This window comes from Pristiophorus japonicus, chromosome 20, assembly GCF_044704955.1.
Source record: "Pristiophorus japonicus isolate sPriJap1 chromosome 20, sPriJap1.hap1, whole genome shotgun sequence".
Lineage (NCBI taxonomy): Eukaryota > Metazoa > Chordata > Chondrichthyes > Pristiophoridae > Pristiophorus > Pristiophorus japonicus.
In genome coordinates this window covers 81,255,914-81,400,092 of record NC_091996.1, presented here as the reverse complement: position 1 = coordinate 81,400,092, position 144,179 = coordinate 81,255,914, and the positions used below count along the sequence as shown (strand labels likewise).

At 46.4% G+C, this 144,179-nt stretch overlaps 1 protein-coding gene and 10 non-coding genes across 11 annotated transcripts; 8 read left to right on the top strand and 3 right to left on the bottom strand.

Moving 5' to 3' along the window:
- The first annotated feature begins 2,720 nt into the window (after nucleotides 1-2,720).
- On the top strand, nucleotides 2,721-2,793 carry trnav-uac (transfer RNA valine (anticodon UAC)). The gene has a single exon. It is a non-coding gene; the product is annotated as a tRNA-Val (tRNA).
- A 19,428-nt stretch (nucleotides 2,794-22,221) lies between these two features.
- On the bottom strand, nucleotides 22,222-22,309 carry trnap-ugg (transfer RNA proline (anticodon UGG)). The gene is given in 2 exon segments: nucleotides 22,222-22,257; nucleotides 22,274-22,309. It is a non-coding gene; the product is annotated as a tRNA-Pro (tRNA).
- Nucleotides 22,310-36,292: 13,983 nt separating this feature from the next.
- On the top strand, nucleotides 36,293-36,364 carry trnaq-uug (transfer RNA glutamine (anticodon UUG)). Its single transcript has one exon. It is a non-coding gene; the product is annotated as a tRNA-Gln (tRNA).
- Nucleotides 36,365-37,612: 1,248 nt separating this feature from the next.
- On the top strand, nucleotides 37,613-37,686 carry trnan-guu (transfer RNA asparagine (anticodon GUU)). The gene has a single exon. It is a non-coding gene; the product is annotated as a tRNA-Asn (tRNA).
- Nucleotides 37,687-51,811: 14,125 nt separating this feature from the next.
- On the top strand, nucleotides 51,812-51,884 carry trnav-cac (transfer RNA valine (anticodon CAC)). Its single transcript has one exon. It is a non-coding gene; the product is annotated as a tRNA-Val (tRNA).
- A 19,876-nt stretch (nucleotides 51,885-71,760) lies between these two features.
- Nucleotides 71,761-119,316, top strand: LOC139232978 (probable G-protein coupled receptor 139). The gene is made up of 3 exons (XM_070863476.1): nucleotides 71,761-71,798; nucleotides 114,412-114,567; nucleotides 117,881-119,316. Exons 2-3 carry the CDS (start codon nucleotides 114,471-114,473, stop codon nucleotides 118,771-118,773), a joined length of 990 nt encoding a protein of 329 aa, XP_070719577.1. The 5' UTR covers nucleotides 71,761-71,798; nucleotides 114,412-114,470; the 3' UTR covers nucleotides 118,774-119,316.
- trnak-cuu (transfer RNA lysine (anticodon CUU)) lies at nucleotides 75,072-75,144 on the top strand. The gene has a single exon. It is a non-coding gene; the product is annotated as a tRNA-Lys (tRNA).
- trnal-cag (transfer RNA leucine (anticodon CAG)) lies at nucleotides 75,578-75,660 on the bottom strand. The gene has a single exon. It is a non-coding gene; the product is annotated as a tRNA-Leu (tRNA).
- Nucleotides 87,136-87,207, bottom strand: trnaw-cca (transfer RNA tryptophan (anticodon CCA)). Its single transcript has one exon. It is a non-coding gene; the product is annotated as a tRNA-Trp (tRNA).
- trnak-uuu (transfer RNA lysine (anticodon UUU)) lies at nucleotides 91,595-91,667 on the top strand. Its single transcript has one exon. It is a non-coding gene; the product is annotated as a tRNA-Lys (tRNA).
- A 2,612-nt stretch (nucleotides 119,317-121,928) lies between the features above and the next one.
- Nucleotides 121,929-122,001, top strand: trnak-cuu (transfer RNA lysine (anticodon CUU)). The gene has a single exon. It is a non-coding gene; the product is annotated as a tRNA-Lys (tRNA).
- The last annotated feature ends 22,178 nt before the right edge of the window (nucleotides 122,002-144,179 follow it).

Below are 144,179 nucleotides of genomic sequence, written 5' to 3'. Positions count from 1 at the left end.
GGATGCAGCATTTCATCTTCTGTCTTAACACTTCTTTCTGGGTGTCGGGTCACATTTCCTTTCAATGTTATTCTTCCAGAATGTATATTTTCTTTGGTGTTTCACAATAACCAGACCCTTGCTCTAAAGTCAGTCTCACTGTTTCCCCAGTCTCCTGTTGATGTCACCAGCAATGAACATTTTGAACCAGACCCCGAAAGCAGTGTGTAAAATGGTTTATGGTTTAAGAGTTAACTTGCAGAGCATAGATAAATTATCCAATTATGGAATCTCCTTCAGTTAGAATTTCTTTATTTGTGCAAAAGAAGATCATCGGTTAATTAACGATGTATTCCCGTGAAAGCAACATAAAATGTAGTTAAAAAGTAATCAACAAACTTGGTGTTCGAACCCGAGCATCTGAGATTAAAAATCTCACGCTGTATCAACTGAGCTCGCTGTGCTTCTGCTAAAGCAAACGTTTATGTCGCTGATTGCAGCCAGGCGCCTGTTGGCTCCGCCCCAGATGTTTAAACTTGATGTCGAAGAACTGCCAGGATCTTCTTGAATGGTGGACCAGGCTCGAGGGGCCGAATGGCCTACTCCGGCTCCTAATCCTGACATGTTTATGATCATATGACCTTTCACAGGAGAACAATCTCGCCCTGAGCATGCATGAGGAGAAAGTTCCAGAAAATATTCCCACCCGGTGAGCTTTCGCGTGTGAGGCGAACGTGTTAACCGCTACACTGCGGAAATATCTCCACTTTCAGCACCCGGTCAGACGGAAATGTTAAGCGAGCAGGTGAACTGCTGAATCCCACTTTTAAGGAGCTGGTCGTGGTGCCAAGCAAATGAGTTTTGCTTAATGACTAAAAATAAGAAAAGGGATTTGAAACCGCGCTTTAAGAGCAGACTGCAAACTGAACGCAGCACCTTCGACGGCTCGGCCATCCAGACTGCAAGTTCATTTAAATTTTGAACTTTTGTGTCTTGTTACATGAAGTAAATGAGGGCATCTGGCATATCTGTGCCTGACACCAGGGAAACAGTGAGACAAACCTTGGAGCAAGTGTCAGGTTATTGCCAAACAGCAAAGAAGTTTGCAACTTTTGAAAAACAATGATCCCGATATGATTTGAATACACAGCCTTCTGATCTGGAGTCAGACACACTACCGTTACACCACGAGGTCTACAGAGCAGAGTGCCCATGTTTGTATACATGAAGGTTCCTGAAACACAGTTTCATTTACCCTGCATTGGTGCAATGAAAGGGCTTTAAAATCCCCGGCCACTCCCACCGTGGGTCAGACAGCATCAGAAGCAGTGCCCACCTGTCACTCACCCTCTCACGCCCGCTTTCATCACCTGCTGCCCGCGGACTGCAGCAAATCCAGTTCATCATCATCATAGGCAGTCCCTCGAAGCGAGGATGACTTGCTTCCTCGCCAAAAAAGGATGAGTTCACAGGTGTTTCAATATTCCAGGTCCTGAAATGTATGTTGAAGGGTGGAAGATACCTGTGCGTGGATTTTTTTAACGTGTGATGGCCGTTGCACCCCAGCCATCACACGGGCTTGACAGAGCGAGGTCTTGGTCCAGTGGCAAGGGTTAAACAAGACGACTGGAGACCAGCTCTGCTGCACAGACCCAGTGTGCACACATATCGCAGTGTGGGCTGGTCCGTGCTGCCCCTGGGCCCCTGGCCCTGAACTCATGCCTCCCCTGGGCCCCGATCACGTCCCTCTACAGTCTCTCACTGCTCCTTCGCCCCGATCTCGCCGCTCCTGCTGTACCTGCCCACGCTCCAATCACCGACCTGGACCTTGATGACGTCACTCTTCGCTGCCGCCGCCCTCCTGCACCAGCTCGCGCTGCTCCCTGGAGTAGTCTCCCGGGACCTCCAAGCTGCTCCCAGGGCCGCTCGCCGTTCCTTTTATGGCCCCGACCTGCCGCTGGTGTTCTCCCGTTAGTGTATCCAGGCTGTGGGTGGCCACCCCGAGCGCAGCAGAGGGGTTTCTGCATTAGTTCTGGGTGGTGACAGTATCTTTCCCCTTCTCTCTTCCTCTTGTCTCTATCCCTGTGCTTTTATTTCTCTATTTATTCCCCCTGTCTCAGTTTCTCGTGTTTAAAAGGGAACAAAAGATGAAATGGGTTTCATTGCGGAACAATTTACTTCACTCAAAGTTAGACGCCCTGCTGTTCGCCATAAGGTCAAGGTAGCTAGCCGTTGATATTCAGGTTCTTATATAAATATATTTAAATATATCAACATCTATCATAACTGTTCCCTGGTGGTCGAGGGGTTAAGATCTGCCGCACTGACGTGGTAACGATACTCGATCAATTCATCGCATAAAAATAATTGAGGTCTGTGAGACGATTAATAATTGCTGTAATCACCATGAATACCAATACTTTCTGCGATAGACCGAGCTTACAGACTATCTGGCTTCTCCTGCCCTTTGCCGGGCACGTGTTCCGGGTTTAATTTTACAAACTGGGCGAGTTCGCTGATCGCGGGGAGACGGTAGGAGCCTCTGTGGCCCCACTGTGAGGATGTGGAAGTGAACACGGTGGCTGGGTGATCCGTGACATTTCTGTAAAGGGCAGTGGAGGAGAAGGATTGAGAACTTTCAGTGTGGGACAGAAGTTGTTTCAGGTAAGCCAACACATTCCCGATCAGCGCAGAGGGAGCTCACTGGTCAGCTCCCCTCTGTTGGGGCTGTTGTATCAGTGGTTTCTGTAGTGTAGTGGTTATCATGTTTGCTTTACACGCAAAAGGTCCCTGGTTCGATCCCAGGCAGAAACATTTTGTTTAAACTTGCCAAATGGGAACAATCGGAGGCGAGTTGAGTCTCCTGGCAAATGCTGCCTGATTTGCTGAGATTTGCAGAATTTGCTGTTTTTATTTGCTATTTATTCTCCTGGAAAAAGGGCTCCCTTATTACTTAATTGCTCTTTATTTCACTTCAATAAATAGATAACTTTGAGTGAGAGAAAACGGATCCACCGGGGACCTTTCGTGTGTGAGGCCAACGTGATATCCGCTACACTGCAGCCCATCAAAGGGCGAGAAACCACTGAATATAAAGGATGAGCTCACAAATATCAGGGGCAGTGCAGTCTGGTCAACGTCAAACCCTCCTTTCTTATTCAGCAGAGGCATGAATGGGAATCAGACGCCACAAAGTTTAATTAAAGACACAAATACAAGTAACACTTCTAAATCTTTTCACTGTAAAATTCTTTTACTTTATTTGAAATCCTGCTGCATTGAATCTGAAAATGAGCACCGTAGGATTTTATCTTCACTACTGATTCTATTTTCTGTGCACGGTCGGAATAACCGGTGCTGTTAAATTTGACAAAAGTTGCCCCAGATTCCTGGTGTCATCAGCAATGAAGATTTTGAACCAGACTCCTAAAATACAGTGTGTAAAATGGGTCAACATGCATAAGAACATAAGAAGATAAGAAATAGGAGCAGTAGTCGACCATACGCCCCTCGAGCCTGCTCCGACATTTAATACGATCATGGCCGACGCAATCATGGACTCAGGTCCACTTCCCTGCCCACTCCCAAATGATTGAAGTATCGACTCTCCCTCAGTTAGCATTTCTTTCATTGTGCAAAAGAAGGTGAGGGGTTAATTAATGATGCTTTCCCGTGAAAACAATACAAAAGTTTAAGAAAAAAACATACGGTGACTGGCAGGTGAGCGCTGCTTCTGATACCTGGTGGGAATGGGCGGGGATTTTAAAGCCCCTTGTATTGTGAAACCTTCATATCGCCGAACATCTCAGACTTCATGTGTGGACCTTGTCAGGCAATGGTAGCATGCCTGACTCCAAATCGAAAGGTTGTGTGTTCTAATCATGTTGGGGTTGCAATTATTTTCAACATTGTTCTTCCAGAAAATATTTTCTTTGCTGTTTGGCAATAACCAAACCCTTGCTCCAAGGTCTGTCTCACTGTTTCCCCGGTGTCAGGCAGAGATACGCCTGCTGCCCTCATTTATTTCATGTGTCAGGACATAAAAGTTCAAATTCAACCTGCAGGTGGCCACATCTAGCATTGAATACTCAGGGTGGCGGAGTGGTTTAAAGTGCTGTGCTCAGATCGCAGTCTCCTCTGGAGATGCATGTTCGACTTTGACATTTCTTATTTTTAATCATTTAGTGAAACTCTTTGTTTGACACCACGACCAACTCCTTAAAAGTGAGATTCTGCAGTCCACCTGCTCGCTTCACATTTCTGTCTGACCTGGTGCTGAAAGTGGAGATGTTTCCACAGTGTCGCGATTAACACATTCACCTCACAAGGGAAAGCTCCCTGGCCGAGAATATTTTCTGGAGCTTTTTCCTCATACATGCTCAGGGGCGAGGTCTGTCCTGAACACTCGAGCTAAAGTGCTGAGTTCATTGCCCATGTTGTTAGCAGCCTGCCAGTGAATCTGTTTAAGATGTTCAAACAGATTCCTGACAAAGCTGTCCCGGCTCGCTTCCCGGAGACACCGTGGTCACCAGTGCCCCAGTTTCAGTGGGTCAGCCCCGGGAGGTTGGCCATCCGTTAGAGAATACCCAAGATCAGGGATCAGTCTACGGACAGGGATCCCCAGCCGGCAGCCTTCGGCGGTGAGGGACTCACAGGAGAGGTCGTGGTGGACCAGCCATGAACTGAGAGTCCCCAGCCTACAGCCCCCGGCTGTGCAGAACCCTCAGTTAATGAAATGAACTCAGCAGCCACACCTAAAGGGGAAGTGTGTTGTTGCCCCAGAGGGGCCATTCCCCCGATAATGTGGGACTCAGGCACACCTCCAGTCAGAACACTCTGGGTCCTGTGGTACAGACCGCCTTACCGCCGGCCACACAGGCAAACCAGAGGCTGAATAAGGGAAGGAGAAGGACAGGGATTAACTTGGCCAGTCGGAGACGGGTGGCAGATGTATATAATAGCACGATATGAGTTTAAGAATGTTGAAGAGTTCTAGTTTTAAATTAAGATTTTAGAAATTTCAGGTCACCACAACCTCACGAGGAATCCATGGGTAAAGAAGTAGTGAGAGGAATAAGATCGGTTATGAAGGAGTTGTGGCCGGCAGTGTAAGGGGTGGTTTTCAGGGGGTCAGCTTGCCCTTCTGACCTTATATGAGCGGTTCCGAATCGCTCGCTGACCCTTGGTTCTCGACACTGGAATTATGAAGGGACTGTAAAAGACTTGGACAGACAATCGGTTTCAAGGTAGGAAGAAGGTATGGCTTTATTGTGTTTATAAAGAAGTAAAAGGCACACCTTTAATAACACACACAGACCAATACACACTGAGGGGTACAGCACATTGAATAAATTGTCAAATTACAGCCTGTGGGGAAAAGAATACAGCTTAAACTCTAAATGGAGTAAAGAGGAGAATGCAGATACATTTACACAAGTTATCCCAGCCTCCCCCCTCCCAATTACCCCAACTAACTAAGTTATAGCTCTGAGGGTTCAGGGGCTATGCTCACCAATCCCTTTAGACAGTTGCCGGTGAATCGCAGTTTCAGGGTTCGCTGCACTTGGCCTTCTCGGCGAGCCGTACCCTGGACGGAGGAGAGGACTTCGGACTGCGTAGTCTTCGGTTGGGGTGCGTCCGTTGATACGCTAAGTTGCGTTTTGGATGTATGGGGTAAGTACCCACTTTCTTTGGTTAGGAATAGTTTTAGTTAGTCCCTTTTGGTAATTTCTCCCCCGTTAGGTCATTCAGAAGTAGATTGTAGAGTGATTGTCAATTTGGTTGCTGACAACCTTCCGTTTCGTGGGCCTCGTGCTCGGTCAGTTCTTGATGAATTCTGGTAGTTTCCTTCACTGTTCCATTTCTTCACTGCAGAGGAAGCAGGCTGCTTGTGTCTGTGTCTGTGTTCCAGTCTATGTCCTTGTTCGAGTCAGTGCGAGTTCCAGTCTGTGTTCTGTTAGTTTTTCCTTGTAAAACTGGGGGATAGATATATCCCCCAAAAAAGGCTTTGTTATCTCCCATCAAATCTCTTGGGCTCTGTTTAAACTGTTCTGTCCATTGATTTTCAAATGTCTCCTTTGTCGGCAGTAACTCGATTAGGGTGTGAGAATGTGCTATCACTGGTTTTGCATTGTTTGAGGATTGTCCAGTTTCCTGACCATGATTTCCATTGTGCTTGATTGGGTAATTCGATTATCTCTTAGGGGGTGAATAGTTCCCCCCAGACAGTCTGGGATCCTTAATACATGAATTTGCTTCACAGAGTTTAGCCCCACCTTCTGTACTCTGTAACTCTTTTTCGCAGCCAAAATGTTGTAGAATCTTAAAATTGATCTGCTCCTTTCCATAGATGTTTAGGGGATCTCAGGCTTCTGAAATTTAGGTCCATTTTGAATTCTCTTTCCTATGAGTCCAAACACTGGGGGGGGTCTCGATGAATGCATTCCCTTTTATCCCCCGCAGGCATCGTCTGCCCCTTTAAACTCATTTTAAAAGCCCAGAAAGGAATTCTTCTCCTCTGCAGGGGAAAGGTACCAGGCATCTTTGCGAGATATTGGTAAATTCTACATTCCCCCTCTGTGATACCATGTCATTTATGGTATCATCTTACAGGTGAGCAAAGTTCCTGGCTCTCAAGAAATAACCTTCCCTGTAAATTAACTAAATTAATACCAAAATATGCATTACACTTATGCAACATCACCACAGATACACACTTTTCCCTTTACAGGTACAAACTTTTTACGTTTACACCCTCCCAACTTGGAGGGGGTTCCATCCCTACAATTGCATTTCAGCACAGTTACATTTCATTTCAATTACATTATATTCACCAGCATGTAGTCAACGTACAACCACATTACAGAAGGAAGAACATAGATTAAAATTAAACAACATCAATTGGTCTCCTGAGGTTTGTCCATCACCCGGTAATGTCTGGATCCTGCCCTTGAGAACTGCTCTCAGGCTGGCTGACACACAAGACAAACTCAAAACAATCACCTAAACATTACTGCAACATTACCCTCAATTCTAAACTAAACCTTAAAATGTAAAATGGTGCAGTCAGCTACCTTAGACTAAAAATTAGAGCTATGTACAGCCGCCACCCGTCTCCGGGTGGCCTGGTTAGTCCCTGTCAGGCCCATGCCTGGTGCGGTCTGATAGCCGCCTGGATGCTAGGGTTTCCCCGCAGCCGGTGAGCTGGAGACCCTTGTCTCTGGGACAGCTCGATGCTACTGCTCCTGTGAGACCCTCACCGCTGGAGGCGGCTGGCTGGTAGTCCCTACTCTGAGCGGCCTCTGTACTTCTGACCTTCGGCCTTTCCTGTCGGGCTGCCCTTCTCCTAGGGTAGAATCGCTGAGGCTCAGATGCCGGTGACCACGGTATCTTTGGCCGTGGTGTACGGAGGGTCCTTCTCAGGGCTTGGGTTACTGGGGGTGCGTCCGAATCCCAAACGATGGGTGGGATAGCCCCTCCAGTACTGCAATTCACCGTCCCGAAAGGCACGGTTTCTGAGCCTGCCACATTCCCTGTGGGCCCTCCACCGTCGGAGGCGGCCAACGGAGGATCCCTGTCCTGAGGACGGTTCACCCCTCCCGGCTGCCCTCTGTGCTTGGCTGACCCTGGGTTGTACAGCTTGCACTGGTTGATGTGGAACCACTTAGTGCAGCGGGGCAGCTTTATGGCATAGACCATCGGGCTTGCCTTGTCGACAATGCTGTATGGCCCCATATATAATGCTTCACAAACCCCGACCCGAGCATGGTTCCTCACCATGACCTGGCCTCCTATCTCCCATTCGTGGTGTTTGCTGGGTTCTAGCAGCAATCGGTTACTCTGATGCTGTCTGCCCATGTTACTAGCAGCCTGCCAGTGAATCTGTTTGAGGTGTTCAAACAGGTTCCTGACAAACCAGTCCCAGTTCACCTCTCTGAGCTGACCTTCTGTGAGCACCGGGGCTAGGACATGGGTGGGGGTCCGCATGATCCGGCCAGTCATGAGCTCGCATGGGGAATACCCCGTGCTCTTTGACTGGCTGGCTCGGATCCCCATTAGGACCAACGGTAAGACCTCCACCCACTTTTGGGGTGAGTCTCCTGTCTCCTTCCGCAGCCTTTCTTTAATGGTGTAGTTTAAAAGCTCCACATTACCCGATGACTGTGGATTGTGGGCAATGTGCCATTTCCCCTCAATGCCGAGCACCTTAAGGGTTGCCTGCAATAACTGCCCGGTGAAATGGCTCCCCTGGTCCGACTCCACATACTGTGGGACTCCCCACCGGGAGAACACTTCCTTCACTAGAATCTCAGCTGTCCCTAGTGCGGTGGCTGTTCGGCAGTTGAAGGCTTCAACCCATTTTGAGAACACGTCCACCAGGACTAGGCAGTATTTGTGGCCTCCCTGGGCGGTGGGTAGGGGCCCGATGTAGTCAATTTGGATTGACTGCCATGGTCCCTCTACCCTCCTGACGTGTCCTAGGGACACCTTCCTTTTCTGGGGGTCAGGGTTGTTCGCAGCACACACCAGGCAGTTCGCACAGAACCCACGGACATCCTCCCTGAGTCCCGGCCACCATCCTGCCTGTTCCACCCGTTGCCAGGTGGTCTCAGGCCCGGGGTGTCCCGCTCCTGGACCCTCATGGGCCAGTTTTAGGAATTCCCTCTGGTGCTGCTGTGGCACGAACCATTGTCCCTCTTTAAACAGCATGCCTTCCTTAACGGTAATGGCTGCTGTGCCGTACGGACCTTCTACTCTCTCTCCTCTAGCTAGCGCGTTCAGGACAGCTTTCAGGACCGGGTCCTGTGCCTGAACTGTTTTTAAGTCCGGGGCCAAAGCTATCCCTGTACTCTCTGCTGCCCTGTTCTTATTCTTGACCACTGCTATGCGGCCAGTGTCATAGGGGTCCCAGAACTTTCCCGTGCGGGCACCTTCTTTGGCCAGTTTATCAGCCTGTTGGTTTCCCTCTGCACGGGGTTCGGTTTTTGAATGGGCCTTCACCTTATGTATGTAGACCTTTCCTTCTTCCCTCACCGCTGTCAATATTTTCTCCAGCAGGGGCTTGATTGCCAGGGGTCTCCCGTCAGCGGACGTGTATCCGCGACGGGACCATATAGCCAGGTACTCCGTACATGAATTGCAGGTGAACATACTGTCCGAGCAAATCGTGTACGGGGTAGGTAATTCCTCGGGGTGGGTCACCACGTACATTACGGCGGACAGTTCAGCATGCTGGGCGCTCATGATGCTGGGGAGCTTGATTACCCGGGCAATACCTGACCTTGGGTCATAGGCTCCGCACTCAGTGAGTCGTTTGCCAGCAGATACCATGCTGGATCCGTCCACGTAGATGTCCCGGCCTGTAGGGTGTAACCCAGCCCGAAGGCCAATGTTCACCTCCCATACCCCTTCGACGGAGATCCTGTGGGCTTTCCCTGGGTAGATTAGGTTGGCTACGAGCCTTGGCTCATGGGGGCCTTCTACTCTGAGGTCCATCTGGGAGAGGAGCAGGGTCCAGCGAGCAATGCGGGTCATCCCATCTAGGAGCATCTGAATAGGTGTGTGGTGGGTTAGGAGTGTTAGAGGAGACCCTCCCGTGAAGATCAAGGATCTTTTCACTGCCCAATGTGTGGCGAGGAGGTGTCTCTCACAGTTGGAGTACCCCTTCTCCACATCTGTGAGGATCCTGGAGGAGTAAACCACCGGTCTCAGCTGGCCGTGCCGCTCTTGAAGCAGCACTGAGCTCACTGTCCCCGCTGGCTGCCACCTCCAGGAAAAACTCCTTTCCTACATCTTTCGCTCCTAAGGCTGGCGCGGTCTGCAAGTCCTTCTTGAGCTGATTAAATGCTGCCTCACAAACCCTCATCCCAGTCCCACTCTACCCCCTTGTGTAGGAGCCTGAGCAGAGGGGCTGCGGTGGCTGCATAATCCTCAATGAAGTCTCTGCAGTACCCGATGAGTCCTAGAAAGGACCTTACCCCTGTCACTGTGTTGGGGGCTGGTAACTCCTGTACTGCCTCCCTTCTAGCCTTGTCTATGGCCCTTTCCCCAGCGCGCACAGTCAGCCCCAGGAATTTGACTTCCTTCTGGCCGATCTGTGCCTTATTCGGGTTTACTTTAAACCCTTCTTCTTTTAGCAGCTCCAGCAGCTCAGCCAGCAGTGGGCCATGTTCCTCCCCCTGATCGGTGAACAGGAGCAGGTCATCCACATACTGCACCAACTGCTGGGGTCTGCTAAAGCCCTTTAAACAGTTTGCCATGCGTTGGTGAAAAATGCTGGGCTGTTGTGGAAGCCCTGGGGAAGACAGTTCCACGTGTATTGTTGGCCCTTAAAGGTAAAGGCGAACTTGTACTGGTCCTCCCGATTTAAAAGAATGGACCAGAACCCATTTGAAATGTCCAACACCGTGAAAGTGGTCGCGGATGCTGGAATACTCCCTCTGAGGTCCGCTATGGCTGCTGCAGTGGGTGCACAGGCAGGGATATTCTTATTTAGTACTCGATAGTCCACGGTGGCCCTCCATGAGTTGTCCCATTTCTTAACCGGCCACAGTGGAGAGTTCACATGGGTTGCTATCGGTCTTAACACCCCTTGCTTTACCAGTGATCCCAGCGCCGTTGTCAGGACTACCTCTGCCTCCCTGGGGAAGTTATATTGCTTTTGTGGTTGGGTCATGGGGTCCCCTTCTATACTAACTTCCACCCCCGTTACCCTGCCACAGTCATGTTTGTGGGTGGCGAATGCTGCAAGGTGTGCCCGTACATATGCCTGGTACTCCACTGGGGTGTTACTGACCAGTAATTCCAAGTCATAACCCTCCTTTGGCTTCACGGTACACAACGTTCCCTTGGCCTCTTTTTCTGGGATCACCGCCACCTCATCTTCCCTGTCTGTCCCTATGGCTCCCCATAGACAGTGGTTCCTCAGATCCAAAAGGATCTAGTGGCTAATGATAAAATCAGCCCCCAGGATACATTTTCCCTCCTGCTCCCATTTCATCAGGACACACTTCCATTTGGTTTTGAGTGTCCCTAACTGAATGGTGAGCGGGATGGGAAACGAACCAGTTTGCTCGTTGCCTGTGAACCCCACTAGACTGTACGGGACCCCGTTCGATAGAGGTGAGGTAGCCGGGTTATCTGCATGTACAAGGGTGCAGGAAGCACCAGTATCTAGCAGGTAGGTCCCGTTCACTTTCTTCACCTCCATTGTAACGCACGGTCTCTTCCAGGCATCGTACTCCAGGGAACACAGGTACACAGGCTGCGCTGGCTCTAGTCATACACATGGGTGGGTTGGAGCAGAGGGATTTACCGTACCGGCTACTGTACCGGTTGCGGTAGCTACTGCTCCCAGTCCATTTATAAGTGTCTGTAGGGTGGCTACGAGTGTCTCATATGAGTCGGGTGTTCCTGCCCCGGCCTTACGGGCTGGGGTTGGAGCGGCCTTTCCCTTGCTCTCTTTCCAAGGGTTCCTACAGTCCTTCCTCCAGTGCCCACTTTTCCCACACCCAAAACATTCACCCCCTTTGTGGGGAGGGTTCCCACCTTCCTGATGCCACTCTCTCTTGCCTTGGCTGGGTTTAATCTCATGGACCTTCCCGTTCCGGTAAGCCAGGGTCAACTGTCCGACCACTGTCTCCTCGGTGGTTCTGGGGTCTCTTGGATCGAACCAGACCTGGGCTTTTGCCTTCACTCCAGGTAAGCTGTTTGCCACCAGGCTGCGGAGCCAGTGAGCCAGCTCGTTAGGGGCCAGGTGGGCCCGGTCAAGAACCCCACTACAGGCCCTTTCGTAGACCGGCCACAACCTGTCGGCGAAAGCCTGTGGAGTCTCCCCATGGAGCTGTACTGTCTTCTCCACTCGGGAGAAAGGACTCCCGTCGTTCATACCCATGGCCTCTAGAACCTCCTCCTTAACCGTAGCGTACGTGTTTCGCCCCATTCTGCTGTCCGCAGAGAGGGAATGGCACAGCTTGGTGTCACCCGTTAATATCCCCTGTGTGTTCCACTTCCAGGAAGTGTACCGAGGGATCTCCCTGTTGGGTGAGCTTACTTAGGTGGCCTATCATAGCGCTCAGTTTTTGGGTGTCATGGGGGCTATGAAATTGCTTACTAGGGGTCCTGCTGCCCCATTTGCACCAGGTGGGCCAAACGTCTGCTGCCGGACCGAGTGCATTGGCCCTGGTTCCAGCCCTCCTTGTATTGGCTTGCCTGCTTCCCCCTGCTACCAAACCGATTTAAAACTCGGGGCCGCCGGTGTTGGTAGTTCGCAATCCTTGCCTGCCCCAGACTCTGGTTGACACCCCCGCTGCTCTGGGCTGTTCCCAGGAGCTGCAGGCGGTGACTGCGTGGTTTCTCCTTGCTCTACCAGGTATTCCTGGGCTAAACCCGGGTTTATCAAGCACACCATGCCTTTAGCCCGGGATAGAGCAAGGTTCAAGCCTTGGATCAGCTGCTGGCAGGGGCCATGGTCACCAACCTCAAATTCCCTGGTACTGGCTACCTTATAGGCTACCTGAATGTCTTTCACCCTCTCCCCATAATCTTTAATTTGCTTGGCGAGGCAGGAATTCTATTCCCGCAATACAAGTTCGCTATACTTGGCTTCAATAATCTGACACTGTAAAAGGTCCAGTTGGGTTTTGTGCCTTTCTTTAGTGAGCTCTCTACTTTCCTTTCACTGTCCCACCTCTGTCCACAGCCTTTCCCCGACTCTGTCCCTTGCACTGGACCTCTCTTCTGCCTGCCTCAATACTCCCTTTAATTTCTCATTCTCCTCATCTAGAAGCCGGATCTGTCGCTGAAGGCAAATTAGCCAAATGGCCTTCTCTATTGACTTTTTATGGTCCTTGCTCTCGGTCCATTGAGCTGCAGCATCTTCTGGACGCTCAGCATACAATAGATTGAGTCCCCACTCCTGAGCCACATTTACCCTCTTAAACACATACGAGGAAATCCCCTCTTCCTTTTTGCTTCTTTTCATGAAACCAGTCTCTCTCTTATCACGTCCCTTGCCCCAGAGTCCCTTGGTGGTCGCCATTATGTAAGGGGTGATTTTCGGAGGGTCAGCTTTCCCTTCTGCCCTTAAATGAATCGCTCCCACACCCTTGGTTCTAGACTCTTGAATTATAAAGGGACTGTGACAGACTTGGGCAAACAATCGGTTTCAAGGTAGGAAGCAGGTATGGCTTTATTGTGTTTAAAAGGAAGCAAAAGGCACATCTTTAATAACACACAGACTAGGAAGAGCAATAGACACGAAGGGTACAACACGTTGAATAAATTGTCAACATACAGCATATGGGGAAAAGAATACAGCTTAAACTCCAAATGGGATAAAGAGGAGAATGCAGATACATTTACACAAGTTATCCAAGCCTCTCCCCTCCCAATTCCCCTGACTAACTAAGTTATAGCTCTGGGGGTTCAGGAGCTATGCTCACCAATCCCTTTTGACAGTTGCCGGTGAATCGCAGTTTCGGGGTTCGCTGTACTTGGCCTTCTAGGCGAGCCGTATCCCGGACGGAGGAGAGGACTTCGGACTGCGTAGTCTTCAGTTGGGGTGATGCAGTAAGTTGCGTTTTGAATGTATGGAGTAAGTACCCACTTTCTTTGGTTAGGAATAGTTTTAGTTAGTCCTTTTTGGTAATTTCTCACCCGTTGGTCGTTCAGAAGTAGATTGTAGAGTGGAATTAATGTCGATTCTTCGGTTTTTGCTGAGTTGGTTTCGGTTGGTCGTTTCGCTGGTTGTGGTGGCCCGGGTTGTCAATTTGGTTGCTGACAACCTTCCGTTTCGTGGGCCTCGTGCTGTTTGCATGCTCGGTCGGTCCTTGATGATTTCTTGCACTTTTCTCCACTCCTCCATTTCTTCACTCCCCACCTCCGGCTGCTTGTGTTCTTTTCCTTGTAAAACTGGGAATAGATATATCCCAAAAAGGCTTCCTTATCTCCCACCAAATCTGGCCCAGCTCTTTGTTTCAAGGGAGCTGCTCATTAGTTTTGAGCTCTCTTCTTTGTCAGAATTTGTCGGGCTTGTTCAGCAGTAATTTGATTGAGTTGTGTAGTTTCGATAATGGTTGGTAATTTGATTATCTCTTAGGGGGTGAATTGGTGTTGCATAGTTCCCCCAGACATCTGGGATCCTTAATACACGAATTTGCTTCACAGAGGTTAGCCCCATGTCATGTATTCGGTAACTCCTTTTTTCGCAGCCAAAATGTTGTAGAATCTTAAAATTGATATGCTGCTTCCCAGAGATGTTATGGGGATCTCAGGTTTCTGTAATTTAGGTACAAATTAAATTCCCTTGCTCATGAGTTGAAACACTGTGGGGGCTCCATGAATGCATCCCCTTTTATCCCCTGCAGGCCTCGTCTTCCTCTTTAAACTCATTTGTGTCCCCAAGTTTGTCCTTCCATTTTAAAAGTCCAGAAAGGGATTCTTCTCCTCTGCAGGGGAACAGGTACAAGGAATCTTTGCGAAATATTGGTAAATTCTACATCTCCAAAACAAGTAAAGCAAGTATTCAATATGGAAACCAAAACTGCACGCAGTATTCCAGGACTTGCCTCACCAATCTCCTTTATAACTGCAACAAGACTTCTCTGCTTTTATACTCCATCCCCTTTGCAATAAATGGACTGCATCCCAGAGTACTTAAGGAGGTGGCCTTGGAAATAGTGGATGCATTGACAGTCATTTTCCAACATTCCATTGACTCTGGATCAGTTCCTATGGAGTGGAGGGTAGCCAATGTAACCCCACTTTTTAAAAAAGGAGGGAGAGAGAAAACAGGGAATTATAGACTGGTCAGCCTGACATCAGTAGTGGGTAAAATGATGGAATCAATTATTAAGGATGTCATAGCAGTGCATTTGGAAAGAGGTAATATGATAGGTCCAAGTCAGCATGGATTTGTGAAAGGGAAATCATGCTTGACAAATCTTCTGGAATTTTTTGAGGATGTTTCCAGTAGAGTGGACAAGGGAGAACCAGTTGATGTGGTATATTTGGACTTTCAGAAGGCTTTCGATAAGGTCCCACACAAGAGATTAATGTGCAAAGTTAAAGCACATGGGATTGGGGGTAGTGTGCTGACATGGATTGAGAACTGGTTGTCAGACAGGAAGCAAAGAGTAGGAGTAAATGGGGACTTTTCAGAATGGCAGGCAGTGACGAGTGGGGTACCGCAAGGTTCTGTGCTGGGGCCCCAGCTGTTTACACTGTACATTAATGATTTAGACGAGGAGATTAAATGTAGTATCTCCAAATTTGCGGATGACACTAAGTTGGGTGGCAGTAGGATGCTATGAGGCTGCAGAGTGACTTGGATAGGTTAGGTGAGTGGGCAAATGCATGGCAGATGAAGTATAATGTGGATAAATGTGAGGCTATCCACTTTGGTGGTAAAAACAGAGAGACAAACTATTATCTGAATGGTGACAGATTAGGAAAAGGGGAGGTGCAACGAGACCTGGGTGTCATGGTACATCAGTCATTGAAGGTTGGCATGCAGGTACAGCAGGCGGTTAGGAAAGCAAATGGCATGTTGGCCTTCATAGCGAGGGGATTTGAGTACAGGGGCAGGGAGGTGTTGCTACAATTGTACAGGGCCTTGGTGAGGCCACACCTGGAGTATTGTTTACAGTTTTGGTCTCCTAACCTGAGGAAGGACATTCTTGCTATTGAGGGAGTGCAGCGAAGGTTCACCAGACTGATTCCCGGGATGGCGGGACTGACCTATCAAGAAAGAATGGATCAACTGGGCTTGTATTCACTGGAGTTCAGAAGAATGAGAGGGGACCTCATAGAAACGTTTAAAATTCTGACGGGGTTAGACAGGTTAGATGCAGGAAGAATGTTCCCAATGTTAAGGAAGTCCAGAACCAGGGGACACAGTCTAAGGATAAGGAGGAAGCCATTTAGGACCGAGATGAGGAGGAATTTCTTCACCCAGAGAGTGGTGAACCTGTGGAATTCTCTACCACAGAAAGTTGTTGAGGCCAATTCACTAAATATATTCAAAAAGGAGTTAGATGAAGTCCTTACTACTAGGGGAATCAAGGGGTATGGTGAGAAAGCAGGAATGGGGTACTGAAGTTGCATGTTCAGCCATGAACTCATTGAATGGCGGTGCAGGCTAGAAGGGCCAAATGGCCTACTCCTGCACCTATTTTCTATGTTTCTATGTTTCTATGTTTCTATGTTTCTCTGTTTCTATGTTTCTATTCCATTGGCCTTCTGATCAATTGCTGTACCTGCATACGAACCTTTTGTGTTTCATGCACAAGTACCCGCAGGTCCCGCTGTTACTGCAGCACTGTGCAATTTTTCTCTATTTAAATAATAACTTGTCTTTGATTTTTTCTGCCAAAGTGCATAACCTTGCACTTTCCAACATTATATTCCATCTGCCAAATTTTTGCCCACTCACTTAGCCTGGCTATGTTGTTTTGCAGATTTGTTGTGTCCTCCTCACACATTGCTTTTCCTCCAATCTTTGGCTATGTTACACTCGGTCCCTTCTTCCAAGTTGTTAATATAGCTTATAAAGAGTTGGGGTCCCAGCACTGATCCCTGCAGCACCCCACTAGTTACTGTTTACCAACCAGAGAATGAACCATTTATCCCGACTTTCTGTTTTCTGTTAGTTAGCCAATCCTCTATCCATTCTAATATATTACCCCCAACCCCTTGTGCAGTAATCTTTTATGTGGCACCTTGTCAAAATGCATTCTGGAAGTCCAAATACACCACATCCAATTGGTTCCCCTTTATCCACCCTGTTCATTACATCCTCAAAGAATTCCAGCAAATTTGTCAAACATGACTTCCCTTTCATAAATCCATGCAGACTCTGCCTGACTGAATTATTTTTTTCCAAAAGCCGGAGGAGCAGTGACCGGAGGAGGTGTGAGCAGCGGCCTATAAAGGCCCAGCGGGAGTCCGGGGATGGGCGGCAGTCGGAGGAGCAGCGGCTGGAGGAGCAGCGAGCAGCGAGCTGCAGCTGGTGCAGGGTCAAAAGTAAGAAAGAATTCACAAGTAATCAAAGGGTGACGTCACAGCCAAGAGGGTAAGTGATTGGCTGGTTGAGTGGTGAGTAGTTTTCTGTTTCTTTGTCTTACTTCTTGTTCTTAGCAGCAAGAAACCTTTGGCATGTTGCCAAATTAAGTAATCCAATGGTTAAGTCATGGCAGGAGAGCTCGGACACGTGTCATGCTCCTCCTGTGCTATGTGGGAAGTCAGGGGCGCTTCCAGTGTTCCTGATGACTACATGTGCAGGAAGTGTATCCAGCTGCAGCTCCTGACAGGCCACATTGCGGCACTGGAGCTGCGCATGGAGTCACTCTGGAGCATCCGCGATGCTACGGATGTCGTGAATAGCACATTTAGTGAGTTGGTCACTCCGCGGGTAAAGGTTACTCAGGCAGATAGGGAATGGGTGACCATCAGGAAGAGCAGTGGAAGGAAGGTAGTGCAGGAGTACCCTGGCGCCATCCCCCTGCAAAACAGATACACCACCTTGGGTACTGTTGGAGGAGATGACTCATCAGGGAAGGCAGCAGCAGCCAAGTCCATGGCACCAGGGGTGGCTCTGCTGCACAGGAGGGCAGGAAAAAGAGTGGGAGAACTATAGTGAAAGGGGATTCTATTGTAAGGGGGAAAGATAGATGTTTCTGCGGCTACAATCGAGACTCCAGAATGGTATGTTGCCTCCCTGGTGCAAAAGTCAAGGATGTCTCGGAGCGGCTGCAGTGTATTCTGGAGGGGAAGGGTGAACAGCCAGCTGTTGTGGTACATATAGGTACCAACGATATAGGAAAAAAATGGGATGAGGTCCTACAAGCTGAGTTTAGGGAGCTAGGAATTAAATTAAAAAGTAGGATCTCAAAGGTAGTAATCTCAGGATTGCTAACAGTGCCACGTGCTAGTCGGAGTAGGAATTGCAGGATAGCTCAGATGACTATGTGGCTTGATGAGTAGTGCAGGGGGGAGGGATTCAAATTCCTGGGACATGGGAACCGGTTCTGGGGGAGGTGGGACCAGTACAAACCGGACGGTCTGCACCTGGTCAGAACCGGAACCAATGTCTAGGGGAGTGTTTGCTAGTGCTGTTAAGGAGGGGTTAAACTAATATGGCAGGGGGATGGGAACCTATGCAGGGAGATAGAAGGAAGTAAAATGGGTGCAGAAGCAAAAGATAGAAAGAAGAAAAATAAAAGTGGAGGGCAGAGAAACACAAAGCAAAAATCAAAAAGGGCCACATTACAGCAAAATTCTAAAGGGAGAAAGTGTTTTAAAAAGACAAGCCTGAAGGCTCTGTGCCTCAATGCGAGGAGTATTCGTAATAAGGTGGACGAATTAACTGCATCAACAGCAATTAACAAATCTGATATAATTGGGATTACAGAGACATGGCTCCAGGGTCACCAAGGCTGGGAACTCAACATCCAGAGGTATTCAACATTCAAGAAGGATAGACAGAAAGGAAAAGGAGGTCGGGTAACGTTGCTGGTTAAAGAGGAAATTAACGCAATAGTAAGGAAGGACATTAGCTTGGATGGTGTGGAATCTGTATGGATAGAGCTGTGGAATACCATAGGGCAGAAAACGCTCGTGGGAGTTGTGCACAGACAACCAAACAGTAGTAGTGAGTTTGGGGACAGCATCAAACAAGAAATTACGGATGCGTAAAGGTACAGCAGTTATCATGGGCAACTTTAATCTACATAGAGATTGGGCTAACCAAACTGGTAGAAATACAGTGGAGGAGGATTTCCTGTCGTGTATTAGGGATGGTTTTCTTGAAAAATATGTCGAGGAACCAACTAGAGGGCTGGCTATCCTACACTCGGTGATGTGGAATGAGAAAGGACTAATAGCAATCTTGTTGTGCGAGGCCTCTTGGGGAAGAGTGACCACAATATGGTACAATTCTTTATTAAGATGGAGTGTGGCACAGTTAATTCAGAGACGAGAATCCTGAACTTGAGGAAAGGTAACTTCAATGGTATGAGATGTGAATTGGCTAGAATAGACTGGCAAATGAGACTTAAAGGGTTGATGGTGGATAGGCAATGGCAAACATTTAAAGATCATATGGATGAACTTCAACAATTGTACATCCCTGTCTGGAGAAAAAACTGAAACGGGGAATGTGGCTCAACCGTGGCTAAGAAGGGAAATTAGGGATAGTGTTAATTCCAAGGAGAGGCATATAAATTGGCCAGAAAAAGCAGCAAACCTGAGGACTGGGAGAAATTTAGAATTCAGTCGAGGAGGACAAAGAGTTTAATTAGGAGCGGAAAAATAGAGTATAAGAGGAAGCTTGCAGGGAACATAAAAACTGACTGTAAAAGCTTCTGTCGATATGTGAAGAGAAAAAGATTAGTGAAGACAAACGTAGGTCATTTGCAGTCAGAATCAGGTGACTTTTTAATGGGGAACAAAGAAATGGCAGACCAATTGAACAAATACTTTGGTTCTGTTTTCACGAAGGAAGATACATATAACCTTCCGGAAATACTAGGAAACCGAGGGTCTAGCGAGAAGTCGGAACTGAAGGAAATCTTTATTAATCAGGAAATTGTGTTAGACAAATTGATGGGATTGAAGGCCAATAAATCCACAGGGCCTGATAGTCTTCATTCCAGAGTATTTAAGGAAGTAGCCCGAGAAATAGTGGATGCATTGGTGATCATTTTCCAACAGTCTATCGACTCTGGATCAGTTCCTATGGACTGGAGGGGAACTAATGTAACAACACTTTTTAAAAAAGGAGGGAGAGAGAAAATGTATAATTATAGACCAGTTAGCCTGACATCAGTAGTGGGGAAAACGCTGGAATCAATTATTAAAGATGAAATAGCAGCGCATTTGGAAAGCAGTGACAAGATCGGTCCAAGTCAGCATGGATTTATGAAAGGGAAATCATGCTTGACAAATCTTCGAGAATTTATTTAGGATGCAACTAGTAGAGTGGACAAGGGAAAACCAGTGGATGTAATGTGTTTGAACATTTAAAAAGCTTTTGACAAGGTCCCACACAAGAGATTAGTTTGCAAAATTAAAGCATATGGTATTGGGGGTAATTTATTGACATGGGTAGAGAACTGGTTGGCAGATAGGTAGCAGGGAGCAGGGATAAATGGGTCCTTTTCAGTATCGCAGGCAGTGACTAGTGGGATGCCACTGGACTCAGTGTTGGGATCCCAGCTATTTACAATATACATCAACGATTTAGATGGAATCAACGGAATTGATTGTAATATCTCCAAGTTTGCAGGTGACTCTAAGCTGGGTGGCGGTGTGAGCTGTGAGGAGGATGCTAATAGGCTGTAGGGTGACTTGCCCAGGTTAGGTGAATGGGCAAATACATGGCAGATGCAGTATAGTGTAGATAAATGTCAGGTTATCCACTTTGGTGGCAAAAACGTGAAGGCAGAATATTATCTGAATGGTGACAGATTAGGAAAAGGGGAGGTGCAACGTGACCTGGGTGTCATGGTACATCAGTCATTGAAAGTTGGCATGCAGGTACAGCAGGCGGTGAAGAAGACACATGGTATGTTGGCCTTCATAGCTGGGGAATTTGAGTATTGGAGCAGGGAGGTCTTACTGCAGATTTACAGGGCCTTGGTGAGGCGTCACATGGAATATTGTGTTCAGTTTTGGTCTCCTAATCTGAGGAAGGATGTTCTTGCTATTGAGGGAGTGCGGCGAAGGTTCACCAGACTTATTCACGGGATGGCAGGACTGACATATGAGGAGAGACTGGATCGACTGGGCCTGCATTCACTGGAGTTTAGAAGAATGAGAGGGGATCTCATAGAAACATATAAAATTCTGACGGGACTGGACAGGTTAGAGGCAGGAAGAATGTTCCCGATGTTGGGGAAGTCCAGAACCAGGGGTCAGAGTCTAAGGGATAAGGGGGAAGCCATTTAGGACCGAGATGTGGAGAAACTTCTTCACTCAGAGAGTTGTTAACCTGTGGAATTCTTTGCCACAGAAGAGTTGTTGATGCCAGTTCGTTAGATATATTCAAGAGGGAGTTAGATGTGGCCCTTATGGCTAAAGGGATCAAGGGGTATGGAGAGAAAGCAGGAAAGGGGCACTGAGCTGAATGATCAGCCATGATCTTATTGAATGGTGGTGTGGCTCGAAGGGCCGAATGGCCTTCTCCTGCACCTATTTTCTACGTTTCTATGTTTCTATGTCCTGCTACTGCTTTTTTAATAATGGACTCCAACATTTTCCCAACCACAGACGTTAGGCTAACTGGTCTATAGTTTCCTGCTTTTTGTCTTCCTCCTTTTTTAAATAGGGGCATTACATTTGCAGTTTTCCAATCTGCTGGGTCCTCCCCAGAATCCAGGCAGTGCATGTCCACAGATCCCTGAAAGTAGCAGGCCAGGTAGATAAGGTGGTTAAGAAGGAATATGGAATGCTTGCCTTTATTATCCGAGGAATGGAATACAAGAGATGGGGTCGCTGGGGCAGGTTTGGCCACTGCTGGAGTACTGCGTGCAGTTCTGGTCGCCATATTACAGGAAGGACATGATTGCACTGAAGAGGATACAGAGGAGATTTACGAGTCTGTTGCCGGGAGTGAAGAATCTTAGCCATGAGGACAGATTGGATCGGCTGGATTTGTTTTCCATGGAACAGAGCCTGAGGGGAGACTTCATTGAGGTGTATAAAATTATGAGGGGCCTAGATATAGTGGATAGAAAGGGCCTATTTCCCTTAGCAGAGGGGTCATCAACAAGGAGGCATAAATTTAAAGTAATTGATAGAAAGTTTAGAGGGGAAATTTCTTCACGCAGAGGGTTGTGGGGGTCTGGAACTCACTGCTTGAAAGGGTGGTAGAGGCAGAAACCCTCACCACATTTTAAAAGTGCTTGGATGTGCACCTGAAGTGCCGTAACCTGCAGGGTTATGGACCTAGAGCTGGAAAATGGGATTAGGCTGGAAAGCCTCTTGTTGGCCGACGCGGACACGATGGGCCGAAATGGCCTCCTTCCGTGCTGTAAACTTCTATGATTCTATGATCTCCTTCACAAAGAGTTGAGGTGCGTGTGAGGTGACTTGAGCACATCTTTCCTCACGTGACAACATTTCAAAGGCAACTCAACGACTGTAAAGCACTTTGGGGCATCATGAGTTCCTGACAGACGCTGCAGAAATGCAAGTCCTTCTTTGCAAAAGTTCGATGCAAATTCAAAATTCGCGGCAAAATGAGGGCTCGTCCGGGATTTGAACCCGGGACCTCTCGCATATTTCAAACAACAACCCCAAAGCGAGAATCATACCTCTAGACCAACAAGCCAACTATGTAGTTTATGTGGCGACAAGGTGTAACCATTATTAAGCATTTTTAGTTTGTTGCTATTCCTGATTGTAGGAGCACATGAGACGGAATCAGACTTTGTCTTTTTGACATGTCTTCTGAAGCGCCACACGGTCCCACTCCTGCAGTCAATGAGCTGTCGGGACGTTAATGTATCCATCATCATCATCATCATAGGCGGTCCCTCGAAACGAGGATGACTTGCTTCCACGCCAAAAAAGGATGAGTTCATGGTAGTATGGTGTTACTCCTCCCTGTGCGATCCCCAAGTTTGGCCAGGGAGCGTACAGCACCTTTGGTGCCTGACCTGACGGCCTCTGCGTTTCACTCAACAAGTGAGACACCATAAGTAAAGAATAATCGCGAGTTGACAGACAACCAAAAAGTGGGAAGCTATTCTGATCCCGGCAGGAACTTCTATATTTCTGAAAATGTCCCACCAAGGTGGAATTGTGATCTCTAGAATCTTTCTCCCGATCTCAATTGTTTTCTGTTCTCGAGAATTGAAATGTTTTTGTGAGATTACTACAGCTGCTAGCAGAGCAGTAAGTTGTTCGGGTAGTGGGGGAATTTCATCGCCAAATGTACAACATAATCCTGCAGGTTTGTGATGTTTTCTCTCACAGTGAGGTGAACAGTGGAGGGTTCAGGAATGGGGACAATCCGTTCCTGGGCCACTTGAACTTCTGCCTCGGGTTCAAAGCAAAAACTGCTGTCACTGACCGGACACCAGAAGTGACCATGTTGGTAGTGGGGCGCACTGGTGGTGACACAATATGTCCCACCCCCGATGTATGCTCCCTGTGGAGGGACATGGTTTTGTGCCATTACCTCCATGGTACAGTTGATAGACTGTGCACCAGCAGCTTTAAACCCACACTGTGGTTTAGAATAGGTGTTCAAGTGCTGGGGACACAGTATTATGTGTGCACCCGGAGAGGTCAGTACCCGTCATAGCGTGTTCCCACTTTATGACATAGGGTGGGACTGCTGTGAAATGAACATGTGCACCTCCTTGAATGACTCCAATGTTCTCCACCCTGTATACAGTGTGGGAAGGGCTGTCCCACCCATGACCGACATCCTTAGTACTATCCCCATGATGGTGTGATTAGAACATCGCGATCGACTGGGACAGGGTAAGTTTCAGAAGCTAGGCCGAGCTGGCACGGGCTTCGTGAGTTACTGTACGGGTGGAGGGCTGCAAGGTGCTTGTTACTGATCCAGGAGGGGACTAAACCTTGTTTTAAATCCTCCAGGTTGTTGTGGCCCTCGTCCAACAACCATGCCCCGTACAGCACACACACCTCGTTTTGTGCAACCTGGTCAGAAGCATTCCTATCCTCCCGTATGAGTGCATTCCCTGTCTGTGCATGTTTTTCCAGCTCAGCCACGATTTCCTTTCAATGGATCATCATAGCCTGGTCCTCATGTAGCTCTGAGCCTTCTCCTGTGTTTTCTTCTTTCATGATGTTTCTCAGTTGGTTCTGTAGACCATTTATCTGCATGTGTAGTTCGATATCGTCCAGGCTATTTATCACAGAGGATCCTGCATGATATGCAGTTAAAATGTCGTTCAAGGTGCCCCTTCTAGGTCTTCCCGTGCCCATGGTGTCCCTAGCGTACAGGATGTATATATCTGTTTTGTCTACATTCTCAAATTCGAACTCATAAAAGTTCTTGAACATTTCTCTGAGTAGGGCCTGGTATAGCTGCTCTGTTTCCTTCGGGCACCAGTCAGGTATATGCACCTCGGTAAAGTTTAAAATAACTGAAGCTACTGCATAATGTAGCCCCTGGTATAACACCTTTTCGGTTGGTACCAATACTAATCCATTCCCGAGTCACTTGGTGGTGGTCGGACACCTTTCTGTTATTGTTCTCACTGGCGGGGTCGTGGGCAGGGGTTTCTTAATGTGTGCTATAAGTTCGGTGGTGTTAATTGGGAGTGGGGAGTGTGGGACCACACACTCGTGTAGGCTGGAATCCCACCCCATCCCTTCCCCGTCATCTTGCCATTGCCTGGCAAAGGCGATTGATATGTCTGCAGGACAGATCTCCTCTGACCACCACATGCAGACGTAAATTCCCTGTTCAGACTCCCACCACTTGTTCTAACACACCTTCACTCCTCCCCGTGTCCCCGTGATGGTACGGTACGTGTCATTCCCGAGTCTTTCCCAGTCAGAGTGCTGATCCCCCACATCCTTGCTCAGCTTCCTGAGCCAGCACCATCTACCCAGGGGAATCTTTCCTTTACAAGTCAAACATACACGTTTTCCCTCCGTGACACTGACCCACGCAGCAACGACCCGTATCCTGGGGCATGGAACGGAGGCCTCCCCAGAGGTAAACCCTTCCTGGCTGGAGTAGTGGGTGGAATGAGACCCCATCCACCCTGGCCACCTTCCCTCGTGGGCGGACACGGCGAGCTCTTCCACACCCGGGGTGTCACCCGCTGCAGTCACGATCGGTGCTCTCTCTCCTGAGACCATAAATGGGGGATTCTTCCACGTCTCCTCAGCTGTCACTGCTCATCCTTATCAGGGTGAGCAGGAACAGGACCCTGTTCATGTTGTTATCGATCTTGTAGTGCCTCTTTTACTGCCGACAAGGTGGGGTCTTTTCCTTTCCCCAATACATATGTCACTATTTAGTCACCGGCTGTCGGCTGAAACTCTTAACTTCTATATTCATATAAACATCCTTATCCTATTCTACTCGTTTCACACCTTCCAGACGTGTGGTTTCTTTTCGGTTGTGGTGCCTGAAATCATTACACGCATAATCTACACTACGCTAGATTCTTACTAAACATACCTTAACACATATCGTATTATTTATGTACATCTGCCACCCATCTCCGGGTGGCCAGGTTAATTCCTGTCCTTCTCTTTTCTTCCCTGGCCTCTGTGTTTCCAGCGGGGCCGGTCGTAGGTCGGACTGTACCGCAGGACCTGGAGTGTCCTGACCGGAGGTGGGTCTGAGTCCCACACTATTGGGGGAATGTCCCCTCCGGTGATACAGCACACCGCTCCTTTGGGGGTGGCTGCCTGGTTCATTTTGTCCCCTGGGGGTTCTGCCTGGTTGAGGGCCGTGGGCTGGGGACCCCCAATTAGTGGCTGGTCCACCACTATCTCTTCTGGGGCTCCCTCGTCGCCCGAGGCTACCGGCTGGGTGTCCCTGCTCGCAGGCTGGTCCTTGATCTTAGGTACCCTTTCACGGCAGGTCCCTCTCCCGGGGCTGAACCACTTAAATTGGGGCGCTGGTGACCACGGTGCCTTAGGCCGTGGTGTGCGGAGAGTCCTTCTCAGGGTTTTGACCCCTGGGGGTGCGTCCAAGTCCCAGCTCCTCCAGTAACTCAGTCCACCGCCCCTCTGGGTACAGTCTATGGGTCTGCCACGTCCCCTGTGGGATTTCCACAGTCGGAGGCTGCTGGCTGAGGGTCCCTGCCTTTAGCACGGTTCCTTGTTCCTGGCTGTCCCTTACGTTTCGCTGCTGTCCCGGGGTTGAAAAGTTTGCACTGGTTTATGTGGAACCACTTTGTACGGCGAGGCATTTTCACGGCACAGATCATGGGGCTTGCCTTGTCGACAATGTGGTACGGCCCCATGTACAGTGCCTCATAAACCCCTACTCGAGCGTAGTTGCTGACCATAACCTGGTCCCCTATCTCCCATTCGTGGTGTTTGCGGGGCTCGAGCAGCAGTCAGTTGCTCCGATGCTGTTTTCCCATATTGTCAGCAGCCTGCCAGTGAATCTGTTTAATGTGTTCAAACAGGTTCCTGACAAAGCTGTCCCGGCTCGCTTCCCTAAGCTGACCTTCCGTGAGTACCGGGGCTAACACATGCGTGGGGGTTCGCCTGGCTCTGCCGGTCATGAGCTCATACGGGGTGTTGTAGAGAGTAGAAATATATATATAGACTTAGGCATTAGGCACCTGCTGGATATTTAAAACTCACATAAGCTTAAATGGACACACACATAAAATGGCTGCCCAGGCATTATGGGAAATCAGGTAGTCAAACTGTGAACTGTTGAACGTTCACTGACCGAGCAATAACCCTGTGAGGCCCACTGTAGGAATGCCTGGGAAGACAGAGATAAGAAGGAAACCATCTCCTGTGAACAAGGCCATAAACCAATTAATTCCCCAGGAAGAAAGATAAGAGGGAAACCATTTGCTGTAAACAAGGCTATATACCAATTATTTCTCCCAGATGAAAGAACTAGGGAGAGAACCTATAAAGCCATCGATCAGCCCAAGCTGACAATAACCGAACATATGGTTCCCTGGATACTAGGAGAATTCTATTGGGTTAAAAGAACCTATATGTAATCTATAATCGTTGTGATTGGCTTGTGTCCAGCCGTGATGGGCTGTGTAACTGTAGTAAACTGTTTTGTAACTGTTGTGAAACATATAAAGGTACATGTAACTCTTTGTTCTGTGAAGAGAAACCTGGATACGGTCCTGAGTTTTTCCTTCCCGCTGAGCGTAATAAAAGCTGCATCAGCATTGGTACCGACCCTGAGTGTTGAGTGATTCTTCTAAGAAAACACTAACGCTAACACGGGGAGTACCCCGTGATCTTTGACTGGCTGGCCCGGATCCCTATGAGGACCAGTGGTCGGACCTCTACCCACCTCTTGGGTGAGTCCCCTGTCTCTTTTCGCAGTCTTTCTTTGATGTTGCGGTTTAAACGCTCCACGGGCCCGGATGACTGTGGGTTGTGGGCGACATGCCATTTCTCTTTGATGCTGAGCACCTTAATGGTTCCTGCATCACCTGCCTGGTGAAGTGGCTCCCCTGGTCGGAATCCACGTACTGGGGTAGTCCCCATCGGGAGAACACCTCCCTGACCAGGATCCTGGCTGTTCCCAGGGCAGTGGCTGTTCGGCATGGGAAGGCTTCCACCCATTTGGTGAATACATCCACCAACACTAGACAGTACTGGTAACCTCCCTGGGCGGTGGGTCGAGGCCCAATGTAATCGACCTGGATCGACTGCCAGGATCCCTCTACCCTCCTGATATGTCCCATAGACACCTTCCTTTTCTGGGCGTCGGGGTTGTTGGCAGCGCACACCAGACAGCTGGCACAGAACTCGCGGACGTCTTCCCTGAGTCCTGGCCACCACCCTGCCTGTTCCACCTGTTGCCAAGTGGTCTCAGGTCCAGGATGTCCTGCTCCTGGACCCTCGTGGTCCAGCTGGAGGAATTCTCTCTGCTGTTGTTGGGGTACTACCCATTGCTCCCCCCTGAACAGCATGCCTTCTGTACGGGCCGTCTACCCTTTCCCCTTTTTCTAGCGTGTTCAGGACAGTTTTAGGGACGGGGTCTTGGATCTGAACCGTTTTTAGGTCCGGGGACAATGCTACCCCTACCCTCCCTGTCATCCCAATCCTGCCCCTGACTGCTGCGATGGGGCCTGGGTTGTACGGATCCTAGAGCTTGCCCGTGCGCGCACCTTGCTTGGCCAACATGTCAGCCTGCTGGTTTCCCTCGCTACGGGGTTCAGTGGTGGAATGTGCCTTCACTTTATGTATATAGATCTTCCCTTCCTCCCCCACGGCTGTCATGATCTTTTCCAGTCGGGGCTTAATTGCCAGGGGTCTCCCGTCTGCAGATGTGTATCCGCGACGGGACCAGATAGCCAAGTACTCTATACACGAATTGCATGTGAACATACTGTCCGAGAAAATCGTGTGTCGGGTGGGGAATTCTTCGGGGTGTGTGACTACATATACCACCGCTGACAGTTCAGCGTGCTGGGCACTCATCGTACTGGGGAGTTTAATCACCAGGGCAATGCCTGCCTCTGGGTCATAAACTCCACAGCCTGTGAGTCGTTCACCTGCAAATCCGTTCTTGAGATCTCTCGGCTTGTGGGATGTAACCCAGCCCGAAAACCTATGCTAATTTCCCATACCCCTTCTATGGAACACCGGTGGGCGTTCCCTGGATAGATCATGTTGGCTGCGAGTCTTGGCTCGCAGAGACTCTTACCCCTTAAGTCCATCTGGGAGAGGAGTAGGGTCCAGCGAGCAATGCGGGCACTGCTCTCTGTCCCGTCCTTGATCCTCCTGTCCAGGAGCATTTGGATGGGCGTATGGTAGGTAAGGAGTGTGATAGGGGATCCCCTGTGAAGATCAGTGATCTTTTCACAGCCCAGTGAGTGGCTAGGAGGTGCCTCTCAAAGTTGGAGTATCCCTTCTCCACATCCGTGAGTATCCTGGAGGAGTAGACCACTGGTCTCAGCCGGCCGTGCCGCTCTTGGAGCAGTACTGCACTCAGGCTGTCCCCACTGGCTGCTACCTCCAGGAAAAACTCTTTACCCCCAACAATAGCCCCGAGAGCTGGCACGGTCTGCAGGTCTTTATTGAGTTGGATAAATGCTGCCTCGCAACCTTCGTCCCATTCCCACTCCACTCCCTTGTGTCGGAGTCGGAGCAGAGGGGCTGCTGTGGCTGCATAATCCTCAATGAGATCTCTGCTGTACCCGGTTAGCCCGAGAAAAGATCTTACTCCTGTCACTGTGTTGGGGGCTGGTAACTTCTGCACTGCTTCCCTTCTAGCTTTGTCAATGGCCCTTTCCCCAGCGCGCACAGCCAATCCCAGGAATTTTACTTCCTTCAGGCCGATCTGTGCCTTTGTGGGATTCACTTTAAACCCTTCTTCTTTCAGCAGCTCCAGCAGTTCAGCCAGCAGTGGACCATGTTCCTCCCCCTCATCGGTGAATAGGAGCAGGTCATCCACACACTGTACCAGCTGCTGGGGTCTGCTGAGGCTCTTTAAACAGTTGGCTATACATTGATGGAAAATACTGGGGCTGTTGTGGAAGCCCTGAGGGAGACAGTTCCAAGTGTATTGCTGTCCTTTAAAGGTAAAAGCAAACTTGTACTGACCTTCTCTTCTTAAAGGTATGGACCAAACCCGTTGGAAATATCCAGCACCGTGAAGGTGGTCGCGGAGGCTGGGATACTTCCAATGAGGTCATCCAACGGCAGCAACCGTGGGTGCACAGCCAGGGATGTTACGGTTGAGTACTCGATAGTCCACCGTGGCTCTCCAGGTGTTGTCCCGTTTCTTAACCGGCCACAACGGAGAGTTCACATGGGTAGCTATTGGTCTCAATACCCCTGTTTCACTAAAGAACCCAAGGCTGTTTCCATGTCTGCCTCCGCCTCCCTGGGGAAGTTATACTGTTTCTACGGTCGGGTCATAGGGTCCCCATCTATGCTAACCTCGACCCCGTTTATCCTCCCACAGTCGTGTTTGTGAGTGGCAAAAGCTGCAAGGTTTGCCCTCACATACTCTTGGTACTCCATTGGAGTGTTACTGACCAGTGATTCAAGGTTGTAACACTCCTTGGCTTCATGGTACACACCGTCCCTTTTCCCCATTTTTCTGGGATAACCATCACATCACTCTCCTGTCCCATACATACTGACCCCGAAAGACAATGGTTTCTTAAATCCACGAGGATCCCATGGCCTCGAATGAAGTCAGCCCCCAGGATCCCTCTCCCTTCCTGTTCCCACTTCATCAGGACACAAGTCCATTTGGTGTGGAGTGTTCCGAAACGAATAGAGAACGGAACGGAGAAAGAGCCAACCTTCTCGGTGCCTGTGAAACCCACCAAGCTCTAGGGGACCCCGCTAGACAGAGGTGAGGCGGTGGGGTTATTTACATAGACAAGGGTGCTTGATGCACCGGTATCCAGCAGGTCAGTCCCTTTCACCTTTTCCACCTCCATCTGAACAGTCGGTCTCCCCCACGCATCGTACTCGAGGGAACACAGGGGAACAGGCTGTGTCTGTTCTAGTCACTGTTTTGGCTGGGATGGGGCAGATGGGATTTCGGTACCGGTGGCGGTGGCTACCCTCCCAGAGCCATCCAGCATTGTTCGCAGCGCAGTCAGAAATATATCAAACGGGTGGGGAGGGGCTGGCTTCTCAGTCTCGGTCTTTTGGGCAGGGGCAGGAGAACTCTTCCCTGCGCTACACTTCCATGGGTCTGGAGAAGGGACTCCCATCATTACAGCCCATGGCTTCTCGAATATCTTCCTGGACAGCAGCACATGTCCTCTGCCCCCTTTTGCTCTCGGCAGATAGGAACCTGTACAGCTTGCTGTCCAGTGAGAGGAGGTGCATATTTGCTATCTCGGCATCATCACACGCGTTAATATCCCCTGCCTGTTCCACTTCCATAAAGTGGACCGAGGTGTCCCCCTTTGGGGTGAGCTTTCCCAGGTGACTTATCATAGCCCTAAGCTGTTGGGTCGTGTGGGGAACCACAAACTGACTTTCCAGGGGCCCCAGACCCCCAGCACCGGTGGGCGGGCCAAACATTTGTTGCCGGACTGGGCACATTGGCCCTGGTTCTGGCCCTTCCTGTTCTGGCTCGCCTACCCCTCCTCCCTGCTGCCAAGCCAAGCTGAAACTCGGTGCCACAGGTGGTGGTGGTCCGCTATCCCTGTCCGCCCCACAACTCGTTCACCCTCCTGCTGCCGAACCGGTATAGTCACCGGCACCACAGGTGGTGATTGAACAGTTTCCTCCTTCTGTTCCAGGTTTACCCGGGCCGTACCCAGGTTTATTAGGAATACCATGCCTTTTGCCTTGGACAGAGCAAGGGTTAAACTTTTGATTTGTTGCTGGCAGGGACCGTGGTCTCCTGACTCAATCGTGCTGGCTACTTTATAAGCTGCTGTACGTCTCTTAACTTCTCCTCCAACTCTTTTACTTGAAGGGTGAGGCGAGTGTTTTCCTCCCACAGTATCTTTTCATTATTCTTAGCCTCGGTAACCTGACACTGTAAATAGTTCTGGCTGTTTTTGAACCTTTCCATTCGCTGTGTCTTTCCATGTTTTAGCTTCCGGAGTTCTCTCCACACCTTTCTTCTGCCATAGCCCTGTCATGTGATGTTTCTGCACATTCACATCGTTCTGCCTGCAGTGACTCGATGTTCTTATCTCGGAGTTGGACCTGTCGCTGCAGGCAGGCCAACCAAATTGCCTTTTCTACTGATTCCTTATGGTCCTTGCTGGGTGTCCAGGGCCGCAGCGTATCCTGGATGCTCAGCGCGCAACAGACCAAGCACCCATTAAATAAGAACATAAGAATTAGGAACAGGAGTAGGCCATCTAGCCCCTCGAGCCTGCTCTGCCATTCAACAAGATCATGGCTGATCTGGCCGTGGACTCAGCTCCACTTATCCGCCCGCTCCCCATAACCCTTAATTCCCTTATTGGTTAAAAATCTATCTATCTGTGACTTGAATACATTCAATGAGCTAGCCTCAACTGCTTCCTTGCGCAGAGAATTCCATAGATTCACAAGCCTCTGGGAGAAGAAATTCCTTCTCAACTCGCTTTTAAATTGGCTCCCCCATCTTTTGAGGCTGTGCCCCCTAGTTCTAGTCTCCCAGACCAGTGGAAACAATCTCTCTGCCTCTATCTTGTCTATCCCTTTCATGATTTTAAATGTTTCTATAAGATCACCCCTCATCCTTCTGAACTCCAACGAGAAAAGACCCAGTCTACTCAATCTATCATCATAAGGTAACCCCCTCATCTCCGGAATCAGCCTAGTGAATCGTCTCTGTACCCCCTCCAAAGCTAGTATATCCTTCCTGTAGTAAGGTGACCAAAACTGCGCGCAGTACTCCAAGTGCAGCCTCACCAATACCCTTTACAGTTGCAGCAGGACCTCCCTGCTTTTGTACTCCATCCCTCTCGCAATGAAGGCCAACATTCCATTCGCCTTCCTGATTACCTGCTGCACCTGCAAACTAACTTTTTGGGATTCATGAACAAGGACCCCCAGGTCCCTCTGCACCACAGCATGTTGTAATTTCTCCCCATTCAAATAATATTCCCTTTTACTGTTTTTTTTCCCAAGGTAGATGACCTCACATTTTCCGACATTGTATTCCATCTGCCAAACCTTAGCCCATTCGCTTAACCTATCTAAATCTCTTTGCAGCCTCTCTGTGTCCTCTACACAACCCGCTTTCTTCCCAGTAATCTTTGTGTCATCTGCAAATTTTGTTCCACTACACTCTGTCCCCTCCTCCAGGTCATCTATGTATATTGTGCACAGTTGTGGTCCCAGCACCGATCCCTGTGGCACATCACTAACCACCGATTTCCAACCCGAAAAGGACCCATTTATCCCGACTCTCTCCTTTCTGTTAGCCAGCCAATTCTCTATCCATGCTAATACATTTCCTCTGACTCCACGTACCTTTATCTTCTGCAGTAACCTTTGTGTGGCACCTTATCGAATGCCTTTTGGAAATCTAAATACACCACATCCATCGGTACACCTCTATCCACCATGCTCATTATATCCTCAAAGAATTCCAGTAAATTAGTTAAACATGATTTCCCCTTCATGAATCCATGCTGCGTCTGCTTGATTGCACTCTTCCTATCTAGATGTCCCGCTATTTCTTCCTTAATGATAGTTTCAAGCATTGATGAGTGACATTCACTTTCTTATACACATCGGAGGAAATCCTTTCTGTCATCTTGGTTCTTTCCTCCAAAACAGCAATCTCTGCATCACATCCTTTACACCAAAGTCCTGCCGCGGTCGCCATTCTCTTGGGGGTGGTGTGTGGGATCAGGTTCATCTCTGACCTTCTGAGCAGATTGAATCGCTCGCACTTCCTGGGTTCTAGACTTTAGATTTATTTGGCGATGTGACAAAGAACAAGAGACAACTAGTTTTGGTGCAAAGAACCTCAATTTTAACAAGAATAAGAATGTACAATGTCAAGCTTGTAATTACTAGAATAAAAAAACACTTTACCAAACATTCATGGGGTTACAGAATAATAATACACCTCCCACATCCCAATGCCTAACTCTGACTAGGTCAAACTCTCGGGCAAACAGGGATTATGCTCACCAATCCTCTTATTGTCAGTTGGCGGTGGTTCGCAATTTTGGGGTTCACTGGACTCTGTCAGTTCTGCTTGCCATACCCTGAATGTTGTGAAAGACTTCTTGCTGCATAGTCTTCAGTTGGGTGGTGTCCGCTGATGCGGCAGGGCGCGTATTGGATTTATGGGTAAGTACCCACTTTCTTCCGTCAGCAATTGGTTTTAAAGTTCTTTTGGGTAATGTTTCACCTGTTGGTATCGAGGAACAGATTGTAGAGGGGAAACTTTCGAATCTTTGGTTTCTTCTTGAGGACTGTTTATCTTAGAATTTGTCGGTCGCGGTGTTTTCGATGTTACCACATTGGCTGTGGTCAGTTGCTGCTGCGATGATGATGTCGGAAGTTACTGGGAACTGCTTTCTCTGCTGTGATGATGTTCTTTCTTCTCCTTCGGTCGCAGGGCAGTGTGGTCCAGGAGTGTCGTCGAGGCTGAAGATGTTGGAGCTCAGAAGACCTGCATAGGAGGCTGTGTAGCAAGCTCTCTGGAAGGCTTATTACAAACTGCTGCAGTGGTCTCTCTTCTTTTTCCCTCGTTCCCCTTCTCCTTCTTTCGTTAAAAAACAGGGCCCCAGTTATACTTTGGGAGCCGTTCTAATCTGCGCGCCAAATGAGCCCCGATTCTTTGATTTTAATTTTGGCGGGCTTGATATCTCTGTTATATTTTGGCGGGCCCATTAATGGTAACCTGTCTCGGATGTGTCGATCTTTTGAATTTGTTTCTTGATCGGGAAAATTAGATTTTTGGTGTTTGCAATGTCCTGGATTTTCCATGCGGGCTGGATGGGCCATTGTCATTATGTATACGCTGGATGGGTTTCCTGCTCTGAGTGATGGCTGGCTATCTCTGGGTTGATTGTTGCTATGTTAATGTCTCCCGGGGAGATGGGTTTTCGAGTTTACACAATTCCCCAGACAATTTGTTCAGCTTCAATATCCCAGACAGTTTCAATACCCAAACTGGTTTCTTTGAACGATCTTTTAGTTCTCAGCCCTTTCCACACGGACCCAATCTGCCTTGTAAAATCCCAAATTCGATTAAAACTCGTAGTTTCTTCCAGTTAGGATCCCAAACTTTCTGGTTGATAGTTCTAAATTAAATTTCCTTTCCAATGAGTCCAAACACAGGGGAGGTTGTCCCACGAATTTTTGCCATCCTACTCCTGCACCTATTTTCTATGTTTCTATGTTTCGATGTTTCTATGTTTCAAAAACTTTGGCATGATTGGTTCCATGGTGTAATGGTGAGCATTCTGGACTCAGTAAACCAGTGATCTGAGTTCAAATTGTGGTGGAACCTCAATTCTTGCTGTCCCAGCTGCTGAAAATTTGGGACAAACAAGTGAAAGACACCTGGTGCTGGTGGGCAGTTTTGTTGCCTTTGTCAGTGTTGCTTGGTCTAGTTGTGAAATCATGTGTTCAACCATCAGTTACCTGTTACAAATCAGCGGAGGAGAAACCAGTTTTTTATCTAATGCTGCCTTTACCTGCACGATGTGTGCTGAGATTATCTGTGCAATATGCATTCAGCAGGATGAATAAAAGCAACGCTTTTGAAATGCAGGCACTGCATGTTTTGTACTCGAAAAAATTTGCATTTTCTTTTCATGCCAAGCATTTTACATTAATGCATTGCAATGCAAACGCACTTTTTACCTGGCAAGACTGAAGTACAAGCTGTGATGAACAATGTGAAACAGAAACAGCTACTTGAGAACCCATAGCCTCGACGGTATCTGTGTGAATTGCTCTGCATCGATAATTAGCAGAGCGTAAAGTGGGGAAACTGACGGTGTGGATGAGAAAAGGCCGAGCCAAAGTGTAATGTTGCAGATGGTTTTGTTGTTTTTGAGAAATGTTTCAAAGATTTTGTCATGGTTGTTGCCATGGTGTAATGGTGAGCACTCTGGACTCTAAATTTAATGATCTGAGTTCAAATCTCAGTCGAACCTGAATGCTTGTTGTCCCAGCTGCTGAAAATTTGGGACAAACAAGTGAAAGACACCTGGTGCTGGTGGCCAGTTTTGTTGCCTTTGTCATTGATGCTTGATCTACAAGTCTAGTTGTCAAATCGTGTGTTCAACCGTCAGTTATCTGCTACAAATCAGCGGAGGACAAATCACTTTGTTGTCTAATGCTGCCTTTGTCTGCACAATGTGTGCTGAGATTATCTGTGCAATATGCATTCCGCAGGATCAATAAAAGCAATGCTGTTTGAAATGCAGGCACTGCACAGAAACAAAGAAACACAGAAAATACTTGCAGGGGTAGGCCATTCGACCCTTCGAGCCTGCACCATCACTCAATAAGATCATGGCTGATCATTCACCTCAGTACCCATTTCCTGCTTTGTCTCCATACCCCTTGATCCCTTTAGCCGTAAGGGCCACATCTAACTCCCTCTTGAATATATCCAACGAACTGTCATCAAAAACTCTCTGCAGTAGTGAATTGCACAGGTTAACAACTCTCTGAGTGAAGAAGGTTCTCCTCATCTCGGTCCTAAATGGCTTTAACTGTGTTCCATGGTTCTGGACTTCCCCAACATTGAGAACATTCTTCCTGCATCTAACCTGTCCAGTCCCATCAGAATTTTATATGTTTCTATGAGATCCCATCTCATCTTTCTAAACGCCAGTGAATAAAGGCACAGTCGATCCAGTCTCTCCTCATATGTCGGTCCTGCCATCCCGGGAATCAGTCTAGTGAATCTTCGCACTCGACAAAACGTTTTCTTTTCATGCCAAGCATTTTACATTAATGCATTGCAATGCAAACGCACTTTTTACCTGGCAAGACTGAAGTACAAGCTGTGATGAACAGTGTGAAACAGAAACAGCTACTTGAGAAACCATAGCCTCGACAGCATCTGTGTGAATTGCTCTGCATCGATAACTAGCAGAGCTTAAAGAGGGAAAACTGATGCGAGACATGAGAAAAGGCCGAGCCAAAGTGTAATGGTGGCGATGATTTTGTTGTTTTTGAGAATTTTTTCAAAGATTTTTGTGTGGTTGGTTCCATGGTGTAATGGTGAGCACTCTGGACTTTGAATCCAGCAATCTGAGTTCAAATCTCAGTGGAACCTCAATTCTTGTTGTCCCAGCTGCTGAAAATTTGGGACAAACAAGTCAAAGATACCTGGTGCTGGTGGGCAATTTTATTGCCTTTATCATTGATGCTTGATCGACAAGTCTCGTTGTCAAATCCTGTGCTCTGTGGGAGCACAGTCCCGCATTGCTGAACTCTTTGCTTCAGCACGCAGTCTGAAGTTTGGATTAAAAAACAGGAAGATTGAAGTTTGGATGGAAAAGAGACTGTTCGACAATGTGGTGCCTTCAGCCAGTGAGATGAGTAACTGGTCATTGTCTGGATGTTATATATTTGAGTACCTTGTTACGGTGGGAATAATGGAAATTCAGGACTAAACGATTTGACGATGTCTGTATGTTCTGTATTTGAGTTTAAACTTGTAACTATATAATGAGATCTGTAGGTTAAACAAGCAATATTAAGTCTGTCTGTTAAACGATTCAGAAAGCAGTTCGTCTGGATTGTCTAAATGCAAAGAATAAGAGTTCAAAGGCTTTTTCAGTATAAAGATGACTGCAGTATGGACTGCAGAGACACAGACATCAGAGACACTGGACATTTGGAAGGTGTGTGTCTCAAGCAGCCACGGAAATCGAAGCAAGCTGCCTTTGTGAAGTGTTCTCAGTAACTTTCATATTTGGTTTGCTGAGTATGAATGTTGAACTAAAAGATCCGATCCTGCCTTTCCTACAACGGAGTGTGTGCGGGTAATTCGACGTTAAAAGCAAAGAAGTGAAAAGAGCAAGACAGCCATTTACAACATTTTGGTGACCCCGACGTGATTTTCAAAAGTTCGTTAGCTCATTCGAAGCCCCCGACATGAAGCAGAAAGTTGGCTGAGTTGTTGGAAGAAGTGTTTCCCACACATCAGTTCGAGGGGTGAGCATTCTCTTAATTGTCGTGATTAAAGGGATCTTCAGTTAGTAATGGGAGGCTCAGGGGATATTCCAGTTGAAGTCCAGTCATTTCTTAATGAGTGGATTGAGTTGAAAGGGGGAACTTATGGGATAAGACAGGAAACAATGACAGGAGGATGGAGAGAGACACGGCAGTCCTTAGTGGAGAGTGTCCAGTTAAAAAAGATTAAAGTGTTTGGCTTCCACACATCCACAATGAATGTCCCACCCTTTACTTGGGAAAAGTACAACTGAGAGTGGACAAGTTCCATCCCGGTCAGAGCAATCTGAAGCTTTAACTGACTGACACCCTGGTTTGGGATGTCTTGCAGTGTGCAATTGCGTCAGTCTCTGTGGCGCAATGGGTTAGCGCGTTCGGCTGTTAACCGAAAGGTTGGTGGTTCGAGCCCACCCAGGTACGAAGCATTTAACTGTTTTTCCCCATGGATTCGGTGCTGCACGATTCCAGGTTGTCATTGTGCGTTTTGGCTGCGCGAATATATTCCACAAACATTGCCAGCTGTGCTGTTATCCAGTGAGTTCCCACTCCAATACTTTTATGAGCATTCAGTTTGAGTGTATACAGAACTGAACAGAGATATCAGAAAATTTAATAAGGTTGTGGGACATTGTTTTTTGTTAATATTGAACCACTAATATGAATAAATCCATTTCTTCAAATATTTAATTGAACATGTTTTCAAAATGTTTCCGCGCAGTTTTGAACCAGGGACATTTCGCGTGTGAGGTGAATCTAATAACCACTACATTACGGAAATACTGCAGCAATGTTCGGAACATAACCAGAGCTTTAGCCTGCACAGCTGGCCTATACTTCAGGACCTGGTTTTATGAGAATAGAAAGACGGTGCTATATTTAGGAAGGCTGTGAGTGTGGCAGGAATTGATCCAGTGTTTCCCAGACTTTACACATAGGAACAGGAGGTGGCCATTTAGCAGAGAGTGGTTAGGATCTGGAATGCACGGCTTGAAAGGGTGGTAGAGGCAGACTCAATCTTATCTTTCAAACAGGAGCTGGATCAGTGTCTGAAGGAAAAACAATTGCAGGGCTACAGGGAAAGGGCGGGGGAGTGGGACTCGCTGAGAGTCGGCACGGGCTCGACGGGCCGAATGGCCTTCCGTGCTGTAACCATTCCATGATTCTATAAGTTAGTGGCACATTTCATAGTGTGGGTGGAAGCAGAACATTTCAAAGGGACATGGATTGAGTCAGCAAAACTAGAGGCATCTGATTCAGGAGATTCGGGGGGCACGGAAATTCGGAAGTTTAATGACTTTGAAACGAACATTTTTGTTTTGTGCAGTTACGGTCAGAAAAATGTTTGTGAAAGGAATTTTTTGAACAGAGGAATGCAGCATTTAATCTTCTGCCTTAACACTTCTTCCTGGGTGTCGGGGTCACATTTCCTTTCGAGGTTATTCTTCTCAAAAATGAGTTAGATGTAGTCCTTCAGACTAGGGGGATCAAGGGCTATGGCGAGAAAGCAGGAATGGGGTATTGAAGTTGCATGTTCAGCCATGAACTCATTGAATGGCGGTGCAGGCTCAAAGGGCCGAATGGCCTACTCCTGCACCTATTTTCTATGTTTTCTATGTTTCTTGAATTTATATTTCCTTTGGTGTTTCACAATAACCAGACCTTTGCTCTAAAGTCTTTCTCACTGTTTCCCCAGTCTCTTGTTGATGTTACCAGCAATGAACATTTTGAACCAGACACCGAAAACACACTGTGCAAATTGGGACATGCTTTAACAGTTAACGTGGGGCTCGAGCCCCCAAATTCGAGATTAAGATTCTCATGCTCGACCGATTGATCTCACGGGGCTTCTACCAAATAGACGTTTTTGTCGTTGATTGCAGCCAGGTGCCTGTTGGCTCCGCCCCAGATGTTTAAACTTGCTGTCAAGGAACTGCCAGGATCTTCTTGAATGGTGGACCAGGCTCGAGGGGCCGAATGGCCTACTCCGGCCCCTAATCCTTACATGTTTATGACCTTATGACCTTTCACAGGAGAACAAACTCGCCCCTGAGCATGCATGAGGAGATAGCTCCAGAAAATATTCCCACCCGGTGAGCTTTCGCGTGTGAGGCGAACGTGTTAACCGCGACACTGCGGAAACATCTCCACTTTCAGCACCCGGTCAGATGGAAATGTTAAGCGAGCAGGTGAACTGCTGAATCTCACTTTGAAGGAGTTGATCGTGGTGTCAAACAATGAGTTTCACTTAATGATTAAAAATAAGAAATGTCAGATTTAAACACAGACCTCGAGAGAAGACTGCAACCTGAACACAGCACCTGAGACCGCTCGGCCATCCTGACTATTTAATGCTGTATGTGGCCATCTGCAGGTTGATTTTGAACTGTTGTATCCTGTCACATGAAGTAAATGAGGACAGCAGGCGTATCTCTGCCTGACACCGGGGAAACAGTGAGACAAACCTTGGAGCAAGGGTCTGGTTATTGCCAAACAGCAAAGAATATATTAATTCTGGAAGAACAATATCTAAAAGTACAGTAACCCTGATGTGATTTAAACACGCTACCTTCGGAACTGAAATCAGTCACGCTACCATTGCGCCATGAGGTCTACATCATAAGACTCAGATGTTCGTCGATATGAAGGTGTCACAATACAAGGAGCTTTAAAATCTCCGCCCATTCCCACCTGGTGTCAGAAGCAACACTCACCTGCCAGTCACTGTATGTTTTTTTCTTAAACTTTTGTGTTGCTTTCACGGGAAAGCATCATTAATTAACCCCTCACCTTCTTTTGCACAATGAAAGAAATGCTAACTGACGGACAGTCGATACTTCAATCATTTGTCCTGTGCTTTGGGGAGCGGGCAGGGAAGTGGACCTGAGTCCATGATCGCATCGACCATGATCGTATTAAATGGCGGAGCAGGCTCGAGGGGCGTTTGGCCGTCTCCTGCTCCTATTTCTTATGTTCTTATGTTCTTCTGCATGTTGACCCATTTTACACATTGTATTTTAGGATCTGGTTCAAAATCTTCATTGCCGATGACATCAGGAATCTGGGGCAACTTTTGTCAAATTTAACAGCACCTGTTATTCCGACCATGCACAGAAAATAGAATCAGTAGTGAAGATAAAAGCCCATGGCGCTCATTTTCAGATTCAACGCAGTAGGATTTCAAATAAATTTTAAGAATTTTACAGTGAAAAGATTTGGAAGTGTTCTTGCATTTGTGTCTGTAATTAAACTTTGTGGCGTCTGACTCCCGTTCATGCCTCTGCTGAATAAGAAAGGAGGGTTTGACGTTGACCAGACTGCACTGCCCCTGATATTTGTGAGCTCATCCTTTATATTTAGTGGTGTCTCGCCCTTTGATGGGCTGCAGTGTAGCGGATATCACGTTGGCCTCACACGTGTACAGTTTTGGTCTCCTAACCTGAGGAAGGACATTCTTGCTATTGAGGGAGTGCAGCGAAGGTTCACCAGACTGATTCCCGGGATGGCGGGACTGACCTATCAAGAAAGACTGGATCAACTGGGCTTGTATTCACTGGAGTTCAGAAGAATGAGAGGGGACCTCATAGAAACATATAAAATTCTGACGGGGTTAGACAGGTTAGATGCAGGAAGAATGTTCCCAATGTTGGGGAAGTCCAGAACCAGGGGTCACAGTCTAAGGATAAGGGGTAAGCCATTTAGGACCGAGATGCGGAGGAACTTCTTCACCCAGAGAGTGGTGAACCTGTGGAATTCTCTACCACAGAAAGTTGTTGAGGCCAATTCACTAAATATATTCAAAAAGGAGTTAGATGAGGTCCTTACTGCTAGGGGGATCAAGGGGTATGGCGAGAAAGCAGGAATGGGGTACTGAAGTTGAATGTTCAGCCATGAACTCATTGAATGGCGGTGCAGGCTAGAAGGGCCGAATGGCCTACTCCTGCACCTATTTTCTATGTTTCTATGTTTCTATGAAAGGTCCCCGGTGGATCCGTTTTCTCTCACTGAAAGTTATCTATTTATTGAAGTGAAATAAAGAGCACTTAAGGAATAAGGGATCACTTTTGCCAGGAGAATAAATAGCAAATAAAAACAGCAAATGCTGGAAATCTCAGCAGGTCAGGCAGCATTTGCCAGGAGACGAAACTCGCCTCTGATTGTTCCTCTATAGCAAGTTTAAATATAATGCTCCTTCCCGGGATCGAACCTCATACCTTTCATGTGTAATGCAAACGTGATAAGCACACGTGATAACCACTACACGACAGAAACCTCTGGCACAGCTGGCACAACAGAGGGGAGCTGACCAGTGAGCTCCCTCTGTGCTGATCAGGAATGTGTTGGCTCACCTGAAACAACTTCTGTCCCACACTGAAAGTTCTCAATCCTTCTCCTCCACTGCCCTTTACAGAAATGTCACGGATCACCCAGCCACCGTGTTCACTTCCACATCCTCACAGTGGGGCCACAGAGGCTCCTACCGTCTCCCCGCGATCAGCGAACTCACCCAGTTTGTAAAATTAAACCCGGAACACGTGCTCGGCAAAGGGCAGGAGAAGCCAGATAGTCTGTAAGCTCGGTCTATGACAGAAAGTATTGGTATTCATGATGATTACAGCAATTATTAATCGTCTCACAGAACTCAATTATTTTTACGCAATGAATTGATCGACAATTGAAACCAGGTTAGTGCACCGGATCTTAACCCCTCAACCACCAGGGAACAGTTATGATACATGTCGATATATTTATATATATTTATATATGAACCGGAATATCAGTGGCTAGCTGCCTAGACCTCATGGTGCAACGGTAGTGCGTCTAACTTTGAGTGAGAGAAATTGTTCCACAGTGACACCCATTTCATCTTTTGTTCCCTTTTAAACACTAGAAACTGAGACAGGGGGAATAAATAGAGAAATAAAAGCACAGGGATATAGACAAGAGGAACAGAGAAGGGGAAAGATACTGTCACCACCCAGAACTAATGCAGAAACCCCTCTGCTGCGCTCGGGGTGGCCACCCACAGCCTGGATACACTAACGGGAGAACACCAGCGGCAGGTCGGGGCCATAACAGGAACGGCGAGCGGCCCTGGGAGCAGCTTGGAGGTCCCGGGAGACTACTCCAGGGAGCAGCGCGAGCTGGTGCAGGAGGGCGGCGGCAGCGAAGTGTGACGTCATCAAGGTCCAGGTCGGTGATTGGAGCGTGGGCAAATACAGCAGGAGCGGCGAGATCGGGGCGAAGGAGCGGTGAGAGACTGTGGAGGGACGTGATCAGGGCCCAGGGGAGGCATGAGTTCGGGGCCAGGGGCCCAGGGTTAGCACGGGCCAGCCCACACTGCGATATATGTGTGGGCACTGGGTCCGTGCAGCAGAACTGGTCTCCAGTCGACCTGCTTAACCCTTGCCACTGGACCAAGACCTCGCTCTGTCAAGCCCGTGTGATGGCTGGGGTGCAACGGCCATCACAACTAAAAAAAATCCACGCACAGATATCTTCCACCCTTCGGGATGTAGTTCGGGTCCTTCATTAAAACACCTGTGAACTCATCCTTTTTCGGCGTGGAAGCAAGTCATCCTCGTTTCGAGGGACCGCCTATGATGACGATGATGATGGATACATTAACGTCCTAACAGCTCATTGACTGCAGGAGTGGGACCGTGCGGCGCTTCAGAAAACATGTCGAAAAGGCAAAGTCACCGATTCCGTCTCATTTGCTCCTCCGATCAAGAATAGCAACACACACTAAAAATGCTTCAATGATGGTTACACTTTATCTCCGTGCAGCCTCTACAGTCTAAAGACACCACAACGGTAGTGTGAATACATTCTTCCCATCAAAGTTCTATTTGTGCTACTTTGTTGTGGCAACTCTTGATTGCAGTCACCAAGATATCCCTTGAGATAGAGGGTAAAACTCATTCTTTTCCTTTGGCAATGCTTTTAAGAATCTGAGAAGATTTGACTGGAGGTTTATTAACAGATAGCACTTCGTAAGGCCTTTATCTCCATATTTGCGAAGCAGTTGGCTCGTTGGTCTAGTTGTATGATTCTCACTTTGGGGTTGTTACTTGAAATTTGCGAGAGATCCCGGGCGAGCCCTTTTTTTGCCGTGAATTTTGAATTTGCATCGAACTTTTGCAAAGAAGCACTTGCATTTCTGCAGCGTCTGTCAGGAACTCATAACGCCCCAAAGCGCTTTACAGCCGTTGAGTTACCTTTGAAATGTTGTCACTTGAGTAAAGATGTGCCCAAATCACCCCACATGCATCTCAACTCTTTGTGAAGGAGTTCATAGAATCATAGAAGTTTACAGCACGGAAAGAGGCCAATTCGCCCCATCGTGTCCACGCCGGCCAACAAGAGGCTATCCAACCGAATCCCACTTTCCAGCTCTAGGTCCATAACCCTTCAGGTTACAACACTTCAGGTCACATCCAAGCACTTGTTAAATGTGGTGAGTGTTTCTGCCTCTACCACCCTTTCAGGCAGTGAGTTCCAGACCCCCACAACCCTCTGCGTGCAGAAATAAATAGGTGCAGGCAAAGGCCATTCGGCCCTTCGAGCCGCACCACCACGGAGAATGAAACAGTTAATTCAGAGACCATGGTCCAGAACTTAAAGAAGGGTAACTTTGAAGGTGTGATGCATGAATTGGCTAGGATAGATTGGCGAATGATACTTGAGGGGTTGACAGTGGATGGGCAATGGCAGACATTTACAGACCGCATGGATGAACTGCAACAATTGTACATCCCTGTCTGGTGTAAAAATAAAAAAGGGAAGGTTGCTCAACCGTGGCTATCAACGGAAATCAGGGATAGTATTAAAGCCAAGGAAGTGGCATACAAATTGGCCAGAAATAGCAGCGAACCCGGGCACTGGGTTTGATTAGGGCAGGGAAAATAGAGTACGAGAGGAAGCTTGCAGGGAACATTAAAATGGACTGCAAAAGCTTCTATAGATATGTAAAGAAAAAAAGGTTAGTAAAGACAAACGTAGGTCCCCTGCAGTCAGAATCAGGGGAAGTCATAACTGGGAACAAAGAAATGCCAGACCAATTGAACAAGTACTTTGGTTCGGTATTCACTAAGGAGGACACAAACAATCTTCCGGATATAAAAGGGGTCAGAGGTTCTAGTAAGAAGGAGGAACTGAGGGAAATCCTTATTAGTCGGGAAATTGTGTTGGGGAAACTGATGGGATTGAAGGCCGATATATTCCCAGGCCTGATGGTCTGCATCCCAGAGCACTTAAGGAGGTGGCCTTGGAAATAGCGGATGCATTGACAGTCATTTTCCAACACCCCATAGATTCTGGATCAGTTCTGATGGAGTGGAGGATAGCCAATGTAACCCCACTTTTTAAAAAAGGAGGGAGAGAGAAAGCAGGGAATCATAGACCGGTCAGCCTGACATCAGTAGTGGTGAAATTGATGGAATCAATTATTAAGGATGTCATAGCAGCGCATTTGGAAAGAGGTGACATGATAGGTCCAAGTCAGCATGGATTTGTGAAAGGGAAATCATGCTTGACAAATCTTCTGGAATTTGTTGAGGATGTTTCCAGTAGAGTGGACAAGGGAGAACCAGTTGATGTGGTGTATTTGGACTTTCAGAAGGCTTTCGACAAGGTCCCACACAAGAGATTAGTGTGCAAAGTTAATGCACATGGGATTGGGGGTAGTGTGCTGACGTGGATTGAAAATTAGTTGGCAGACAGAGAGCAAAGAGTAGGAGTAAATGGGTACTTTTCAGAATGGCAGGCAGTGACTAGTGTGGTACCGCAAGGGCCCTAGCTGCTTACATTGTACATTAATGATTTAGACGAGGGGACTAAATGTAGTGTCTCCAAATTTGCAGATGACACTAAGTTGGGTGGCAGTGTGAGCTGCGAAGAGTATGTTATGAGGCTGCAGAGTGACTTGGATCGGTTAGGTGAGTGGGCAAATGCATGGCAGATGAAGTATAATGTGGATAAAGGTGAGGTTATCCACTTCGGTTGAAAAACAGAGAGACAGACTATTATCTGAATGGTGACAGATTAGGAAAAGGGGAGGTGCAACGAGACCTGGGTGCCATGGTACATCAGTCATTGAAGGTTGGCATGCAGGTACAGCAGGCGGTTAAGAAAGCAAATGGCATGTTGGCCATCATAGCGAGGGGATTTGAGTATAGGGGCAGGGAGGTGATACTACAGTTGTACAGGGCCTTGGTGAGGCCACACCTGGAGTATTGTGTACAGTTTTGGTCTCCTAACTTGAGGAAGGATGTTCTTGCTATTGAGGGAGTGCAGCGAAGGTTCACCAGACTGATTCCCAGGATGGCGGGACTGACATATCAAGAAAGACTGGATTCACTGGAGTTCAGACAAATGAGAGGGGATCTCATAGAAACATTTAAAATTCTGGCGGGTTTAGACAGGTTAGATGCAGGAAGAATGTTCCCAATGTTGGGGCAGTCCAGAACCAGGGCTCACAGTCTTAGGATAAGGGGTAAGCCATTTAGGACCGTGATGAGGAGAAACTTCTTCACCCAGAGAGTGGTGAACCTGTGGAATTCTTTACCACAGGAAGTTGTTGAGGCCAATTCACTAAATATATTGAAAAAGGAGTTAGACGTAGCCCTTACTACTCGGGGGATCAAGGGGTATGGCGAGAAAGCAGGAATGGGGTACTGAAGTTGCATGTTCAACCATAAACTCATTGAATGGTGGTGCAGGCTAGAAGGGCCGAATGGCCTACTCCTGCACCTAATTTCTATGTTTCTACATTCCAATAAGATCATGGCTGATCATTCACCTCAGTACCCCTTTCCTACTTTCTCTTCATACCCCTTGAGCCCTTTTGCCATAAAGGTCACAGCTAATTCCCTCTGGAATATTTCAAATGAACTGGCATCAACAATTCTCTGCGGCAGAGAATTCCACAGGTTAACAACTTTCTGAGTGAAGAAGTTTCTCCTCATCTCGGTCCTAAATGGCTTACCCCTTATCCCTGAGACTCTGACCCCTGGTTCTGGACTTCCCCAACATCGGGCACATTCTTCCTGCCTCTAACCTGTCCAGTCCCGTCAGAATTTTATATGTTTCTTTGAGATCCCCTCTCATTCTTCTAAACTCCGGTGAATACAGGCCCAGTCAATCCAGTCTCTCCTCATATGTCAGTCCTGCCATCCAGGGAATCAGTCTAGTGAACCTTCTCTGCACTCTCTCAGCAGCAAGAACATCCTTCCTCAGATTAGGAGACCAAAACTGAACACAATATTCCAGGTGAGGCCTCACCAAGGCCCTGTACAACTGCAGTAAGACCTTCCTGCTCCAATACTCAAATCCCCCAGCTATGAAGGCCAACATGCCATTTGCCTTCTTCACCGCCTGCTGTACCTGCATGCCAACTTTCAATGACTGATGTACCATGACACCCAGGTCTCGTTGCACCTCCCCTTTTCCTAATCTGCCGCCATTCAGATAATAATCTGCCTTCACGTTTTTGCCACCAAAGTGGATAACATCACATTTATCCACATTATAGTGCATCTGCCGTGTATTTGCCCACTCACCTAACCTTTCCAAGTCACTCTTCAGCCTCTTAGCATCCTCCTCACAGCTCACACCGTCACGCAGCTTAGAGTCACCTGCAAACTTGGAGATATAACACTCAATTTCTTCATCGAAATCATTGATGTATATTGTAAATAGCTGAGGTCCCAGCACTGAGCCCTGCAGCACCCCACTAGTCACTTCCTGTCATTCTGAGAAGGACCCATTTATCCCGACTCTCTGCTACCTGTCTGCCAACCAGTTCTCTATCCATGTCAATACATTACCCCCAATACCACGTGCTTTAATTTTGCACACTAATCTCTTGTGTGGGACCTTGTCAAAGGCCTTTTGAAAGTCCAAATACATTATATCCACTGGTTTTCCCTTGTCCACTCTCCTTGTTCCATCCTCAACAAATTCTAGATGATTTGCCAAGCATGATTTCCCTTTCCTAAATCCATGCTCACTTGGACCGATTTTGTCACTGCTTTCCAAATGCTATGCTGTTTCATCCATAATAATTGATTCCAGCATTTTCCCCACTACTGATGTCAGGCTAACCGGTCGATAATTACCCGTTTTCTCTCTTCCTTCTTTTTAAAAAAGTGGTGTTATATTAGCTACCCTCCAGTCCATAGGAACTGATCCAGAGTCGATCGACTGTTAGAAAATGATCACCAATGCATCCACTATTTCGAGGGTTACTTCCTTAACTACTCTGGGATGCAGACTATCTGGCCCTGGGATTTATCAGCCTTCAATCCCAACAATTTCCTGAACACAATTTCCTGACTAATAAAGATTTCCTTCAGTTCCTCCTTCTCGCTGGACCCTCGGTCCCTGAGTACATTAGGAAGGTTATTTGTGTCTTCCTTCGTGAAATCAGAACCAAAGTATCTGTTTAACTGGTCCGCCATTTCTTTGTTCTCCATTATAAATTCACCTGATTCTGACTGCAAGTGACCGATGTTTGTCTTCACTAATCTTTTTCTCTTCACATATCTATAGAAGCTTTCGCAGTCAGTTTTTATGTTCCCAGCAAGCTTCCTCTCATACTCTATTTCCCACTCCTTATTAAACCCTTTGTCCTTCTCTACTGAATTCTAAATTTCTTCCAGTCCTCACGTTTGCTGCTTTTTCTGGCAAATTTATAGGCCTCTTCCTTGCATTTAACACGATCCCTAATTTCCCTTATTAGCCACGGTTGAGCCACCTTCCCCGTTTTATTTTTTCTCTAGACAGGGATGTACAATTGTTGAAGTTCATCCATGTGATCTTTAAATGTTTGCCATTGCCTATCCAGCGTCAACATTTTAAGTCTCATTTGCCAGTCTATTCTAGCCAATTCACATCTCATGCAATCAAAGTTACCTTTCCTTAAATTCAGGTCCCTGGTCTCTGAATTAAATGTTTCAATCTCCATCTTAATAAAGAATTCTACCATATTATGGTCACTCTTCTCCAAGGGGCCTCGCACAACAAGATTGCTAATTAGTCCTTTTTCATTACACATCACCGAGTCTAGGATAGCCAGCCCTCAAGTTGGTTCCTCGACATATTGGTCTCGAAAACCATCCCTAATACACTCCAGGAAATCCTCCTCCACCGTATTTCTACCAGTTTGGTTACCCCAATCTATATGTAGATTAAAGTCGCCCATGATAACTGCTGTATCTTTATTGCACGCATCCATAATTTCTTGTTTGATACTGTCCCCAAACTCACTACTACTGTTTGGTGGTCTGTGCACAACTCCCACTCGTGTTTTCTGCCCTTTGGTATTCCGCAGCTCTATCCATACAGAGTCCACACCATCCAAGCTAATGTCCTTCTTTAATATTGCGTTAATTTCCTCTTTAACCAGCATCGTTCCCCGACCTCCTTTTCCTTTCTGTCTATCCTTCTTGCATGTTGAATACCTCAGGATGTTGAGTTCCCAGCCTTGGTCACCCTGGAGCCATGTCTCTGGAATCCCAATTATAACATATTCGTGAATTGCTGCCTCTGAGTGAATTCATCCACCTATTACGAATAATCCTCGCATTGAGGCACAGAGACTTCAGGCTTGTCTTTTTAATACACTTTGTCCCTTTAGAATTTTGCTGTAATGTGGCCCTTTTTGATTTTTGCCTTGTGTTTCTCTGCCCTCCACTTTTACTTTTCTTCTTTCTATCTTTTGCTTCTGCCCCCATTTTACTTCTTTCTATCTCCCTGCATAGGTTCCCATCCCCTGCCATATTAGTTTAACCCCTCCCCAACAGCACTAGCAAACATTCCCCTAGACATTGGTTCCGGTCCTGACCAGGTGCAGACCGCCCGATTTGAACTGGTCCTATCTCCCCCAGAACCGGTTCCAATGTCCCAGGAATTTGAATCCCACCCTCCTGCACTACTCATCAAACCATATATTCATCTGAGCTATCCTGCATTTCCTATTCTGACTAGCTCGTGGCACTGGTAGCAATTCTGAGATTACTACCTTTTAATTTAAATCCTAGCTCCCTAAACTCAGCTTGTAGGACCTCATCCCATTTTTCCCTATATCATTGGTGCCATATACACCACGACAGCTGGCTATTCACCCTCCCCCTCCAGAATGCGCTGCAGCCACTCCGAGACATTCTTGACCTTTGAACCAGGGAGGCAACATACCATTCTGGAGTCTCGATTGCAGCCGCAGAAACATCTATCTATTCCCCTTACAATAGAATCCCCTATCACTATAGCTCTCCCACTCTTTTTCCTGCCCTCCTGTGCAGCAGAGCCACCCCTGGTGCCATGGACTTGGCTGCTGCTGCCTTCCCCTGATGAGTCATCTCCCCCAACAGTACCCAAGGTGGTGTATCTGTTTTGCAGGGAGATGACGGCAGGGGACTCCTGCACTGTCTTCCTTCCACTGCTCTTCCTGATGTTTACCCATTCCCTCTCTGCCTGAGTAACCTTTACCTACGATGTGTTCAATTCACGACATCCTCAGCATTGCGGATGAATCTGTGCGCAGTTCCAGTGCCGCAATGTGGCCTGTCAGGAGCTGCAGATGGATACACTTGCTGCACATGTCGTCATCAGGGACACTGGAAGCGTCCCTGACTTCCCACACAGCACAGGAGGAGCATGACATGTGTCCGAGCTCTCCTGCTATGACTTAACCATTAGATTTACTTAATTTGGCAACAATTCCAAAGTTTCTTTGCTGCTAAGAACAAGAAGAAATCAAAGAAACAGAAAACTACTCACCACTCAACCAGCCAATCACTTACCCTCTTGGCTGTGACGTCACCCTTTGATTACTTGTGACTTCTTTCTTACTTTTGAGCCTGCACCAGCTGTAGCTCGCTGCTCGCTGCTCCTCCAGCCGCTGCTCCTCCGACTGCCACCGATCCCCGGACTCCCGCTGGGCCTTTATAGGCCGCTGCTCACACCTCCTCTGGTCACTGCTCCTCCCACTTTTGGAAAAAAATAATTCAGTCAGGCAGAGTCTGCATAGATTTATGAAAGGGAAGTCATGTTTGACAAATTTGCTGGAATTCTTTGAGGGTGTAATGAACAGGGTGGATAAAGGGGAACCAGTGGATGTGGTGTACTTGGACTTCCAGAAGGCATTTTGACAAGGTACCACATAAAAGATTACTGCACAAGATAAAAGTTCCCGGGGTTGGGGGTAATATATTAGCATAGGGAGAAGATTGGCTAACGAACAGAAAACAGAGAGTCGGAATAAATGGTTCATTCTCTGGTTGGCAATCAGTAACTAATGGGGTGCTGCAGGGATCAGTGCTGGGACCCCAACTGTTTACAATCTATATTAACGGCTTGGATGAAGGGACTGAGTGTAATGTAGCCAAGTTTGCTGATGATACAAAGATGGGAGGAAAAGCAATGTGTGAGGAGGACACAAAAAATCTGCAAAAAGACATTGCCAGGTTAAGTGAGTGGGGAAAAATTTGGCAGATGGTGTATAATGTTGGAAAGTGCAAGATTATGCATTTTGGCAGAAAAAAATCAAAGAACAAGTTATTAGTTAAAAGGAGAAAAATTGCACAGTGCTGCAGTACAGCGGGACCTGGGAGTACTTGTGCATGAAACACAAAAGGTTAGTATGCAGGTACAGCAAGTGATCAGGAAGGCCAATGGAATCTTGGCCTTTATTGCAAAGGGGATGGAGTATAAAACAAAGAAGTCTTGCTGCAGTTATACAGGGTATTGGTGAGGCCAGACCTGGAACACTGCGTGCAGTTTTGGTTTCCATATTTAAGAAAGGGTATAGATGCTTTGGAGGCAGTTCAGAGAAGGTTCACGAGGTTGATTCCGGAGATGCGGGGGCTAACTTATGAGAAAAGATTGAGTAGGTTGTGCCTCTACTCATTGGAATTCAGAAGATTGAGAGGTGATCTTATGGAAACGTGTAAGATTATGAGGGGGCTTGACAAGGTGGATGCAGAGAGGATGTTTCTGCATACTAACCTTTTGTGTGTCATGTACAAGGACCCCCAGGTCCCTCTGCACCGCAGCATTTTGTAATCTCTCCCCATTTAAATAATTATTTGCTTTTTTATTATTGCTACCACAGTGGATAACCTCATATTTCCCACATTATACTCCATCTGACAAATTTCTGCCCACCCACTGAGCCTATCAATATCGCTTTGCAGATTGTTTGCGTCCTCCTCACAACTTGCTTTCCCACCTATCTTTGTATCATCAGCAAACTTGGCGACATTACAAACATGCAGAGCACAGAACAAATTATTGACGTATTGACTCTCCCTCAGTTAGTATTTCTTTCATTGTGTAAAAGAAAATTATCGAATCATTAATTATGTTATCCCATGAAAGCAAAATAAAAGTTTAACGAAAATAAGTTGCACATTTGAAAGGAACATTTTTGTTTTGTGCCGTTTCGATCAGAGAAATGTTTGTGAAAGGAATTTTTTCAGAAAAAGGGATTCAGCATTTCAGCTTGTCACTGAACACTTCTCTCTGGGCACTGCACCAGGCAGCAGTTTCCGTAGTGTAGCGGTTATCACGTTTGCCTCACACGCGAAAAGTCCCTGGTTCAAGCCCGGGCGGAAACATTATTTTTGAAACAAAAACTGCTTTTAAATGTTCATTGCTCATGTGACAATGGCCTCCTTCTGTGCTGTAAACTTCTCTGATTCCATGAAGAACATTTAAAACCAGTCTCCTAAAATACAGAGTGTGTAAAATCAGAGAGGGAATAAAACTTCCTCGATGATTAAAGTTTCACAAATTATTCAAATGAAGTTGTTGAAGTTTCGACTGACCCTCAGTGATCATGTTAGCATTTCTTTCATTCTGCTCAACAATGCTGTCGGTTAATACCAGCAGATCTAAGCCGCATTTCAAACCCGGAAACAACTCATTCATTATTCACCCTTCCCAGTTCCAGTGCACAGAGGGTTATTTATACTCCATCCCAGAAACTCAAGTCCAACTTCTGACATTCCTTATTTCTAATTACTAACTCATTTATTTTGATACCACTCTGAAGTGCTTTGGGTCATCTATGTAATTTAGTTAAATTACTTCACTTTAATTAAAAACGGTGGTCGCAAAATGATTTCCCTAACTGGGAATCGAACCAGGGAAGCTGAAGGGATCGGAATGGTTTTGTGAAGCATTTAAAGATGCTCTCTAAAAATCTCGCACTGCTAATTTAAAAACACGGTTACGATTTGTTTCAGTGTGAAAGAAGGGGATTACAATGACAACAAAAACACCAGGCAGCAAGTGCATTAAGACCAATTCAAACTTTTCACAAAGTTGGTATTACGAAGTAACAGCTGAGCTAAAGTTGGCACTGACCAATGGGTACAAACATCTCATTACAACCGATGAGCTCACAAATATCAGGAGCAGTGCAGTCTGGTCAATGTCAAACCCCTCCTTCCTTATTCAACAGAGACATGAACGGCAGACAGACGCCACAAAGTTTAATTAAAGACCGAAGTACAAGACACATTTAATTTCCAAATCCTTTCACCATAAAATTCCTTCACTTTATTTCAAATCTTACTGCGTTGATTCTGAAAATGAGCACCATGTGATTTTACCTTCAATACTGATGCTATTATCTGTGCACGGTAGGAATTACCGCTCCAGTTTTGAGCCCAATTTGACAAAAGTTGCCCCAGATTCCTGGTGTCGTCAGCAATGAATATTTTGAACCAGACTCCTAAAATAGTGTTTTTTTATGAGTTCACAGGATCTGGGTGTCACTGGCAAGGCCAGAATTTATTGCCCAACCTTAATTGCCCTTGAGAAGCTGGTGGTTGTTGTGTATCTGTAAAGCATGCACTCCCATGTTCCGCCACTAGGGAGCTCATCCCTTGAAGTCCCAAGGGATCTCAGCATCCCTTTGGAGCACTGTATATAAGCCGGCCCCCAAGGCCTATTCCTCACTCTGGAGTGTCTTATTAAAGACTGAGGTCACTGTTATTTTAACCTCCCTGTGTGCAGCCTCATCTGTGTTAGGAACACAATAACTGACGACGAGAATACGAATCCAACGCAAAGATGCAGCAAACTGTGGGCATCCTGGAGAAGTTCTCGGAGGTAGCAAGCTCGGAGGAAGCTTATGTCGAACGGCTAGACCAGTACTTTGTAGCCAACGAGCTGGATGGAGAAGGAAGCGCTGCAAAAAGGAGAGCGGTCCTCCTCACAGTCTGTGGGGCACCGACCTACAGCCTCATGAAGAATTTTCTGGCTCCGGTGGAACCCACAGATAAGTCATATGAGGAGCTGTGTACAGTGGTTCAGGAGCATCTTAACCCGAGGGAGAGCGTGCTGATGGAGAGGTATCGGTTCTACACGTGCCAGCGATCTGACGGTCAGGAAGTGGCGAGCTACGTCGCTGAGCTCATGCAACTTGCAGGACAATGTGAGTTTGATGGCTGCCCGGAGCAAATGCTCAAAGACTTTTTTGTACTGGGCATTGGCCAAGAGACCATCCTGCGAAAAATTTTGACTGTAGAGACACCGACCCTCAATAAGGCCATTGCGACAGTACAGGCGTTTATGTCCACCAGTGATAACACCCAACAAATCTCTCAGCACACAAGTGCTAGCAATGTTCATAAATTAACTGGAACTGTGTTTGCGAGCAGAAATGTACAGGGCAGAAGCCACGAGTTTGTAACTTCCAGCAGGGCTCAGGTGATCCAGATGACTCAGAGTCCCCAACAAAGAATAAATGCAAGGCAATTCACAGCTTGTTGGCGTTGTGGAGGCATCCATTCAGCCTTTTCATGACGCTTCAAAGGGTATGTTTGCAAGTGCTGTAGAACAATGGAGCACCTCCAATGAGCTTGCAAACGAGCTACAAGCTCTGCAAAACCTGCTAACCACCACGTGGCGGAGGAAGATTGGTCCATGGTGGATCAAAGCAATTTAGAGCCTTCGAGAGAGGAGGCAGATGCTGAAGTACACGGGGTGCACACATTTTCGACGAAATGTCCACCTATTGTGCTGCACGTAAAATTGAATGGCTTAGCCATAGCCATGGAACTGGACACTGGCGTCAGCCAATCCATCATGAGTAAAAAGATGTTTGAGAGACTGTGATGCAACAAGCCATTCAGTTCAGCCCTGAGCCACATCCACACGAAACTGAGAACATACACCAAAGAGCTTATCACTGTCCTGGGCAGCGCCATGGTCAAGGTCACCTACGAGGGCATGGTGCATGAACTGCCACTCTGGATTGTCCCGGGCGATGACCCCATAGTGCTTGGAAGGAGCTGGCTGGGCAAAATCCGCTGGAACTGGGATGACATCTGAGCGCTATCACATGTCGATGAGGCCTCATGTATCCAGGTTCTTAAAAAATTTCCTTCCCTTTTTGAGCCAGGATTTGGAAACTTTTCCGGGGCGAAGGTGCGGATCCACTTGGTCCCAGAGGCATGACCCATTCACCACAAGGCGCAAGCAGTACCTCACATGATGAGGAAGAGAGTGGAAATGGAGCTGGACAGGCTGCAAATCGAGGGCATCATCTCCCCAGTGGAATTCAGCGAGTGGGCCAGCCCGATTGTTCCAGTACTCAAAAGTGATGGCACAGTCAGGATTTGCGGCGATTATAAAGTAACTATTAATCGTTTCTCGCTACAGGACCAATACCCGCTACCTAAGGCAGACGACCTAATTGCGACGCTGGCAGGAGGCAAGACGTTCACCAAGCTCGACCTGACTTCGGTTTAAATGACGCAGGAAGGCCAGGCTCACCCAGCAGCCCTGCAGGACTAACAACATGCCAGCCCAGCGAGGGCACAGCCAGCACACCAGAACAGACATTTGTACCGAGGCGGTCCACCAGGGAAAGAAAGGCTCCCGACCGCCTCACCTTGTAAATACTTTTCACTTTGACTTTGCAGGGAGTGATGTTGTGTATCTGTAAAGCATGCACTCCCATGTTCCGCCACCAGGGAGCTCATCCCCTGAAGTCCCAAGGGATCCCAGCATCCCTTGGGAGCACTATATATAAGCCGGCCCCTGAGGCCTGTTCCTCACACTGGAATGTCTTATTAAAGACTGAGGTCACTGTTACTTTAATCTCTCTGTGTGCAGCCTCATCTGTGTGAGGAACACAATAGTGGTGAGCATCATCTTGAACCGCTGCAGTCCGTGTGGTGAAGATGCTCCCACAGAGCTGTTAGGGAGGGAGTTCTAGGCTTTTAACCCAGTGACGATGAAGGAACGACCGATATATTTCCAAGTCAGGATGGTGTGTGACTAAATCTAACAATGGCTGGTGTCACAGGCACCAAATATTTTAAAGCAAGGTCTTAAAATGCTGTGTGTAAAATGGGAAGGGATAATAATTCATGACATGCAAAGCCTGTTTAAAATGGGACTGTATAAAATAAATGTGAATATTTTTCTGCCTGACAGGGTTTTGGAAGCAGATTTAATAACTTTCCAAAGGGAAATATCGTTGAAAAAGAAACATTTGCAGGGTGCTGAGGAATGGGACTAATTGGAAATTTCTTTCACAGAGCCAGCACAGGTAACAACATAAGAAATCAGAGCAGTAGTAGGCCATACGGCCCCTCAAGCCTGCTCCACCATTCAATAAGAGCATGACTGATCGTTGATCTCAACTCCACGTTCCCCGCTCGATCTCCCGATCCCTTGATTCCCCGAGACTCCAAAAATCTATCTTACGCAGCCTTGAATATATTCAGAGACTCAGCATCCACAGGCCTGTGGGGCAGAGAATTCCACAGATTCATAACCCTCTGAGTGAAGAAATTCCTCCTCATCTCTGTCTTAAATGGTCGACCTCTTAACCTGAGACTGTGCCCCCTGGTTCTAGACACTCCAGCCCGGGGGACACAACCTCCCAGCATCTACCCTGTCAATCCCCTTCAGAATATTGTGTGTTTCAATGAGATCACCTCTCATTCTTCTAAACTCCGGAGAGTATCGGCCCATTCTACACAATCTCTCAACTTAAGACAGTCCTCTCACCCCAGGAATCAATCTGGTGAACCTCTATTGTACCACCTCCCAGGCAAATATTTCCTTCCTTAAATAAGGAGACCAAAACTGTGTGCAGTACACCAGGTGTGGTCTCACCAAGGCCCTGTACAATTGTAGCAAGACTTCCTTACTCTTGTACTGTGGGCTATATATTAGGTACTATGGGCCGAGTGCCCTGTTTTTTTGCTGATTCGACGCTTGTATAAAAAGTTATTAAAATTTGACAGTTGCTCGGCAAACATATTTGTATTTCCTTCAGTGTACTCCTTACTCTTCAAGGGCTAGATTTTCCCCAAGCAGTTTTGTCGGCGCACTGACCTCAAGCGCACTGACTTTGCTCGCTGGAAGCGGCTCGGGGAAAAACTCGCCCCATCCTGGCCGCTGTGTACAGTCCCCGGAGTCCTGGCGTGGTGTCGATGGTGAAGTAGGGGGCGGAGCCAAATGCCTGCGCCGAAAACACTGCCGGCACCTTCGCGCATGGGCAGTAGGGAGAGAAAACTTGGCACTCTGCCATTTTTAAACAGTGTCAAACCCGATGAAAAGCACAGCAGCTTCTCAGCTTCTCCGGTCGCTCGGCGGGCTCTCCCCCCGTCCCTCCCCGATAAAACGCACAGCTCCAGCAGCTGCAACTTCTCCGGTCCACAAGCTCACACTTCTCCGGTGTGTCTTCCCTCCCCTATCCCAGGGATACAGGGACCGAGTGTAATGGAGCCAAGTTTGCTGATGATACAAAGATGGGTGGGAAAGTTAATTGTGATACAGCAAAGTAAATCTCAATTCCGGAAGAACAATATGGAAAAGTACAGTGACCCCGACGTGATATAAACACGCAGCCTTCTGATCTGGAGTCAGACACACTACCGTTGCACCACGAGGTCTACAGTGCAGAGTGCCCATGTTTGTATACATGAAGGTTCCTGAAACACAGTTTCATTTACCCTCCATTGGTGCAATGAAAGGGCTTTAAAATCCCCGGCCACTCCCACCGTGGGTCAGACAGCATCAGAAGCAGTGCCCACCTGTCACTCACCCTCTCACGCCCGCTTTCATCACCTGCTGCCCGCGGACTGCAGCAAATCCAGTTCATCATCATCATAGGCAGTCCCTCGAAGCAAGGATGACTTGCTTCCACGCCAAAAAAGGATGAGTTCACAGGTGTTTCAATGATGGACCTAATATTCCAGGTCCCGAACTGCATGTTGAAGGGTGGAAGATGCCTGTGCGTGGATTTTTTTAACGTGTGGTGACCGTTGCACACCAGCCATCACACGGGCTTGACAGAGCGAGGTCTTGGTCCAGTGGCAAGGGTTATCCAAGACGACTGGAGACCAGCTCTGCTGCACGGACCCAGTGACCACACATATCGCAGTGTGGGCTGGCTCGTGCTGCCCCTGGGCCCCTGGCCCTGAACTCATGCCTCCCCTGGGCCCCGATCACATCCCTCCGCAGTCTCTCACTGCTCCTGCTGTACCTGCCCACGCTCCAATCACCGACCTGGACTTTGATGACATCACACTTCGCTGCCGTCGCCCTCCTGCACCAGCTCGCGCTGTACCTTGCCGTGGTACACCACCACGCTGCTCCCAGGCCACCGCTCACCGCTCCTTTTATGGCCCCGACCTGCCGCTGGTGTTCTCACGCAGGTCGGGGCCTCCACGCTGCTCCCAGCAAATCCAGTTACACCCCGTGTCACCGCACAATTCTCAGCTGTGATTGTAAGCTGACTATATTTAAAGCTATCGCAGAGGCTGCAAGCAGTGTTCCCTGGTCGTCTAGTGGTTAGGGTCTGGTGCTCTCACTGCCGTGGTCTGGGTTTGATTCCTGGTCAGGGAAAGCATTTTTACAGAGCAAATTGACAAAAATAATTCAAGTCTGCGAAATAATGAATAATTGTTTCAATCATCATTAATCGACCCACATGTGTTGCACACTGAAGAAAATACAAATTGTTTGCTGAGCGACTGTCGAATTTTAATAACTTTTCACACAACCGGAGAATCAGAGGAAAAACAGGATATTCAGCCCATAGTACCAAATATATAGCCCATAGTACAAGAGTAAGGAAGTCTTGCTACAATTGTACAGGGCCCTGGTGAGACCACACCTGGAGTACTGCGCACAGTTTTGGTCTCCTTATCTGAGGAAGGATACACTTGCCTTGGAGGTGGTACAACAGAGGTTCACCAGATTGATTCCTGGGATGAGAGGACTGTCTTATGGTGAGAGATTGTGTAGAATATGCCGATACTCTCTGGAGTTTAGAAGAATGAGAGGTGATCTCATTGAAACGGGCAATATTCTGAAAGGGGTTGACAGGGTAAATGTTACGAAGCCTGGCTAGCCCAGTCGGTAGAGCATGAGACTCTTACTTGCAGGGTGGTGGGATCGAGCCCTAACATTGGGCGATTACTTTTCCTGAAACTTTTATGTTGCTTTCAGAGGAAAACATCATTAATGAACCCATGATCTTCTTTTGCACAATGAAAAGAATGCGAACTGAGGGAGAGTTGATAATTTAATCAAATAATGAAAGCAGCGCCTGAGATAACTCGGCCGTCCTTACTGTTCGATGCTGAAGTTGCAAGTTATTACTCTGGAACGTTTCAGACTGGGCACTTATTCACTGTTGCTGGAAGGCCCAGTGACCAGGATACTCTCTCCCCCGGGGTTTTCCTGAGCCTGTGCTCGTTGCACGGGGAGCTTTTGCCTGGGTCCGAGGTAGCTTGCATCCCAGGGATGGACAATAACCCTCTGAGCTCTGGAACTGGGGAAGAGCGAATAATTAATGAGTTGTTTGCAGGTTTCAAATACAGCTTAGAGCTGCTGGTATAAACCGATCGTGCTGTTTCACAGAATGAAATAAATGTGAATAGATAGCTGAAACTTCAACAACTGAACTTCAATATTTCATGAAACTTTAATCCTTGAAGAAGTTTTATCCCCGATCTGATTTTATACAATCTGTATTTGAGGAGACTGGTTTTAAATGTTCATTGCTCATGCAACAATGTGTCCAAAACAGCTTTTATTCAATTTTATTGCAGACACGTTTTTGCTTGAGAAATAATGTTTCTGCCCAGGCTTGAACCAGGAACTTTTCACGTGTGAGGGAAATGTGATAACCACTACACGACAGAAACTGCTGCTTAGCTCAGCGCCCAGAGAGGAGTGTTCAGCAACAAGCTGAAATGCTCAAACCCTCTCTCTGCAAAAAGTTCCTTTCACAAACATTTCTCTGACCTGAACTGCACCAAACAACAATGTTCTCCTTTCAAAGTCATTAAACTCCCCAATTTCCACGTCTGCAATTTTAAGGACAAGGACTGAAAGCGCTTTGCGATCAGAAAATTGCAGGAAACCCCTGTGGTTAATGACAGGGCTTTTGATGGTTGATTTCCATACACACCTTGTGTTATGTATTTAACCCTTGGCCACCTGTATCACACCACCACCAGAGGGCCTACCTGTTGGAGTCCCAAGGGATCCCATGAGGTACCTGCACTCTGGAGTCTTACTACAGGAGCTAAGGTCACAATTACTCATTGTTCACAGTACTCAGTTTCATCCTTTATTATGAGCGTATCAATTGGCGACGAGACAATGAACAACCACGTGAAAATGCAAAGACCAGTTGGTATCCTGGAGAAGTTCTCAGAAGTGGACAATTGCGAAGCCTTCGTGGAGATACTCGACCAATACTTCGTGGCCAACGAGCTGGAAGGGCACGTAAACGCTGCCAAATGAAGGGCGATCCTCCTTACCTTCTGTGGGGCAACAATCTATGGCCTCATGAAGAATCTTCTAGCTCTGGTGAAACCAACAACTAAATCCTTTGAAGAATTGTGTACGCTGGTCCGCGAGCATCTAAATCCTAAAGAAAGCGATCTGATGGCGAGGTATCGGTTCTACACGTGCTAACGGTCGGAAGGCCAGGAAGTGGCGAGCTATGTCGTCGAATTAAGGCGCCTCGCAGGACATTGCAAATTTGAGGGATTCCAAAACGAATGCTGAGAGACTTTTTGTGCTTGGCATTGGCCATGAGGTAATCCTTCGCAAACTGTTGACTGTTGAAACTCAGAATCTGAGCAAAGCCACAACGATAGGTCAGACAATTTCCACCATTTCCTTTAAACCCAATAACGTAATTTATTTCTGGTGGACTGGATGGAGGAACATGATCCATGTAAAAAATTGTTATTACATGAAATGAATGTTCCTAAAAGTATTAGAGTGGGAACTCACTGGATAGCAGCACAGCTGGCAATGTTTGCAGAATATATTCATGCAGCCAAAACGCACAATGACAGCCTGGAACTGTGCGGCACCAAATAACAGTTTAATGCTTCGCTCTTGGGTGGGCTCAAACCACCAACTTTTTGGTTAATAACCAAACGCACTAACCGATTGCGCCACAGAGACTAACTTAAATGTACATTGCAAGACATCCCAAACCAGGGTGTCAGTCAGTTAAAGCTTCAGATTGCTCCGACCGGTATGGAACTTGTCCACTCTCAGTTGTAGTTTTCCCAAATAAATGGAGGGACATTCATTGTGGATGCAAGGAAGCAGTCTGGTCCCGCACACTGCAGACACTTCCATGTCACCGCCAACCAGCTCTCCCACAACCGGTGTGATCTACCTTCCAGCCTTCCGGTGCCTTGTCTGTGACGAAGTATTCCGATTGTCCCGAAGCCAGTCTTATGTTTTAATTCATTTTCAGCCCCTGACTGCAGATATTCCTGTGATTCAACTCAAACAAAATGCTGACAGGGACAGTTGGATTCATCATATCTTTGCTTGGTGAAATTTCAAAGATTGAAAGCGACGCACATCAACCCCAAATCTCGTCACCTACTCGCTAACCGCTACACGCTGCTCCCGTGAGATGGAAGCCCAGTTGCTGTTTCAAGCTTGAATGCAGGTACAAGCAGAACTCATTCAAAGAAAGTCTAAGTCCCTGAGGCATCTGATTATTTGCACCGAATTCCTTCGCAATGAGTTGAGGTTCGTGTGGGGTGATTTGGTCACATCTTTCCCCACACTACATCACTTCAAACATAACTCAACGGCTGTAAAGTGCTTTGGGGCGACATGACTCCTGAAAGGCACTGCAGAAATGTAAGTCCTTCTTTGCAAAAGTTCGATGCAATTTCAAAATTCGTGGCAGAATAATGGGCTCGGCCGGGATCTCTCGCAAATTTCAATTAACAAGCCAGAAACGAGAATCATACCCCTTGACCAACGAGCTAACTTTTTGACAAACCTGGAGATCAGGTGTAACTTTTATAAAAGCATTTTTTGTGTGTAGCTAATCTTGGCAGAAGGAGCACATGAGATCGAATCAGTGACTTTGCTTTTTCAACCTGTCTTCTGAAGCGCCGCACGGTCCCACTCCGACAGTCAATGAGCTGTTGGGACGTTAGTGTATCCAGGCTGTGGGTGGCCACCCCGAGCGCAGCAGAGGGGTTTCTGCATTAGTTCTGGGTGGGGACAATATTTCCGCTTCTCTCTTCCACTTGTCTCTATCCCTCTGCTTTGTTTTCTGTATTTATTCCCCGGCCTCATTTTATCTGTTTAAAAGGGAACAAAAGATGAAGTGGGCGACACTCTGGAACAATTTCTCTCACTCAAATATATCTATTAAGTGAAGTGAAATAAAGAGCAATTAAAGAATAAGGGAGAAGCCACTGTCGCCCTTTTGACAGGAGAATAAACTCGCCCATGGCTGTTCATCCACAGCAAGTTTAAACATAATCTTCCTGCACGGGATCCTTTCACGTGGAAAGCAAACGTGATAACGGCTCCACTGCGGAAACCGCTCTGACCAGAAGTACAGCAGAGGGCAGCTGACCAGTGAATGCCTTCTGTGCTGATCGGGAATGTGTTGGCTCACCTTAAACAACTTCTGTCCCTCACTGACAGCTGTCAATCCTTCTCCTCCGCTGCCCTTTACACAAACATGTCACTGATCCCCACCCACCACCCCACATCCCCATCGTGTTATCTTCCATGTTAGCACAGTGGGGCCGCGGAAGCACCTACTCTCTCCCCACGGTTAGTGAACTTAGTGTATTGTCCTGGTACATTTTATGTATAGTTACAATGATGTGCCACTGGGGGCGCTGTGGTGCGAGACCCAAAAATACCTGCAAGACAGAGTATAAAAGGCTGCCCACCACACCTGAGAGGCACTCTGGAGTTACACAATAAACGACTAAGGTCGCAGCAGTTACTACAGCACCAGACTGTGCAGAGTCAGTGATTTGAGTGCTGCATACACCACAGTAACCTTGTTACATGCTTCTCTAATTTCCTCTTTGATGCCGTCCCCTACATTACCATTACTGTTTGGACGCCAATAGACAACTCCCACCAATGTTTTAGAAAGATAGAAACATAGAAATTTACAGCGCAGAAGGAGGCCATTTCGGCCCATCGTGTCCACGCCAGCTGACAAAGAGCTGCATAGCCCTTGGTCAGCAGCCCGAAAGGTTACATATAAACCTATGAATGATGACGGAAAGGCAAAGAGCACCCAGCCCAACCAGTCCACCGCAGTCAACTGCGACACCCCTTACACTGAAACATTCTACACTCCATCCCAACCGGAGCCGTGTGATCTCCTGGGATAGGCAAAAACCAGATAAAAACCCAGGCCAATTTATGGAGAATAAATCTGTGAAAATTCCTCTCCGACCCATCCAGGCGATCGAAACTACTCCAGGAGATCACCCTGGCCGTATTCTATTCCACGCAGTACTTACCATTATATCTGTGCCGTCCAACAAAAGGTCATCCCGTCTAATCCCAATTACCAGCTCTAGGTCTGTAACCCTGCAGGTTACGACACTTTAAGTGCCCATCCAACCATCTCTTAAAAGTGTTGAGGGTTTTTGCATCCACCACTCTTCCAGGCAGCAAGTTCCAGATCCACACAACCCTCTGCAGAAAGAAGCCCCCCGCCCACCTCAAATCCCCTCTTGACCTTCCACCAACCAATTTAAAACTATGCCCCCTCGTAATAGACCCCTCCACCAATGGAAATAGGCCCTTACTATCCACTGTGTCCAGGCCCCTCAATATTTTGTACACCTCAATGAGGTCTCCTCTCAACCTTCTCTGTTCCAATGAGAAGAAACACAGCCTATCCAATCTGTCCTCATAATTAAGATTCTCCATTCCACGCAGCATCCTTGTAAATCTCCTGCATACAGTACTCCAGCTGTGGCCGAAACAAAGTATTATAGAATTGAAGCATAAGCTCCCTGCTCTTATATTCTATGACTCGGCCAGAAAAAGACAAACATTTTGTATCAATCTTTACGGTAGAGGACATGAACAATATTCCAACAGTGGAAAGTCAAGGAGCTATAGCGGGGAGGAACTTAACACAATCACAATCACTAAGGAGGTGGTACTCAGTAAGATAATGGGACTAAAGGCAGACAAATCCCCTGGACCTGATGAATTGCATCCGAGGGTCTTAAGAGAATTAGCGACAGGGATTGTGGATGCATTGGTTGTAATTTACCAAAATTCCCTGGATTCTGGGGATGTCCCAACAGATTGGAAAACTGCAAATGTAACGCCCCTATTTAAAAAAGAAGGCAGACAAAAAGCAGGAGAGTATAGACGAGTTAGCCTAACATCTATGGTTGGGAAAATGTTGGAGTCCATTATTAAAGAAGCAATAACAGGACATTTGGAAAAGCAAAATTCGGTCAGGCAGAGTCAGCATGGATTTATGAAGGGCAAGTCATGTTTGACAAATTTGCTGGAGTTCTTTGAGGATGTAATGAACAGGGTGGATAAAGGGGAACCAGTGGATGTTGTGTATTTGGACTTCCAGAAAGCATTTGACAAGGTGCCACATAAAAGGTTACTGCACAAGATAAAAGTTCATGGTGTTGGGGGTAATATAATAGCATGGATAGAGGATTGGCTACCAAACAGAAAACAGAGAGTCGGGATAAATGGTTTAATCTCGTGTTGGCAATCATTAACTGGTGGTGTGCCGCAGGGATCAGTGCTGGGACGCCAACTATTTACAATCTATATTAACGACTTGGAAGAAGGGACCGAGTGTAACATAGCCAAGTTTGCTGATGATACAAAGATGGGAGGAAAAGCAACGTGTGAGGAGGACACAAAAAATCTGCAAAAAGACATAGACGAGCTAAGTGAGTGGGCAAAAATTTGACAGATGGAGTATAATGTTGGAAAGTGTAAGGTCATGCACTTTGGCAGAAAAAACCAAAGAGCAGGTTATTATTTAAATGGAGAGAGAATGCAAAGTGCTGCAGTACAGCGGGGTCTTGGGGTACTTGTGCAAGAAACACAAAAGGTTAATCTGCAGGTAAAGCAAGTGATCAGGAAAGCCAATGGAATCTTGGCCTTTATTGCAAAGGGGATGGTATAAAAAAGCTGGGAAGTCCTGCTACAGTTATACAGGGTATTGGTGAGGCCACACCTGGAGTACTTAGTACAGTTTTGGTTTCCATATTTAAAAAAGGATAAGAACATAAGAACATAAAAATTAGGAACAGGAGTAGGCCATCTAGCCCCTTGAGCCTGCTCCCCCATTTAAAAAGATCATGGCTGATCTGGCCGTGGACTCAGTTCCACTTACCCGCCCGCTCCCCATAACCCTGAATTCCCTTATTGGTTAAAAATCTATCTATCTGTGATATGAATAATTCAATGAGCTAGCCTCAACTGCTTCTCTGGGCAGAGAATTCCACAGATTCACAACCCTCTGGGAGAAGAAATTCCTTCTCAACTCGGTTTTAAATTGGCTCCCCCGTATTTTGAAGCTGTGCCCCGAATTCTAGTCTCCCCGACCAGTGGAAACAACCTCTCTGCCTCTATCTTGTCGACCCCTTTCATTATTTTAAATGTTTCTATAAGATCACCCCTCATCCTTCTGAACTCCAACGAGTAAAGACCCAGTCTACTCAATCAATCATCATAAGGTAACCCCCTCATCTCCGGAATCAGCCAGGTGAATCGTTTCTGTACCCCCTCCAAGGCTTGTATATCCTTCCTTAAGTAATGTGACCAAAACTGCACGCAGTACTCCAGGTGCGGCCTCACCAATACCCTGTACAGTTACAGCAGGACCTCCCTGCTTTTGTACTCCATGCCTCTTGCAATGAAGGCCAACATTCCATTCGCCTTCCTGATTATCTGCTGTACTTGCAAACTAACATTTTGGGATTCATGCACAAGGACCCCCAGGTCCCTCTGCACCGCTGCATGTTGTAATTTCTCCCCATTCAAATAATATTCCCTTTTGCCATTTTGTTTTCCAAGGTAGATGACCTCGCATTTTCCAACATTGTATTCCATCTGCCAAACCTTAGCCCATTCGATTAACCTATCTAAATCTCTTTGCAGCCTCTCTGTGTCCTCTGCACAACCCGCTACCCCACTAATCTTTGTGTCATCTGCAAATTTTATTACACTACACTCTGTCCCCTCCTCCAGGTCATTTATGTATATTGTAAACAGTTGTGGGCCCAGCACCGATCCCTGTGGCACATCCTTAACCACCGATTTCCAACCTGAAAAAGACCCATTTATCCCGACTCTCTGCTTTCTGTTAGGCAGCCAATTCTTTATCCATGCTAATACATTTCCGCTGACTCCGCGTACCTTTATCTTCTGCAGTAACCTTTTGTGTGGCACCTTATCGAATGCCTTTTGGAAATCTAAATACACCACATCCATCGGTACACCTCTATCCACCATGCTCGTTATATCCTCAAAGAATTCCAGTAAATTAGTTAAACATGATTTCCCCTTCATGAATCCATGTTGCGTCTGCTTGATTGCACTATTCCTATCTAGACGTCCCGCTATTTCTTCCTTCATGATAGCTTCAAGCATTTTCCCCACTACAGATGTTAAACTAACTGGCCTATAGTTACCTGCCTTTTGTCTGCCCCCTTTTTTAAACAGGGGCATTACATTAGCTGCTTTCCAATCCGCTGGCACCTCCCCAGAGTCCAGAGAATTTTGGTAGATTATAACGAATGCATCTGCTATAACTTCCGCCATCTCTTTGAATACCCTGGGAAGCATTTCATCAGGACCAGGGGATTTGTCTACCTTGAGTCCCATTAGCCTGCCCAGCACCACCTCCCTAGTGATAGTGATTGTCTCAAGGTCCTCCCTTCCCACATTCCCGTGACCAGCAATTTTTGGCATGGTTTTTGTGTCTTCCACTGTGAAGACCGAAGCAAAATAATTGTTTGAGGTCTCAGCCATTTCCACATTTCCCATTCCTAAATCCCCCTTCTCATCTTCTAAAGGACCAACATTTACTTTAGTCACTCGTTCCCTTTTTATATATCGGTAAAAGTTTTTACTATCTGTTTTTATGTTTTGCGCAAGTTTACTTTCGTTATCTATCTTTCCTTTCTTTATTGCTTTCTTAGTCATACTTTGCTGTTGTTTAAAATTTTCCCAATCTTCTAGTTTCCCACTAACCTTGGCCACCTTATACGCATTGGTTTTTAATTTGATACTCTCCTTTATTTCCTTGGTTATCCACGGCTGGTTGGTTATCCCTTCTCTTACCGCCCTTCTTTGTCACTGGAATATATTTTTGTTGAGCACTATGAAAGAGCTCCTTAAAAGTCCTCCACTGATCCTCAATTGTGCCACCATTTAGTCTATGTTCCCAGTCTACTTTAGCTAACTCGGCCCTTATCCCACTGTAGTCCCCTTTGTTTAAGCATAGTATGCTTGTTTGAGACACTACTTCCTCACCATCAATCTGTATTACAAATTCAACCATACTGTGATCACTCATTCCGAGAGCATCTTTTACTGAGAGATCGTTTATTATTCCTGTCTCATTACACAGGACCAAATCGAAGATAGCTTGCTCCCTTGTAGGTTCAGTAACATAATGTTCTAAGAAACAATCCTATATGCATTCTATGAATTCCTCCTCCAGGCTACCCCGTGCGATTTGATTTGACCAATCGATATGTCGGTTAAAATCCCCCATGATTACTGCCGTTCCTTTTTCACATTCCTCCATTATTCCCTTGTTTATTGTCCGCCCCACCATGAAGTTATTATTTGGGGGCCTATAAACTACGCCCACCAGTGATGTTTTCCCCTCACTATCTCTAATCTCCACCCACAATGATTCAACATTTTGTTCATTCGAGTCAATATCATCTCTCACTGACATCTCGCTGACATCATCCTTTATTAATAGAGCTACCCCACCTCCTTTCCCTTCTTGTCTATCCTTCTGAATTGTCAGATACCCCTGTTGCAGGAGAGCTGGTTGGCGGTGACATGGAAGTGTCTGCAGTGTGCGGGACCAGACTGCTTCCACACATCCACAATGAATCTCCCACCCTTTATTTGGAAAAGTACAACTGAGAGTGGACAAGTTCCATCCCGGTCAGAGCAATCCAAAGCTTTAACTGATTGACACCCTGGTTTTGCATGTCTTGCAACGTGTTTTTCCATCAGTCTCTGTGATGCAATGGGTTAGTGCATTCGGTTTTTATCTGAAAGGTTGGTGGTTTGAGCCCACCCAGGGGTGAAGCCTTTAACTGTTTTTTCCCCGAGGATTCGGTGCCGCACAGATCCAGGTTGTCATTGTGCGTTTTGGCTGCACGAATATATTCTGCAAACATTGCCAGCTGTGCTGTTATCCAGTGAGTTCCCACTCCAATACTTTACTGAGCATTCAGCTCAAGTAAAACAATTACATTTTTGGATCATGTTCTGACTTCCAGCCGACTAGAAATAAATTAAGTTATTATGTTTAATGAAAAGGACAATAATGACACCAAGCATTACGATGCAGCGATGCAGCAATGCAGCGTTCCCTGGTGGTCCAGTGATTAGGATTCGGCGCTCTCACCACCGCGACCCTGGGTCGATTTCCGGCCAGGGAAATTGCACTTCCATCAAAATTAAAACCTTATGAGAAAGAGTTACATGCATCTCATGTGGAAAAAAAGATTCATTGATTTAAACATCATTCATTAATCCATTGTAGAAATTCAATCAATTATTTTGCCCTGAGTACGTGAGGAACTTTTATCCCGACCTCATTGTATTTGAGGAGCATGGTCCAGCCCCAGTATCTCCATCTGTGAAAGTAGGAAACTGCTGGAAATACACAACAGGACGGGTAGCCTTTGACAAACAATTAAACCCAGGTTACAGACTCTCTCCCTTCCCCTGCCCTTTGCGGGACACTTGTTCCCCTTTAATTTTACAGACTGACTGAGTTCACTAACCGCGGGGAGAGAGTAGGTGCCTCCGCGGCCCCACTGTGCTAACATGGAAGATAACACGATGGGGATGTGGGGTGGTGGGTGGGGATCAGTGACATGTTTGTGTAAAGGGCAGCGGAGGAGAAGGATTGACAGCTGTCAGTGAGGGACAGAAGTTGTTTAAGGTGAGCCAACACATTCCCGATCAGCACAGAAGGCATTCACTGGTCAGCTGCCCTCTGCTGTACTTCTGGTCAGAGCGGTTTCCGCAGTGGAGCCGTTATCACGTTTGCTTTCCACGCGAAAGGATCCCACGCAGGAAGATTATGTTTAAACTTGCTGTGGATGAACAGCCATGGGCGAGTTTATTCTCCTGTCAAAAGGGCGACAGTGGCTTCTCCCTTATTCTTTAATTGCTCTTTATTTCACTTCACGAAATTGTTCCAGAGTGTCGTCACTTAATCTTTTGTTCCGCTTTAAACACATAAAATGAGGCCGGAGGAATAACTACAGAAACCAAAGCAGAGGGATACAGACAAGAGGAAGACAGAAGGGGAAATATTGTCCCCACCCAGATCTAATATAGAAACCCTTCTGCTGCGCTCGGGGTGGCCACCCACAGCCTGGATACACTAACGTCCCAACAGCTCATTGACTGTCGGAGTGGGACCGTGCGGCGCTTCAGAAGACAGGGTCGAAAAAGCAAAGTCACTGATTCGGTCCCATGTGTTTCTCTGCCTGACACCGGGAAACAGTGAGATGGGTTTTGGAGCATAGATCTGGTTATTGTGAAACAGCAAAGAAAATATTAAGTCCGGAATTAAACTCTACAATGTGTGTCCTGCTCATTTAGTGGTTAGGCGCTCACAGAGGGAGCTCGAGTTCGGAATGTGACTGAAGGATAGTCGAAACTTCAATAACTGAACTTTAATAATTGCAGGATGAAATGTTATTCCCGATCTGAATTTACACACTCTGTATTTTCGGAGATTTAAAATGTTCATTGCTCATAAGACAGGGAACCTGGGGCTACTTCTGTTCAATTTATTTTACAGCAAATATATTCTAAAATAAAGCACGCGCCGGGGACATTTCATGTGTGAGGCAAACGTGATTACCGCTACACTACAGAAACCTTTGCCTCACCCAGTGCCCTGGTTCATCATTTGCACCAAAATTAACCCCAATGAGATAGGGATAAAAATTCCTCACATGCTCAGGGCAAAATAAATGGTTGAAGTTTTACAAAAGAATTTCAGAGATTATAATAATTTCAGAGAACATAATAATATTTAAATCAATAATTCTTATTTGTTATACATGATTTGCATAATAGATGAATTCTTGTTTTTGTAAGGTTTTGAATTGAAAGTGCAACTTCCCAGGGTGGGAATCAAACCCAGGACAGAGCGGTGAGATCACCAAGCCCTTACCACCAGACCATCAGCAAACTATAAATCGTTTTATTGCTGCATCGTTATAGTTGGTGACATTATTGTCATTTTCAATCCACTTGATTCACACCAAAACAAATTGTAACCGTGATCATAAATTCATGCCACTTTGAGATCATATTCAAATGATTTGCTGAATCCACCCCTTGCACCATTGCAACACAGGTTCGATTCTTGGTCAGGGAGATAATATTTACAACACGATTATCAAATTAAACCGTATATAATTGATGACATGCAGCTAATGTGAAAAATAAGAATTCATTTAATCACCATCAATTGACTGATAACTTTCTTTTGCAGAATGAAAGAAATAATAATGTGGTTACTGAGGGACAGTGGTGGCTTCAATCATTTATTTTCTCTTTCCATGTGATGAACTTTTATCCCTATCTCGTTTACACACTGTATTTTAGGAGAATGGTTTAAATTTTAAGTGCTTATGACTCCAGGAATCCGGTGCAACTTTTGTTAAAATTAACAGGACCGGCTATTACACAGAAAAAATATTCTCTAACATTAAGGGCCCAAGTTTCCACAAGAAAAAAAACGGGCGCCCCTCCGACCTGGACGCCCGTTTTTCGCGCCTAAAACGACGCCTAAAAAAACCCTCGGTAGTCTCCACCTCCCTGCAGGTCCTGTGGCACTCGGCGCAGCGCAGCACGAGCTGTGGGGGGGGTGGAGCCAGGTCCCGGCGCTGAAATCAGTGCCGGGACCTCTGCACATGCGCGCTACAGTGGGCACGCAAGTGCTGTAGCTCCAGGCGCCGAACTGTGTGGGAGGGGCCCGAAGCACGCAGCCCCTAGCCCTGACCCAATGGCCTCACTGGGACTGCGTGAACAAGGCTCCTCCCACGGCCAGCTCCTGCTCCCCGCCCCCGACCAGACCCGACACCCGCTCCCCACCGCCCCGACAGAGACCCGAGACCCGCTCCCCCCCGCCCCCCCCCGCCGACCAGACCCGACACCCGCTCTCTCCTCCCCGCCCCCCGACCTGACACCCGAGACCCGCTCTCCCCCCGCACCCCGGCCCCGACCCGACCCGAGGCCCGCTCCCTCCCCCCACGACCCGACACCCGCTCTCCCCCCGCCACATGACCCGACACCCGCTCTCCCCCCTCCCCGACCCGACCCGAGGCCCGCTCCCCCCCCCCACGACCCGACACCCGCTCCCTCCTCCCCTCCCCTCTCTCTCTCTCCCCCTCGCCTCCCTCCCTCCCCCTCCCCTCTCTCCCTCCCTCCCGCTCCTCTCTCTCCCTCCCTCCCCCTCCCCCTCTCTCCCTCCCTCCCCCTCTCTCCCTCCCTCCCCCTCCCCCTCCCCTCTCTCCCTCCCTCCCCCTCCCCTCTCTCCCTGCCTCCCCCTTCCCCTCTCTCCCTCCCTCCCCCTCTCTCCCTCCCTCCCCCTCCCCCTCCCCTCTCTCCCTCCCTCCCCCTCCCCCTCCCCTCTCTCGCTCCCTCCCCCTCCCCCTCTCTCCCTCCCTCCCCACTCTCTCTCTCTCCCTCCCTCTCTCTCTCTCTTTCTCTCTCCCTCCCCCCTCCCCCTCCCCTCTCTCGCTCCCTCCCCCTCCCCCTCTCTCCCTCCCTCCCCCTCTCTCCCTCCCTCCCCCTCCCCCTCCCCTCTCTCCCTTCCTCCCCCTCCCCCCCTCTCTCTCCCTCCCTCCCCTCTCTCTCTCTCCCTCCCTCCCTCCCTCCCTCCCTCTCTCTCTCTCCCTCTCTCTCTCCCTCTCCCGCTCAGCAGCACGAACAGCTGCAGAATTCTCCCTGGCTGAAGCACTTTCACACAGGTAGGAAGATGGTTTATTTAATCTTTTCTTGGTTTATAAATGTTTATTCAGGTTGGATTTATTTGTATAATATTTGTATAAGTATAAATAATGATTTATTGTCAAATTTAATGAGTTCCCTTCCGCCCCCCTCGTTCTGGACGCCTAATTTGTAACCTGCGCCTGATTTTTTAATGTGTAGAACAGGTTTTTTCAGTTCTACAAAAATCTTCACTGGCTCCATTCTACTTTAGTTTGGAGTACATTTTCACTGTGGAAACTTTCAAATCAGGCGTCAGTGGCCGGACACGCCCCCTTTTGAAGAAAAAATTCTGTTCTAAACTAGAACTGTTCTACCTGACTAGAACTGCAGAAAAAAAAATGTGGAGAATTGCGATTTCTAAAATAGTCCGTTCTCCACCAGTTGCTCCTAAAAATCAGGCGCGAATCATGTGGAAACTTGGGCCCAATGTTTTTAGATCATGCCCCGGCCGATCATTCTTCGGTGCAAAGTGGATGAACTGACCCTTCCCTGGTAAATACATAGAAACATAGAAACATAGAAACATAGACATAAAAACATAGAAACATAGAAAATAGGTGCAGGAGCAGGCCATTCAGCCCTTCTAGCCTGCACCGCCATTCAATGAGTTCATGGCTGAACATGAAACTTCAGTACCCCCTTCCTGCTTTCTCGTCATAACCCTTGATCCCCCGAGTAGTAAGGACTTCATCTAACTCCTTTTTGAATATATTTAGTGAATTCGCCTCAACTACTTTCTGTGGTAGAGAATTCCACAGGCTCACCACTCTCTGGGTGAAGAAGTTTCTCCTCATCTCGGTCCTAAATGGCTTACCCCTTATCCTCAGACTGTGACCCCTGGTTCTGGACTTCCCCAACATTGGGAACATTCTTCCTGTATCTAACCTGTCTAACTCCGTCAGAATTTTAAACGTTTCCATGAGGTCCCCTCTCATTCTTCTGAACTCCAGTGAATACAAGCCCAGTTGATCTAGTCTTTCTTGATAGGTCAGTCCCGCCATCCCGGGAATCAGTCTGGTGAATCTTCGCTGCACTCCCTCAAGAGCAAGAATGTCCTTCCTCAAGTTAGGAGAACAAAACTGTACACAATACTCCAGGTGTGGCCTCAACAAGGCCCTGTACAACTGTAGCAACACCTCCCTGCCCCTGTATTCAAATCCCCTTGCTATGAAGGCCAACATGCCATTTGCTTTCTTAACCTCCTGCTGTACCTGCATGCTAACCTTCAATGACTGATGTACCATGACACCCAGGTCTCGTTGCACCTTCCCTTTTCCTAATCTGTCACCATTCAGATAATAATCTGTCTCTCTGTTTTTACCACCAAAGTGGATAACCTCACATTTATCCACATTATACTTCATCTGCCATGCATTTGCCCACTCACCTAACCTATCCAAGTCACTCTGCAGCCTAATAGCATCCTCCTCGCAGCTCACACTGCCACCCAACTTAGTGTCATCCGCAAATTTGGAGATACTGCATTTAATCCCCTCGTCTAAATCAATAATGTACAATGTAAACAGCTGGGGCCCCAGCACAGAACCTTGCGGCACCCCACTAGTCACTGCCTGCCATTCTGAAAAGTACCCGTTTACTCCTACTCTTTGCTTCCTGTCTGACAATCAGTTCTCAATCCACGTCAGCACACTACCCCCAATCCCATGTGCTTTAACTTTGCACATTAATCTCTTGTGTGGGACCTTGTCGAAAGCCTTCTGAAAGTCCAAATATACCACATCAACTGGTTCTCCTTTGTCCACTTTACTGGAAACATCCTCAAAAAATTCCAGAAGATTTGTCAAGCATGATTTCCCTTTCACAAATCCATGCTGACTTGGACCTATCATGTCATCATTTTCCAGATGCACTGCTATGACATCCTTAATGATTGATTCCATCATTTTACCCACTACTGAGATCAGGCTGACCGGTCTATAATTCCCTGTTTTCTCTCTCCCTCCTTTTTTTAAAACTGGGGTTACATTGGCTACCCTCCACTCCATAGGAACTGATCCAGAGTCAATGGAATGTTGGAAAAGACTGTCAATGCATCCGCTATTTCCAAGGCCACCTCCTTAAGTACTCTGGGATGCAGTCCATCAGGCCCTGGGGATTTATCGGCCTTCAATCCCATCAATTTCCCCAACACAATTTCCCGACTAATAAAGATTTCCCTCAGTTCCCCCTCCTTACTAGACCCTCTGACCCCTTTTATATACAGAGGCAAAGTAATTATTTCATATTTTATGTAATTTTTCCTTCGCTCCATGTGATTTAATCTTGTCCATCGATTTGTGGCCCTATTCCCATCCGACATTCTTTTTTAAATGAATGTGCCTGTAGAAAGTTAGATGAGCGATTATGTTATTGGCCACCAAATAATGGGAAGGATAAAGAGGTGTAAATTTAGATAAAATGCAGAAAGATTCAAGATCTGTCGTGATAATGTGGGACTTCAACGTAAACTGGGAAAATAACCATGCAAAGGGAAAATGCAGGGGAGGATTTCCTGAAATCTGTGTTAGAACTTTCTCCATCAGTATGTTTCCAGCACGATGGGGAAGAAAGCAGTTCTGGATCTCGGAAATGGATTAAGTAGAACATGTTTCTGTGGAGGAGCATTGAGGAAACAGTGATCACAATATCATTAGGTTTAGAGTAGTTATGGAAAAGGAGAAGGTATAATCATGTGTGAAAATACCCAACTGTAGGAGGACTAATTTTTTGAGTTGAAAGGGATCCGGCCCAGGTAGATTGAAACCAAAGATTTCTCGGTAAAACAGTAAATGCACATTGGGAGACTTTCAAAAAGGAGATAGATCGGGTAACGACTAGACACGTTCTCATGCAGGGTGCAGAAATAGCATGATAGCTAGCTACAGCTCGGTGGATGAATGAAGGTCAACTAAAACACAAAAATGAAAGCTTGTGATAAACTTCAGGCTCATATTTCAGCAGAGAACCAAGCAGAATACAGAATGTACAGAGAAGGACTATCAAAGGAGGAGGAAGTAGAATCAGCAGAAAAACAGGATATTCGCCCATAGTACTTATCTGAGGAAGGACACACTTGCCTGGGAGGTGGTGCAACAGAGGTTCAACAGATTGATTCCTGGGATGAGAGGGCTGTCCTATGATGAGAGATTGTGTAGAATATGCCAATTCTCTCTGGGGTTTCGAAGAATCAGAGTTGATCTCGTTGAAACGGACAATATTCTGAAGGGGATTGACAGGGTAGATGTTGAGAAGCCTGGCTAGCTCAGTCGGTAGAGCATGAGACTCTTAATCTCAGGATCGTGGGTTTGAGCCCCATGTTAGTCGATTACAGTTCCTTAAAATTTATGTTGCTTTCACGGGAAAACATCATTAATGAACCCATTTTCTTCTTTTGCACAATGAAAGAAATGCGAACTGAGGGAGAGCTGATAATTTAATCATCTGTTCTGTGCTCTGCATAAGAACACAAGAACCAGGAGCAGGAGTCGGCCATTTGGCCCTTCGAGCCTGCCTTCTTTTGCACTGAAACAAATTATAACCGTGAGTTTAAATTAGCAGTGCGGGATATTTACAGGGCACCTTTCAGTGCTTCACAAAACCATTCCTTTCGCTACAGCCACCCGGGATCGTTTCCCGGTTTGGGAAGTAACTTTGATATCACCGTTTGTAATTGAAGTGGAGTAATTTTATTATGTTATGTCCCAAAGCACTTCAGAGTGGTGTCAAAACAAATGAGTTTGCAATTAAAAACACTGAATGTCAGGAGTGGGATTTGAACCCTCGCCTCCAGAGGAGACTGCGACCTGAACGCAGCGCCTTAGACCGCTCGGCCATCCTGACTGTTGATGCTTCAATTACAAGTTATTACTCAGGAAAGTTTCAGACCAGGCGCTTGTTCAGTGTTGCTGGAAGGCCCAGTGATCGGGATATCCTCTCCCCCGGGGTTTTCCTGAGCCTGTGCTCGTTGCACGGGGAGGTTTGGCCCGGGTCTGAGGTAGCTTGCATCCCAGGGATGGACAATAACCCTCTGAGCTCTGGAACTGGGGAAGAGCGAATAATTAATGAGCTGTTTGTGGGTTTCAAATGCAACTTAGATCTGATGGAAGAAACCGATAGTGTTGTTTCACAGAATGAAAGAAATGCAAACAGGGACAATCGAAATTTCAATAACTGAACTTTAATAATTAGTGAAACTTTAACCCTTGATGAAGTTTTATCCCCGATCTGATTTTACACACTCTGTATTTGAGTAGATTAGTTTTAAAATGTTCATTGCTCATGCGACAATGTACCCTGGACTGCTTTTGTTCAATTTTATTGCAGACAAGTTTTTGCTTCACAAATAATGTTTCCGCACAGGCTCGCAACAGAGACCTTTCGCGTGTGAGGCAAACATGATAACCGCTACACTACGGAAACTGCTGCTTAGCTCAGTGCCCAGAGAGAAGTGTTCAGCAACAAGCTGAAATGCTCAATCCCTCTCTCTGCAAAAAGTTCCATTCACAAACAATTCTCTGACCTGAACTGCACCAAACAACAATATTCTCCTTTCAAAGTCATTAAACTCCCCAATTTCCACATCTGCAATGTTAAGGACAAGGACTGAAAGCGCTTTGCGATCAGAAAATTGCCGGAAACCCCTGTGGTTAATGACAGGACTTTTGATGGTTGATTTCCGTACACACCTTGTGTTATGTATTTAACCCTTGGCCACCTGTATCACACCACCACCAGAGGGCCGACCTGTTGGAGTCCCAAGGGATTCCAGCATCCATTGGGAGCATGGTATATAAGCACTCTGGAGTCTTATTAAAGGAGCTAATGTCACACTTACTCATTGTTCACAGTACTCAGTTTCATTCTTTATTATGAGCGTATCAATTGGCGACGAGACAACGAACAACCACGCGAAAATGCAAGTAACAGTTGGTATAACTTGATAACAGCACAGCTGGCAATGGTTGCGGAATATATTCATGCAGCCAAAACGCACAATGACAACCTGGAACTGCACGGCACCGAATCCTCAGGGAAAAACAATTAAAGGCTTTGTCCCTGAATGGGCTACGATCCACCAACCTTGCAGTTAATAGCTGAACGCACTGATCCATTGCACCACAGAGACTGATAGATGCACATATTGCAAGACATCCCTGTGATATCTTCACAGAGCACAGCACACACAGCTTCCGAACATGCAGGCTGCTCTCTCGGAACTCTCCGGAAAGAGCCTGTTCTGTTTAATGATTAACTATACAGTTGCAGTACACAATACGTCCACATCCACAGTGTGGCGCTACAAGCATTACATGCTGACAGACATTACAATCCCAAACCAGGGTGTCAGTCAGTTAAAGCTTCAGATTGCTCTGACCGGGATGGAACTTGTTCACTCTCAGTTGTACTTTTCCCAAATAAAGGGTGGGACATTCATTGTGGATGTGTGGAAGCAGTCTGGTCCCGCACACTGCAGACACTTCCATGTCACCGCCAACCAGCTCTCCCACAACCAGTGTGATCTACCTTCCAGCCTTCCGGTGCCTTGTCTGTGACGAAGTATTCTGATTGTCCCGAAGCCGGTATCCTTTGTCATCAATAGGGTTTTAAGTTGTTTCGGTAATTTTTACCTGCTGGACAGTCGAGGCACAAATTGTAGAGTGGAACACTTGCGTGGACCCCGGTTTCCTAGTGGTTGATTTTCCTGGTTGGGTCCGTCGGTCGCGGTGGTCCGGTTGATGCCTGTTACCAAGTCAGTTGGTATTGATGTTCCACTGATTGGTTTTTTGAAATTCTTTTCTCCGATGTCGTGATGTCTCTTCCTGTGTTATCTCGCCGTGTGCTCTCGATCTTGATCTTGTTGTTCCAAAGTAATGGTCAGAAAAATAGGTTGCTCTTGGTACGATAGGCCCCCAGTTATACTCTGAGAGGCTGCTTAATCTTCGTGCCAAATCTAACGTTTCTTTTGTTTAAGTTTTGCTGCCCATTGATTTAAGTGGTCTTCTTTGTATAAGTTTTGGCGGACTAGCTAACTGAGACTTGATTAAATGTTTTAATCTGGTGTTGATAGACTTTGGGATGATGATACTCCTTATTTATGAACTGATGAACTCTTGTCCATTGTAATAGCACTGCTTTGGCTTCGGGAAGTCTGGGCTGAGCCAGATATTTCTATACATGTTGAAAATGTGTTGGAATATGGATGTGATATTTGGGTCCTGTGGGTGGGGTGGATAATGTTTCTTCCGTGGTCGATTGTTTAAATGCTAATGTTTTCTGGGGGTCTGACTATGATTAAAGAGCTACCCTAGACAAACTGATTAGCTACAATATCCAAACTCTAAATCCCACCCCTCTGTCACTGCAGCTTTTCCCCACAGGCCCAAACATGCCTTTTAAAATCCCAAACTTGGTTAAGAATTGTAGATTTCCTCCATATGCTTTTTAGAATCCCAAACTTTATGTTTAATAGTCCTAAATCGAATTTCCTTTTCAGTGAGTCCAAACACTGGGGGGTTTCCATGAATTTTGGAATCTACATTGGCAGTCCCTCGGAATCGAGGAAGACTTGCTTCCACTCCTAAAGTGAGTTCTTTGGTGGCTGAACAGTCCAATACTAGAGCCACAGACCCTATCACAGGTGGGACAGATAGTCGTTGAGGGAAGGGATGGGTGGGACAGGTTCTGCTGTCTACACTTGATTTCTGCATGCACTCGGCGATGAGACTCGAGGTGCTCAGCGCCCTCTCGGATGCACTTTCTCCACTTAGGGTGGTCTTGGGTCAGGGACTCCTGGGTGTCAGTGGGGATGTTGCACTTTATCAGGGAGGCTTTGAGTGTGTCCTTGTAGAGTTTCTGCTGCCCACCTTTGGATCGTTTGCCATGAAGGAGTTCCGAGTAGAGCACTTGCTTTGGGAGTCTCGTGTCTGGCATGAGGACAATGTGTGCCTGCCCAGCGGAGCTGATCGAGTGTGGTCAGTGCTTCAAAGCTGGGGATGTTAGCCTGAATAAGGCTGTTGATGTTGGTGCGTCTGTCCTCCGAGAGGATTTGTAGGATCTTGCGGAGACATCGTTGGTGATATTTCTTCAGCAACTTGAGGTGTCGACTGTACATGGTCCATGTCTCTGAGCCTTACAGGAGGGCAAGTATTACTACAGCCCTGTAGACCATGAGCCTGGTGGCAGTTTTGAGGGCCTGGTCTTCAAACACTCTTTTCCTCAGGCGGCCGAAGGCTGCACTGGCACATGGAGGCCGTGTTGAATCTCGTCATCGATGCCTGCTCTTGTTGATAGGAGGCTCCCGAGCTATGGGAAGTGGTCCATGGTGTCCAGGGCCGCGCCGTGGATCTTGATGACTGGGGGGTAGTGCTGTGCGGTGAGGACAGGCTGGTGGAGGACCTTTGTCTTACGGATGTTTAGCGTAAGGCCCATGCTTTCATAGGCCTCAGTAAATACGTCGACTATGTCCTGGAATTCAACATCTGCATGTGCGCGGACGCAGGCCTTGGTGAGGCCTCACCTGGAATATTGTGTACAGTTTTGGTCTCCTAATCTGAGGAAGGACATTCTTGCTATTGAGGGAGTGCAGCGAAGGTTCACCAGACTGATTCCCTGGATGGCAGGACTGACATGTAAAGAAAGACTGGATCAACGAGACTTTTGTTCACTGGAATTTAGAAGAATGAGAAGGGATCGCAGAGAAACATATACAGGTCTGATGGGATTGGACAGGTGAGAGGCAGGAAGTATGTTCCCGATGTTGGGGAAGTCCAGAACCAGGGGTCAGAGTCTAAGGACAAGGGGTAAGCCATTTAGGACCGAGATGAGGAGAAACTTCTTCACTCAGAGAATTCTGAACCTGTGGAATTCTCTACCACAGAAAGTTGTTGAGGCCAGTTCATTAGATATATTCAAAAGGGAGTTAAATGTGGCCATTACGGCTAAAGGTATCAAGGGTATGGAGAGAAAGCAGGAAAGGGGTACTGAGGTGAATGATCAGTCATGATCATATTGAATGGTGGTGCAGGCTCGAAGGGCCGAATGGCCTACTCCTGCACCTGTTTTCGATGTTTTTATGTTTCTATGTTGCTATGTTTCTATGCAAAGCACAGAAAAAAATGGTTGAAGTATCGACTCTGCCTCAGTTCGCATTTCTTTCATTGTGCAAAAGAAGGTGAGGGGTTAATTAATGATGCAATCCCGTGAAAGCAACACAAAAGTTTAACAAAAAAACATACGGTGACTGGCAGGTGAGCACTGCTTCTGACACCAGGTGGGAATGGGCGGGGATTTTAAAGCCCCTTGTATTGTGAAACCTTCATATCGTCAAACATTTCCGATGTGCTGTATCGACCTCGAAGCGCAACGGTAGTGCGTCTGACCCCAGATCACGTCGAGGTCACTGTTCTTCAGGGTAATTCGGGAATTAATATTTTCTTTGCTGTTTGGCAATAACCAGACCCTTGCTCCAAGGTCTATCTCACTGTTTCCCCGATGTCAGGCAGAGATATGCCTGCTGCCCTCATTTATTTCATGTGACAGGACACAAAAGTTCAAAATCAACCTGCAGTTGGCCACATATAGCCCTAAATAGTCAGGATGGCCGAGCGGTCCAAGGTTCTGTGTTTAGGTCGCAGTCTCCTCTGGAGGTGTGGGTTCACATCACACTTCTGACACTTCCTGTTTTTAATCATTAAGCGAAACTCATTGTTTGACACCACGACCAACGCCTAAAAAGTGGGATTTTGCAGTCCACCTGCTCGCTTAACACTTCCGTCTGACCTGGTGCTGAAAGTGGAGATGTTTCCGCAGTGTAACGGTTAACACATTCGCCTCACACGTGAAAGCTCAACAGGCGGGAATATTTTCTGGAGCTTTCTCCTCATGCATGCTCAGGGGCGAGTTTGTTCTCCTGTGAAATGTCATAAGATCATAAACATGTAAGGATTAGGGGCCAGAGTAGGCCATTCGGCCCCTCAAGCCTGGTCCACCATTCAAGAAGATCCTGGCAGTTCCTCGACAGCAAGTTTAAACATCTGGGGCGGAGCTGTAATCAACGACAAAAAGGTGCATTTTGCAGAAGCCCAGCTAAATCAGTCAGTAGATCATGAGATTCTAAATCTCAGGGTCAGAGGTGCGAGCCCACGTTGGGTGATTATTTTTCATAGAATTATATAATCAGAAGTTTACAGCATGGAAGGAGACCATTTCGGCCCATCGTGACCGTGCCGGCCAATAACAGGCTCTCCAGCATAATCCCACTTTCCAGCTCTCGGTCCATAACCCTGCAGGTTACGGCACTTCAGGTGCACATCCAAGCACTTTTTAAATGTGGTGAGAGTTTCTGCCTCTCCCACCCTTTCAAGGCAGTGAGTTCCAGAGCCCCACAACCCTCTGCATGAAAAAATTTCCCCTCAAATCCCCCCTACACTTTCTACCAATGACTTAAAATTTATGCCCCATGGTTGTTGACCCCTCTGCTAAGGGAAATGGGCCCATTCTGTCCACTATATCAAGGCCCCTCATAATTGTATACACTTCAATGATGCCTCCCCTCAGCCCACTTTGTTCCAAGAAAAACAACCCCAGCCTATCCAATCTGTCCTCATAGCTAAGATTCTCCACTCCCGATAACATCCTCGAAATCTCCTCTGTAAGTCTCCAGTGCAATCACAGTCTTCTTCCTGTAAAGTGGTGACGAGAACTGCACGCAGTACTCCAGCTGTGGCCTAACCAGTGTTTTATATTCAAGCATAATCCACCTGCTCTCTTATTCTAGGCCTCGGCTAATAAAGGCCAGCATTCTGTATGTCTTCTTAACCAGCTAATCCACCTTGCCTGCTACCTTAAGGGATCTGTGGACATGCATTCCCAGATCGCTTTGTTCCTCTACAATTCTCAATGTCCTACCATTTAATGTTTAATCTCTTTCTATTGTGTCTGTAAGCACTCAAGTAATGACTCCATGAGGCAAGGTATTGTACTTGAACTGTGGTGACCTTAGTCCATTTATTGCAGCTCCTGAGTGAGGGTACAGTATGGTGAGCTCCGTTTTATACCTGGTTACCTGTCGTGTACCGGTGATCCCGAGGTATCCACCAGTTGCACCCTCTGGTGGTACAGGCATAGTGTATACAGTGTGAAGGTACATCCAGTAGTATTATGTAACTGTACATTGAGTGTACAGGGAGTATACTTATATTAAACAGACACAACATCACTCTCCCCTAAGTCTTGTGCCACTGGCCTTTGCATTGTGTGCTCTGGCCCGAGACTTGAGTGCCCAAAGCCCTTGCACCTTGTCAATGCTTTGGCTTGGCTCACTCCCTGTGGACCCCCAAGTCCTTATTGCCACGACATTGGGAAATGGTCAGCAGTGGATGGTTGGAGGTTGCAGTGGGGGTTGAGTGGGTTCTGGGTGTGATCCATGTGTGTCCATGGCTACATACATCTATTCCCCCCCCCGTCACCCCCCCCCATACATAGACCCTGTGTGTGGCTCAACACCTGCATGTGCAGACCTGTACAGACAGAAAGAACAAAAAAACATCGGATTAGTTACATCACTGTTTGGGTTCTGCAGTAGTGGAACAAGTACATTTTACAGGTAAGGTACATACGTGGTGTCACAGTCTTGCCCCTGGGTTGTGTAGGTGCAGGTGGGTGAGGACACTAGTTCCAGAGTAACCAGACTGTGTCCAGGTTGTCTGATGGCGGCGCTGTGTCCCCTGCCAGCTGGGTGGTCTCAGATCGCTCACCTGGCTGAGCCTCAGAGGCTTTGCCGTTGCCTCGTGGTGGGCAGAGCCACAGGAGTGTGTGGCCTCCCTGTCCTCCTTTGAAGGCTGCGGTGTCTCCCTGCTGCTCTTCAGCGATAGTGGGAGCCTGGTCATCCCAGGTCCCGTTGGGAGGTCAGGAGGGTGATATCCGCTCGCTCCCAGTACTGGCCCTGGTGGCCAGAGAGGTAGAGCCGATCGGGGGCAGGGTACCGGTAGTGGTGCCTTTGTCGTCCGCTGATCACTAGCCCTGCAGCTGGTATGCTCCCTCTGTGTGTGGCCACACTCCCTGGGGTATCACATTGGTCCCGGAGGGGCAGGCTACATGGTCGCTGGACCTGGGTGCTGACGGCAGGTTGCCCTTGGTTTTGTCGGCATGCTTGTAAATCCCAGCATCGCACGTCATCACTTCGTTTACTCTCACAATACATTGGTTCTGACCGCAATTGCCTGACTTATCATGATTAGTTACATTTACAAACTTGAAATTGTCAGTTACATCTTTTACATTTGTATCACCATCATCGCTGTATAAAGAGTGGAACTGTCCCTTTAATTGTGATGGGTTGCCGGTCTCCTTTAAGAGGGTCTTTCAATCTTTACCCCAATCCGGTTCGCCGCTCGGCATCACGTGTTGCTCCCTTGTGGTCTGGCTGCCGCCATCTTGACTTCAGGCCCTTCACCTCGTGGTTCGGACGCCATCTTCTTTCTCTCCATGAGGTAGGCTGCGGTGATCCTTTTCTCCCCAGGTTCTGCCACGGAAGCCGGGAAGTTATCTTCTGCGTGAATTTTCTTCCTCTGGAGTCCTGCCACTGCAGCCTGGAAGGTGAGGTCTGGTTGTTTGGGCTGGATCATCTCGCCGTTGGGTTGAGCGGTCTGTGTCGTCGCCTCACAGTCGAGTTGGGCGGTTGGTTTTTCAGGTGTTGTGCTGGATCCAACTTCGGGGCCGCGGAGGACGTCGATCGCTGGAGGTTGGAGCTTTTCCCAGCTCCAAGTGATCTTTTTCATCCACCTTCTTCCTAATAGTTTTGGACCATCCCCAGCAACGATCCACAAATGTAACCTGTGTATCTCGCCGCCATGGGACACCTGGACATCCACGCTGCCAACGACTGGGATGTATCGTTTGTGTAGGTGAGCAGTTTCACTTCGATCGGGATCATTTTAGGTCGTTCGATTGGATTGTCCCAGAGTTTCTCAAAGGCCACCTGATTCATCAGTGACTGGCTCGCCCCTGTGTCCACCTCCATCGTGACTGGAACATGGTTTATTTCAACTTCCATTTTCACCGGGGAACTCTCGGTGGTGCAGGTAAACACTCCGTACACCTCATCGTCGCTGGACTCCGGATGATCAGCCAACTCTTCATCGACTCGGTGAGTACGATTTCTCTTGCATATTCGCTGGAGGTGGCCCTTCATGTTACAGCCTTTGCAAGTATAGTCTTTATAGCGGCACTGGTGGGCCCTGTGATTTCATCCACAGCGCCAGCATGGGGTTGGCAGATTGGCCCCATGTGGCGGACTCAGGATTGCGGGACTCAGGGTTCTGTTCTCTCTTCCCTGAGAGAGACTGCTAGCAGCAGCCCTGCCTCTAAAAGGCACCAGTCGGTTCACAGTACTTGCTGGGTTAGAGTCCTGGGGGTGAGACATCCACTTGGAATCACAGGCCGAGATCATGAACGCCTGGCTCACGTTAATTGCCTTCTGCAGGGTGACCGTGGTGTCCACAGAGAGCAGCCTGTGGAGAAGGCCCTCGTGACCGATTCCAATAACAAAGATGTCCCTTCGTGCTTCGGTGAGGTGATCGCTAAAATCACATGGTGCAGTCAATCGTCTCAGGTCTGCAGCATATTTTGCGATTTCTTGGCCTTCGGATCCACCGGTGGGGAGAGAACCGGTGTCTGGCTGTGAGGATGCTCTCTATAGGTTTGAGCTGTTCCTGTATCAGTGTTATGAGCTCCAGATATGTTATTGTCTTCTCTGGGACTAGCAGGTCCCTGACAAGGCCACAGACAGTGGGCCCACAACTACTGAGCAGGATAGCTCTGCACTTATCAGCCAGCGAGGTTGGGTCATCTCCCCCCATGTCATTCGCAATAAAGAAGTGTTCGAGCCTTTCCACAAAGGCCTCCCAATCTTCCCCATCGGCAAATTGTTCAAACATGCCAAGGTTAGCCAATGTCACATGGAAAATCGTATTCTCGTCACCAGTTATTGTGTCTGTAAGCACTCTAGTAATGACTCCACGAGGTAAGGTATTGTACTTGAACTGTGGTGACCTTAGTCCACTTATTGCAGCTCCTGAGTGAGGGTACAGTACTGTGAGCTCCCTTTTATACCTGGTTACCTGTCGTGTACAGGTGACCCCGAGGTCTCCACCAGTTGCACCCTCTGGTGGTACAAGCACAGTGTGTACAGTGTGAAGATACATCCAGTGGTCTTATGTAACTGTACATTGAGTGTACAGGGTGTATACTTATTTTATACATGCGCAACAAAGAGCATCGGTTAATTAATGGTGTTTTCCCGTGAAAGCAGGATAAAATTTATCAATGATTTAATTTCTGCATTTAGAAAGACGGGTTAATCACGGATAGTCAGCATGGATTTGTTCAGGGAAGGTCTTGTCTGACTCACTTGATTGAATTTTTTGAGGAGGTAACCAAGTGGATTGTTGAGGGCAGTGCGTATGATGTCGTGTATTAGAATTTTAGCAAAGCTTTTGCCAAGTTCCCACATAGAAGACTGGTCACAAAAGTAAAAGCCCATGGGATCCAGGGCAAAGTGGCAAGTTGGATCCAAAATTGGCTCAGAGGCAGGAAGCAAAGGGTAATGCTTGATGGGAGTGTTTGAGACTGGAAGGATGGTTCCAGTGGGGTTCCACAGGGCTCAGTGCTCGGTCCCTGGCTTTTAGTGGCAACATCAATGATCTAAACTTAAATATAGGAGGTATGATTAAAACGTTTTCAGGTGATACTAATTTAATCCAGAGAAGTGTGAGGCTGTGCATTTGGGGAGAGCTAACAAGGAAAGAAACACACATTAAATGGTCCGACATTGAGAAGTGTGGAAGAACAAAGGGACCTTGGAGTGCATGTCCACAGATCCCTGAAGGTAGCAGGCCAGTTGGATAAGGTGGGTAAGAAGGTGCACGGAATGCTTACCTTTATTGGCTGAGGCATGGGATAGAAGAGCAGGTTGGTTATGCTTGACATGTATAAAACACTGGTTCGGCCACAGCTGGAGTACTGCGTGCAGTTCTGGTCACTGTATTACAGGAATTATGTGATTGTACGAGAGGGTACAGAGAAGATTTACAAGGATGTTGCCAGGCGTGGAGAATCTTAGCTACGAGGACAGATTGGATCGGCTGGGTTTGTTTTCATTGGAACAGAGGAGGCTGAGGGGAGACAACATTGAGATGTATAAAATTATGAGGGGCGTAGATATAGTGGATAGCAGAGGGGTCAACAATCAGGGGGCATATATTTAAAGTAATTGGTAGAAGGTTTAAAGAGGATTTGAAGGTAAAATTCTTCATGCAGAGGTTTGTGGGGGTCAGGAACTCGCTGCCTGAAAGAATGGCGGAGGTAGATACCACATGTAAAAAGTATTTGGATGTGCACCTGAAGTGCCGTAACCTGCAGGGTTATGGACCCAGAGCTGGAAAGTGGGATGAAGCTGGATCGCCTCTTGTTGGCCGGGGTGGAAGTGATGGAACGAAATGGCCTCCTTCTGTGCTGCAAACTTCTCTCAATCTATAATTCTGTGAAAAATTTAAATGTCCAATGTGGGTCTCGAAACCACGACCCTGAGATTAAAAGTCTTATGTTCCACCGACTGAGCTCGCCAGGATTCTGCCAAACAAACCGTTCTCTCACTGATTGCAGACAGGCGCCTGTTGGCTCCGCCCCAGATGTTTAAACTTGCTGTCGAGGAACTGCCAGGATCTTCTTGAATGGTGGACCAGGCTCGAGGGGCCGAATGGCCTACTCCGGCTCCTAATCCTTACATTCTTATGATCTCATGACCTTTCACAGGAGAACAAACTCGCCCCTGAGCATGCATGAGGAGAAAGCTACAGAAAATATTCAATATTCCCACCCGGTGAGCTTTCGCGTGTGAGGTGAACGTGTTAACTGCGACACTGCGGAAACATCTCCACTTTCAGCACCAGGTCAGACAGAAATGTTGAACGAGCAGGTGAACTGCTGAATCCTACTTTTAATGAGTTGGTCGTGGTGTCAAACAATGAGTTTCGCTTAATGATTAAAAATAAGAAATGTCAGAAGTGGGACAAGAAACTACGATCTAACCACAGCACCTTAGACCGCTCGGCCATTCTGACTATTCAGTTCTCGCTGTGGCCACCTGCAAGTTGATTTTGAACTTTTGTATTCTGTCACATGAATTAAATGAGGGCAGCAGGCGTATCTCTGCCTGACACCGGGGAAACAGTGAGACAGACCTTGGAACAAGGGTCTGGTTATTGCCAAACAGCAAAGAAAATATTAATTCTGGAAGAACAATATCCAAACGAACAGTGACCCCGACGTGATTTGAACACGCGACCTTCTGATCTGGAGTCAGACACGCTACCGTTGCGCCACGAGGTCTACACAGGGAGCGTGAGATGTTCCTCTATATGAAGGTTTCACAATACAAGGGGCTTTAAAATCCCCGCCCATTCCCACCAGGTATCAGAAGCAACGCTCACCTGCCAGTCACCGTATGTTTTTTTCTTAAACTTTTGTGTTGCTTTCATGGAAAAGCATCATTAATTAACCCCTCACCTTCTTTTGCACAATGAAAGAAATGCTAACTGAGGGACAGTCGATACTTCAATCATTTGTCCTGTGCTTTGCGGAGCGGGCAGGGAAGTGGACCTGAGTCCATGATCGCATCGACCATGATCGTATTAAATGGCGGAGCAGGCTCGAGGGGCGTATGGCCGACTCCTGCTCCTATTTCTTCACTTATTATGTTCTTATGCATGTTGACCCATTTTACACACTGTATTGCTGATGGCACCAGGAATCTGGGGCAACTTTTGTCAAATTTAACAGCACCAGTTATTCCTTCCGTGCAGAGAAAATAGAATCAGTCGTGAAGATAAAATCCCATGGTCTCATTTTCAGATTCAACGCAGTAGGATTTCAAATAAAGTGAAAGAATTTTAAAGTGAAAAGATTTGGAAGTGTAACTTGTATTTGTGTCTTTAATTAAACTTTGTGGCTTCTGACTCCCGTTCATGCCTCTGCTGAATAAGAAAGGAGGGTTTGACGTTGACCAGACTGCACTGCCCCTGATATTTGTGAGCTCATCCTTTATATTCAGTGGTTTCTCGCCCTTTGATGGGCTGCAGTGTAGCGGATATCACGTTGGCCTCACACGCGAAAGGTCCCCGGTGGATCTGTTTTCTCCCACTGAAATTTATCTATTTATTGATGAAATAAAGAGCAATTCAGGAAGAAGGGAGCCCTATTGCCAGGAGAATAAATCGCAAATAACGACAGCAAATGCTGGAAATCTCAGCAGGTCAGGCAGCATTTGCCAGGAGACTAAACTCTCCTCTAATTGTTCCTCAATTGCAAGTTTAAACATAATCTTTCTACCCAGGATCAAACCGGGTATTTTTCACATATAAAGCAAATGTGATAACCACTACACTACACAAACCTCTGGCACAACATTCCCAACAGAGGGGAGCTGACCAGTGAGCTCCCTCTGTGCTGATCGGGAATGTGGAGGCTCACCTGAAACAACTTCTGTCCCACACTGAAAGTTCTCAATCCTTCTCCTCCGCTGCCCTTTACAGAAATGTCACGGATCACCCAGCCACCGTGTTCACTTCCACATCCTCACAGTGGGGCCACAGAGGCTCCTACCGTCTCCCCGCGATCAGCGAACTCACCCAGTTTGTAAAATTAAACCCCGAACACGTGCCCGGCAAAGGGCAGGAGAAGCCAGATAGTCTGTAAGCTCGGTCTATCGCAGAAAGTATTGGTCTTCATGGTGATTACAGCAATTATTAATCGTCTCACAGACCTCAATTATTTTTATGCGATGAATTGATCGAAGATCGAAACCAGGTTAGTGCGCCAGATCTTAACCCCTCGACCACCAGGGAACAGTTATGATACATGTCGATATATTTATATATATTTATATATGAAGCTGAATATCAACGGCTTGCTGCCTTGACCTCTTGGTGCAACAGTAGTGCATCTAACTTTGAGTGAGAGAAGTTATTCCACAGAGACAACTATTTCATCTTTTGTTCCCTTTTAAACACTAGAAACTGAGACAGGGGAAATAAATAGAGAAATAAAAGCCCAGGGATATAGACAAGAGGAAGAGAGAAGGGGAAAGATACTGTCCCCACCCAGAACTAATGCAGAAACCCCTCTGCTGTGCTCGGGGTGGCCACCCACAGCCTGGATACACTAACGGGAGAACACCAGCGGCAGGTCGGGGCCATAAAAGGAACGGCGAGCGGCCCTGGGAGCAGCTTGGAGGTCCCGGGAGACTACTCCAGGGAGCAGCGCGAGCTGGTGCAGGAGGGCGGCGGCAGCGAAGAGTGATGTCATCAAGGTCCAGGTCGGTGATTGGAGCGTGGGCAGATACAGCAGGAGCAGTGAGATCGGGGCGAAGGAGCGGTGAGAGACTGTAGAGGGATGTGATTGGGGCCCAGGGGAGGCATGAGTTCAGGGCCAGGGGCCCAGGGACAGCACGGGCCAGCCCACACTGCGATATGTGTGTGCACTAGGTCTGTGCAGCACAGCTGGTCTCCATCGTCCTGGTTAACACTTGCCACTGGACCAAGACCTCGCTCTGTCAAGCCCGTGTGATGGCTGGGGTGCTACGGCCACCACACGAAGAAACATCCACACACAGGCATCTTCCACCCTACGGGATGTCGTTCGGGTCCTTCATTGAAACACCTGTGAACTCATCCTTTTTCGGCGTGGAAGCAAGTCATCCTCATTTCGAGGGACCGCCTATGATGATGATGATGGATACATTAACGTCCCAACAGCTCATTGACTGCAGGAGTGGGACTGTGCGGCGCTTCAGAAAACAAGTTGAAAAGGCAAAGTCACTGATTCTGTCTCATGTGCTCCTCCGATCAAGAATAGCAATGTACACTAAATATGCTTCAATAATGGTTACATCTTATCTCCACAGTTGCTGAGCAGTTGGCTTGTTGGTCTAGTGGTATGATTGTTGCTTTGGGGTTGTTACTTTAAATTTTGCGCAAGATCCTGGGTTCAAATCCCAGACTTGCCTTGCATTGACATTGAAACTTTGCAAATAAGGACTTGCATTTCTGCAGTATCTGTCAGGAACTCCTGATGCCCCAAAGTGCTTTAGAGCTGTTGAGTTGCCTTTGAAGTGTTGTCACGTGAGGAAAGATGTGCCCAAATCACCATACAAGCACCTCAACTCTTTGCAAAGGAGTTCATTGAATCAAAAAAGTTTACAGCACAGAAGGAGGCCATTTCAGCCCATTGCGTCCGCGTCGGCCAACAAGAGGCTATCCAGCCTAATCCCACTTTGCAGCTCTCGGTCCATAACCCTGCAGGTTACGGCACTTCAGGTGAACATCCAAGCACTTTTAAAATGTGGTGAGGGTTTCTGCCTCTACCATCGTTTCAGGCAGTGAGTTCCAGATCCCCACAACCCTCTGGGTGAAGAAATTTCCCCTCTAAACTTTCTACCAATTACTTTAAATGTATGCCTCCTTGTTGTTGACCCCTCTGCTAAGGGAAATAGGCCCTTTCTATCCACTATATCTAGGTCCCTCATAATTTTATACACCTCAATGAAGTCCCCCCTCAGGCTCTGTTCCATGGAAAACAAACCCAGCCTATCTAATCTGTCCTCATGACTAAGATTCTCCACTCCCGGCAACATCCTCGTAAATCTCCTCTGTACCCTCTTCAGTGCAATCACGTCCTTCCTGTAATATGGCAACCAGAACTGCACGCAGTACTCCAGCTGTGACCTAACCTGCCCCACCGACCCCATCTCTTGTATTCTATGCCTCGGCTAATAAAGGCAAGCATTCCATATTTCTTCTCAACCACCTTAGCTACCTGGCCTGCTACTTTCAGGGATCTGTGGACATGCACTCACTGGATTCTGGGGAGGACCCAGCAGATTGGAAAACTGCAAATGTAATGCCCCTATTTAAAAAAGGAGGCAGACAAAAAGCAGGAAACTATAGACCAGTTAGCCTAATGTCTGTGGTTGGGCAAATGTTGGAATCCATTATTAAAGAAGCAGTAGCAGGACATAGAAACATTGAAACATAGAAAATAGGTGCAGGAGTAGGCCATTCGGCCCTTCGAGCCTGCACCACCATTCAATAAGATCATGGCTGATCATTCACCTCAGTACCCCTTTCCTGCTTTATCTCCATACCCCTTGATCCCTTTAGCCATAAGGGCCACATCTAACTTCCTCTTGAATATATGTAACGAACTGGCATCAACAACTCTCTGCGGCAGAGAATTCCACAGATAAACAACTCTCTGAATGAAGAAGTTTCTCCTCATCTCAGTCCTAAATGGCTTACCCCTTATCCCTTAGACTCTGATCCCTGGTTCTGGAGTTCCCCAACATCGGGACCTGTCCAGTCTCGTCAGAATTTTATATGTTTCTATGAGATCCCCTCTCATTCTTCTAAACTCCCTCGATCCCTTGATTCCCCGAGACTCCAAAAATCTATCGAACGCAGCCTTGAATATATTCAGAGAATCAGCATCCACACGCCTGTGGGGCAGAGAATTCCAAAGATTCATAACTCTCTGAGTGAAGAAATTCCTCCTCATCTCTGTCTTAAATGGCCGACCCCTTAACCTGAGACAGTGCCCCCTGGTTCTAGACACTCCAGCCCGGGGGAAACAACCTCTCAGCATCTACCCTGTCAATCCCCTTCAGAATATTGTGTGTTTCAATGAGATCAGATCTCTTTCTTCTAAAATCAGCTGTTGAGAAGCCCAGCTAGCTCAGTTGGTAGAGCATGAGACTTTTACTCTCAGAGTTGTGGGTTTGAGCCCCACGTTGAGCGATTGCTTTTCCTTAAACTTTTATGTGGCTTTCACGGAAAAACATAATTAATGAACCCATGATCTTCTTTTGCACGATGAAAAAAATGCGAACTGAGAGTTGATAATTTCATCAAATAATGAAAGCAGCGCCTTAGACCGCTCGGCCATCCTGACTGTTGGATGCTCCAGTTACAAGTTATTACTCTGGAAAGTTTCAGACCGGGCGCTTGTTCAGGGCTGTTGGAAGGCCCAGTGACCGGGATATCCTCTCCCCCGGGGTTTTCCTGAGCCTGTGCTCCATGTACGGGGAGCTTTGGCTCGGTTCCGAGGCAGCTTGCATCCCAGGGATGGACAATAACCCTCTGAGCTCTGGAACTGGGGAAGAGCGAATTATTAATGATTTGTTTGCGGGTTTAGATCTGCTGGTATAAACCGATCGTGTTGTTTCACAGAATGAATGAAATGCTAACAGGGACAGTTGAAATTTCAATAACTGAACTTTAATAATTCATGAAACTTTAATCCTTGATGAAGTTAGATCCGCAATCTGATTTTTTACACAATCTGTATTTGAGGAGTGATTTTAAATGTTCATTGTTCATGCAACAATGTATCCAAAACAGCTTTTATTCAATTTTATTGCACACAAATTTTTGTTTGAGAAATAATGTCTCTGCCCAGGCTTGAACCGGGAACTTTTCACGTGTGAGGGAAATGTGATAACCTCAACATGACAGAAATTGCTGCTTAGCTCAGTGCCTAGAGAGAAGTGTTCAGCAACAAGCTGAAATGCTCAATCCCTCTCTCTGCAAAAAGTTCCTTTCACAAACATTTCTCTGACCAGAACGGCACCAAACAACAATGTCCTCCTTTCAAAGTCATTAAACTCCCCAATTCCCACGTCTGCAATTTTAAGGACAAGGACTGAAAGCACTTTGTGATCAGAAAATTTCCGGAAACCCCTGTGGTTAATGACAGGGCTTTTGATGGTTGATTTCTGTACACACCTTGTGTTATGTATTTAACCCTTGGCCACCTGTATCACACCACCACCAGAGGGCCTACCTGTTGGAGTCCCAAGGGATCCCAGCATCCCTTGGGAGCATGGTATATAAGCAGGCCACCCAGGAGGTACCTGCACTCTGGAGTCTTATTAAAGGAGCTAAGGTCACATTTACTCATTGTTCACAATACTAAGTTTCATCCTTTATTATGAGCGTATCAATTGCCGACGAGACAATGAGCAACCACGCAAAAATGCAAGGAACAGTTGGTATCCTGGAGAAATTATCAGAAGTGGACGATTGCGAAGCCTTCGTGGAGAGACTCGACCAATACTTCGTGGCCAGTGAGCTGGAAGGGGACGAGAACAATGCCAAATGAAGGGCGATCCTCCTTACCGTCTGTGGGGCAATAGCCTATGGCCTCATGAAGAATCTTCTAGCTCTGGTGAAACCAACAACTAAATCCTATGAAGAATTGTGTACGCTGGTCCGGGAGTACCTCAATCATAAAGAAAGCGTTCTAATGGCGAGGTATCGGTTCTACACGTGCCAACAGTCGGAGGGCCAGGAAGTGGCAAACAATGTCGTCGAATTAAGGCGCCTCGCAGGACATTGCAAATTTGAGGGATTCCGAGAACAAATGCTGAGAGACTTTTTTGTGCTTGGCATTGGCCTTGAGGTAATCCTTCGCAAACTGTTGACTGTTGAAACTCAGAATGTGAGCAAAGTTATAACGATAGCCCAGGCAATTTCCACCGGTTCCTTTAAACCCAAAAACATAATTTATTTCGAATGGACTGGATGGAGGAACATGATTCATGTAAATTTTTTAAAATCATTTTACATGAACTGAATGTTCATAAAAGTATTGGAGGGGGAACTCACTGGATAACAGCACAGCTGGCGATGTTTGCAGAATATATTCGTGCAGCAAAAACGCACAATGACAACCTGGAACTGTGCGGCACCGAATCCTCGGGGAAAAAATATTGAAAGGTTTCGTCCATGGGTGGGCTCGAACCACCAACATTTGGGTTAATAGCCAAAAGTAAAAAACCCATTGCCTCACAGAGACTAACTGAGATGTTTATTGCAAGACATCCCAAACCAGGGTGTCAGTCAGTTAAAGCTTCAGATTGCTCTGACCGGGATGGAACTTGTCCACTCTCAGTTGTACTTTTCCCAAATAAATGGAGGGACATTCATTGTGGATGTGTGGAAGCAGTCTGGTCCTGCACACTGCAGACACTTCCATGTCACTCCAACCAGCTCTCCCACAACCGGTGTGATCTACCTTCCAGCCTTCCGGTGCCTTGTCTGTGAAGAAGTATTCTGATTGTCCCTAAGCCGGCATTTGGTTTTAATTCCTTTTCAGCTCCTGATTGCGGATATTCCTGTGATTAAACCCGAACAAAGTGCTTACAGAGATAGTTGGATTCACCGTTCCTTTGCTTGGTGAAATTTCAAAGATTGAAAGCGACACACATCAACCCCAAACCTCGTCACCTACTCGCTAACCACGACACGCTGCTCCCGTGAGATGGAAGCCCAGTTGCTGTTTCAAGCTTGAATGCAGGTACAAGCAGAACTCATTCAAAGAAAGTCCAAGTCCCTGAGGCACCTGATTATTTGCACCAAACTCCTTCGCAAAGAGTTGAGGTTCGTGTGGGGTGATTTGGGCACATCTTTCCCCACACCACAACACTTCAAACATAACTCAGCGTCAGTAAAGCGCTTTTGGGCGTCATGATTTCCTGAATGCAGAAATGCAAGTCCTTCTTTGCAAAATTTCAATGTAATTTCAAAATTCACGGCAAAATAATGGGCTCGTCCAGGATTAGGACCCGGGACTTCTCGCTAACTTGAATTAACAAGCCCTCAGGAAGAATCGAACCCCTAGACCCATGAGCCGACTGTTTGACAAATGTGGAGATGAGGTGCAACCATTATAAAAGCATTTTTTTGCTTGTGGCTATTCTTGATTAGAGGAGCACATGAGTCCGAATCAATGACTTTGCTTTTTCGACCTGTCTTCTGAAGTGCCGCACGGTCCCACTCCAACAGTCAATGAGCTGTTGGGACGTTCGTGTATCCAGGCTGTGGGTGGCCACCCCGAGCACAGCAGAGGAGTTTCTGCATTAGTTCTGGGTGGGGACCGTATGAACAAAGGGATCTTGGAGATCCCTGAAAGTTGCAGGCCAGGTGGATAAGGTGGTTAAGAAGGCATATGGAATGCTTGCCTTTGTTGGCCGAGGCACAGAATATAAGAACAGGGAGATTATGCCTTAATTGTATAATACTCTGGTTAGGCCACAGCTGGAGTAATGCCTGCAGTTCTGGTCGTCATATTATAGGAAGGACCTGATTGCACTAGAGAGGGTGCAGAGGCGATTTACAAGTTTCTGCACTTGTTTACCTGAATATTCAGGTACATTCAGGAGATGCAAACTGTAATCGAAGGAAGAAAGCTCTGTTTGAATCATACTATGGGAACTGTAAAGGCGATTCAAACACGAAACCCATTCCTAACCTCACCACAACATAAACACAGATATACACACATTATCACACACAGATTCACACGCACACTGACCCAGGTACGCCAACACGCACACACACACTTGTACACACATATATACACACATTTACACATACAAAGATACACGCACAACACATACACTCACATATATGCACATACATATATATACATGCACAGGGACACAAACACAGATACACACAGTGACAGTGACACAGAGAAACACACTCAGACACACACACAAACACACACACACACACACACACACACTCACATACATACATTCACACACACACACTTCCTTTTGACACATTTAGCAGTAGACATGTAAAGGATATAATAATATTTTTATCAATCCTTTTATTATCGGATGTGTCTTTGCAATTGACTCTTCAATTCATCTTAATTCACCTCCTCTTCCCCAAATCAGCACTCTCATGTCATCTCACATTGAATACAGACAGTTTAATTCTTGCCTGCGAGCCGCAAAGATGAGGGCAGATTAATTCAGGCTTCTGCCTTCCTCACGAAGTTTAACAACGAATTACTTTCAATTCACATCTAAGTAATAGCAACAAAGGAAACATAATTGAACATTGTGGCAAGCCCTCACCAAGTGGGTGCACATTGAGGGCGGCGATTTCACTGCTACACGATCTGAACAGTTCAGGGAACTGATTCCAGTGAAGCACTTTGTGGACAGGAGACAAGAAGCAGCCTCCGCGCCTCAGACATCTTACCCTCTGAAAGGAAATTACAAATGTACCTTGTTTCCCTTTAAATCTACGCCCCACTGGTTGTTGACGCCCTTGTTAAGGGAAATAGGTTTGTTCTATCCACACTATGTAGGCCCCTCATAATTGTACACACCTCAATTAAATCTCCTCGCAGCCGACTCTGTTCTAAAGCAAACAGCCCCAGCCCCTCCAATCGTTCCTCAAAGCTAATGGCCGAGAAATCCCGGTCGTGGTCGTCCCGCGGGAAAACCACTGACAAAGGGAAAAACGATGTGCACTGACCTGTTCCTGCTGTGCCCGCTCGAGATCCGGGTCCTGAGGCCTTCACTCGCTGCGTGTCGCAGCACATGCATGTTGGCACGTCCGTAAGCTGGAGCTGGAGTCACGTGGCTCTGGGCAGCCAATCAAGGTACAGTATTTTCTCATTCATAATAATGGGAATGCCGTAAGTAGGAGACCCCATTATTATCCTGAGAAACAGCCTCCAAGTGAACGGCAGATATCAGAGTGTTATATCCGATATATATATATATAAATATAACCAATCTTTCACATGATCTCCCCTCCTGCAGTCCCTGCCTTCTGTCCCTCCATTCCCAGAGCGGAGGGAGTCTCAGCCCATGGCTGGCCCCTTGAACCGCCATTAAATTATACAGCAGGCCAGGAAGTTAACAAGGAACGCCGCTCAGAATTGCTATATTTCACAGCAAGGAACGAAATCACTCACTGTGTTATTTTAACTTTCCCCCAGTCCCAGCCTCTGATGCTGTATCCGAATACAACCTATTCCTGGCTCATCCTGTCTGAGGATCGCACCAGTATTAGAGAGAGAGTCGGGATAAATGGTTCATTCTCGTTTTGGCAATCAGTGTCATATGGATCTCATGGTCAATCTCATCAAACCAGTCCTGGTGTTTTCTGATTGAGTGACCAAGTGTCTCTGCGCAGGCACTGGTTATGGAGGCCTGAAGGGCAGACCAAGCGCTGCGGGCATTCTGCATCTCGGGGTCATCAAGGCACGGCAGGACAGCTGTGAGGCGCTGACTGTACAGGGCTCCCTTAGCTGGGTCTTGAAGTGCCCCGGCATTGACTTTTCTGCAGCACTGTTTCTGCTGCCCGCTCCGTTTTGGGGCTATGTTAATGTTGATGATGGATCGGATTAGGTGGTGGTCGTCCAGCAGTCGTCAGCTCCTGTTATGGCACGTGTGATGCGCACATCCTTTTGATCCCTGGCTCGGACAATGACATAGTCGAGCAGGTGCCCGTGGTTGGAGCGACAGTGTTGCCACGATGCCTTGTATTTGTCCCTCAGGTGGAACAAGGTGTTGGTGACGACAAGTTCATGTTCTAGATATTTTGTCAGGAGTAGGGTACCACTGGAGTTGGCTTTCCTGACCCCATCTCTGCCAATCACACCACCCCAGAGGTCTGTGTCCTTGCCAACCCTGGCGTTGAAGTCGGCGAGGAGGATCAGTTTGTCGTCGTGGGGACGCAGGTCAGGGATTTTTCAAGGTCGGAGTAAAAACCATATTTGGCCTCATCTGTTGCGTCAAGTGTTGGGGCTTAAGCACTGATGGCTCTGGCACACTGGTTCCCGGATAGGGTGAGTCGAAGTGACATGAGGCATTCATTAGTCCTGCAGGGGGAGTCTTTGAGGCGGTCGACCTGCTCGTTTTTGATGGTGAAGCCGACTCCATGGAGGCCGCGTTCTTCCTCTGGTTTCCCTTTCCAGAAGAAGGTGTAACCTCCACCTTGTTCCTTGAGCTGGTCTTCCCTGCCCGCCGGGTCTCTCTTAGGGCTGCGATGTCGATATCAAAGCATCTAAGTTCCCGGGCAATTATGGTGGTGCGGCGTTCCGGTCTGTCGCTGTTGGGGTTGTCCATGAGGGTCCTGACATTCCAGGTCTAGAACTTCATGTTAGAGGAGTGGAAGATGCCTGTGCGTGAGTTCTTTTAACGTGGGGTGATCGTTGAACACCGGCTATGACACGGGCTTAGCTAAGCGAGGTCTTGGTCCAGTGGCAAGGGGGTCCAGGACGCCTGCAGACCAGGCACTGCTATATGGGCCGAATTGCCTCTGATGAGGTGTTGGCCGCAGGCTCGGCACCGAGTAGCACCATTGATGGGAGGTGGTCCAAGGCTTGGTTAGGGGTAGGCATTGGGGGGGGCCAGCGGTGCACTGGGGTTCAGAATGGGGGGGTAGGGGGGTCACAGCCATTGTACTCACCATGTGATGGAGGAGGAGAGAAGACCAGGCCATCAGTGGGGAAGGAGAGGTCCAGGGGGAGGAGGTGGAGGTCTGATAGCCAGGTCCAGCCTCCCAGTCGCCGCAGGAGGTCCAACCGTGAGGTCTAGATCATGTCGAATCGTCCAGTCGCCGCAGGAGGTCCATCCAGGAGGCCCAAGTCGCACCAAGTCGCCGCAGGAGGTCCAGGCAGGAGGCCCAAGCCGCATAGAGTCACCGCAGGAGGTCCATCCGGGAGGCCCAAGTCGCACCGAGTCACCGCAGGAGGTCCATCCGGGAGGCCCAAGCCACATAGAGTCACCGCAGGAGGTCCAGGCAGGGAGCCCAAGTCACACCGAGTCGCCGCAGGAGGTCCATCCGGGAGGCCCAAGCCGCATAGAGTCGCCGCAGGAGGTCCAGCGGGAGTCGCCGATGTGCAGTGTGGCGGAAGGCCTGAGATAGGCCCGAACTTTGGGATTTGCGGGGTTGGGGTTAGGGTGGGGATTAAGCCTTTAAGACCCCCTATTGGGGTCTATTAGGACCAGGGCTGAGGCTTGGGGAAGTTTAGACAGTGGGAGGGGGGAGGTTGAGGGCCAAGGAGCTGTTTAGCAGGGGAGCTCCCTTGGATCTTACACATCCACCTGGATCCCTGGCAGATAGGAGCCTCAATTTAGCATCTCAGCCAAACGATGACTCTCCTGTAGAAGAAAGAGATGTGATGTTATAGACACATATAAGATATATCTATGTTCAAAACAAGGTGGATGTTTAGAGGATATTTCCACTAACAGGGGAAACTAAAACTAGGGGACATAGTCTCTAAATAAGGGGCCGCCCATTTAAAACTGAGATGAGGAGGAATTTCTTCTCTCAGAGGGTTGTAAATCTGTGGAATTCTCTGTCCCAGAGAGCTGTGGAAGCTGGGACATTGAATATATTTAAGACGGAGATAGACAGATATTTCAGCGATAAGAGAGAAAAGGGTTATGTGGAGCGGATAGGGAAGTGGAGCTGAGTCCATGATCAGATCAGCCATGTTCTTATTGAACGATGGAACAGGCTCGAGGGGCCGAATGGCCCACTCCTGCTCCTACTTCTTATGTTCTTATGTTATTATAGATCTCCAAGCGGTCCCGCTGGGCAACATTTCGATGTTGGTTAAACGACTGGCTGAGAAACTTCAAACAGTCAGGGTAACCACAACTGCCTTAACCTGTTCAGAGTTACTGCAGGTAGTTTGAGGAGGTCTCAAGCCCATAAGCTTTCTGTCTCAATGTTGGGGAGTGAAGAGTTGTGAAGTAGCTGCAAACATCTTTAGAGCTCTAAGTCACGGTGATTCTTACCTGTACACGGTTCTGGTCGGCAACACATCGGTGTCACCAAATTGCCTGGCCAAGTAACTGAATGTGTGAACGGTGGCGATAATGCTTCCTGAAGGAGGGGATAACAAACCTCAGAAAAATGGTTAATTTTGCATATTGAAATTGTGATGGGGTCCAGACAAATGCCCTACGGTAGACTCGCTGCTATAAGACTGACCAAACCAGACTCTGCCAAGCAAGATCGTTGCTCGGCGAGAATGAAGAAGATTTGAACGCAATCAAAATTGGTGAATCAACTCTGGTTACCCTGATAGGAAGTCACTGCCATTCCAATGGATCAGGGGTCACAAGAAGATTCTCCAAGTTGAGGATGTCAAACAGAACACTGATGAGGAGCACCTCTATAAACAGTCAAAGAGACTGCGCTGTCCAAAGTCTGTCCCAGTGTTCACTACCATAGACCCAGGATGTAGGTTTGGGACCAGGTCGGGTTCCCCAGAGGGGTGTGAGGGTAAATAGATTTTATTGTTGTACCTTGTTGGTTATTGTTTGTTATCACAGATGTATTGTTTGTTATAATAACACGTGACTGTTATAATAAAGCTTCGTATGCATGAGATGATGACTAACGTGTGATTAACCTTAACCTCGCTTTTGCTTCTACCTTGGTGGTAACTTCTATGCTTGGTGAGACCTGTGCTGCTCATGAAAATCTACCCGGTCCTCCCTAACCCCCGAGTACCCACAACCCTCCTGGGCCTGTGATGATTCGCTGGACTTTGCACCGTGGCCGAGCCATGTAACGAGTCAAAAAATGTCCTCTGTTAATGGGAATGGTCTTAGCGTGTACCCAAATTGTCACTAATAAATCCATGAGGGAATTCAGGAGAAAAGTGCCTTGACCCAGAGAGTGCTGAGAATGTGGAACTCCCAATGACAAGCAGTAGTTGAGTCGAATAGCACAGGTATGTTTAAGGGAAGCTGGATAAACACATGAGGCCAGAAGCAGTAGAATGATATGTTGATGGAGTTAGGTGAAGTAGTGGGAAGAAAACTCGGAGAGAGTGTGGTCCTGTTGGGCCTGTTTCTGAGCCAAGTAATAATGTGTACAATGTAAGTTTAAAGGGCCAAGGCGGTTAGATTGAGTTTAATACAGATCAGCCATGATGTCATTCAATGGTGGAACAGATGTGATGGGCGAACTGGACTACACCTGTTCCCATGTTGCAGTGTGTGTGTGATGCTGAGTCGCACCAATGCTGACCGAGCTGACCGGGTCCTGAAGGAAATAGCTGACAAAATGGCCTGTGGCATGTGGTGAGAGAACCAACTCAAACGGAAAACCTACTTGACTTTGTTCTCACCAATCTAGCTGTTGCAGATGCATCTGTCCCTGACACCATTGCGAGCTGTGATCACCATATAGTTCTTGTGGAGACGAAGGACCGTCTTCACACTGAGAACAACCTCCATCATGTTGTGTGGCACTACCACCGTGCTAAATGGGAAAGATTCAGAACAGATCCAACAGCTCAAAACTGGGCATCCATGAGGCGGCTGTGGGCCATCAGCAGCAGAATTGTATTCCACCACAATCTGTAACCTCATGGCCTGGCATATCCCTCACTCTACCATTACCATCCAGCCAGGGGCCAACCCTGGTTCAATGAGGAGTGTAGAGGAGCATGCCAGAAACAGCACCAAGTGTACCTAAAGATAAGGTGCCAACCTGGGGAAGCTGCAACACAGGACTACATGCATGCTAAACAGCGGAAGCAGCATGCGATAGACAGAGCTAAGCGATCCCACAATCAACGGATCAGATTCATGCTCTGCAATCCTGCCACATCCATTGTGAATGGTGGTGGACCATTAAGCCACTAACGGAAGGAGGAGGCTCCATGAATATTCCCACCCTCAATGATAGCGGACCCCAGCACGCAAGTGCAAAAGACAAGGCTGGAGCGTTTGCAACCATCTTCAGCCAGAAGTGCCGAGTGGATGATGCACATTGACCTGCTCCTGAGGTCCCCACCATCACAGCTACAACATTGGCATCTGTCCGACAATGTGGAAAACTACCCAGGTATGTCCTGTACACAAAAAGCAGGACAAGTCCACTCTGGCCAATTACCGCCCCATCAGTCTCCTCTCAATCATCAGCAAAGTACGAATAAAAACAGAAAATGCCGGAAATCTCAGCAGGTCAGGCAGCAGATGGGGAGAGGAAGCAGAGTTGATGTTTCCGGTCAAAAACTGGAGAGTGTTTGAAAAGATCAGATTCTTAACAAGCATCGAAAGGGAGAGGGGCAGAAAGAAGAAAAGGGAAGGTCTGTGATAGGGTGGAAGACAGGAGAGATTAGAGAGACAAAAGGGACGATGGCCCAAATTCAAATGATAATACCATGAGTTAGAAAACCATTAGTCGAGTTAGGGTGTGAATGGTGGGATTATGTACGAATGCCATTAGAATCACGGAGAAAAAAAATGAAGAAAGAACCAGATTATGAGGGGGGCTTGGGGCGGGAATGGGAGCCAAAGATTGGCAGCGGTTACGCTCTGAAATTTTTGGACTTGATGCTGAGTCCAGAAGGTTGTAAAATGTTTAAACGAAAGATGAGGTTCTGTTCCTAGAGCTTGCATTGAGTTTCATTGGAACAGTGTAGGAGACATTGAATACTACATTGAAAGAAGTACAAGGAAATCGCTGTTTCACCTGGAAGGAGTATTTGGGGCCCTGGATAAAGGGAAGGCAGGAGGTAGAACGACAGGTGTTGCATCTCCTACACTTGCACGGGAAGATGCCGTGGGAAGGGGACGGGATGCTGGAGATTACTGCAGAATGACCAGGGTATCACGGAGGGAGTGGTCCCTTTGGAATGCTGAGAGGGGAGGGGAGATGTGATTGGTGGTGGGATTATGCTGGAGGTCGCAGAAATGGCGGAGGATGATCCTTTGAATGTGGAGGCTGGTGGGTTGAAAGATGAGGACAAGGGGAACGCTGTCATGCTTCTGAGATGGAGGGGAAGGGGTGAGAGTAGAGGTGCGGGAAATACAACAGACACGGTCGAGGGCCATGTTAACCATGCTGGAGGGGAAACCTCTGATGAAGAAAAAGGAAGACATGTCAGAGGCATTAATATAGAAACATCGAAAATAGGTGCAGGAGTAGGCCATTTGGCCCTTCGAGCCTGCACCACCATTCAATATGATCATGGCTGATCATGCAACTTCAGTAGCCCACTCCTGACTTCTCTCCATACCCCCTGATCCCTTTAGCCGGAAGGGACACATCTAACTCCCTTTTGAATATATCCAATGAACTGGACTCAACAACTTTCTGTGGTACAGATTTCCACAGGTTCACAATTCTCTGGGTGAAGAAGTTTCTCCACATCGCGGATCTAGATGGCTTACACCTTATCCTTCGACTGTGACCCCTGGTTCTGGACTTCCCCAACATCGGGAACATTCTTCCTGCATCTAACCTGTCCAATCCCATCAGAATGTTCTATGCTTTTATGAGATCCTCTCTCATTCTTCTAAATTCCAGTGAATATAAGCCTAGTCGATCCAGTATTTCTTCATATGTCAGTCCTGCCATCCCGGGAATCAGTCTGGTGAACCTTCACTGCACTCCCTCAATAGCAAGAATGTCCTTCCTCATGTGGAAGGCCGTGTCGTCAGAGCAGATGCAATGGAGACAGAGAAAGTGGGAGAAGGGAATGGAGTCCTTATGGGATGTGGGGTGGGAGGAAGTGTAGTCCAGACAGCGAGGGGGAGTCAGTGGTCTTATAGCGGATACTGGTCGAAAGCCTATCCCCAGAGATGGAGGCGGAGAAGTCAAGGAAGGGAAGGGAAGAGTCAGGAAGCCGAGCTTCCAGTCACCTGTCACTTTAATTCTCCACTCCACTCCCACTCTGACCTCTCCATCCTCGGCCACCTCCACTGTTCCAACGAAGCTCAATGCAAGCTCGAGGAACAGAACCTCATCTTTCGTTCAGGCACTTTGCTGCCTTCTGGACTCAACATCGAGTTCAACAATTTCAGAACGTAACCGCTGCCAATCTTTAGCTCCCTTCCCCCGCCGTCCCCCCAGCCCCGCGCCCCGCGTCCCCGCGTCCCCGCGTCCCCGCTCCGCCCCCCGAGCCAGTTTCTTTCTTTTTCTCTCCTTGTCTCTAATGGCAGTTGGTCATTATCCCACCATTCACACCCTATCTTGGCCAATGTTTTTCTCACTCCTGGCATTACCATTTGAAGTTGGACCCATCATCCCCTTTTGTCTCTCTAATCTCTACTGCCTTCCACCCGATCACAGACCTTCCCTTTTGTTCTCTCATCCCATCCTCCTTTCAGTGCTGGCTAAGAATTTGTTCCTTTTGAACACTCTCCAGTCCTGATGAAGGGTCATCGACCCGGAACTTTAACTCTGCTTCCTCTCCACAGACGCTGCCTGACCTGCTGAGTTTCCAGCATTTTCTGATTTTATTCCAGATTCCAGCATCCGCAGTATTTTGCTTTTGTATCAGCAAAGTGATGGATGGTGTCGTCGACAGTGCTATCGAGTGACACTTACTCACCAATAACCTGCTCGCCGATGCCCAGTTTGAATTCCACCAGGACCTCTCGGCTTCAGACCTCATTACATCCTTGGTCCAAACATGGACGAATGTGCTGAACTCCAGAGGTGAGGTGAGAGTGACTGCCCATGACAACAAGGCAGCATTTGACGAGTGTTGCATCAAGGAGCCCTCGTAAAACTGAAGTTAATGGAAATCAGGGGAAAAATCTCCACTGGCTGAAGTCATACCTAACACAAAGGAAGATGGTTGTGGTGGTTGTAGGTCAATCATCCCAGTCCCCGGACATCGCTGCAGGAGTTCCTTAGGGCAATGTGCAAGGCCCAACCATCATCAGCTATTTCATCAATGACCTTTCCTCCATCATAAGGTCAGAAGTGGAGATGTTTGCTGATGACTGCACAGTGCTCAGTTCCATTCGCAACTCTTCAGATAATGAAGCAGTCCGTGCCCACATACAGCAAGACCTGGACCACATTCAGACTTGGGCTGATAAGTGGTGAGTAACATTCACGCCACACAATGGCAGGCATTTACTATCTTTATTTTTATGAATATCGCTGCAGCCACATCGTGCACACAGGCCCGGCGAGGCCTTGCAAAAGCGAAAACCAGCTTTTCCAATCTGTCAAGATTTCTCTTCACAGATCCTCTGCATCCCCGGGAGAAGGACATTTGCATTGGAGGGATTGGGCTATTTGCCCAACTCTTGCCCAGCTAATGTCCTTCAAACTTTTACGCCTGGTGAAAGCAGGCACATGGCCTACTCTTACCACTGTAAGAGTTTTAAAACTTATAAAATTTCAATTAAATGCACATTTTTATTGCAAAATCTCTGCCCATTAATGCAAGTTTATTTTTAACACTATTAAAACATTAAAAAATTACCAAAACATATATATTTTTTCTAAAACATTCAGTTACATTTAATTTGAAATAATTAAAAATATGTGAGGTGTTTTATTTATTATGTTGTGTTTGGGTGATTTCGGGGTTTTCTCATTGAGAGTAATGGGAACTTGAACAAACAGAGATCTCATTATTATCAAGGAGAATACTACATAATGATTGGTGGTCCAGACCCACGTGACTCCAGCTTGGATTTACCTACCTCGAAGGCAGGTGGCCACGTGTAGCGCAGCGAATTGAGGCCTCCGAGCGCATTACTACATTCCTCCGGGCCAACAGGTAGATTCGGAGATTTTTTTTAGGTCGGAGGCGATCGTACGAAGGAAGCTTTTGACCTGAATTAGAGGACCAATGAATGACTTTAAGACGACTTGGATAGGCTGGTGGATATGGGCAGACACATGGCAGATGGAATTCATCATAGTATTGATGGATTGCGGATCAACAATACAAGCTAAATTTGACCACTTTATCGGGGGTGCAAGAACAGAGAGACTTGGGCTGTTTGTGCGCTCATCTTTGAAGATGGTGAGACAGGTTAAAATGCATTTGGGATTGTCGAGGAATAGAGTACAAAAGAATGAAACTTATGCTAAACATTTATAAAGCTGTGGTTCGATCCCAGCTGGAGAATTGTGTCCAATTATGAGCACTGCACTTTAGGAAGGGTGCAAAGGCTTAGGAGAGGGGACAGAAGAGATTAGACAGAATGGTGCCAGGAATGAGTCATTACAGTTACGTGGATAGGCTGGAGAAGCTGGGGTTCTAATCCTCGCTGCAAGAAGGCTACGAGGAGATTTGATAAAGGAGTTTAAAATTAAATTATGATGTGTTTACATTAGTAAATAAAGAGAAAAAGTTTCCATTGGATGAAGTGTCGATAACCAGAGGGCACGGATTTAAGGCATTTGGCAGAAGAACTAGAGGCGATATGAGTAAAACTATTTTCTGCATCACGTTTTTATGATTTGGAATGCCTGACTGGGTGCTTAATACAGATTCAAGAGTAGCCTTCCAAAAGTTAGTAGAATATATACTTGAATGAGAAACAATGCCGGGATGGGGGAAAGAATGGGGTCTGAGGCTGAGCACATTGATCTTTGGAAGAGCCAGCACAGACTTGATGGGACTCATGGCCTCCTTCCATTCTGTAATATTCTATCTCGCTATTTCCTGTGGTAAGATCCCACGAGATAGGCAAACGACAAATATTAGTGCAAGTAGAATCAGGGGACAATGATCTGAATGGATAGAAAATTCACTAAACATAATAACGCTGATAAAAGGGGATAATGGTATTTAATCAGTTTGGGGAAGCTTGAAAGCTGTGTTGTGCGAGGATCATTGCCGGGAATGTACAGTAATGATTTGAACTTTGTAACATGTAACCCAATATCAGCATTTACAGATGGTACACAGCCGGGGTTATAGGTAACACCGAGGGAGAATACACCACAATACAAGAATACATCAGGAAACATGCCGAATGGGCAGGAAAGTGGCAAATGAACTTTAAGATAGGCAGGATAAATCTACTTTTGGAAAGGCAAGGATTAATTACTGACAGTCAGCACGGATTTGTGAAGGGAAGATCGCGATTGTCTAACCTGACTGAAGTTTTTGAGGAGGTAACCAAGAGGGTCGATGAGGGTAGTACATTTGATGTAGTATATATGGACTATAGCAAGGCTTTTGATAAGGTCCCACATGGTAGGCTATTCATGAAGGTTAAAGCCCATGGGATACAGCGCAAAGAGGCAAGTTAGATCAAATTTGGCTTGGAGATAGGAAGCAAAGGGTAATAGTTGATGGATGTTTTTGTGACTGGAAGGATGTTTCCAGTGGGATTCCGTAGGGCTCAGTACTGGGTCCCTTGCTTTTTGTGGAACATATCTATGATTTAGATTCGAATATAGGGATTATGATTAAGAAGTTTTCAGACGACACTAATCTTGGCTGTGTGGTTGATAATGAAAAGGAAAGTCATAGGCTGCAGGAGGATATCAATCTACTGGTCTGGTGGGCAGAGCAGTGGCAAATGGAATTTAATTCCGAGAAGTTTGAGGTAATGCACTTTGCGAGGGCTAATAAGGAAAGAGTATACACATTAAGCGGTAGGGATCTTGGATCACTTGTCCACAGATCACTGAAAGTAGCAGGCCAGGTGGATAAGTTGGTTTAGAAGACAAACGGAATGCCTGCCTTTATTGGCCGAGGCATAGAATACAAGAGCAGGGAGGTTATGCTTCAATTGTATAATAATCAGTTTTGACCACAGCTGGAGAACTGCGTGCAGTTCTGGTCACGTTATTAAAGGAAGGGCGTGATTGCACTAGAGAGGGTGCAGAGGAGATTTACTAAGATGCTGCCTGGAATGGGGAATCTTAGCTACGAGGACATATTGGATAGGCTGGGTTTGTTCTCATTGGAACAGATGAGCTTGAGAGGAGACCTCTTGAGGTGTACAAAATATTGAGGGGCCTGGACATAGTGGATAGCAAGGGTCTAGTTCCATTGGTGGAGGGGTCTATTATGAGGGGGTATAGTTTTAAGCTGGTTGGTGGAAGGTTCAGAGGGGATTTGAGGTGGGGAGGGGTGGGGCTTCTACATGCAGAGGATTGTGGGAATCTGGAGCTCACTATGGAAGAGTGGTGGATGCAGAAAAACTCACCACATTTAAAAGGTGCTTGGGTGTGCACTTAAAGTGCCGTAACCTGCAGGGTTACGGACCTCGAGCTGGTAATTGGGATTAGACTGGATGACCTTTTGTTGGATGGTGCAGATATAATGGTAAATACTGCAGGAATTGAATACGGCCAGGATGATCTGCTGGACTAGTTTCGATTGCCTGGATGGGTCAGAGAGGAATTTGGTCAGAATTTCTTTTCCCCAATTGTCCTGGGTTTTTACCTGGTTTTGCCTCTCCCAGGAAAACACATGGCTCCGGTTGGGGTGGTGTGTAGAGTGTTTCACTATAAGAGGTGTTGCAGTAGTGTGGGTGGACTGGTTGGGCTGGGTGCTCTTTGCCTTTCCGTCATTGTTCACAGGTTTATATGTAACCTTTAGGGCTGCTGACCGAGGGCCATGTGGCTCTTTGTCAGCCGGCGCGGACACGATGGACCGAAATGGCCTCCTTCTGCGCTGTAAATTTCTATGTTTCGATGTTTCTATAAATGTGAGGCGATGCAATTTGTCAGGAATAATAGAAACACCGCCCATTCTTTAGAAATTAAGAAAGTGAAGGTGCAGAGCAACGGGATCAAAGGCCACAATTTAACTAATCATTAAAAGCAGCATCCCAGGTTAGGAAAGCAAGTAAAATGCTCACAACGCCCTGGGATTTATTTCCGTGAGTATAGATTTAAAATTAGTGAAGCTATCTTCAAATTATATACGACCTTGCACCGCCCACACTTATAATACTCTGCATCGTTCTGATCCCCAACCTATAAAAGACAGAAAAGCACTTGTAAAAGAGCAAATAAGGATTGATCCCGAACTGAGAGATTGGAACATTCGGCAAAGATTCAACACTGTCCCTTTTCCGTTAGAAATGAGGAGGCTTAGATGTGACCTGATAGAGGTCTCAAACATTCTGAATGGATTCGACAGGGTAGATGCGGAGAGAACATTTCCACGAGTGGGAGAATCCAATTCGAAGCACCATCAATACAAGATGGTCACTCATAAATCCAATGGGGAAATGAGGTAAAATGTCTGTACTCAGCGAGTGATTAGACATTGGTTCTCGCGACCACAGGGAGCAGGATAGATTTGTGTGGATGTTTCTAACATCAGCACAAAATTCTGTGTGTTCGATGTCATTCTAGTTAATAAACAGGAGAGCGATCGGAAAGAAACTTGTGATATTTGGGTCGCTGATCCCAAGAAATCATCCTTCGCAGGAATGTTACAGAAATATATGAGTGATGGATGCAATTCGTTCATGCCTTACATTACAGTGAGCACTTTAAGCCATTTAATATGGCAAGGTATAAAAACGTAGACTTTATAATTGAGTCTGTACATCCGTGGTGTTTTGTTCTGAGGTAGAAAGTAACTGATCTGAAACATGGTGTTCTTACACCACTACAAGTGAATGTGACATGATTTCCAGTTGTGTTCCTCATTCTTTTATCTTTGGAGAACCTTCTTCTCGGCTGGTTCCACCCGAGAGGCAAGGTTCCCACCCCACCGTACACAATGGAAGGTACCGCACTGATGGATCTGAGTGAACTCGGCCCCACAGGTGAATTAGTGCTGGTTAGTGCAACGGAGGTAGTACTCAGCTCAATAAGTGATTCAGTGCCAGTCAGTAAGATGGAGGAGGTAGTGGGATTGATAAGGCTCAACAGGAGAATCTGTGCTCTTCAGCATGATGGTATGTGGTGGGGTAGTGGGATCGCTAGGACTAGGCTCAGTAAGTGAATCAGGGCTCGTGAGTTAGATGGAAGGGCTAAGAGAGAGGAAGGCATAGGTGAACCAGTGCTGGTCAGTGCTAAGTGGGTGTACAGTGAAATGGGTGGTAATAGGGTCTAAAGTGGAATCAATTCAGGTTAGTGAGATGGATGAGTCGTAGAACGGGTAGTACGGCACTCAATAGTTGACTCAGTGCTGGTCAGTGTGATGGTGATAGTGAAATGGGTCGTACCAGATCAATAGCTGAGTCAGTGCTGGTCAGTGCGATGGTGATACTGGTGAAATGGATCAATAGATCAGTCAGTGCTTGTCAATATGACAGGGAGGGGGAGGAAAGGGGATGGGAGAGTACTAGGGTCGAAGATGAATTAATGCTGGTTACTGAGATGGAGGACAAGTGGAAGGTGCGGTACTAGGCTCAATAGTTCCATCAGTGTCTGTCAGTAAGGTGGTGATTTACGTAGAATGCACTTTACTAGAGTCCATCGGTGAATCAATACTGACTGGAGAAATGCAGGGGTAGATGGAACGGGTATTACTAGGCTCAATAGGTGATTTGCTGCCGCTCATTGAGACAAAGACAGGATAAGGGAAGTCGCGTTGGGCGAGTCACTGCTCGTCAGCACATTGAAGGTAGATCTGAGTGATGTGTATGATACCCGCAATAACTCACCATTCTCAGTAAAGGGGTCAAGCTGTGGTCATATACTTGGTTAAATTACTGATTTACCACAGGCCAAAGTAGATAAACAATGAGCAGAGACGGAAAGGCGAGGGGAGGTCGTTCAGGATAAGGAGCAGGTAAAGCCGGGTGTAATCATTCAGAGGACAGAGAGGGTGGCAGGGTTCTGAATCTGCAGCTGCATAATATCACCAGCTATCTGGTTTTTGCCTCTCCCAGGAGGTCACATGGCTCTGGTTGGCGTGGAGTGTAGAATGTTTCAGTGTAAGGGATGTCGCAGTTGTGTGGGGCGGACTGGTTGGGCTCGGTGCTCTTTACATTTCCGCCATTGTTCATTGTTCATAGGTTTATATGTAACCTTCAGGAATGCTGACCGAGGGCCGTGCGGCTCTTTGTCGGCCGGCGCGGACACGATGGGCTGAAAAGGCCTCCTTTGGCGCTGTAAGTTTCTATGTTTCGATGTTTCTATAAATGTTAGGCGATGCAATTTGGCAGGAAGAATAGAAACACCGCCCATTCTTTAGAAAATAAGAAAGTGAAAGCATAGAGCAACGGGATTAAAGGCCACAATTTAACTAATCATTAAAAGCAGTATCGCAGGTTAGGAAAGCAAGTAAAATGCTCTCAATGCCCTGGGATTTATTTCCGTGAGTATAGATTTAAAATTAGTGAAGCTATCTTCAAATTATATACGACCTTGCACTGCCCACACTTATAATACTCTGCATCGTTCTGATCCCAACCTATAAAAGACAGAGAGACACTTGTAAAAGAGCAAATAAGGATTGTTCCCAAACTGAGAGATTAGAACTTTCGGCATCAATTCAACATTGTCCCTTTTCCGTTAGAAATGAGGAGGCTTAGATGTGACCTGATAGAAGTCTCAAACATTCTGAATGGATTCGACAGGGTAGATGCGGAGAGAAGATTTCCACGTGTGGGAGAATACAATTCTGGCACCATCAATACAAGATGGTCACTCATAAATCCAGTGGGGAAATGAGGAGAAATGTCTGTACTCAGCGAGTGATTAGACATTGGTACTCGCGACCACAGGGAGTAGGATAGATTCGTGTGGAATCTTATAACATCAGCACAGAATTCTGTGTGTTCGATGTCATTCAATGTAATAAACAGGAGAGTGATCGGAAAGAAACTTGTGATATTTGGGTCGTTGATCCCAAGAATCATCCTTCGTAGGAATGTTACCGAAATATATGAGAGATGGATGCAATTCGTTCATGCCTTACATTACAGTGAGCATTTTAAGCCATTTAATATGGCTGGGTATAAAAACGTAGACTTTTATAATTGAGTCTGTTCATCCGTGGTGTTTTGTTCTGAGGTAGAAAGTAACTGATCTGAAACATGGTGTTCTTACACCACTACAAGTGAACATGACATGATTTCCAGTTGTGTTCCTCATTCTTTTATCTTTGGAGAACCTTCTTCTCGGCTGGTTCCACCCGAGAGGCAAGGTTCCCACCCCACCGTACACAATGGAAGGTACCGCACTGATGGATCTGAGGGAACTCGGCCCCACAGGTGAATTAGTGCTGGTTAGTGCAACGGAGGTAGTACTCAGCTCAATAAGTGATTCAGTGCCAGTCAGTAAGATGGAGGAGGTAGTGGGATTGATAAGGCTCAACAGGAGAATCTGTGCTCTTCAGCATGATGGTATGTGGTGGGGTAGTGGGATCGCTCGGACTGGGCTCAGTAAGTGAATCAGGGCTCGTGAGTAAGATGGAAAGGCTAATGAGAGAGTAAGGCATAGGTGAACCAGTGCTGGTCTGTGCTAAGTGGGTGTAATAGGGTGAAATGGGCGGTAATAGGGTCTATAGTGGAATCAATTCAGCTTAGTGAGATGGATGAACGGGTAGTACTGCACTCAATAGTTGACTCAGTGCTGGTCAGTGTGATGGTGATAGTGAAATGGGTCGTACCAGATCAATAGCTGAGTCAGTGCTGGTCAGTGCGATGGTGATACTGGTGAAATGGATCGTACCAGATCAATAAGTGAGTCAGTGCTGGTCAGCGAGTGGATGATAGTGAAATGTGTCGTACCAGATCAACAGGTGAGTCAGTGCTGGTCAGTGCGATGGTGATACGGGTGAAATGGATCAATAGGTGAGTCAGTGCTTGCTGATATGATGGGAAGGGGGAGGAAAGGGGATGGGAGAGTACTAGGGTCGATAGATGAATTAGTGCTGGTTACTGAGATGGAGGGCAAGTGGAAGGTGCAGTACTAGGCTCACTAGTTACATCAGTGTCTGTCAGTAAGGTGGTGATTTAAGTAGAATGCGTTTTACTCGAGTCCATAGGTGAACAATGCTGACTGGCAAAATGCAGGGGTAGATGGAACGGGTATTACTAGGCTCAATAGGTGATTTGCTGCCGCTCATTCAGACAAAGACAGGGTAAAGGAAATAGCGTTTATCGAGTCACTGCTCGTCAGCATATTGAAGGTATATCTGAGTGATGTGCACTTTACCCACAAATAATTCACCCTACTCAGTGAAGGGGTCAAACTGTGGTCATATCTTTGGTTAAATTACTGATTTACCACAGGCCAAAGTAGATAAAAAACAAGCAGAGACGGAAAGGCGAAGGTAGGTCGTTCAGGATAAGGAGCCGGTAAAGCCGGGTGTAATCAGTCAGAGGACGGAGAGTGTGGCCGTTCAGGATAAGGAGCAGGTAAAGCAGAGTGTAATCAGTCAGAGGACGCAGAGTGTGGCCGTTCAGGATAAGGAGCAGGTAAAGCAGGGTGTAATCAGTCAGAGGACGGAGAGTGTGGCCATTCAGGATAAGGAGCAGGTAAAGCAGGGTGTAATCAGTCAGAGGACGGAGAGTGTGGCCGTTCAGGATAAGGAGCAGGTAAAGCAGGGTGTAATCAGTCAGAGGACGGAGAGTGTGGCCATTCAGGATAAGGAGCAGGTAAAGCAGGGTGTAATCAGTCAGAGGACGGAGAGAGTGGCAGGGTTCTGAATCTGCAGCTGCAAAATATCCCCAGCTATCTGGTTTTTGCCTCTCCCAGCAGATCACATGGCTCTGGTTGGGGTGGAATGTGGAATGTTTCAGTATAAGGGGTGTCGCAGTTGTGTGGGTCAGACTGGTTGGGCTGGGTACTCATCACCTTTCCACCATTGTTCATTGTTCATAGGTTTATATGTAACCTTTAGGGCTGCTGACCGAGGGCCATGCAGCTCTTTGTCGGCCGGCGCGGACACGATGGACCGAAATGGCCTCCTTCTGCGCTGTAAATTTCTATGTTTCTATGTCAGTAATTCACCGATGGTGAGTCACGCTTATGGTGCTGATGTCCGTCCAAATTTATAAAACCCTAACATTTCGCGGAGCACTTGTGGTGTACAAGTACTTGATGTGCTGTTCTTAAATCTCTCTCCATGTTGAAAAGTAATATTAACTTTTCGTTTTAATTTGTAGAAGGATCACCAACACACGATCTCCATGAGTCTGTACTTAATTGTGACCAGCAATTGTTACAATATTGTCTACACCACATCACTGACTCATTTATTTCATCAGTTATTTATTTATTTATTTAATTATTTCATTTGTTTTTTCTTTGTTACTGCATAATATAAGCGGGGAGTGAAGAGTTATGGGGAGCGGGCAGGGAAGTGGAGCTGAGCCCATGATCAGATCAGTCATGATCTTATTGAATGGTCAAGCAGGCTCGAGGGGCCACATAACCTATTCCTGCTCCGATTCTTATGTTCTTATTCTCTTATACACATTCTGGCCGGTGTCATCAATCGGAATTGATGTTTCCGGTGGTTGATTTATTTTATTAAACAGGGAAACAGAGCAAATGATAAGCCGATGTTTTCTAAATTCTTAATACAATCACAACATATGGCGGATGCTAGAAGTCTGAAATAAAGAAAACATAATGGTGGAACAGTCAGCAGGTCAGGGAGCATCTGTTGAACTTGCACAGCAGGATACAGGGAATACGATGTTATTTCAGTTCATAAGATTCCTTTGTTTAGTTGTATTCCTTACATTGTTTATCAGATGTGCCTCTCTAAAAGGGGACACCTTATTAGAGTTGTTCTTTGATGGCACTGGGATAACCCAATCTCTCCTTGGAGTTTGATTAAGAAAATGCACCTATGAAAATTCTTGTTAGGGTGTGAGATTGGTCTTTAGGGCTTTGGCTGATTGGAATTTCCGCATTTCTTGTTAAGAGTCTTATTGTGAAAGTTGTTGATGTCATCTGTTTGTTCACTGGTTGTAATTAAGCCCAGGCAGCAGGAGACACGGTTTACTGACCAAATGAATTTTCTCTGCTATAAATAAGTGAAAACCTCTGAATGTCTTAATCGTAGAACTGCTCCGAGCATCAACATCAACCTTCGAACAATCGATTCTTACCAAAAGGGAAATAATGTCTCTTGGTTACCTGATCAAACTCAAGATTCTCTGGGCGCTTAATGATGTACAAAAAATTTACTACCTCATCATGGCTGCTGTCGGTGTCCCACGTAAGTAACTACCTGGGGATGATATTTTAGGAACTGGAGTTGAACAGTGTGATGTGAATTCCTATTCGCTGGTACCAGCTCAATGATTAGTGTGTCTTTAATGGTCATTAATAGCTCCATGTCAGGTAATATTATTAAGTTCCCAGTATTGATTCACAGCACAAAACAAGCCATGTCGTTCGATCATTCTCTTCATTAAAAGTGTGCACTTTGCTGTCAATGCTGAGTCTGAGTGTCAGATGAGAAAATATTTTGTGACCTCACAAGATCGTTAATTTCTGCAGAATATAGCAAATTATTTAATTGCATAAATCACTCTTAAAAAAATAAATGAAAATGAGTAATGATCCAATCTGGTTCAGCTGACTCACTTTCTATTGTTTTCGGTGGAACATTAATGTCACTGGTTCATAATCGGGGTGTTAGAATTCTTAGTTTGAGTTACTTTTTATTATTATTTCGCTGAATTAATTGCTTTATGGCAAATAATTAATTTTAACGTGATGGTGAATATCCAATTGCCGAGCTGGGAGTCTAGCATGTCTGTAACTTTAGTCAACCAATTATTGACCATTCGGAATCTAGATTGAATTTCTCTTATGGGAGGAAAAATTGAGTGCATTTTCCCATCACGTTCATGCCCACGGCGGCGCTAACATTCAGTCTCATTGCAAGCGCTGGTTGTGAAGGCTTGATTTCTACGGTTGTGCAGAAGTCTCAAATGCCTTCACCAAGTGACCATAGTCCATCACAGATCAAAGAGTTGCTCTGGTTAGCCAACTGCCCCATTCAGAGCGCACCATCGATTCTCCCATTCCCATCACTGCCAGGCCTCTTGTTTCACCTCCGCACTTCGGGACATTAGGAAAAGTTGTATCCCTCCAAAAACAAAATCACACACGCTGTAATTCAAACCTCGAAACGTTCCAGCTTCTCCTTCTACCACTGGCACACACGTAAATCATTTAAAACTGCTTTTGGAATGCTGGCCTTTATCGCAAGAGAGTGGGAATACAAAGGGATCGATGTGAGGTTGCAGCGCTATAGAGTTCTGCTGAGACCCCATCTGGATGCTGCATTCAGTTCTAGGCACCGCACCTTAGGAAATAATTGATTGGTCTTCAACAGGGTGCAGCACATAGTCACGAGAATGGCACTGGCATTGAACGCTTTAAATTGGAGGGAAGCTTTCAGTGATGGAGGTTGTATTTTACTGAATATAAAAGATTAAGGGGTTATCTAATTGAGGAGTTTAAGATGATTAAAGTATTTGATAGGTTAGGTAGAGAGTAACCATTTCCTCTGGTGGAAGAGTCCAGGAAAAAGCGGACACAGCATTACATTTTCAGCGAGACCGTTCGGGGATCATTTCAGTAAGTATTTTTAACACAACAGGTAGTGGAAGTAGAATGATAGACATATAGAATAGTAAAGTGCAGTAGGAGTCCATTCGGCCCATCCAGCCTGAGCCGGCCCTGTTGAAGGTAGTTCTGCACCACCTCTCTTCGCCCATGTCCCTGTAACTTTTAATCCTTCAAGTATTGATCCAATTCCCTTTTACAAGCTACTATTGAATCTGTATCTTCCACCCTATCAGGCAGTGCATTCCAAATCCTAGCCACACGTTCCATAGACAAGGTTTTCATCATGTCGCCTCTGGCTTTTTCACCAATCAACTTTAATCTGTGCCCTTTGATTATCAAACCACCAGCCATTGGAAAGAGTTATGTTTAATTAATTTACCTAAACTCTTCATGATTTTAACCACCTCGATCAAAGCCTTCTCTGTTCTAAGGAGATCAACCCCAGCGCCTCCAGTCTATCCATGGAACAGTTATCCTCCATGTCTGGAACCATTCAAGTAACCCTCTTCTGTAGCCTATTCAAAGCCTTCACATTTTTTCTCATAGAAGGTGTCCAGACATGGACACTATATTCTAGCTGTGGCTGAACTATTCTTGTAAATATGTTTCGTATAAAGTTTTCGCCGTTGCATTATATGCCTCTAATGATAAAACCCAGACTTACATATACTTTATTAACCTGTTTTGTTACTTTCTTTTGCCACTTTCAATGATTTCTGGAAGAACACCCCCCAGACTCTCTGTTCTTTCACCCCCTTTTCAATTGTACCATTTAGCTCGCATTGTCTCTTTTCATTCTACCAACCAAACTGTATCACTTCACACATTCCTGCACTGATTTCATCCGCCATATGTCTGCCGATTCCACCCACTTGTCTCTGTCCTATTGAAGTCGATTAATATCTTCCCAATTATTTACTACTCTTCGAAATTGCGTGTAATGTGCACATTTCAAAATGTTGCCCGCTGCCCACAAGTCCAACTCATTAATGTATATCAAAAACACAGTGGTCCGAGAACTGAACCTTGGGAACCCCCACGGTATACCACACTCCAGTTCGAGAAACAGCCATTCACCATAACTCTCTGTTTTCTATCCCTTAACCAATTGTGTATCCATGCTAATACTGCCTCCTTTAGGCCATGGTTGTTAATTTTACTAACAAGCCATTTATGTGTTTTGAATGTCCACATCAACAACATCAACTGCACTGGCCTCAAAAAAGCTGTTTTGTAATGTTATCTCAAAACTCAATCAGTACAGTCAAACACCTGACGCTTCTTTCTTTATTATCCAGGGTTCTAAACGCTTCTCAAAACTTCCCCACTACTGACGTTAAACTGATGAGCCTGTAATTGCCAGGCTTGTCCTGCTCCCCTTTTTCGAACAAGGATACAGCATTTTCAATCCAACAGTCCTCTGCCACCACCCTTGTAGCTAAGGAGAATTGGAGACTGTCGCCAGTACCTGTGTAATTTATACACTTGCTTTCCTCAGCAAACGAGGCTTCATCCCATCTACACCGGGTGAATTTTCCACTTTATGTACATTCAGTCTTTCTCGTACCTCCAATTGATCTATTTAAAAAAATCTCATACAGTGTGCCGATAACCTTCTTGTTTACCATAGTTTTGGCAAAGTCATCTAACTTGGTATAAACCGGTGGAAATCTGGAACTATCTCCCACAAAAAGCTTCATTAGCCGATTCATTACTGCTTACTCTGATTACAAACTTATATCCAGGATGCCCTGTCACTGGTAAAATAATTAGAATCCATCACTGGATGCAAAGGCACGCTGCTCATTTCTTGGCGAATTTCAAATGATTGCGAAGGGACTTTAGACAGATCCTCTGCAAGCTAATCTATTACTTCATTGGAAACGCATCAAATTTCTGTTATTACTCACTGTTTGTGAATAATTTCCCCATTTTCCTCTTGCTCACAGTTAACGTGGTGACGATTGCGATCCTGTCTCGGGGAAAGTGTGGTCTCTCCAAATGTGTCACTCGCTACCTGGTGGCCATGGCAGCGGCGGATCTACTGGTCGTGATCATCGATCTGATACTGAGGCAGATTCCTATTGTTTATCGGGATCAATTTCTTTTTCTGTTGAATGTTAGAATATGTAATATCCACGCTATCCTGCTTTATGCAGCCACAGATTGTTCTGTCTGGTTCACGGTCACGTTCACCTTCGATCGATTTGTGGCCATTTGTTGCCAGAAGCTGAAATTGAAATATTGCACGGAGCAAACAGCGGCTGTGGTTCTAGGAACAGTGACAGTGCTGAGCTGTCTGAGGAACATTTTCTGGTATTTTCTGTATACAAGTAAATATTGGCTGTCCAACAGTCCATGGTTTTGCCGCGTGTTATCAAGTGTATCTCGTTCGGTCTGGACTATCGTTGAATTAATGCATTACATTTTAACACCTTTTATTCCATTTATTTTGATTCTACTGTTCAATGCTTTAACGGTCAGACACATTTTAGTGTCTAGCACAGCCCGCAGTAGACTCCGGGGTCGGAGCAGTGGCGAGAGCCCCAGTGACCCAGAGATGGAGAACCGAAGGAAATCGATGATTGTACTGTTTGTTATCTCGGGGAATTTCATACTGTTATGGGTGGTGTTCATGGTCTGTTCTATATTGAGACGATTGGATTACTTGGGATACTCTGTTTCTCTGCCCATGTTTGTACCGGAAATCAGCTTCATGCTCCAGATCCTGAGTTGCTGCACGAACACTTTTATTTACGCAGTGACCCAGAGGAAATTCAGAGAGGAGTTGAGGAATGGAGTGAAGTATCCCCTTACAATGGTGGTAAAGTTAATTCGATGAGAACACCTCACGCTTTCTAGTACTATTATGTATACCAAAAGTGCAGAGGAGATCTAAAACAGGGAATCAAAGCAGCAAATAAAGTATCTACGTTTAGATTAGCAGCTAACTGAAGAGGGAACCAAAAGTCTCATTTAAACATAGAAATAAGAAGCGTGCATTCAAATGGATGGTGTGAGCAATTATGCAGCAAAAGAGAATCGCCTTGTGGAAGGAGAAGGCCGGGATGAGTTGCTAAATGTGTACTTTGCATCAGTCATCACCAGAGAAGGGGCGGCTTCCAACGCAGCAGTAAAGGAGGAGGCTGAGCGATATTTACAAGGATAAACATAGATAAAGAGGATGTTGAACATTCACCGGTCCGAATGGAGAGCAATCTACGTACCTGAAGGATGTAAGGGTTGAAATGGGGGAGACTCAGGCCGCAGTCCTCTAATCACTTTGGATAGGGAGGGGTTGGCAGAGGACTGGAAAATTGCAAATGTGCTGCATCTGGAACGTGACCTATCTAACGCAGCCTTGAATATATTCAGAGACTCAGCATCCACAGGCCTGTGGGGCAGAGAATTCCACAGATTCATAACCCTCTGAGTGAAGAAATTCTTCCTCATCTCTGTCTTAAATGGTCGACCCCTTAACCTGAGACTGTGCCCCCTGGTTCGAGACACTCCAGCCCGGGGGACACAACCTCTCAGCATCTACCCTGTCAATCCCCTTCAGAATATTGTGTGTTTCAATGAGATCACCTCTCATTCTTCTAAACTCCGGAGAGTATCAGCCCATTCTACACAATCTCTCAACTTAAGACAGTCCTCTCATCTCAAGAATCAATCTGGTGAACCTCTGTTCTACCTCCAAGCAGGCAAGTATATCCTTCCTTAAATAAGGAGACCAAAACTGTACGCAGTACTCCAGGTGTGGTCTCACCAGGGCCCTGTACAATTGTAGCAAGACTTCCTTACTCTTGTACTGTGGGCTATATATTAGGTACTATGGGCCGAGTGCCCTGTTTTTTTGCTGATTCGACGGTTGTATAAAAAGTTATTAAAATTTGACAGTTGCTCGGCAAACATATTTGTATTTCCTTCAGTGTGCTCCTTACTCTTCAAGGGCTAGATTTTCCCCAAGCAGTTTTGTCGGCGCACTGACCTCAAGCGCACCGACATTGCGCGCTGGAAACGGCACGGGGAAAAACTCGCCCCATCCTGGCCACTGTGTACAGTCCCCGGAGTCCTGGCGTGGTGTCGATGGTGAAGTGGGGGGCGGAGCCAAATGCCTGCGCCGAAAACACTGCCGGCACCTTCGCACATGGGCAGTAGGGAGAGAAAACTTGGCACTCTGCCATTTTTAAACAGTGTCAAACCCGATGAAAAGCACAGCAGCTTCTCAGCTTCTCCGGTCGCTCGGCGGGCTCTCCCCCCGTCCCTCCCCGATAAAACGCACAGCTCCAGCAGCTGCAACTTCTCCGGTCCACAAGCTCACACTTCTCCGGTGTGTCTTCCCTCCCCTATCCCAGGGATACAGGGACCGAGTGTAATGGAGCCAAGTTTGCTGATGATACAAAGATGGGTGGGAAAGCAAATTGTGACACAGCAAAGTAAATCTCAATTCCGGAAGAACAATATGGAAAAGTACAGTGACCCCGACGTGATATAAACACGCAGCCTTCTGATCTGGAGTCAGACACACTACCGTTACACCACGAGGTCTACAGAGCAGAGTGCCCATGTTTGTATACATGAAGGTTCCTGAAACACAGTTTCATTTACCCTGCATTGGTGCAATGAAAGGGCTTTAAAATCCCCGGCCACTCCCACCGTGGGTCAGACAGCATCAGAAGCAGTGCCCACCTGTCACTCACCCTCTCACGCCCGCTTTCATCACCTGCTGCCCGCGGACTGCAGCAAATCCAGTTCATCATCATCATCCTTGAAGCGAGGATGACTTGCTTCCTCGCCAAAAAAGGATGAGTTCACAGGTGTTTCAATGATGGACCTAATATTCCAGGTCCCGAACTGCATGTTGAAGGGTGGAAGATGCCTGTGCGTGGATTTTTTTAACGTGTGGTGGCCGTTGCACCCCAGCCATCACACGGGCTTGACAGAGCGAGGTCTTGGTCCAGTGGCAAGGGTTATCCAAGACGACTGGAGACCAGCTCTGCTGCACGGACCCAGTGCCCCCACATATCGCAGTGTGGGCTGGCCCGTGCTGCCCCTGGGCCCCTGGTCCTGAACTCACACCGCCCCTGGGCCCCGATCACATCCCTCCACAGTCTCTCGCTGCTCCTGCTGTACCTGCCCACGCTCCAATCACCGACCTGGACTTTGATGACATCACACTTCGCTGTCGTCGCCCTCCTGCACCAGCTCGCGCTGTACCTTGCCGTGGTACACCACCACGCTGCTCCCAGGCCGCCGCTCACCGCTCCTTTTATGGCCCCGACCTGCCGCTGGTGTTCTCACGCAGGTCGGGGCCTCCACGCTGCTCCCAGCAAATCCAGTTACACCCCGTGTCACCGCACAATTCTCAGCTGTGATTGTAAGCTGACTATATTTAAAGCTATCGCAGAGGCTGCAAGCAGTGTTCCCTGGTAGTCTAGTGGTTAGGATTTGGTGTTCTCACTGCCGTGGTCTGGGTTTGTTTCCCGGTCAGGGAAAGCATTTTTATAGAGCAAATTGACAAAAATAATTCAAGTCTGCGAAATAATGAATAATTGTTTCAATCATCATTAATCCACCCACATGTGTTGCACACTGAAGGAAATACAAATATGTTTGCCGAGCGACTGTCGAATTTTAATAACTTTTTATACAACTGTAGAATCAGCAGAAAAACAGGATATTCGGCCCATAGTACCTAATATATAGCCCACAGTACAAGAGTAAGGAAGTCTTGCTCCAATTGTACAGGGCCCTGGTGAGACCACACCTGGAGTACTGCGCACAGTTTTGGTCTACTTATCTGAGGAAGGATATATTTCCCTGGGAGGTGGTACAACAGAGGTTCACCAGATTGATTCCTGGGATGAGAGGACTGTCCTATGGTGAGAGATTGTGCAGAATATGCCGATACTCTCTGGAGTTTAGAAGAATAAGAGGTGATCTCATTGAAACAGACAATATTCTGAAGGCGATTGACAGGGTAAATGTTGAGAAGCCCAGCTAGCTCAGTTGGTAGAGCATGAGACTCTTAATCTCAGGGTCGTTGGTTCGAGCCCCACGTTGGGCGATTACTTTTCATCAAACTTTTATGTTGCTTTCGCGGGTCAATATTATTAATGAACCCATGATCTTCTTTTGCACAATGATAAAAATGCGAACTGAGGGAGAGTTGATAATTTAATCAAATAATGAAAGCAGCGCCTCAGACCGCTCGGCCGTCCTTACTGTTAGATGCTCCAGTTACAAGTTATTACTCTGGAAAGTTTCAGACCGGGCGCTTGTTCAGTGTTGCTGGAAGGCCCAGTGACCGGGATAACCTCTCTCCCGGGGTTTTCCTGAGCCTGTGCTTGGTGTACGGGGAGCTTTGGCCTGGGTCTGAGGTAGCTTGTATCCCAGGGATGGACAATAACCCTCTGAGCTCTGGAACTAGGGAAAAGCGAATAATTAATGAGTTGTTTGCGGGTTTCAAATGCAGCTTCGATCTGCTGGTGTAAACCGATAGTGTTGTTTCACAGAATGAATGAAATGCTGACAGGGACAGTCAAAACTTCAATAAGTGAAGTTTAATAATTCATTAAACTTTAATCCTTGATGAAGCTTTATCCCCGATCTGATTTTACACAATCTGTATTTGAGGAGACTGGTTTTAAATGTGCATTGCTCATGCAACAATGTATCCAAAACAGCTTTTATTTAATTTTATTGCAGACAAGTTTTTGTTTGAGAAATAATGTTTCTGCACAGGCTTGAACCCGGAACTTTTCACGTGTGAGGGAAATGTGATAACCTCGACACGTCAGAAATTGCTGCTGAGCTCAGTGCCCAGAAAGAAGTGTTCAGGAACAAGCTGAAATGCTCAATCCCTCTCTCTGCAAAAAGTTCCTTTCACAAACATTTCTCTGACCAGAACGGCACCAAACAACAATGTCCTCCTTTTAAAGTCATTGAACTCCCCAATTACCGCGTCTGCAATTTTAAGGACAAGGACTGAAAGCGCTTTGCGATCAGAAAATTGCAGGAAACCCCTGTGGTTAATGACAGGGCTTTTGATGGTTGATTTCTGTACACATCTTGTGTTGTGTATTTAACCCTTGACAACCTGTACACACCACCACCAGAGGGCCTACCTGTCGGAGTCTCAAGGAATCCCAGTATCCCTTTGGAGCATGGTATATAAGCAGGCCACCCACGAGGTACCTGCACTCTGGAGTCTTATTAAAGGAGCTAAGGTCACACTTACTCATTATTCACAATACTAAGTTTCATCCTTTATTATGAGTGTATCAATTGGCGACGAGACAATGAACAACCACGCAAAAATGCAAGGAACAGTTGGTATCCTGGAGAAGTGGATGATTGCGAAGCCTTTGTGGAGATACTCGACCAATACTTCGTGGCCAACGAGCTGGAAGGGGACGAGAACGCTGCCAAATGAAGGGCGATCCTCCTTACCGTCTGTGGGGCAGCAATCTCTGGCCTCATGAAGAATCTTCTAGCTCTGGTGACACCAACAACTAAATCCTATGAAGAATGTGTACGCTGGTCTGCGAGCATCTAAATCCTAAAGAAAGCGTTCTGATGGCGAGGTATCGGTTCTACACGTGCCAACGGTCGGAGGGCCAGGAAGTGGCGCGCTATGTCGTCGAATTAAGGCGCCTCGCAGGACATTGCGAATTTGACGGATTCCTAGAAGAAATGCTGAGAGACATTTTCACGCTTGGCATTGGCCATGCGATAATTCTTCGCAAACTGTTGACTCTCAGAATCTGAGCAAAGCCACAACGATCGGTCAGACAATTTCCATCAGTTCCTTTAAACACAATAACGTAATTTATTTCTCGTGGACTGGATGGAGGACCATGGTCCATGTAAAAAATTGTTATCGTTTTCCATGAACTAAATGTTCAGAAAAGTATTGGAGTGGGAACTCACTGGATAACAGCACAGCTGGCAATGTTTGCGGAATATATTCGTGCAGCCAAAACGCACAATGACAACCAAGGCATAACGCACAATGGCAACCATGCCACACAAAGGCATCTTCCACTCACTCAATTGGAGTTCAGGACTGGAACATCGGGTCCTTCATCGAAACCCCTGTGAACTCATCAAAGCAAATCGTCCTCGATCGAGGGACCGCCTATGATGATGATGATCAATGTATTGGTCAGGTGGGCAGAACTGTGGCAAATGGAATTCAATCCGGATAAGTGTGAGATGATGCATTTGGGGAGGTTTAACAAGGCAAGGGAATACGCATTCAATGGTACGACACTGAAAAGTGTAGAGGAATAAAGGGACCTTGGAGTGCAGGTCCGCAGATCCCTGAAGGCAGTTAATGTGGTTAAGAAGTCATATGGAATACTTGCCTATATTAGTCAAGGCATGGAATACAAGAGCAAGGAGGTTATGCTTGAACTGTACAAAACACTGGCTACACCACAGCTGGAGTACTGCGTGCAGTTCTGGTCACCACATTACAGGAAAGATGTGATTTCACAGGAAAGGGTGCAGAGGAGATTTTCTAGAATGTTGCCTGGACTGGAGAATTTTGGCTATGAGGATAGTTTGGAGATGCTGAATCTGTTTTCTTTGCAACAGAGGTGTCTGAGCGGAGACCTGATTGAGGTGTATAAAATTGAGGGGCCGAGATAGAATGGATTGGAAGGTCCTGTTTCCCTTGGCAGAGGGGTCAACAACCAGGGGGCGTAGAATTAAAGTAATTGGGGGAGGTTTAGAGGAGATATGAGGGGACATTTCATCACCCAGAGGGTGGTGGGGGTCTGGAACTCAATGCCTGAAAGGGTGTTAGAGGGAGGGACCCTCACCACATTTAAAAGATACGTGGATGTGCACTTAAAGTGCTGCAGCCTACAGAGCTCTGGACCGAGAGCTGGAAAGTGGGATTAGGCTGGATAGCTCTTGGTCGGCCGGTGCGGACACGATGGGCTGAAATGGCCTCACTCTGTGCTGAAACTTTCTGATTCTATGATTCTATTAATCTAGATATATATATATATATATATATAAGATATACCATTGTCGAAATTATTCCTTGGTGGCCGAGTGGTTAAGATCCCGAGCACTAACCCTCTTTCTATTCTCAATCAGTTTATCACATGAAAATAATTGAGGTCTGTGAGAGGATGAATAATTGCATACCTCGGGAGTCTATTATCAGCGAGGGCAGGCATCGACGACGAGGTTCAACACTGCCTCCAGTGCGCCAGTGCAGCCTTCGGCCGCCTGAGGAAGAGCGTGTTCAAAGATCAGGCCCTCAAATCTGCCACTAAGCTCATGGTCTACAGGGCTGTAGTGATACCCGTTCTCCTGTATGGTTCAGAGACGTTGACCTTATACAGTGGGCACCTCAAGTCGCTGGAGAAATACCACCAATGATGTTTCTGCAAAATCCAGCAAATCCCCTCGGAGGAAAGATGCACCAACATTCGCGTCCTCAATCAGGACAACATCCCCAGCATCGAAGCACTGACCACACTCGACCAGCTCCGTTGGACGGGCCTCATTGTTCGCATGCCTGACACAAGACTCCAAAAGCAAGCGCTCTACTCGGAACTCCTGCACGGCAAGCGAGCCCCAGGTGAGCAGAGGAAACGTTTCAAGGACCCTCAAAGCCACTTCATAAAATGCAACATCCCCAACAACAGCTGAGAGTCCCTGGATAAAGACCACTCTAAGTGGAGGAAGAGCATCTGGAGAGCGCTGAGCACCTCGAGTCTCATCGTCGAGAACATGCAGAACACATGCACAGGCAGCGGAAGGAGCGTGTGGCAAACCAGTCCCACCCACCCTTTCCTTCAACCACTGTCTGTCCAACCTGTGACAGAGACTGTAATTCCCGTATTGGACAGTTCAGTCACCTGAGAACTCACTTTTAGAGTGGAAGCAAGTCTTCCTCGATTTCGAGGGACTGCCTATGATGATGATGAATTGCTGTAATCACCGTTAATAACCCCGTTACTTCCTGTTACACACTGAGTTTACAGACTCTCTGGCTTCTCCTGCCCTTTGCGGGACACTTGTTCCGGGTGTAACTTTACAAACTGGGTGAGTTCGCTGATTGCGGGGAGACGGCAGGAGTCTCTGTGGCCCACTGTGAGGATGTGGAAGTGAACATGGTGGGTGGTAATTACGTGACATTTCTGTAAAGGGCAGCGGAGGAGAGGATTGAGAGCTTTCAGTGTGGGACAGAAGTTGTTTAAGGTGAGCCAACACATTCCTGATCCTCCTCTCTTCTTCTGAGGCAGTCCCCCGGAGTCGAGGATGACTTGCTTCCACATCAGCATCGGTCCCGATCAGCGCCGAGGGAGCTCACTGTTCAGCTCCCCTCTGTTGTGCTTCTTGTAACAGAGGTTTCTGTAGTGTGGTGGTTATCACGTCGCTTTACATGTGAAAATTTCCTGGTTCTATCCCAGGCGGGAACATTATGTTTAAACTTGCTGTGGATGAACAATCGGAGGCGAGTTTAGTCTCCTGGCAAAAAAGCAGATGCTGCCTGTGCGGTACCAGAACTGAACACAATCCCCCAAGTGAGGTCTAACCAGGGCTTTGTGTAGCTGCACACAACATCTGTCCCCTTGTGTTCCAGTTATACGAACATAAGAAATAGGAGCAGGAGTAGGCCACACTGCCCCTCGAGCCTACTCCACCATTCAATAAGATCATGGCTGATCTGATCATTCACTCAGCTCCACTTCCCCGCCCGCTCCCCATAACCCCTTATCCCCTTATCATTTAAGAAAGGATCAATTTCTGTCTTAAATATATTCAATGTCCCAGCTTCCACAGCTCTCTGAGGCAGCGAATTCCACAGATTTACAACCCTCTGAGGGAAGAAATTTCTCCCCATCTCAGTTTTAAATGGGCGGCCCCTTATTCTAAGATTGAGTTCTAGTCTCCCCCACCAGTGGAAACATCCTCTCTGCATCCACCTTGTCGAGCCCCCTCATAATCTTATACATTTGGATAAGATCACCACCCATTCTTCTGAATTCCAATGAGTAGAGGCCCAATCTAAACAACCTTTCCTCAGAAGTCAACCCCCTCAACTCCAGAATTGACCAGTGAACCTTCTCTGAACTGCCTCCAGAGCTAGTATATCCTTTCGTAAATATGGAAAACAAAACTGCATGCAGTATTGCAGGTGTTGCCTCACCAATACCCTGTATAACTGGAGCAAGATTTCCCTGCTTTTATACTCCATCCCCTTTGCAATAAAGGCCAAGATTCCACTGGCCTTCCTGCTCACTTGCTGGTGATCGAGTTCACAAGATATGAAGGCCAGCTTAACATTAGTCTTATTTGATTATTTTCTGTACCTGCCCATGACATTTACATAAAAACATGTTGACTCTGTCAAATCATGTTATAATTTTTGAAGTGCCCTGACACCACTTCCTTAACAATGGATGACAGCATTTTCCCGATGACTGATGTCAGACTAACTGTCCTGTAGTTCCCGGTTTTCTCTCTCCCTCCTTTCTTGAATAGCGATGTTACATTTTCTACCTTCCGATCCGCTGGGACTGTTGTAGAATCTGGACATCGTGGTGCAACGCTTACGGGTCTAACTCCCGATCAGGAGGCTGTGTGTTCAAATCAGTTAATTTAGCTGTTGTTCTTCCGGAATTGATATTGTGTTTGCTGTTTCACAATAACCAGACCCTTGCTCTAAAACCTGTCTCACTGTTTCCCCAGGGGCACGTTCATGTTACAATGAACATTCTGAATCAGATGCCTGAAGTACAGTGTGTAAAATGGGATATGGTTTAAAAGTTAACATGCAAAACACAGAACCAATTATTCAATTATCGACTCTCCCTCAGTTAGCATTCTTTCACTGTGCAAAAGAAGCTGATCGGTTAATTAATGAAGTTTGCCCGAGAAAGCGACATAAAATTTAACGATAATGATTCACCCAACGTGGGGCTCAAACCCACAACCCTGAGAATAAGAGCCTCATGCTGTATCTACTGAGCTAGCCAGGATTATGTAAATGACATCTCCCTGTCGGTGATTGCAGCCAGGCGCCAGTTGGTTTTGCCCCATTTCCGGGTGTTTCCCGATCCTGTCTGTCTCTCTGGCTCTGTTCAATCTGTGTGTGGCCACCTCCAGTTTGATTTTGAACGAATACCCGTGTTTGTGTATTCAGTAAAAACAGAAAATGCTGGAAACACTCAGCAGGTCGGGCAGTATCTGTGGAGGTGGGGAAGTGGGAATAATCGATGGGTTTGTTTGTGGCTTTGATCTGTTGCTGGGAAGTGAGGCAGCGCTGCAGGATGCTTTTTTTCGAGGTGTAAGCAGAGGTTTCCGTCGTGTAACGGTTATTACCTTCGCCACACATGTGAAATATCCTCGGTTTGAGCACGGACAGAAACATTGTTTTAGTGAATATTTTTCTGTGGAATACATTTTAAAAAGTCGCCCCAGGTTCCTTGTATCATGAGCGATGGGCATTTTAACTCACTCTCCTAAAATACAGTGTGTGTAAAATCAGATAGGGGATAAAACTTCATCAATGATTAAAGTTCCTTAACTCAGTAAAGTTCAGTTATTGAAGTTTCTTTCGATGCATTGCATAAACATAATTGAGGTGTGTGAGAGGATTAATAATGAGCTTTAATCGTTAATGACCCCATTACTTTATGTTATAGACCCAGGTTACACACTCTCCTGCTTCTGAAAGAGTTGAGATGCGTGTGGGGTGATTGGGGCACATCTTTCCCCACATTACAAGGCTCCATCGGTACTTCATTGACTTTAAATCACTTGGGGATATCCTGAGTTGTTGAAAAGCCACGTAAAAATGCAGTCATTATTTGCAAAAGTTTTAACCGCAAGTTCAAACTTCGCCGGCAAATGGAGGCTCACCCAGAATTTGTTCTGACACCAAGACAAAGTCCTTAAAAGTGGGATTCAGCAGTTCAGCTGCTCGCTTTACATTTCCGTCTGACCTGGTGCTGCAAGTGGAGATGTGTCCGCAGTGTAGCGTTTAACATGTTCACCTCAAACGGGAAAGCTCACCGGGCAGAAATATTTTGTTGGAACTTTCTCCTCAAGCATTTTCAGGGGAGAGATTGTTCTCCAGTGAAACGACATAAGATCATAAGAACATAAGAATTAGGAACAGGAGTCGGCCATTCGGCCCATTTTAATGTTTTCAAAGTGATTTCACCCGGGGACCTTTGGTGTGTTTGGGGAACATGATAACCGCTACACTACAGACACACGGTGGTAGATGTTGTCTTAGGAACATAACCAGAGCTCTAACCAACACAGCTGGCCGATACTTCAGGAGCTGGTTTTACGAGAATAGAATGACGGTGCTATATTTAGGAAGGCTGTGAGAGTGGCAGGAATTGATCTTGTGTTTCCCAAACTTTATACACAGGAACATAGGAACAGGAGGAGACCATTTGGCAGCGAGTGGTTAGGATCCGAATGCGCTGCCTGAAAGGGTGGTGGAGGCAGAATTAATCTTATCTTTCAAAATGGATTTGGATAAGTATCTGAAGGTACAATATCTCAGGAGTACGGGTAAAGGCCGGAGGAGTGGGACTAGCTGAGAGTCGGCACGGGCTCGACAGGCCGAACGGACTACTTCTGTGCTGTAACCGTTCCATGATTCTATATTATGTTTAAACTTGCTGTGGATGAACAATCGGAGGTGAGCTTAGTCTCCTGGTAAAAACGCTGATGCTGTCTGGCCAGCTGAGGTTTCCAGCAATTCTGTTTTTATTTGTTATTTATTCTCCTGGCAAAAGGGCTCCCTTATTCCTTAATTGGTCTTTATTTCACTTCAATAAATAGATATATTTGAGTGAGAGATATTGTTCCAGAGTGTCGCCCACTTCATCTTTTGTTCCCTTTTAAACAGATAAAATGAGGCCGGGGAATAAATACAGAAAACAAAACAGAGGGATACAGACAAGAGGAAGAGAGAAGGGGAAATACTGTCCCCACCCAGAACTAATGCAGAAACCCCTCTGCTGCGCTCGGGGTGGCCACCCGCAGCCTGGATACACTAATGTCCCAACAGCTCATTGACTGTCGGAGTGGGACCGTGCGGCACTTCAGAAGACAGGTTGAAAAAGCAAAGTCACTGATTCAGTCCCAAGTTCACCACCTAGTGGTCATTGTTATCACAGTGTACAACTGAGGTCAGATTATACAAGGGTTACAATGTTGGTTGAATACATGACAATAAGCACTTAAAATTTTAAACCATTCTCCTAAAATACAGTGTGTAAACGAGATAGGGATAAAAGTTCATCACATGTAAAGAGAAAATGAATAATTGAAGCTATCGCTATCCCTCAGTAACCATATTATCATTTCTTTCATTCTGCAAAAGAAAGTTACCGGTAAATTGAAGGTGATTAAATTAATTCATTTTTTTCACATTAGCTGCATTTTGACAATTATATGGACTATTAGTTTAAAAACTGTGTTGCAAATATTATCTCCCTGACCAAGAATTGAACCTGTGTTGCAGTGGATTCAATGAATCATTTGAATGTGATCTCAAGTGGTGTGAATTTAAGATCACAGTTTCTGTAGTGTATGTCGGCACATTTAGTAATGACTCCACAAGGCAGGGTATGATACTTAAACTGTGCAGACCTGTAGTCCTTTCTATGAAGCTCCTCGAGTGATGACACCAAGCTGTGAGCTCCTTTATATACTGGGTTGCAGGTAACCTTTATGCCTCAAGCAGCAGCATCCTCTGGTGTACAGGTAAGGTGTGTACAGTGTAAGAGTACATTCAGTGTTGCATAACAGTGTTGCAGACATCACACAGTAAACAGGCATGCATATACAACAGTTACAATCTGTTTCAGTGTGAATCAAGTGAATTGAAAATGATAATAATGTCATATGCAGCGATAGAACAGTGGTTATCAAGTGGTAAAGATGCCGTGCTCTCGCAGTTATGTCCTGGGTTCAATTCCCACCCTGGGAAGTTGCACTTTTAATTCAAAACCTTATAAAAAAGAGTTCATTTATTTTACAGATCTATATACAAATCATGTATAAAAAGTAAGAATCATTGACTTGAACATCATTAATTAATACATAAATTATTTTGTAATTCTTTAACCATTTATTTTGTCATGACCATGTGAGGAACTTTTATCCCGATTTCATTGGGTTTAATTGTGGTACAAATGATGAACCGGGGGCTGGGTTAAGGAAAGGTTTACGTCGTGTAGCCGTTATCATGTTCACCTCCCACATGAAATGTCCCCTGTTTGAGCCTGAGCGAGTGCTTTATTTTAGAATATATTTGCTGTGAAATAAGTTGAACAAAAGTAGCCCCAGGTTCCTTGTGTGACGAGCAATAAACATTTTAAACCAATCTCCTAAAATACAGGGTGAGAAAAGTCAGATTTATGGATTGAGTCGGCACAACTCGAGCTTTCTGATCCAGAAGATTCGGGGGTTGCGTTAATTTGGGAGTTTGACGACTTTGAAAGGAACATTTTTGACTTGTGCAGCTTCGGTCAGAGAAATGTTTGTGAAAAGATTTTTTCACAGAAAGAGATTCAGAATTACACCTTCTGGCTCAACACTTCTCTCTGGGCAATAAGCTCAGCAGCGGTTTCTGTAGTGTAGCGGTTATCATGTTCGCCTTACACATGAAAAGTTCACGGTTCGAGCCTCCGCGGGAGCATCATTTTAGAATATATTTGATTTGAAATAAATTGAAAAAAGTATGCCAGGATCCTTGTCTTATGAGCAATGCACATTTTAAACCAATTTCATACAATACAGTGTGTGTTAAGTCAGATAGGGTGTAAAATATCATCGATGATTAAAGCTCCTGAAATTATTACAGTTCAGTTATCGACTGTCCCTCGGTGACCATTCCACAAAACAACGCTATCGGTTAATGAATGGAGAGTAAAACAATTAATCACCCCACCTCCCGCAGAGTTTAATTAGTTGCACGTAATTATTTGAAAATAGTTTGAATTAAAAAGTTACTTTCCGAACTCGGGCTCCCTCTGTGAATGCCGAACCACTAAACGAGCAGGATACACATTAAATAATTTAATTCCAGACTTAATATTTTCTTTGCTGTTTCACAATAACCAGACCTATGCTCCAAAATCTGTCTCACCGTTTCCCTGCTGTCAGTCAGAGAAGCACATGGGACTGAATCAGTGACTTTGCTTTTTTGAACTGTCTTCTGAAGCACCGCACAGTCCCACTCCGACAGTCAATGAGCTGTTGGGACGTTAGTGTATCCAGGCTGTGGGTGGCCACCCCGAGCACAGCAGAGGGGTTTCTGTATTAGTTCTGGGTGGGGACAGTATTTCCCCTTCTCTCTTCCTCTTGTCTGTATCCCTCTGCTTTGTTTTCTGTATTTATTCCCCCGGCCTCATTTTATGTGTTTAAAAGGGAACAAAAGATGAAGTGGGCGACACTTTGGAACAATTTCCCTCACTCAAATATATCTATTTAGTAAAGTGAAATAAAGAGCAATTAAAGAATGAGGGAGAAGCCACTGTCGCCCTTTTAACAGGAGAATAAACTCACCCATGGCTGTTCATCCACAGCAAGTTTAAACATAATCTTCCTGCACGGGATCCTTTCGCGTGGAAAGCAAACGTGATAACGGCTCCACTGCGGAAAATTAAAGGGGAACAAGTGTCCCGCAAAGGGCAGGGGAAGGAAGAGAGTCTGTAACCTCGGTTTAATTGTTTGTCAAAGGCTACCTGTCCTGTGTTTATTTCCAGCAGTTTCTGACTTTCACAGGTGGAGATACCGGGGCTGGACCATGTTCCTAAAATACAATGAGGTAGGGATAAAAGTTCCTCACGTACTCAAGGCAAAATAAATGATTGAAGTTCTACAATAGATTAATTTATGATGTTTAAATAAATGAATCTTTTTTCCACATGAGATACATGTAACACTTCCTTATAAGGTTTTAATTTTGATGGAAGTGCAATTTCCCTGGCCGGAAATCGACCCAGGGCCGCGGTGGTGAGAGCGCCGAATCCTAATCACTGGACCACCAGGGAACGCTGCATTGCTGCATCGCTGCATCGTAATGCTTGGTGTCATTATTGTCCTTTTCAATCCACTTGTTTCACACCGAAACACATTGTAACCGTGATCTGAATTTAACGCCACGTCATTCTTTGAAATCACCTTTAAATGATTGGGTAAAACCACCCCTTATACCACTGAAAAACAGTTTCGATTCCAGGTCAGGGCGGTAACTTCTGTAACAGCTTTTTTCAATTCAAAACCTTATAAAATTGACGACATGCAGCTAATATGAAAAAATAAGAATTCATTTAATCACAGTTAAATAACCGATAACCTTTTTCTGGATGAAATAAATAATAATATAGTTACTGAGGGACAGTGGTGTATTTAATCATTCATTTTCTCTTTACATGTGATGAACTTTTATCCCTATCTCATTCACACGCTGTATTTTATGAGAATGGTTGAAGGTTGTAAGTGTTTATGACTCAGTTGTAAAACCATTGATTGTGTGTGTGTCTATTCTTGATAGGAGGAGCACTTGAGACCGAAGTTCCAGTTCTATATATGTATCAATAGAATCAATTTCCACCAGTTCCTTTAAACCCAATAACATAATTTATTTTGAGTGGACTGGATGGAGGAACATGATCCATGTAAAAAATTGTTATCGTTTTACTTGAGCTGAATGCTCATAAAAATATTGGAGTGGGACCTCACTGGATAACAGCACAGCTGGCAATGTTTGCGGAATATATTCGTGCAGCCAAAATGCACAATGACAACCTGGAACTGTGCGGTATCGAATCCTCGGGGAAAAACAATTGGAGATTTTGCTCGTAGGGGGGTTGAATCACCCACTTTTCAGTTACCAGCTGAATGCGCTAAACCATTGCGCCACAAATACACACTGCAAAATATCTAAAACCAGGATGTCAGTCAGTTAAAGCTTCAGATTGCTCCAATTGGGATGGAACTTGTCCGGTCTCAGTTGTACTTTTCCCAAGTAAAGGGTGGGACATTCATTGTGGATGTGTGGAAGCAGTCTGGTCCCGCACACTGCAGACACTTCCATGTCACCACCAACCAGCTCTCCCACAACCGGTGTGATCTACCTTCCAGCCTTCCAGTGCCTTGTCTGTGACGAAGTATGTTTCAAAAGTTTGGGCATTGTTGGTTCCATGGTGTAATGGTGAGCCCTCTGGACTTTGACTCTTGTGATCTGAGTTCAAATCTCAGTGGAACCTAAAATCTTGATGTCTCAGCTGGTGAAAATTTGGGACAAACAAGTGAAAGACACCTGGTGCTGGTGGGCAATTTTGTTGTCTTTTTCATTGATGCTTGATCTACAAGTCTCGTTGTCAAATTGTGTGCTCAACTGTCAGTTATCTGCTACAAATCAGCGGAGGACAAATCACTTTGTTGTCTAATGCTGCCTTTGCCTGCACAATGTGTGCTGAGATTATCTGTGCAATATGCATTCCGCAGGATGAATAAAAGCAATGCTTTTTGAAATGCAGGCACTGCATGTTTTGCACTCGACAAAACGTTGCATTTTCTTTTCATTAATTTTACATGAATGCATTGCAATGCCAACGCACTTTTTACGTGGCAAGATCGATAATTAGCAGAGCGTAATGAAGAGATCGCAAAGTTTCTGTTTAAAGAATGGACTCAGTCGAGAATATTTTGTGGATTTTATTTTTCTGAGGCTATTTTTCCTGTGCTGGGATCAACCTGCGCAGATATGTGAAAAAGCTGGTTTTGTTAAAACTCCAGAGACCGCATGGAAGTTAGCTGGGACAAAAGACCTGTCAGTCATCCATTGACAAAAGAGCTGTCGGCCAGGAAGGGGGGCCACTGACAAAGCCACTCTAATTTGTAAAAGCACTTCTCACCTCCATCTCAGAAGGAGACACAGAACAATGAACCCACCAGCCTGGCCAGCCAAGGAGGAGCTGGGTCTTTCCCAACACAAAGGCTCAGAGAGATGCCCAGACTAAGGGCCATCAGCCCAATGCATGGGTGGGATGGCCCATCACTGACTAAGTACCCGTGCTTAGAAACAAAGGGGTTTTAAAGATTGGCGGGAAAGATAGGGGTAGCAAGACTCCCAGAAAGACAGGGTCCTTTCCACTTTATTTTTAGCTTGGAGCTTGGTGTGAAGCTTGGAGCTTGCAGCTTGCAGCTTGTGTCTAGAGAGAGCCCCCTCTCCCTCTTGCTCTCGCTCCACCGATCGATGTACCAGAGGAAGGGGCCGCAGTACTGCAGAAGAAGCCACCGAGACTGAAGACCAGGCAGTGACTTCCCACAGCTGAGCTGAGCAAGGAAACGGGCTGCGTGTGGTGGTGAACATGGTCGCGAGTGTCCCAAGCCAGTAACCAGATATCCCAGGCCAGCTGGGTAAGGGCTCAGGGTTTTCTCAGAAGTGAAGCTTTTCAGGGCTATTCTGGGGAGGGTAATTCATTGGTAGGGGTGGGGTTAGAATCCACCAGGGAATTACTGCGTGTTACTAGGTTCATTTCTGTACTGTATGTATGTTGTTTGTAACCTGGATTTTATTCTCCACAGAGACATTTCGTTTAGCAGTGCATGTTTTAGCCAATGTATGTTTGACCAAATAAATATACTACGATTTATCACCGAAGCATCCCTTTCCGTGACTCATTTAATTTACACTCTGAATAATAATTCCCGGATCTAGAACTTTCGTAAGGTGGGGGCGATTCAAACCGTCCGTATGGCAATTGGGCGAGGATCACAAACACTTACAATATTTACGAAAGGATATACTTGCTTTGGAGGCAGTTCAGAGAAGGTTCACTAGGTTGATTCCGGAGATGAGTGGTTGACTTATGAGAAAAGGTTGAGTAGGTTGGGCCTCTACTCATTGGAATTCAGAAGAATGAGAGGTGATCTTATCGAAACGCATAAGGTAATGAGGGAGCTTGACAAGGTGGATGCAGAGAGGATGGTTCCACTGATAGGGGAGACTAGAACTAGGGGGCATAATCTCAGAATAAGAGGCCGCCCATTTAAATCTGAGATGAGGAGTTATTTCTTCTCTCAGCAGGTTGTAAATCTGTGGAACTCACTGCATCAGAAAGCTGATAAAGCCATGATACTGAAAAATTTAAGACAGAGATAGCTTCTTAACCGATAAGGGAATAAAGCTTATGGGGAAAGGGCAGGAAGGTGGACTTGAGTCCATGATCGGATCAGCCATGATCGTATTAAATGGCGGAGCAGGCTCGAGGGGCCTTATGGCCTACTCCTGCTCCTAGTTCTTAAGTTCTTATGTTCTTAATAGCGACACACAAAAAAATGCTTTTATAATGGTTGCACCTTATCTCCACGTTTGTCAAACAGTTGGCTCGTTGATCAAGGGCTATGATTCTCGGCAAGGGATTGTGAATTGAAATTTACGAAGGGTCCTGGAGGAACCCTTATATTGCTCGCAAATGTTGAAATTGCCGAGAACTTTTGCAAAGAAGGACTTGCATTTCTGCAGCGCCTTTCAGGAACTCATGATGTCCCAAAGCGCTTTACAGACGTTGAGTTATGTTTGAAGTGTTGTAGTGTGGGGATAGATGTGCCCAGATCACCAAACATGAACCTCAACTCTTTGCGAAGGAGTTCGGTGCAAATAATCAGGTGCCTCAGGGACTTGGACTTTCTTTGAATAAGTTCTGCTTGTACCTGCATTCAAGCTTGAAACAGCAACTGGGCTTCCATCTCACGGGAGCAGCGTGTAGCGGTTAGTGAGCATGTGACGAGGTTTGGGGTTGATGTGCGTCACTTTCAATCTTTGAAATTTCACCAAGCAAAGAAATGGTGAATCCAACTGTCCCTGTAAGCATTTAGTTCTCTTTTAATCACAGGAATATCCTCAGTCAGGAGCTGAAAAGGAATTAAAACCTACTACCGGCTTCGGGACAATCAGAATACTTCGTCACAGACAAGACACCTTTTAAAAAAGGAGGGAGAGAGAAAGCGGGTAATTTTACACCGGTTAGCCTGACATCAGTAGTGGTGAACATGCTGGAATCAATCATTAATGATGAAATAGCAGCGCATTTGGAAAGCAGTGACAGGATCGGACCGAGTCAGCATGGATTTATGAAAGGGAAATCATACTTGATGAATCTTCTAGAATTTTTTGAGGATGCAACTAGGAGAGTGGACAAGGGAGAACCAGTGGATGTGGTGTATTTGGACTTTCAAAAGGCTTTTGACAAGGTCCCGCACAAGAGATTGGTGTACAAAATTGGTATTGGGGGTAATGTACTGGTGTGGATAGAGAAGTGGTTGGCAGACAGGAAGCAGAGAGTCAGGATAAACGGGTCCTTTTTAGAATAGCAGGCAGTTACTAGTGGGGTGCCGCAGGGCTCAGTGCTGGGACCCCAGCTCTTTACAATATACATTAACGATTTGGATGAAGGAATAGGGTTTAATATCTCCAAGTTTGCGGATGACACTCTACTGGGTGGTGGTGTGAGCTGTGAGGAGGACGCTAAGAGGCTGCAGGGTGACTTGGACAGATTAGGTGAGTGGGCAAATACAATGGCAGATGCAGTATAAAGTGGATAAATGTGAGGTTATCCTTTTTGGGGGCAAAAACACGAAGGCAGAATATTATCTGAATGGCGGCAGACTTGAAAAAGGAGATGTGCAACAAGACCTGGGTGTCATGGTTCATCAGTCATTGAAAGTGGGCACGCAGGTACAGCAGGCGGTAAAGAAGGCAAATGGTATATTGGTCTTCATAGCTAGGGGATTTAAATATAGGAGCAGGGAGGACTTACTGCAGTTGTACAGGGCCTTAGTGAGGCCTCACCTGGAATATTGTGTTCAGTTTTGGTCTTCTATTCTGAGGAAGGACATTCTTGCTATTGACAGAGTGCAGCGAAGGTTCAACAGTCTGATTCCAGGGATGGCTGGGCTTTCATAGGAGGAGAGACTGGATCAACTGGGCCTTTATTCAATGGCGTTTAGTAGGATGAGAGGGGATCTCATAGAAACATATACGATTCTGACGGGACTGGACAGGTTAGATGCGGGGAGAATGTTCTCGATGTTGGGGAAGTCCAGAACCAGGGGACATAGTCTTAGGATAAGGGGTAAGCCATTTAGGACTAAGATGAGGAGAAACCTCTTCACTCAGAGAGCTGTTGACCTGTGGAATTCCCTGCCGCAGAGAGTTGTTGATGCCACTTCATTGGATGTATTCAAGAGGGATTTAGATATGGGCCTTACAGTTAAGGGGCTCAAATGTTATTGAGAGAAAGCAGGATAGGGGTACTGAAGCAATGATCAGCCATGATCTTATTGAATGGCGGTGCAGGCTCGAAGGAACGAATGGCCTACTCCTGCATCTATTTGCTATGTTTCTATGTTTCTAAGGCTGGAAGGTAGATCACACCGGTTGTGGGAGAGCTGGTTGGCGGTGACATGGAAGTGTCTGCAGTGTGCGGGACCAGACTGCTTCCACAAATCCACAATGAATGTCCCACCCTTTATTTTGGAAAAGTACAACTGAGAGTGGACAAGTTCCATCCCGGTCGGAGCAATCTGAAGCTTTAACTGACTGACACCCTGGTTTTGGATGTCTTACAACGTCATCATCCATCAGTCTCTGTGGCGCAATGGGTTAGTGTGTTCGGCTGTTAACCGAAAGGTTGGTGTTCGAGCCCACCCAGGGACGAAGCCTTTAACTGTTTTTCCCGGATGATTTGGTGCCGTACAGTTCCAGGTTGTCATTGTGCATTTTGGCTCCACGAATATATTCCACAAACATTGCCAGCTGTGCTGTTATCCAGTGAGTTCCCACTCCAATACTTTTATGAGAAGTCAGTTCAAGTAAAACGATAAAAAAATTTTACATGGATCGTGTTCCTCCCTCCAGCCCACTAGCAATAAATTGTTTTATTGGGTTTAAAGAAACTGGTGGAAATTGATTCTATTGATACATATAGAGAACTGGAACTTTGGTCTCAAGTGCTCCTCGTATCAAGAATAGACACACACACAATCAATGGTTTTACAACTGAGTCATAAACACGTACAATTTTAAACCTGTCTCATAACATACAGCGTGTAAATGAGATAGGGATAAAAGTTCATCACATGTAAAGAGAAAATGAATGATTGAAGATACCACTGTCCCTCAGTAACTATATTATTATTTATTTTATTCTGAAAAAGGTTATTGGTTTGTTAACGGTGATTAAATGAATTCTTATTTTTTCTCAATAGTTCCATGTCATCAATTTTATCAGGTTTTGAATTTAAAAACAGTGTTACAAAAGTTACCGTCCTGACCTTGAATCGAAGCTGTTTTTCGGTGGTATAAGGAGTGGTTTTACCCAATCATTTAAAGGTGATTTCAAAGAATCACGTGACGTTAAATTCAGATCACGGTTGCAATGTGTTTCGGTGTGAAACAAGTGGATTGAAAAGGACAATAATGACACCAAGCATTACGATGCAGCGATGCAGCAATGCAGCGTTCCCTGGTGGTCCAGTGATTAGGATTCGGCGCTCTCACCACCGCGGCCCTGTGTCGATTTCCGGCCAGGGAAATTGCACTTCCATCAAAATTAAAACCTTATAAGAAAGAGTTACATGTATCTCATGTGGAAAAAAAGATTCATTGATTTAAACATCATTATTTAATCAATTATAGAACTTCAAACATTTATTTTGTCCTGAGTACATGAGGAACTTTTATCCCGACCTCATTGTATTTTAGGAGCATGGTCCAGCCCCGGTATCTCCACCTGTGAAAGTAGGAAACTGCTGGAAATACACAACAGGACGGGTAGCCTTTGACAAACAATTAAACCCAGGTTACAGACTCTCTTCCTTCCCCTGCCCTTTGCGGGACATTTGTTCCCCTTTAATTTTACAGACTGACTGAGTTCACTAACCGCGGGGAGAGAGTAGGTGTCTCCGCGGCCCCACTGTGCTAACATGGAAGATAACACGATGGGGATGTGGGGTGGTGGGTGGAGATCAGTGACATGTTTGTGTAAAGGGCAGCGGAGGAGAAGGATTGACAGCTGTCAGTGAGGGACAGAAGTTGTTTAAGGTGAGCCAACACATTCCCGATCAGCACAGAAGGCATTCACTGGTCAGCTGCCCTCTGCTGTACTTCTGGTCAGAGCGGTTTCCGCAGTGGAGCCGTTATCACGTTTGCTTTCCACGTGAAAGGATCCCGTGCAGGAAGATTATGTTTAAACTTGCTGTGGATGAACAGTCATGGGCGAGTTTATTCTCCTGTCAAAAGGGCGACAGTGGCTTCTCCCTTATTCTTTAATTGCTCTTTATTTCATTTCAGTCAATAGATATATTTGAGTGAGAGAAATTGTTCCAGAGTGTCGCCCACTTCATCTTTTGTTCCCTTTTAAACAGATAAAATGAGGCCGGGGAATAAATACAGGAAACAAAACAGAGGGATATAGACAAGAGGAAGAGAGAAGAGGAAATACTGTCCCCACCCAGAACTAATGCAGAAACCCCTCTGCTGCGCTCGGGGTGGCCACCCGCAGCCTGGATACACTAACGTCCCAACAGCTCATTGACTGTCGGAGTGGGACTGTGCGGCGCTTCAGAAGACAGGTCGAAAAAGCAAAGTCACTGATTCAGTCCCATGTGCTTCTCTGACTGACACCGGGGAAACGGTGAGACAGATTTTGGAGCATAGGTCTGGTTATTGTAAAACAGCAAAGAAAATATTCAGTCCGGAATTAAATTATTTAATGTGTATCCTGCTCGTTTAGTGGTTAGGCATTCACAGAGGGAGCCCGAGTTCGGAAAGTAACTTTTTAATTCAAGCTATTTTCAAATAATTACATGCAACTAATTAAACTCTGCAGGAGGCGGGGTGATTAATTGTTTTACTCACCATTCATTAACCGATAGAGTGGTTTTGCGGAATGGTCATCGACGGACAGTCGATTACTGAACTGTAATAATTTCAGGAGCTTTTATCATATATGATATTTTGCACCCTATCTGACTGAACACACTCTGTATTTTATGAGATTGGTTTAAAATGTTCACTGCTCATAAGACAAGGAACCTGGGGCTACTTTTGTTCAATTTATTTCACAGCAATTATATTCTAAAATGATGTTTCTGCCCGGTCTCGAAATGGGTCTTTTTGTCTGTGAAATGAACATGATAACCGGTACACTACAGAAACCGCTGCTTAGTTCCCACCCCAGAGAGAAGCGTTAAGCCAGAAGGTGTAATTCTGAATCCCTTTCTGTGAAAAAATCTTTTCACAAACATTTCTCTGACCGAAGCTGCACAAGTCAAAAATGTTCCTTTCAAAGTCGTCAAACTCCCAAATTAACGCACCCCCCGAATCTTCTGGATCAGAAAGCTCGAGTTGTGCCGACTCAATCTATATATCTAACTTTGCACACCCTATATTTTAGGAGATTGGTTTAAAATGTCCATTGCTCATAAGACAAGGAACCTGGGGCTACTTTTGTTCAATTTATTTCACAGCAAACATATTCTAAAATAAAGCACGCGCCCAGGCTCAAACCGGGGGCATTTCGTGTGGGAGGTGAACATGATAACCGCTACACTACATAAACCTTTCCTTAACCCAGCCCCAGGTTCGTCATTTGTACCAAAATTAAACCCAATAAGATCAGGATAAAAGTTGCTCACATGCTCATGGCAAAATAAATGGTTGAATATTTACAAAATAATTTATGTATTAATTAATGATGTTCAAGTCAATGATTCTTATATTTTATACATGATTTGCATATAGATCTGTAAAATAAATGAACTCTTTTTTTTTTATAAGGTTTTGAATTAAAAGTACAACTTCCCAAGGTGGGAATTGAACCCAGGACATAACTTTGAGAGCATGGAATCATTGCCACGAGACAACCAGGGACCGATATACCATTTTATTGCTGCATCGTTATAGTTTATGACATTATTATCATTTTCAGTTCACTTGATTCACACCGAAACAGATTGTAACTGTTGTGTATGCATGCCTGTTTACTGTGTGATGTCTGTAACACTGCTATGCAACACTGAATGTACTCTTACACTGTACACACCTGACCTACACCAGAGGATGCTGCTGCTTGAGACCAAAAGGTTACCTGCAACCCAGTATATAAAGGAGCTCACAGCTTGGTGTCCTCACTTGAGGAGCTTCAAATAAAGGACTACACGTCTACACAGTTTAAGTATCATACCCTGCCTGGTGGAGCCATTATTAAAGGTGCCGACAGTAAACGTGATCTGAAATTCACGCCACTTGAGATCACATTCAAATGATTCACTGAATCCACCCCTTGTACCACCGCAACACAGGTTCGATTCTTGGTCAGGGAGATAATATTTACAACACAGTTTTCAAACTAATAGCCCAATATCATTGATGACATGCAGCTAATGTGAAAAAAATGAATTCATTTAACCACCTTCAATTAACCGATAACTTTCTTTTGCAGAATGAAATAAATGATAATATGGTTACTGAGGGATAGTGGTAGCTTCAATCATTAATTTTCTCTTTACATGTGATGAACTTTTATCCCTATCTCATTTACACACTGTATTTTAGGAGAATGATTTAAAATTTTAAGTGCTATTGTCATGTATCCAACCAGCATTGTAACCCTTGTATAATCTGACCTCATTTGTACACTGTGAGAACAATGACCACTAGGTGGTGAACTTGTGGGAGACACTCCGAACCTGGACCTTCAGGTATAAAAGGGGAAGCTCCACCCACTTTCATCACTTGAGTGCGAAGGAATAAAGGACAGGCCACAGACTGACCTTCTCTCAAGCATGGGCCTCGTGTGCATTTATACTGTATAGTAAGGACGTATCAATGGCGACGAGAAATTGGGATTTAAACCATGCGAGCATGGCCGCTAGCAGAATAGACGAGAGGTACTGTGTTAAGGAATGGTTGGAACAGAGAATCAACATTGTTAAAGCAGCACACAGTTCTCCAGGCAGACAAGGGCAATCGGGCATGCCCCAACATGTAGTCGAACCCAGAGGGGGAGTTCGACAGAGATAATGGCAAGCTGAATGGCGATTCACACCATTGCAAGGGACAATGTGGCTAGTAATGGGGCCATCAACACATGTTAATGGCACACTCAAGGACAGTCACAGGGGTATTCAGGACGATCGACTGGCAAGGGACCTTTTGTTTCCAACAACAGCTCATGTTGGAGGCATGGAGGCACACACTCAGCCGGAGATTGCAGATATGAGCAAAATACCTACAGAAATTGCAGAAATGAATGCTGGGGGAAATCGCTGGAAGCTGAAGTTCAGTGAGTTCATGTGGAGCACGTATACAGTTCATACACTAGGACGCCACCGATAATGATGAAAGTGCTCCTCAGTGGCATCCCAGTATCAATGGAGCTAGACACGGGGGCCAGCCAGTCCCTGATGGGTATCAAATAGTATGAAAAGTTGTGGGTGTCCAAGGCCAGGAGGGCCAAAATTATCACCGAATGACGCACAGCTACGGACATACACCAAGGAGATCATTCCGGTGCTAGGCAGAGCCACAGTAGTCGTGACCCACAAAGATTCGGAGAACAGGTTGCCACTCTGGGTTGTCCCGGGGGACGGTCCGCACTACTGGGGAGGAGTTGGCTTGCTGTCATGAACTGGAAATGGGGCAATGTCAATGCAATTTCCTCTGTGGAGCGAGTATCAATGCTCATAGATCCTGCACAAATTTGACTCATTATTTCAACCCAGCATTGGCACTTTGATGGGGGCCAAGGTAGTGATTCACATAAACCCAGACGCCAGGCCAGTACACCACAAGGCCAGAGCGGTGCCGTACATGATGCGGGAAAAGATAGAAGGCGAATTGGACCGCCTGCTGAGGGAAGGCATCATCTTGCCAGTCGAATTCAGTGACTGGGCGAGCCCGATTGTACCGGATGGGTGCGTCAGGATATATGGTGATTACAAGGCCACCATCAATCGGGTGTCACTCCAAGACCAGTACCCACTACCGAGAGCGGAGGACCTCTTTGCGACGCTATCCGGTGGCAAACTTTTTTCAAAATTGGACCTGACCTCAGCTTACATGACCCAGGAGCTGGCGAGAGAGTTGAAGAAGCTGACCACTATCACGACACACAAGGGATTGTTTGAGTCCAACAGATGTCCGTTCAGGATTCGCTTGGCCGCCGCAATCTT

Coding starts and splice junctions, on each gene's coding strand:
- LOC139232978 (XM_070863476.1), top strand. CDS start 114,471: ATGTCTCTTGGTTACCTGATCAAACTCAAGATTCTCTGGGCGCTTAAT. Junction 114,568..117,880: donor GGCTGCTGTCGGTGTCCCAC/GTAAGTAACTAC, acceptor TCTTGCTCACAG/TTAACGTGGTGACGATTGCG.